At 39.7% G+C, this 128,244-nt stretch overlaps 7 protein-coding genes across 14 annotated transcripts; 2 read left to right on the forward strand and 5 right to left on the reverse strand.

Moving 5' to 3' along the window:
* Nucleotides 1–269: 269 nt before the first annotated feature.
* LOC122976012 (heat shock transcription factor 2 binding protein) lies at nucleotides 270–15,457 on the reverse strand. 3 transcript variants are annotated; one of them, XM_044344260.1, is made up of 10 exons: nucleotides 15,362–15,456; nucleotides 15,049–15,138; nucleotides 13,820–13,955; nucleotides 13,210–13,313; nucleotides 11,472–11,621; nucleotides 11,124–11,268; nucleotides 10,530–10,647; nucleotides 9,166–9,269; nucleotides 5,488–5,687; nucleotides 270–639 (listed from the first exon to the last, which is right to left on the reverse strand). In XM_044344260.1, exons 2-10 carry the CDS (start codon nucleotides 15,097–15,099, stop codon nucleotides 610–612), a joined length of 1,038 nt encoding a protein of 345 aa, XP_044200195.1. In that variant the 5' UTR covers nucleotides 15,100–15,138; nucleotides 15,362–15,456; the 3' UTR covers nucleotides 270–609. The 3 variants fall into 3 exon arrangements, with proteins under 3 accessions (XP_044200195.1, XP_044200197.1, XP_044200198.1); XM_044344262.1 differs by having other exon boundaries at nucleotides 15,278–15,368; XM_044344263.1 differs by lacking the exon at nucleotides 270–639 and having other exon boundaries at nucleotides 5,601–5,687; nucleotides 9,115–9,269; nucleotides 15,362–15,457.
* A 97-nt stretch (nucleotides 15,458–15,554) lies between these two features.
* ankrd10a (ankyrin repeat domain 10a) lies at nucleotides 15,555–40,768 on the forward strand. Of its 2 annotated transcripts, XR_006400782.1 has the most exons (7): nucleotides 15,555–15,868; nucleotides 19,900–20,052; nucleotides 21,621–21,712; nucleotides 28,983–29,209; nucleotides 29,496–29,576; nucleotides 29,742–30,537; nucleotides 40,757–40,768. XR_006400782.1 is itself a non-coding variant. In XM_044344259.1 (6 exons), exons 1-6 carry the CDS (start codon nucleotides 15,671–15,673, stop codon nucleotides 30,149–30,151), a joined length of 1,161 nt encoding a protein of 386 aa, XP_044200194.1. In that variant the 5' UTR covers nucleotides 15,555–15,670; the 3' UTR covers nucleotides 30,152–32,028. The 2 variants fall into 2 exon arrangements, 1 of the variants encoding a protein (XP_044200194.1); XM_044344259.1 differs by lacking the exon at nucleotides 40,757–40,768 and having other exon boundaries at nucleotides 29,742–32,028.
* Nucleotides 33,085–40,280, reverse strand: ccdc14 (coiled-coil domain containing 14). The gene is made up of 11 exons (XM_044344251.1): nucleotides 39,984–40,280; nucleotides 39,266–39,321; nucleotides 39,093–39,168; nucleotides 37,248–37,320; nucleotides 36,877–36,981; nucleotides 35,850–36,485; nucleotides 34,856–34,994; nucleotides 34,383–34,468; nucleotides 34,143–34,286; nucleotides 33,860–33,962; nucleotides 33,085–33,703 (listed from the first exon to the last, which is right to left on the reverse strand). The coding sequence occupies exons 1-11, from the start codon at nucleotides 40,005–40,007 to the stop codon at nucleotides 33,208–33,210; spliced, it is 1,938 nt and encodes a 645-aa protein (XP_044200186.1). The 5' UTR covers nucleotides 40,008–40,280; the 3' UTR covers nucleotides 33,085–33,207.
* An 858-nt stretch (nucleotides 40,769–41,626) lies between the features above and the next one.
* On the reverse strand, nucleotides 41,627–49,413 carry ddx4 (DEAD (Asp-Glu-Ala-Asp) box polypeptide 4). Of its 5 annotated transcripts, none has more exons than XM_044344254.1 (24): nucleotides 49,241–49,413; nucleotides 48,538–48,608; nucleotides 48,349–48,379; nucleotides 48,181–48,226; nucleotides 47,932–47,979; nucleotides 47,792–47,845; nucleotides 47,349–47,363; nucleotides 47,204–47,266; nucleotides 46,549–46,593; nucleotides 46,409–46,435; nucleotides 46,226–46,273; nucleotides 46,059–46,094; nucleotides 45,944–45,979; nucleotides 45,801–45,839; nucleotides 45,551–45,693; nucleotides 44,682–44,834; nucleotides 44,060–44,214; nucleotides 43,782–43,911; nucleotides 43,511–43,677; nucleotides 43,267–43,412; nucleotides 42,870–42,969; nucleotides 42,528–42,798; nucleotides 42,188–42,295; nucleotides 41,627–42,080 (listed from the first exon to the last, which is right to left on the reverse strand). In XM_044344254.1, the coding sequence occupies exons 3-24, from the start codon at nucleotides 48,367–48,369 to the stop codon at nucleotides 42,000–42,002; spliced, it is 1,932 nt and encodes a 643-aa protein (XP_044200189.1). In that variant the 5' UTR covers nucleotides 48,370–48,379; nucleotides 48,538–48,608; nucleotides 49,241–49,413; the 3' UTR covers nucleotides 41,627–41,999. The 5 variants fall into 5 exon arrangements, with proteins under 5 accessions (XP_044200189.1, XP_044200190.1, XP_044200188.1 ...); XM_044344255.1 differs by having other exon boundaries at nucleotides 48,349–48,374; nucleotides 48,534–48,608; nucleotides 49,241–49,412; XM_044344253.1 differs by lacking the exon at nucleotides 48,538–48,608 and having other exon boundaries at nucleotides 49,241–49,411.
* Nucleotides 49,414–52,325: 2,912 nt separating this feature from the next.
* On the forward strand, nucleotides 52,326–64,577 carry LOC122976007 (ubiquitin-protein ligase E3A). Its single transcript, XM_044344250.1, has 11 exons — nucleotides 52,326–52,636; nucleotides 53,286–53,330; nucleotides 54,348–54,652; nucleotides 54,789–56,041; nucleotides 56,150–56,294; nucleotides 57,949–58,154; nucleotides 58,326–58,490; nucleotides 59,877–60,032; nucleotides 60,126–60,199; nucleotides 60,378–60,521; nucleotides 62,261–64,577. Exons 1-11 carry the CDS (start codon nucleotides 52,560–52,562, stop codon nucleotides 62,379–62,381), a joined length of 2,691 nt encoding a protein of 896 aa, XP_044200185.1. The 5' UTR covers nucleotides 52,326–52,559; the 3' UTR covers nucleotides 62,382–64,577.
* Nucleotides 64,578–68,130: 3,553 nt separating this feature from the next.
* On the reverse strand, nucleotides 68,131–77,931 carry LOC122976010 (cyclic nucleotide-gated channel cone photoreceptor subunit alpha-like). The gene is made up of 8 exons (XM_044344258.1): nucleotides 77,834–77,931; nucleotides 74,753–74,806; nucleotides 74,498–74,578; nucleotides 72,802–72,858; nucleotides 71,352–71,525; nucleotides 70,556–70,657; nucleotides 70,352–70,458; nucleotides 68,131–70,256 (listed from the first exon to the last, which is right to left on the reverse strand). The coding sequence occupies exons 2-8, from the start codon at nucleotides 74,800–74,802 to the stop codon at nucleotides 68,899–68,901; spliced, it is 1,929 nt and encodes a 642-aa protein (XP_044200193.1). The 5' UTR covers nucleotides 74,803–74,806; nucleotides 77,834–77,931; the 3' UTR covers nucleotides 68,131–68,898.
* Nucleotides 77,932–106,481: 28,550 nt separating this feature from the next.
* On the reverse strand, nucleotides 106,482–115,864 carry atp1b1b (ATPase Na+/K+ transporting subunit beta 1b). Its single transcript, XM_044345272.1, has 6 exons — nucleotides 115,650–115,864; nucleotides 112,268–112,396; nucleotides 109,469–109,624; nucleotides 108,970–109,154; nucleotides 108,341–108,424; nucleotides 106,482–108,171 (listed from the first exon to the last, which is right to left on the reverse strand). Exons 1-6 carry the CDS (start codon nucleotides 115,738–115,740, stop codon nucleotides 107,911–107,913), a joined length of 906 nt encoding a protein of 301 aa, XP_044201207.1. The 5' UTR covers nucleotides 115,741–115,864; the 3' UTR covers nucleotides 106,482–107,910.
* Nucleotides 115,865–128,244: the final 12,380 nt, after the last annotated feature.

Here is a 128,244-nt window from a genome sequence, read left to right on the forward strand (position 1 = left end):
TGCTGATTAAACAGATGTTCTCTGCTCAAGGAGCAGGACAACCTTGGTTCCTTCTCCTCATCTATTTAAATCTCACTCAGAAAGTTTTTTTCCAGCTGAGGAACTTTGCTAAACCCACACCCACTGTGTCTTTGCTGAGATGGAGATGATCATTCACACTTTTATTTCATTCCATCTAGCTTTGAAGTTGCAGCTCCTAATCTAAAAATGTTAGGGTTAAGGGCCTTGCTCATCATTTTCTATGAAATAGAATGATAGTGCTCTGAAAGTGTGCAAACATCATCTTTAATTTTCTTGTACAAACCTGTATTATCAAATTCACATTAAGTGTGTATCAACCAAGTAAGACACAGTGACGTGAACAAATGTGAAGGCTCAACATTGAACAGTGCAAGTAAAACGGTTATAAAAGTTTAGAAATACCAGTGAGAGGTTCTTCCTACTTTGATGAAAACTTTCATCTCTACAGTTTATTTTCAGTTACCTCACTTTGCATATGAAATGACAAACAAAATGTGCTAATAACAGCACACAGACAGAAGTAATGTGACATGAAGAGACAACACAGGGGGAGGACTGGACTGAAGATGCTGAATCCACAGCTGAATCTCAGAGGCTGCTCTGTTTACACCCCTGACCCTGGAAACACACAAACACCCTTCATTTCATCTGTCCTGCACTTAGGCATGAATTATTTTCTATTATAGCACTGCAATTTTAATATTAAACATAAACAGATACAAGTTTCAGATGAGAAAGTACAAATGTATCAGAAGTAAAGTCTTCAGAAAAAAAAATTACCAACACTTTCACTGGAAGAGGCAAGCACTTTGGCTGCTCCTTTTTCTCCTACTTAATTGCAGGATACATTGAGGATGATGAAAAAAGGAAAATCTCCAGGGCTGGATGGGTTACAGCCAAAGACTGTTAAAAATAATTGACATAGCCACCGTGACATCACCCATTGGTTTGTGGACTCCCGTTTTGAAGCCTCAAGTTTGTATTTTGACTGTTGCCATTTTGGATTTTTGGGGCCAGAAGTGACCATATTGGACGAGAGGGTGGAGCTGACCCTAGCACTATCTGCTAGCTTGGTTGGCATGGTGCATTTACAGTCTATGGTTAACTGTCATAATCCTAATGCTAATTTTCAAAACAGGCTTAAAACCATTGAAACAAAATGTACTTATTGGTAAAAACTGAACATCTGACTCCTTAAAGGATCTTTTAGTACAACAAAATGCTGAACAAGACTTTTTTAGGCGACCAAAATATTACAATTAACTTTCATGAACTGAAAATACACTTAAATAGTGACAGCTATGGCTACGTCTATACTCTGTGAATCTGGGGTTTTGCCATGGTTGTTACTTAACAAATGTTGTCGCCATAATAGCAATTTGCCTGTGAGCGGCCACGCCCTTAATTATGCATAACTTTAAGCCCTAATAAAATTTAAACAGGTGAGTTACATAAAAATTCTCCCCCCATACAGTTGTCTATGAACGGGGAAATGAGCTATCAAGACCAAAACTGTTTTTCGTACCAGGCTGTAAACATGTTTATTTCTGCTGCAAAGTTGGGCATTTTAACATGGGGGTCTATGGGGACTGATTTGCTTTTGGAGCCAGCCTCAAGTGGCCATTCGAGGAACTGCAGTTTTTGGCACTTCAGTGTTGGCTTCATTTTCAGCACTGGAGGTTGTTGCTTGGTTACAGCCAGAAATATATTATATATATATGAAATATATTATATTTCATATATATATATATATATATATATATATATATATATATATATATATATATATATATATATATATATATATATATATATATATATATATATATAAATATATTATATATATATATATATACATTATATTATATATTTTGGATATTTTGGCATGATGTGACTACTTTTCCATCTAGTGTGAGCAGCTGTCAGTTAATGTGCAATCCAGAATTGATGCTTCTAATCAATGACTCTTCCTGTAATATGATTTTCCATCAGAAATGTATCTGGCTTGTAAGTTGAATGAACAGCAGCAAAAAAAAATTGACTATTGACAAATCAAAGGGCTTATAGTCTATTAGAGATTTTAATCATGGAATTTTTATCAGCAAAATTAAATGAGGCTAGTACAGACACCATTGAGGCTTGGAAAAGAAAATAGGCATGGTGCAAGACCATATTCTCAAGATGAATTCTCTTTTTTGGCTGGTCTGTCACTGCGTCACTGACTGAGTGATGAAGCTACACCATTGGTTGGCCGAAGTATCCCAGAATGCATTTTGCACCAACTGACAGCAAGCATCAGAGATCAAGCTGTTGTAATTTTTCGCTGTAAGGCTGATAATATGTAACTTTATTAAGTTTTAATATTTTTACAGAAAGTAACCATTTAGATTTCGGTAAGATTCCTGTGTGTGGTCAGTTTATCCAAATTACGCCTATCTAAGAAGAGAGGATCTGTGAGCCATCCCCAGTGTAACTTCCTGTTAAGTTCTGCATGTTATATGCGTGTAGAAATAAAGCATTGCTGTATATATATATATAAAAATTCCAAGTACAAATATCTGTGAAATGTGACAAATTAGAGGAAACAGGAAATATTTAGTTCTTCCTCAGAAAATTCGCCAGAAAAAATTTCTAGGGAACAGAAAAAATTTCACTCTCTCTTAAAGGTGGTGACATCATCAACTGACTGCTCTGCAGACAGGCATATTGGATTCACACTCTGAACATGGTGGAGCCCTTTGGCATTAATGAGGAACTGAATTTTTCATGTTTCCTCTGAGTTGTCATACTTGATGGATGTTTGTATCTGTACTTTATGTACTTTTATAATGTTAATCCTTTGGCATGAATGAAGAGCTAAATATGTCATGTTTCCTCTAATTTGTCACATTTCACAGATATTTGTACTTGGACTTGTTGATTCTTATCTTTGTAACTTTAAGAGAGGTTTATGTTCTTTTGTTTCTGACATGATGTTAGGGGTGTGGCACTTGGACACTGACTATGGCAACTCCCAACCTCTGATTTATTATCCAATAGATTTGAAATCCTGTTCAACCAATTATTTGATGACAACTGGCACACCTGATCTAGGTTGATTACATATGCTGTCTGCCTCATGTCTTTGTTCACTCTGACTCTGATGAAGAGACACAGTTCTCAGTCGAAGACACAGTCGAAACGTTAGTCTGTTTGCACAATTAAAGGCTGTGAATTTATCAGTGTCCTCCACTCCCTTTTGTTCTCTGGAAATAAATAAATATTGATCAGAGTAATGACAAACTGTAAAGAGTGTATGAGAGCGAGCTACAGTTTGTAGTTTGGTAGTGTGATTAAAAATGGTGATGAAACACACTACAATAATAACGTCTCCATTCCCAAACACAGCACAGCAGTGTTTCCATTTGGTCAACGTCAAACAAAGGTGAACTGTGCCCTGCGAATCTGCCAGAGCAGCTGGAGATCTCACTGAAACAGGAAATGCATGCATGAATTTGTCTGAAGTGCAATGTGACTAAACCTTAATCCACCAGGAATGTGAACTTGTATGTATGTGATTGGCAAATGCAGCTGGATGGCAGCAAATGTTGAACCTGGTTCAACTTTTTTGCTGGACAGCCCTCTGCGTCGGTGCCAACGGACTGCCTCCATTCAAGTGAAATAGAGGAGTGTGTTTTTTCATGCAGGGCTAATGTCGGCCTGAACACTAAGAGAACCAGGTTGCAGCAACATGGCGGACAACAGTCATTGGCCCAATCGAAGTATCCCCCCTGAGCCCTAAACCCTGAACCCTCATGGATATAATTGACGTCACCTGGTAAGTGCTTGAGTGTGAGAGGCTGTAAAGGCTCAAAGTGGTATATAGGAATGGGACAGCACTTTGTGACATATCATGTTACCTTGACGATACCAAAACATGTTGTGTATGATCGTGGGTTTGGGACTTTTTATTTGACAGTTTTTACTTTCTCCATGGCCAAGGCATTTAAGATTCAAATTCAGTACTTTATTGCCATATCAACATGATTGATTGGAATTTGTCTTAGTGAGCTCACTTTACAAAAACAGAAAAAGATAAAAATAGTAAAACCACTCACTCATAAAGCAAATAATACATTAAATAAAGTATAAAACAGATAGGTAATATCCAACCCACAAAATAATCACGTGCAGGACAGTCAAGTAAGAGACTGACTGCCTGATTTGAACGTCTTCCAGGCTCTTGCCTTACAGAGTGGACGAGAGGTAACAGCATCATTAAGCAAAAATGAAAAGGAATGGTTGATGAATAAACTAGGTGTTTAATATAACCTAAACTTGCATTCCTCTGATTTCATGTGTTTTATGTACCATCTTAAGTCCTTGTTAATGTAGTGTTTCTATGTAAATGTAGGCATACCAGCACACCCACTATGCCAGGCTGAATACCCACATGCCAGTTTGTTTATGGTTTTTTTTTTTCCCCTGGTAACCCCGTATTTAATGCTGATTTAACATCACAACTCTATGAACTGTGGGTAATTCCTTCAGGCAAGTCTGCAGAGATGCCCTCATGGACTTAGTGGGAACACACCTCAAAGTCTGTGAATCCCTGAGTGTGGACATTGGGATTGGGCCATAAAAAAAACGGCCATCTGTAGACAGGAAGTCATGTGACAACATCTCGCCCTTTCAAAACAAGAGTAAAATTTCCCCCACAAACTATTTAAATGCATTTAAATAATTAAACTATTTATTTAAAGAAAAACCAAAAAGTAAAAAGTACTTTTTCTGCATCCCTGTCATTTCTCACTTTAAATCTCAAAATAATGTTTAGGATTTACCTTAAAAATCATTAAATATCAAAAAATATTTCTATTAATGAAAATCAAATTTGTTTTACATCAACATTCTACTTCATCAACTTTGCTATTTTCCCAATGACTATATAAGAACATAATACTATAGGCCTGGTTTATAACTCCTAAAAAATGAATGGCTAATACTCTGTTTTAAGTAACAGTATTCCTGTTTACCAGGCTGAGGCTCTAAATATCCTGCCTGGCCAAAAGTATGAGGACAACTGAACATGTGATAAGTGATATGTGATACCATGGACATTAATCTGCTGCTATAACAGTCTTTACTACTCTGGTTTCAGTCTTTTATGTCTCACCTTTTAACATCACAGATAAAGAACCAGTTATAAAAAATAGATTCAATAATAATAATAATGATAAAAAAAACATGAACTTGGGATGTCAGCCTCCCTCTCAAACTACAACTTATATGAATCTAATTGCAGTGGGGAAAAGCACAGACACTCCACTCCAAAAAACTGTTGGTCCACAGCTGAGCATTAACAGAATGAGTCTAGAAATAAGTTATGTAAATGTAAATTTAAATTTGTTTAAACACATTTATTTTGACACTACTCTCAATAAAAGCATTTCTGTGCTTTGACTTATGCACTTGTGACTGTGGTACCTGTTGGAGTGCTTGCAGGTCTTCCAGGGTCTGCTGGGCAGCCAGTCTCAGGCTGGGCTGCACACTGGAAGTGAGCAGGCTGACACGAGCCTGGAAGTCTGGATCCAGCAGAGAGGAGCCCAGCAGGAGCAGCACCTCCTCCTCCAACAACACTGACTGCAGAAGACGCAGAGAGTGGAGACACACCTCCCAGTCTCCATCTGTCACACAGACCAATAAAGATGAGAGCTATGCAGTGTGAAAGCTGACAGCTGGACACTCATTTTTTGAGATGGTCATCTCAAGAAAAATGACAAAATCATTTTCCAGAAGGGTGCCCCAAAACAACATGCATTTACATTCAGCTGTCAGCACACTTTAGCTGCTGTAGTAATTATGACAAGAGCAAAGGAGGAAATCAGGTGATATTATACAGCAACAAAGTCCACGTATGGAGGAGTTCTGTTTATAAGACTTGTTGGCTGTGTAATACTTATTAGTTTGTATAAGCTATGTTTCAATTCATAACAACAAATGTGATATTCCAAAAGAAAATTTCTCTGCTGTTTCTGCAGGATAATTTTCACACAGCCTCATCCATTGCCCACCTCATATTAGGAAAGGCACAGGTGTAATTAATTACATTAACAATAGCTTTGTTCTGTTCAAGTGTCCCAGTAAGTCATGACAGTGTGACAGTGAGTCATCAGGCACAATACCAAGACCCTGAAACTGAAGCAGCTAAATGGAATTTAGCCATCATTCATTTGATTATTTAAACCTGTGATTTTCCTACCATTACATGTCAAATATTTGCTGTGAAAAAGGGCTATACCTCATGTGACTGGTTATGGGTCACATAATGGTTTTCTTGCAAAGAGTTTCATAATTACTTCATGTTTACGTCTTTTTGAGGACCTGAAAAGATGTCACTGTTTCCTTTTTAGCTAGGAAACACTGCCAGCTGACATCAATGTGATTAAATAGTTGCTGTGTCACATTGCATCTGATTAGCTGACTAAATTAGATGTGGTTTAGAACAGAACCTGGAGAAAGTGTGGTAAGTTGGACCCGATTGCTGTGTCAAAAGGAGTACTGGTTCAGCTGAACTGCAGCTAAACCAGATGTATGATTTCCTTCTGAATTACATCTAGAGATGCCTCATCTTCAGTCACTCTTGGCCTAAATCCAAATGTCCACCCTCCACTTGCGGACTGAGCCCATTTGGGACTTCAGTCATATGTACTGTGACATGCTCACCATCATCATGTCAAGTCTGCCAGTGCGCTGAGCCACGAGGGGATAAAAATAGTACTTAAGACCCCAAGTGCTTCCACGTAGATAAACTGAAATTCCAGACCCTGTGACTCATTTCAAAGAGTTTTTTCTGAACTCTTCTTAATGGTTTTGACTAGTGTTCAACTGATTATTCAGTAAGCCTATCAATCACGCTGATATCTGGCAATTTGAGATAATCGGCAACGGCTGATTCCTGCGATCATGAAGCTGATAACCTTGTGAGCGATGATGATCACGGCTGTGAATTCTTGTGGTAGATAAAAAGGTCTACATTTGACTGCTAGAACCTTCGCTAATGCTAGAACTTTCGCTAATGCTGAGCAGTGTGCAGGGATGATCGCTGTACACCAATGTTTAATATAAACGCACAGGACTTCTTTTCCTAGGACGGAGACGAGATGACCAACCCTGCTCTGTCTCACTCTGCCTCTGATTGGCTAATATTCATTGCCTTCACTGGTTATGTTTAGACATGAGGAGTCAGATGTTTAGGGTTAGGGTAAGGATATCAGGGTCAGCCAATCAGAAGCAGGGTAGGGGCGGGTCTTTGCAGAAAATTACATTGCCATCCTATGAAAAAAAAACTCTAACTGTAACACCCTCTAGTTGGTGGGTTGACAGTGGTGGCCAAATCACTGCCCATCTGCTCCTGGCCTCCAGCATGCCTCCTCCCTTCTGTTCCAGAGTCAGCAAGAGGCTCATTCTGCTGCCTCATCCAGCCTGCAAGCTATTGTCTTCCTCTCCTTTCCTGCTATTTCCAAGGCTGTGAGCATCTTCCACACTGATTGCACTGGGAATCCTGTGCATCCAACCTCGACAGGGAATAGCCAGGCCTGCAACCCTTTGTCCTTGCACTCCTGGATCAGATCCTTGGTGGTTTTTCTTCCATGGGTCTCCTCACACCCTTCCTTCAACCAGGATTATGTTCCTCACGTGCTCTGACCAGATGGCCAAGTCTGGCCTCAGGGATGTTTGGATGACTGGGGGGAACTGCAGCTTCGTCACCAAGTCCACCCTCATTTCCCACCCTTGTGCCTTCTGGTAGATGTTACTCCTGGCCTTTCTGGGGTCTGATGGTTTCTCCCCTGCCCTGATGAACTGGATGAAATGTTCTGGTAACCCATGGACCTCTCTTCACCCCTGTATCTACTTTTCCCCATTGCTAGAAGTGGATGATTCCAAGGCCTTGGCTTCCAGTGCATGAGTTTCCAATGATGCCTTTCAACTTGAGTGCACTTTCTGCCTGTGCCACCAATGCCACCGGGGAGGGAACCTCCTTTTAACTGTTGCGCTCCAACCTGCCAGGTGGGGGCATAACAGACCAAGGTTCCAATTTTTTGTCAAAACTTTTGACCTCAGTCATAGCTTTACTGTCAATAAAAAACACCAAAGAGCCAGCGCTTATCATCCTCAATCCCAAGGCATACTTGAACATTTCCATAAAAAATTTGTCCATGTCAAGAAGAAAGAGAGTGGGGTGAGGGGTTACCACTCTTCCTCCTCCTAGCTGCCTGAGAATTGCTGTAGGAATCCACAGGTTTCAGCCCTGTAGAGTTAATTTTTCATCACCAATCAATATCAAACTGTGGTGATGTAGTATCAGAGCAGTCTGGACAGTTGCAGTGTCCAAGCACAGTGTCCAAAAGGGGTGTATCTGTTTGATAAAAGAGCCTCTTCCAGGCAGACTCCTCCTCCTCCCAACAGAAATAAGCAAACTGAGATGTCCTTCATGATGGCAGACCACATCAATTTCTAGGTCAACTGAGGATAGAGGTGATGAGAAACATCCACAATGTGTCAGTTCCACTGAAGCCATGGAATTCCCACCTCACTACCCTGCAGCTGTGTTCTGCTGAATGGGCATTCTGAGGCATTTGGCAGGTATGGCAGGCATCATTAGCATTTCTATTATGTGATTAGCTGCTCTTCCCATTTACATGGCAGACAAGGTGTTTCAAAAGTGTTAACGGTGTTAGATCTTAAAATGAAATAATAATTCAATTTTCTCTATTTTGTCCCTTTTGGAGTGGCCATAATAATATAAAGCACATTCCATTGGCATTTTCTTGTATTGTGTGGAAAATGTGTGCTCTGAAATGGACCAACAGGTGTCAGCATATAATTATGTTTTATTTTTTAAAGAAAAAAATAAATATTTTTATAGCTTGCAAAAATCTGACAAAAATCTTCTCAGCATGGAAGGGTTCAAGAATGCACATGCTCAACATTGTTCATCAGTGGTGCCTGTTGTGCACATACTGCATATGAATGGACAGTTAATGGCCTTGATAAGGTGAGGGAAGCTGGGACCTATATTGTGGAAGCAGAGGGTGAGACTATTTCACAAACCTTAATGTGTGTGTGTGACTTGCAGTTTAGTCTTCCTACTGGTCTCCTTACCATCCAGCAGGGTCCAGATGAGAGACAGCAGTCCTGGGTTCTCACTGATGTACTTCACCCCCTTAACACTGATGCTGACATTATACAGAGCCATCAGCATCAACCTGTAGCAGAACACCAGCAGTCAGCTCTACTGTGTACTGCAAGAGGACAGTACTGACACCTACTGTCCACATCCAGACACCAACATGCCTAACTGAATCTAAAATGCTTCTGTTGAGCAGACTTCATCCACTATTTGTGGATCCATACACTTTTTTAAACTTGATAATACTGCAACACAGCATCTTCATTCCTCACCTGCTCTCAAGTCTAGGGTATAACTATAGTTCTTCAGGGTACAATGCTTTAAGACATTTGTCAGCTCGTAAAAGGCTTTAAAGTAATTTGGCCATTCTTTTAGGTAAGAAATTCTAATTATGCACCTGTTTTGTTTGCAAAAATGTCCACACTCCACACTATCAAAGCTGACAAAACAAAATCACCACTTCGTAGCTGTTCTGGAGCTTTTGATTATATCACATAATCTTCATCAGCAGATGGAGTTAGTTGTCATAGTATTATAAATGTTTAAACTTCCATTTATTTTCAGCAAATTTCCCACCTGCTAAAGAAGATCATGTGGTATGATTGAAAGATCCACAACAGCTGCTAGTGTATATGTATCAAGATTGTTTTCTCAACTGTTGTTTCCAAGGTCAAGAGAGAAACTCAATAAGGATGTCTGTGAGTCTGTAATTAAAGTAAATTGTGTCTATTTGAGGACTACAGAGGATTTCATTCTTTTTTGTGACATTGCTTGTCTCATTGTACTATGTGTTAATCATTTTTAATATGCAGATATGAAGGCAAAGGGCCTTATGCAAAAACATTACTGTATTCTTCTCCTTCTCTAAACTTCTTTTTGTTCCGTGAGGTTTGCTTGCGCGAGTGTTCCAAGTCAGATTTATCAAACTTTCTTAACTTGTTTCAGCCTGATGAATGTCATCTATTCAAAAGGAGGTACGTGTTTGGTAGATTTGATCATTAGCATAATCGACATCATGAAAATTTCCATACAAAGGGACCTTTTCCGCTAAGTTTTGTGGACAGGTTCCATTGACAAAATGTTTCCAAAGAGTCAAAAGAATTTGACAGCGCTGAGCTTCAAGTCAAATTCATTCAGATGAAGGCATTATGATTTAAGGTCAAATGAGTGTTTTTGCTTTGTTTAGAAAGTCAGTTCGAAGTACAAGAAAATTGGTGAATATCACAAATTCTCCTAAACCATTTGTTTGTGCCATTTAAAAGCAGATCTGTTCATACAAGTGCTTCTTGCATGAGGTCTGATGTCAACAATGAAACTACCAGGGGTGTCTTCATACACTTTCAGTTTGGGGAAGACACCAGGCTTCATCAGCTCCAGCAGCTTCATCAGAGTGTCCAGCAGAATGTGAGCCGAGCTGGACAGGAAGTCCCGCCCACACGTTACTGCTGCTATGTCTGGTTGACAGGAAACAAAGACAACACAGGTGATTGGGTTATTAGGGGACACCTGGTGTTTCTGTGAACCACATACACATTTCATGTTCATTTATGTTGATCTCAGGCCACGAATGAACAGCTGACATCAATGACTCAACACATTTGAACTTGTTTGATATGATCACAATGTCATGACTGCAGTTGTCTGTTCTTCTCAATCAGACTGGGAAATGATATTATGACAGTACATCCACATCAGCTGCTGCTGTACAGCTTGAGGCTGTTACACTGAATTATGCCCTGTATACATATTAAGTAAGATCCACTTCTAAATCATATGAGCTGCTGTTACTGAGTAGATCCAGGCAAGACTCACTGGTATAAAACCTACTGGTATGGAGTGTTTATTCTTAAATGATCAATAGAAAAGTGGTGCAAAATAAAACTGTGTGTGAACACACCAATGTGTTGCAAAACAGAAGCTGTGAACTCACTCGTAATGGTTCCAGCCAGAGCCAACACAAACTGGTGCTCCTGAGAGTTGTGGTCCTCAGTTTGAGTTTTCACCTCTTCATCCAGAGATCTGACAAAACTCTCCAGAGTCTGAGCAGCTACAGCCAAAAAGGACTGCAGCTTCCCCTGCACCATCCGCGCACACACACACACACACACACACACACACACACACACACACACACACACACACACACACACACACACACACACACACACAACCATACATAATGTACACACATCAGGCCATACAACTCCAAGCTGTCACAGCTGTCACATATCAAATGTCATGGTTTACTATGACAGACAGACATGTGGACACATCTCACATCAGCCAGCCAGGTTGTGACTGTGTCCTCCCGGGCAGAGCAGCTCCACAGCAGACTGCAAGCTGCAGATCCCAGACCAGAGCAGAAGTCTGCCTGCTGCTGCAGCTCTGCTCCACTCTGCCACAGCTGCTCACGCAACAGCAGCTTCTCCTGCACACACACAGACACACAGACACACAGAATTTGGATGTTTGTTGTCAGGGGTCCATCACCAGCCAAAAAGTAATAGTTCAAAGCTTTCTCCTGCTTTTCTACATACACTTATAATGACCTGCTGATTGACTCTAACATACTTTAAAAATAATACTGATAATGCTATTAATAATAATGACACCAGACTATGCAAATATCATGTTAATTAGTGGATTATTAATGTAATGCATGTGACACATGACAAGGTATCCTGATATAATAATATAATGGAAGAGGTGAAGCCAAAAAACATCACATTTTTGTGGAATTTCCATTTTCTATATAGGGACATTTTTTTAATGTTACTGCTATATATTTATCATAATGTTTATTTAAAAAGGACAGGCTATCTGCATGGCTATATCGCAATAGTAGAATGAGAAATGTGTTTTCTTGTCAGCTGAAACAAATCTTTAAAGGACAAGTTCACAGTTTTTCAAGTGTGTCTTAAAACAACAATCAGGTGTCCATATGAACAGTGAAAGAAGTTTTCCTCACTGTAATCATCCCTCCTGTTCATACTGGCTATTAAAAGATCCCCTTCAAATGTGATTCCAGTGTAAGTAATGGGGGCCAAAATCCACAGTGTGTCCACACAGTCATTTAGAGCAAAAATGCATTTAAGTGCAAAAATGCATTTAAAGGACCAGTGTGTAGAATTTAGTGGCATCTAGTGGAACAGACTTGGAAATTGAATATAATATTAATGAGTAAGTTTTAATTAGTGTATAATCACCTGAAAATAAGAATCTACAGAGGGAGCAGGTCCTCTTCCACAGAGCCAACTGTGTTGCACCATCATATTTCTACAGTAGCCCAGAACAGACAAAACTAATGTTTTGTTCATATGAACAGTGACAGAGGTTTTCCTCACTGAAATCATTCATCCTGTTCATTAATTATTAAAAGATGCTCCAAATGCTCCAAATGCTTCAAATGCTTCAAAAGCTTCAAATGCTTCAAATGCTTTCAGTGTAAGTGATGGGGGGCAAAATCCACAGTGTGTCTACAGTCATTTAGTGCAAAAATGCGTTTAAAAGTTAATGTGAAGCTTATATGAAGCTTCAGCAGTCTGAGTTAGTCATATCAAGTGGATATCTGACACATTTACAGTCTTTTTAGCATCAAATTCCCTCTTTGTGTTTCCTTGGACAGTGTTTCCCTGTTGAGCTGTGGTGGAAGTATAGTAACAAAAAGAGGGACTTTGGCACTAAGAAGACTGTAACGTAGAAAGATATCTACTTGATTTGACTCATTTGGATGCTGAAGCTTCATATTAGCTGCAGATAAACTTTTAAATACATTTTTGCACAGAAGGAGGACTGTGGATTTTGTCCCCCATCACTTACATTGTGAGTGCATTACAAAGGGATCTTCTAATGGTCAGTATGAACAGGAGGAATGATTACAGCAAGAAAAACATGTTTCAATGTTCATTTGGGCTCCTGACTGTTTTTTAAGACTGACTTGAAAAATTGTGAACCTGTCCTTTAAAGCTGGATCTCGTTGTGTAACAGTAAAGACATATGAGCTCTCTCTCTCATACCTCTCTCTCTTTCTGACATTCAGTCTGCACTGCATCCAGTCGGGACTGAAGATGAAGACACTCCTGTCGCAGCTGCTCCTGTTCCTGTGCAAGTTGCTCCTTCACTACATGCACACACACACACACACACATACACACAGGTTTCTCCTGCATTTCTATAATGTCACTGATAATGACCTGCCGATTGACTCTGACATACTTTAAAAATCAGTGACAATGGACTATATAAGTGTCATGTTAATTAGTGGATTATTAATGTTGTAATGTTGTGATTTGTGACATTACAACTAGTTTGGAGCCAACGGTGACATTGATAACATTACATAACATCTCTTGTGTTATTTACAGTTCAAACAAACATATTGGTCTTAAAGCAGTATTTTCTGGAGTCAGAAATACACGAATTTCCTCATTATCATCAGATTTATTATAGAGTACTAAGTGCCAACCCAGCTTTCTACCTCACCACATGGTCACATGATTCAGGTATGAAGGATGAATCCTTGGTTCCACTGTTCATGGAACATAAACTCAGTGGACAGTATCACACTAACAACTCTCTCAAACCACCTTATTTTCTGTTTCATGGTTAAGCTTCATATATGCATACGTGTCTGTGCTGCTCGAGATTTACGCAGCATTTCAATCAGGTCCCCATTCAGAACTCTGGGCAGGAACTCCCTCAGCTGCATGACTTCTGTGGTTAGCTTCTCTAAATCTCTTTTCCTCACTCTAACAAAACCATCCTGAAAGAAAAAACAGACAGAATGTCAATACACACATGGATCTGGAGAGATGTTATTAGTATTTTAAAAAAGTATGATTGTAATCCACCCACTATAGTGGAAATAGTCTAAGAATCGTCAGAACCACAGCAACTATTTAATCCAGTACACACTTAGGATAACAACACTGGAGCTATAAACACACCAGCGGCTAGACTTCTTTCTTAATTATTGATAATCACATCAGTTGAGGTTGTTGTTGAAACTCTTTATTTTTATATTTACAATCTGTCTTTCAACATCTAACATTGTACACATAATAGAATGATTGAAACTGTCCGTCAGGTAAAGCTGCATAACGTAGAGATGAGTTCTATTCAGGAACCACCTGCAGCATCACTCACCTGTCAGTCCCAGCCAGGCGAGGTGATTCTAATAGTTTGTCAACATGGGCAAAATATTAGGAACACTTTTGAATATAAAGCAGCCCAGAACAACACCACTATACAAAACAAGACTCAGAAATTAGCACAGAGTTGAAGCCACACCTGTCTGACAGTTTTAACAAAGTTATACTTAAAGTACAGCTGTTTAATCATTCTCCCTCATTTAAAAATATAAAATCTATGAACATACCAATATTCTTGATTTCAAAAGTTCAATCGCTGGACACAAGATGTCTGTTGTGAAACACATGATCAGTTGGACTGACTGATTGCCTTGGCCAGTGAAGAATATTCCACTGTTTGACCCTCAAACATTGCTCATTGCTTATAGTTTGTATGTTTATGACTGTCACTGCTGCACTCTCCTTGAATCAGGGAGTCCTGCACAAACAGAGTGTTTACATGATGTAAGAGATGAACTATGTCAGATAGACAAGTCCCTGAAGCCCTCATCCAATATGGAAGTGAGCATCCACCAACACCTCCAACTGAGAGGCAAAACTTCAAACTAATGGTAGCTATTGTTTTATTTTAAGTACAGCAAAAACAATAGAGAATGTGTAACTGCTTGCATAAACCATTGGTTAGCCCTGTAAAGTAGTCTGCTATAAATAGATCAACCACAGGTTGGACGTGTGTTGCTAGAGTAGCAGTATTATTGCTTTTACCTTTGCTCCATGACACAGAGCCAGCGATTTCCCGCCTAATGCGGCTGACATCTTATGGTCTGTCTCCTTCTGCTGCTGATTCTACTTTTCCTGTGAGGTCAAGGTATGGTTAATGTAACGTTAGCATCACTAGTAGCATCACCAGTAGCATCATAAATTGTTTACCACACTGTTCGTGTGGTAAAATGTACCAACATGCTACAGCAATATACACCATATTACTAGAGACCTGTTTAAATGATTCACGCAGGGTAAAAATCCTCGAGCCCAGCAAAAATAATATTTTCAAAGATAAATAAATTATTTTCCTTACTTCTGAGTAGTTATCCTTTTAACCTGTAGGGGGTGTAACGGTGGATAATGCTCCTAACCGGGTTTTAGCCACCACCCTGACTAGGTTTTAGCCTTCATCGTCTAAACTCATGCAAGCCTCGATGTGGCTCCGAGTGGTTTTGCCGCCAGCCCGACTCCAGTCCGGGTTTTGTTCTTCTCCGGCCAGCCAGAGCCGGCCTCCTCTTCTTCCTTTGTGTTTGAACTATGATTTGAACCGTGTGTCGTCTGCTCTGTGGGACCGGGAACACCTGAGAGGAACGTTTGTGTCTCCGACTTTCACAGTTTACTCATGTCTGTGGGACTAGAACCAGACTTCTCCGGTGATGAGGTGTTTACCAGCCAGTTTCCCATCCACCGCGCCTGCCGGGACGGAGATGTTGGCGCTTTGGCGTCACTGTTAGAGCAGCTCTCACACCGGGCTCCTCTGACCACTGAGGACTCCTGCTACGGATGGACCCCCATACACTGGGCAGCTCATTATGGACAGGTAGGGATTAAGTTACTAACGCAGATAGATTAAGAGCTTTGCCTAACTAAAAGCAGTCTTCCTAAGGGGTAAAACTCATTTGGGGGGTGTTTTCTATATTGTTCTTACTGTCGTCTTGCATGCAAAACAGTATAACGTTACAGGACTTAATTTAACCACAACTTGAATCACGGCTTCGCTAATTGTTGCCAGAAGAGTTTTCAACCACAACATGGCGGTGGACAGTAGCGACTAGTATGAGCCTTTTTAAAACGTTGATATGTGGTGTAAATGCAGTGTTATTAGTCAAGAAGCCGTATGCAGCATTGAGTCTAGAGTGTTGTGAGTGTGGTTTGCTGCTCAGCGGCTGTAAAACTGTTGGCTGTGTCTGCGCAATAAAGGTCATTTTGGACGGAAAAAAATAAATAAAGTAACGGGTTGCAGCTTTTTCATTGGTTCTAGTGGAGCCAATAGTTATTCAGGCGCCAAAACAGCACTGTAAATCAGGAAACCATACTGTAACCGCTATTAGCTTCAGTTAATGATACAGTAAGCATGGCTGTTAACACGTCCGTACAGCTTTCACTTAAAAATAACACCAACCTAACCGAGTCCAAAACCTATTGTAACCATTTCTGTATAAAATAAACTTATCCCAGTGTGTTTACTGAGAGTTATGTTGGAGGAACAGTAAGGTGTGGGAGTTTTCTGATGATGACACTTGGCCACAAGTTTCTAGTACAAACGCAACATTTTAAAGGAGAGGTTCACAATTTTGTGTCTTAAAACATAGTCTCACTGTAATTATTCCTCCAGTTCATACTGGCTATTTAAAGATCCCCTTCAAATGTGCTTTCAATGTAAGTGATGGGGCCAAAATCCACAGTGTGTCCACACAGTCATTATGTGAAAAAATGCATTTAAAAGTTGATGTGAAGCTTATATGAGTCTTCAGCAGTCTGAGTTAGTCATATCAAGTGGATATCTGACACATTTACAGTCTTTTTAGCATCAAATTCCCTCTTTGTGTTTCCTTGGACAGTGTTTCCCTGTTGAGCCGTAGTGGAAGTATAGTAACAAAAAGAGGGCCTTTGACACTAAAAAGACTGTAACGTTGAAAGATGTCAACTTGATTTGACGCTGAAGCTTCATGTTAGCGTCATGTCAGGTAAACTTTTAAATATATTTTTTACAGAAGGAGGACTGTGGATTTTGTCCCTCATCACTTACATTATAAATGCATTATAAAGGGATCTTCAATATGAACAGGAGGAACGATTATGTCAATTTTCATTTGGGCATGTGACTGTTTTAAGTAAGATTTAGGGCATTGGCAGAAATATGATCAGAAACTGAATTTAATATTCAATATTTTCTCTAGAGTAAGGCTCTAGAGAGGGCCTTTCGTGTTCTTCACGGGTTTCGTGCCCACCGTAGGTTCTCCTACACGCTTGGTGGGGGGTGAGAGGGGGGTACTCAGTCGGTTGCAATCTGCAATCTCACCACTGGATGCCACTAAATTCTACATACTGGTCCTGTAAATCAGACTTGAGCAATTGCGAACCTGTTCTTTAAGCTTGATATTTTCAGCATTAAAGAAAAGTTTTAAAGTATAATTTTTGAGGTACTTAAACTTAACTCGAGTGTTTCCATTTGATGCTACTTTATACTTCCACTCCGCTACATTTCATTTTACTCTACTACATTTATTCCACTGCTATGGTTACCAGTTAATTTTTCTTTCTTTCTTTCTTTCTTTGTTTTCCCTGTTATATATGACATAACAACATTTTAGCCTTTTAGACAAAACAACCAACTTGAAGACGTCAGGGTCTCTGAGAAATTATCAATGCCATTTTTTCACATTTTTTTAACATTTCATTGACTAAACATTTAATTGACTAATTGAGAAAACAATAAAAATGAAAATATTTGCTAGTTGTGGTCCAAGTGTGGGGCCATTTTGCATATTGAGTACTTTAACTTTGATACCTAAATTAAATTTCACAACTAATACTTTTGTACTTTTACTTAAGTAAAATTTTGAAAGCAGTCGTCAGTTTACTAATAAACATTAAACACACATATATTTAACACAACATATACAAGTATTCACAATAATTGGTTGTTTAGAATAAGTTAATAATATTTCCTTAGTTTAAGAACTTTAATTTAACAAGTTAAACCTTTTTATTTGAGCTCTTTTCCCTTTGACTTTTTTATTGTTTCATGTGAAGGGTAAGTATCTTCTTCCAGTCCTTTTTTCAGATAATTTGAACCTTTAAATTGCCCCTTTTTCAAGAAAAAAACATAAAATAGACCATTCAACTCAAAATATAGGCCTGTGGTAGGCAAATGGTGGCATGTGGGCCAAATCCGGCCCTGCAGCAAAAATATTTGTCCCCCTGATGAAAGTTTTGACTTTCATAGTTTACATCAAAACTTTAACATCATTTTTCACAAATCTACTGTAGATAACAAAATAAACACAAGGCTCCTGTAAATCCCAATTATTGTAATATAACATACTGCCATCATAGGAGGAGAGGTATTAAAACAAAAGATGCACCAAACTATTTAAACAGTGAATGGTGCTGAAATGAAGTCTAATAAACCTACCAGAGATGAAAGTTTAATGTGTGAATTCCACAATTTTAGCCTATGCAGCTATAACAGATTGTTCTTCCCTGGTTGGCAACTGAACAGAAATGGTGTGTTGATACCATTGTCCTCCCTGGCCCTGCAATGAAAAATTCTAAAAAAAACTGTCCTATGGTTGAACCTAATTGCTGATATAGGCTATACAAAGCATAACACTGGCAGTTGTACAATGTTGTACTCCAACAGGATATCCTGTTTCCGTTTCAGTTTAGTATCTCTCAGTTCAATTAAGTCGACTCTGAAAATGAGGAAAAATCGGCAGTCATTCAGTAAGTCAAAGCCTCGCAGTGGGTCCGGAGGCTGGGATGTTTCTTTTTGAATCCTTGTGTGTGTGTGTGTACAAGCTCAGCATCTGATGTCATGTGTGTGTGCTCCTGTCTCCAGGCCAAACACACAACCATCCAACTTCTTGTCCAATCTGCAGGGTGGAAAAAACTCGATCAGCATGATGGAAATAAAGCTCCTATTTTATCTAAAATCTACAATCTAGTTAATCTACACAAAGTTACTGAATGTTCACAAAAATAACACTTAGAACGTCAGAGAAAAAAGTTTTCTTATTTAAATGAAAAATAGTCTATGATTTTAATATATTTTAGGACTATAGATTATTTATCGCCATGAATTATGTATTTTTATTAGTTATTTTTCATTAGTGTATATATATATGATATATAGTGTGTATATATATATATGTATGACTATTGCTCTATTTGTAACCTGGGTTACACAGTGTAACTGGTGGAGGTCGTCATTTTGTGTAAATACATTGGGAAGTTCAGCTGAAGCTAATATGAGAGAAATCCCGTGGGTGTCTTCCAAAGTCTTTTTATTATAAAATTCTCTCCGTTTGTTTCCACATACAGAGTTTGGTTGCTGAGCTACGGTGAAAGGATAATAACTCAAAGGAGTAATATTGCACTAAAAACACAGTAACTTTGGAAGATATCCAAAGTCTGACTGATGACACCTCATATTGACTTCAGCTGAACTTAAAAATGCCTTTTTTTTTTCATGGAACAAGACATCTCTTATGTTGCAGCTGTGTTATGCTGGGTGGTCGGTATGAACAAGAGAAATGTCAGCGACTGATTAGACTTTCATAACATCATGGGCGTTTGAGTTTAGTTTTAAGACAGACTTGAAAAAACATGAACCTAACTAACACATCTGACATTTCAACAACACTAAAGTCTCCTTGTGATTTATTACACCAGCATCTCTCACCTGCAGGGGCGACCTCATACATTATGGGTGATTTCTTACAACATGAATCAGTGCCCACCAGAAATCTCCTATCAGTATCGTTTAACGGTTCACTAACCTGACCCTCCTGTTGATTTGAGATCCTTTGTTCGCCAACACTAACATCTGTGTTTCTGTACACACAGCTGGAGTGTGTGGTGCACCTCGTGCAGGTGGGTTGCGAGGTGAACACGGTGACCAGCCGCTTTAACCAGACACCAACACACACCGCAGCGTTCGGAGGACATCCTAACTGTGTGGTGTGGCTGACTCAAGCTGGAGCTGACGTCAACAGGCAGGTCAGTCAGATGTTTTAGTGTGTAATCACACTCAACATGTGTCACATCTGGATCTGTTACTGTATTTTTATTATTGAATATCTGATGAAGTTTGAATGGCACCAACACTGTCCACTAGTGTGGTCTTGTGTATGGAAATGGGACCTATGGTAGATCATCTACTAACTTACAATTCTACATGTTTATGAGAAGTGTCTTTATCTGCAGGATTACACCATGAACATCTTTTTACACTAAATCAATCCTTAACTGTTTGTCTGTTGGATGCTTGAATAGATTTGTTAGTTCATCTGTTATGTTCGAGTGTTTCTCTCATGGCAGGCTTTCATTTTGTCAAAAGATCTGTTTTAGAACTGAATAGCATCTGTGTTTGGTAAATATTACGCTCATTACCTGCTTATTGTGTGACATAGTGGTGTAAATTACATTTGTGAAATGTGCTAAAAAGCCGACTGAAGTAGAACAGGTCTGATGTCAGGAAATAACAAAGGTAATAACTAGTAAAATGTTCTTCTGACTGTATAGTTTCTGCCTGCATCATGCATACTGTGTGTGGAGCAGATGACTATATAAAGAAATCCGTCATGAGTTGACATCAGCTTGTCTGGAAAGTAGAAAAAACAGTCGGAAACTGAGTGTTGAGAGCAGTCTGAAGTCTCTCAGGGATTACTTCCACATACGTTTACCTCATTATTTGGCCATGTTTAATATGAACATCTGACATTGTAACATGTATATATGACTGAAAATAAGGAAAAGCATAATAGGTCCCCTTTAACTTCAGTAAAGTAATAATTGCACAATGTAGAAAATAATCCATTACAAGTCAAAGTCCTGAATTCACTGCGTTCAGCTTATTTACATAAAAGTATGTAAGTACTAACAGCAATGTTTACTTCTAGTTCCAAAAATAAAAGTACTCATCACTCAGAATGGCTTCATGGAATAATTACGCATGATATTATTGGATTATTTTTATTGATGCATAAACATGAAAGCAACATTTCAATGTTGTAGTTGGTCGGTTGGTTGGAGCTAATTTGAACTACTCTATTTACTGTTTGGTTGTCAAATGTACTTTTAACAATGCCTCATGTTTAATATGCTCACTACAGCTTTTAAAAAACAGCTGTAAAGTAACTGTAGCTGTTAAATAAATGTAGTGAAGTAAAAGTATATTTCACTCTGAACAGTAGAAATATAAAGTAACACAAAATGAAAGTACTGTACCAGAGTAAAGTACAAGTACAGTACTTGAGTAGATGTATTTTGTTACTTTCCACCACTGGCAGTGATGTAGTGGAGAAATATAAATGTTATATCCCTGTAAATTCAAGGATCAGAACATTTATTACATTCAACTAAATGAAGTGACATGTGGATGAATGTTATGTATGGATATTCCACATTCTGCTAAAATCTATTATAAAGCAAAACAATGAACTGTCCCTGCTCTCAAACTGTCTACTTAGCATTAGGGACATGCTGCTCATGTTTCAATATGTAATGTTGTGTTTGTAATGGCCTTTAATCTTACCTATATAACAGTGTTTTACATGTATTTCCAGGACTTTGTAGGCGAGGCTCCCATACACAAGGCTGCCAGGTCAGGTAGCTTGGAGTGCATCCAGGTCCTGCTGATAGCAGGTGCCAAACCACAGTAAGTATCCTGCAGTCTGACCTCTGAGCAGCAACTCTTGACATGTCCAGTGTTGAACCACAGCAACAGAGCTGCTCAGCTGCAGCTCCAAACACACACACACACACACACACAGCTGCTCCAATCTGCTCCTCACCAGGTTTGATGGAGAATAATCACAGCACATCACAAAAAAAATCTGATGCTGAAGGATAGTATGTCAGTACAGCACACGTCAGTCATCATTCAAATGTCAAACAGCCATGAACTGTTGACACAGTAAAATAGATCATCTGAATATAATATAAATATAATATTGTTAAATGCTGACACATTTCTTAGCACTGTAGCATTAGTATTGTGTTGCTCTGCTGCTGTGGTGTTTTTTCTGTCTTCATTATGTCTCTGTTAATGTCATATCAGCTGTTTGGCAGGGAACAGGATAGCTGAGATTCATCTCCTAATGATAGAAGCACAATGATATCTGCTGTGTGTTAATGTGGGTTCTCAACCATTAACCAGAATGGTGATTCCTGAAGATTCACTTCCAGATTTCATTCGTGATGATCCAAAGTGTTACTGACATTCTTGTTAGAGAGGTCCTGAAACAAAGGAAACTCCACGGGGAACAGGTGGAATTATCTTCTTCAATCTGACTGAATAAATCACTTTAATAAGTCAGATGTTTCATTACCTGTTCCCTTCCAAACCTGCTGATTGAAAATGGATTCATACAACTAGAGTCATATTTTATACAGTGATATGAAGTTGTAGTTTAGTTGGACAGTTATTTGTTCATGTTGTATTTTCTTTTAACAGCTTCACAGGTAAAATACTGTACTTACTCATATGTTATATATGATATTGGAATGAGAGGGTAGACATTATACAAAGGCAGAAAAGCTCATGTGTTTCTGTTTACTTGTGGCACACTGACGGAAATTTATTGAGATTCCAGGATTTCACTCGGTGAGAAATTATAACTTCAAAATATGTGTAAAACCTCTGATGTTTCTTCTCATTTTGAAGCATTTCTAAACCTCAAACACTGACCATGTCTCAGAGTTTTTTAGGTGAGATTTATTGTTTGTGATGTTCTTCTGCAGTTTAGTGTCACAAAAATGATTTAGAGTTTTAAAAAAAAATGGCAAACAAGAACTCTAACAATGTCATTAAAATGAAAAAGTGAATGCATTCATTTGGAACGGTGTTCATGTCAGCTGTATTTACAACGTGTTTGGTTTCTGGGTGTAGGGGAAACAATTTTGATTTCTCTTGAAAATCAGACACTGCTGCACAGCAAAATTGACCCCATCCAATAACCACAAGAAAAACGAGACATTAATATTGTGTTTCGTCTCTGTTTGTTCCTGTTTTGTTCATGTGTTGTTTGTTTGACTAAAATGTGTCCATCGTATCGTATAACTGGTCAGATTCTTAGGCTTATTTGCTTATTCTTGGTTTGGATATTTTGTAGGTTAAATTATAGTTTTGGGGCTCTATTTTAACGATCTAAAGCGCACGGTCTGAAGCGCATGGTGCAAGTGCAGTTAGGGTGTGTCCAAATCCACCTATGCTATTTTAACAGCGGAAAAATGGCGGCTGCGCCAGGCGCATGGTTCAGAGGGGTTGTCCATAGTCTCTTAATTAATCATGGGTGTGTTTTGGGTGTAACATGCAATAAACCAGAGTGTCATCTCCCATTCCCTTTAAGAGCCAGGTGCACTTGCACCATGGCGGATTGTTATTATGATGGTGTATTTACCAAGTAGTGAGAAGGGACACACAGAGGAAACGGATCTGCTGGTGCGCAAAGTTAAAGCGCATGATCCATAACGAGCACACTGCTGCTCCTGAACCCTCCCGTGGCCCCAGACCACCAGTTTAACATCCTGTTCATTAATTTGTTGCAAATTTATCTTCGTTTGGTTTTTGAAAAGGTTTATTTTTTTAAATTACAGCTTTGGTTTCTTTAAAATCGTTTTGTTCAGTCATGGAGTAACAGGTCAAATCAGCAGAGTTTTAATTGCTGAAAGTATTGAAACCTGATCACTGTACTCTCAAAAATATTAAAGAATATTTGTTAAATCATTAATTTTAAACATGTAAAAAATCATCAACACAGTTATCAGGACTTGGTCAGCTCCAAGGTTCTGATCCTGCTGCTGGCAGCAGATAGAAGCTGTGCGGATTTATTTCCTCATTTATTTCCTCATGTGTTCCTCATGTCATCATGTATTGATGCAGCAGGAAAGTTGATCTGTGTCTGATCTGTTGTTGTCTGTCTGTTTAAATACCTACGTGTATCGCCACGATTTGGTCAAATAATTAAACAATTTAATCCCTAATTACTGCAATTAGTTCATTCTGATAAATATTATGACTAAGCATTATGACATGTATTTTTTAAAATATGCTGATATACACAATAATATTCTTTCACATTGTAATCCTTTTATTTGTAATCTTTTGCATGTTTGTGCGCTGCTGTGCGTCCTGTGTGTGTAACAAGCAGAGTGTATATTGTGCAGCCGCCTGTGTAGCCGCATATTACTGTCTTGATAAAGCTCCTTAAAATAACAGTCAAACATTTCACCATTGACTTCAGTCCAGGTTTTTGTTGGTCAATTGCGCAATCGCTCTCTGCGGCCTCAAGATAGCAATGCACCAACAATGTGCCTGACCACAACTTAAGAGCAACACACCCATGGGCGCAAGTGCCTCTGCTATTTTAACAACGTGGGCGCTGGACAGGAAAATGACAACTGTCTTATGCACGTATCAATATTCTTAACCACGTTGTCTTGGTGTGTCCATCGTGTAACCACTTTGGTTCAGACTGAAATATATCAACAATTCTTATACAGACTTGCATAGTGGCCAGAGGATGAATCTCACTCATCCTGATGATCCTCTCACTTTTCCTCTTGCACCATCAAGAGGTTGACATTTCACCATCATCAGGTCACTTTTTTAAAATTTGAACAATGCTTTGGTTTATGACTAAATGCCTACAAAACTACTGACATTCCCAGCAGCCTCAGCTGTACTTTGTGTTTATTGTAGATCAGACTAGAGACTCACTGGTGAACACAGAAGTCCACTCAACCTACATATATTCACCATCATCATTTCATATGTGATTATATGTCAGATGGCTTTTTTGCTTTTTCTGCTGCCCTCAGGTGGTTAAAAAAATGAATGCAGCTCTAATATTTAACTACACTGATATCTCTTTTTTTTTCACATGAACATCACTTGAGTGCAGTTGGTTTTGGATCTCACTTCAAGAGAAATCAAATGAGTGTGGTTTGAGTCAGTTTGTGTTAGTGTCAGTAAATCCACATCATGAGCTTTTCAGCCTCGGGGTGTTTCAGTCAACAAGGGTGTGTAGAAACTTGTACTACCTGTTTACTTTCAATTTGACACTGTTTTAATTGGTCCTGTGTTACAGTTGTGAAGTACATATTCAGATTTGCTTGTTGGATCATATGCTTTTGATGTAAAGAAAGGATAACCACTGTGCTGGCAGAGACAAACCCCCTGCACGTTTTGATGTTTTCCAGCTATTGAATATAAACATGATTTTTCTCGAGTAATCCCAGAAAAGGGGGGAGCAATCCAAATAGGCACTGCAGAATCTGCCACACGTGCATCAGCGAGCATCTTACAGTTGTGGCAATGAGTGTTCACTATCGCTTCCTACAGTTTCTGCAACTGGCAAACTGGCGAGGTATTTCCTGCAGTGATTGGTTTCAATGCAAAGAAAACACTTGATGATGATGATGATGATAGTCATGTCTAGACCTGCATGCTTAGCTTACAACTAACTGTTATTGTGCTGACATTCAAAACCACTGTGCTAACTAACTGTAAACTGCCTCAGGAACTACTGTAGAAATCACAGGAAGCTCAGTCTCAGCTGGAAGCTTATTCTGTTGTATTAATGGGTGAAATAATCAAAGCATGTCAGGAGCTGAATGAAATGAAATGCTTCCTTCAACAGGTTCTTTACTGAATGACAACCTTTATGACGGTTAATACACAGGCTTAGATTTAGTTAAGTGATGACATGTTGATACCGTGTAGGTAGGAACTCTACTTACTGTAGAGGAAAACTGAACATGGAAGTTCATTTTTGACAATATGGCAAAATAATCAAACTCAAAGGTCTGCTTACTACCTTTTTCAGGAGCTTTTATCTGCATCTCACAACACAGTGAATGGTAAACAGAGCTGGCTTGGGCGTCGTCACATGAACTAACTGTCAATCAATCAAACCTTATTTGTGTATTATCTTCGGTACAGGTTAGTCACTGATGACTGACAAGCTGATAATAAGACAGAACAAACATAGACAGTAAACAGTATTTGAGACTAATGTACATGAGAAATAACAATTATAAAAATGTAATAAAATTAAATGGGCTATCAAAATAATAAAGTGGATTGAAATAAAAAGTAGATAAAATAGATGAGAGGGAAAATAATGTCAAATTCTGCAACATAAATACAATAAAAGAAGTGAATGAAATAAAGTAGATCAAGTTTGGTTCTAAATCAAAAGCGAGGCTGAGGAGGCAGGTTTTAAGTTCAGGTTTAAAGACATCTGTGATAACTGTGGACCTTCAGGGGAAACGTTCACCTTTTTCCATCGGCATGTTTGGCTCCACTGAGTCAAACCATGCCGTGTTGATTTCCATTTCCATCAGTTTAAACGTGCCAAGTTTAAGAGATCGACCATCTCTGAAGTCAGGTCAAAGCATGTCTGACCTTCCTCCAAGCAGGTTATAGGCTTCATAATCCAGACAGCAGCTACTTCAGACCATCTACCTGAAACCCTTCTCCTCTCACTTAGTATATAGTTTAAACTTTCTCTCTGCACTCACTGTACTTACAAACTCCATAACTATTATTTAATAACAGCCTTGAATATTTCATGGTTGAGTGTGGTGATGGTTAATGCAGAGTCTTTTATCACTACACACTATTAGTTAGTGATGCTGTGTAACACAGAGGTGCAGGTGATAGAGGTTAGCATTCATGTGTATTATTTAGTCACTGTTAAAGTGATTTTCCACACAAAATCATAGTAGAGTATGAGAGATTCTCCTCCAGGCATAAAGTGGTTGAAACTGGCTTTAGTTTGCTTCCTCATGAAGAACTGTGGCCATGTTTATGACTCTGTTAACCATTTACTATTGACCTTTAATACACATTTTATATATGAGCAATATACTTCAGGCATGCAGTATACATTTCATATATGTAATTTGCATATAATTTGCAAAAACTGCAGTAGATGAAGCAGATTACTCAAACAAGGGCACACAGTACAGCATTGTTCTTTTCATCATTGTAACACACACACATGTTAATGTGATGGTTAGATAAGAAAAATGATTTCTGCTTTCCCTCTGAAATTGTCCACCATCAATATGTGAAGGAAATAAATAGAAGTGGCCATCAGATATATTTTGATACAAACATCCAGAGAGAATGATGATGTTTTGTGTCTCTTACACATTAGTATCACAATGTCTGATGTCTGCAACAGATCTTAAATGCTCACTCCCACCTATATTCTGACTTATTTTTATGATTGGGGAGCAGATATTCTACATGGGGGGGGGTTTGGAGACTTCTGCTTACTCCTGGCTGGAATGCTAATCTTATAGTTGTGTATTTAAAAAAAGACAGTACATCACTAGCAGCAAGTGACATACAAATGAGACATCAGTATTATAATGACTTAAAATGTTGCATGAGGGCATTTTTAATCCCAGTTCCTTGTGCTGCCACTCCCTGGTCACTCACTGCAGCACATCACCACACCGTTGTCAGACCCACTCTGAACAAGTGGGCGATGCTGCAGTACTCTGACGTCAGTGCCAGCCTCCACAAAGCTACCGCCACTGATTTCGGCACATTTACACACACATAAGAGAAGTATGTGGTGCTGCTGTCTCGGGCAGGACAGCCTGTAAAAGTGAATTTCATCTCAGTGAGGCCCTCTTCTGGTTAAATAACTTATACAGCATCCTCTCAGCCAACTCCATGACAACTGAGCAAACTCTATGTGCTGCTGAAGACTGTGAGATGCAATAGAAAGCTCCAGAAAAACGACTTGTTGTAATTCTATATTTTTGCTATTCCCATAAAATCCCATGTTCAGACCCAAAGCAAAGCCTGATACATCTTAATCCTCTGTGTCATAGAGCTCCAACACAGCAATGACTCACACTGTTCATCATCATAAACACAAACACTTGTTTATTTTTCAATCTCACACACACACAACCAGAAATACTCACAACAGCACCAAAGTTGGATTAATCCACTGCTGAAAATAGTCCCCACAGATTTCCTCTTGTTTGAGTAATGTTTATTAAAAACAGTCACCAGCTGTTTTAGGACATTACTGAACCATTTAAAAACAATCAAACTATATTTGTGAGTTGTTTTGAAAGATTTTTCTCCAGTAGGAACCAGTGGACTTGTTTTTGGTCTTTTCATGGGATTTGTTGACAATTTTAAAATTCTGTCAGCCATCCCCCCAAATTCCAGTTGAACATCTTATAATCTAACAATACTTCATTAAACTCAGCATGTAATTGAGTAACTAAAACTTAAACAACATTAAAATGAAACATCTTCATCTGTTGTTTCTTCTTATATTGTATTGTTTTGTATTGAGGAAGGCAGTTAATATCAGACAATTCAGAACCTGTTAGGAAACATTTCATTTGATGTCAGATGTTATGTAAATGTTCTGGGAGTTAAACTGATATCTGAGTTAGATTCATGGTAATATCACTGTCATCTGTAAATGATATATTATTCTTACATTTATTTAATTAAATGTGTTTAATACATTTGTAGTTTTTGTTCATAAACATTTTAAATCACAAAATATTGAATTTTTGAAGATATTTTAAATTGTAAACTGAATTGTATTGATATTTTCTAATGTAATCAATATTAAGCCTTCATTCTATTGATTCTATTATCACTATTAAGATGTAAGATTTTAGTCATTAAATGTGAGTAAAGTTAGAATGTGTTGCAGGGGGAGATTATCATAACCACAACTCTACATTTTGACAATAAACAACAAACAAAACTGATTTGATTTGATGAGTCATGATTATCTCCCACTGTAATATTCAAACTGAGAGTGTAAGCCTTCACCCAGTCATTAGTGCAGCTTCAGATAGAGACAAACTGTTCTGATGACATATTGTGGAAGTTGAACAGCAGAGCAACGCGCTCACTCTCCCCTCTCGTTCAGTTTAAGGAATGCCAGCGGGCAGACGGCAGCGGACCTGGCCCAAGCTCACGGCTTCCACGACTGCTCTCACTTCATCTCCAACGCCCACAAGCACCTGCTGCAACTAAGCGGACTCCACGTGAACGGAGCGCAGAACGGAAACGGTCAGGGCCTGCTCAGCAAAGCAGCCAGCAGGAAGAGGCTGCTGACCGCCACCGAGGCTGGTCACATGAAGAAGGCCAGGAGAGGTAACGGAGAGCAAGTAGTCGTCTTTTTCTAAGCATAGTAGTAGTTAAAAGATCAACGTGTGAAGTGAGGTTGAAACCAACTAACCAAACCAACCGAAAGAATCAAATTATGTTGATTTAAATTTTCTGACTTGTGGCCATAAACAGGAAGCCCCCCCCGACAATAAATGATTCATTTCTTTTTAAAAGGCTGTAATTAACCACTCAACATCATCATCATCACTACTGTATGATGATTTCCATCTACTTTCCTTAATGATTTGTTTCCATCATCTCTGTGTTGCAGATGTGTTGCTGCAGATGCAGAGCAGCGCAGGTGAGGAGCTGGACAGCATGAACATGGAGTCTGCACAGGAGCTCAGCTCAGGTGAGACCAGAGGGTCATGTGATATTTTTAGGATTCATTTTTCTGATAGCTTCCGTGTGATACAGTGTCAGACCACACAGAAAGCATGCGATGGATAACTTAGCAGAAGTGTCACATGTTGTGTACATGAGGAGATTTTACTTTGAAACTTTTTAAACCCGGCAGATGTCGACACCAAAGCCGTCACCAACAGTTACCACCACACGCTACCAGCCGCCGAGCAGGATCACAGCGCACCGATGCAAAGCTTCCCCACACGCGACAAAGCGTCCTGCCCTCCAGCCAATCAGCAGACAGCAGCCGCCACGTCCGGTCAGCGCGCTTCGGCCGACATGTGCGGCTCCCTCCACATGACCGGGAGCCCCAGCAGCTGCGTGTCCCACCGGCCGGCCTGGTGGGGGCTGATGGGGGCCGACTGCGGGGACTTCCTGCATTACGGACACTACCACGGCTTCGGAGACACCGCCGAGGAGCTGACCGACAGCAGCCGCCTGGAGTACAAGAGCAGCATCCAGGCGGAGCAGAGGTACAACCAGGCGGTGGCCAGCAGCATCCACCTGTACCACGGCTCATAAAGACGAGAGGACGGAGCCTCACAGCCTCACGGCCTCACGGACACATGCAACAAGTCTGTCCACCTGCATGTCGCTTTTAAAGGAACAGTCTGACATTTTCTGTCAAATCTAGAGTCACTACTATGGAGATCCAGGACATGTTTATTCTTGTTTGACTCAATCATCTTAACTCAAAAGTCCACTTACTAGTGTTTGAGCTTTCAACCACATCTCACGGTCTTCATCAGCACATGGAGCTGGCTGGAATCTGAACGGAGACCAACGTTACAGTCACACACACCCCCTGACCCCGTATTCCATCTCGTAGCTTAGCTTCACTTTACGCCTCAAAATCTTCTGAATCTTAATTACACAGTGAATGTTCATTTATTGGACAGATATTTATGGTTTTACTTCTCTCACACAGCAGTTGTGTCCCAACTTCACACCTCATACTAACTGTATACAGTATGTGCTGTATATTCATTGCAATAATTTCTAGTATTCTGCAGTTTGTTTAACACAGTTTACAGTTTAATACTAACAGGAAATAATGCGCCAGTTAAACCACAACAGTCTGTCAGTGAGAGAGCAAATATTCAACACTAGATGTTTTTTACTAAACATTTTGAGTTTACTTCATTTTCTGACATTTCCAGTGTGTCCAGCTCATTTCTCTAAAGTCCCGTCATTTGCACACATCTAGAGTTCTGAGGATTAGTGGATGAATCGGTTAGTCAATCAAGAGACAATAAATTGGCAACAGTTTTGATAAAGGAGTAAGGGTTTGTTATTTTTAATTTTGCTGGTTACATGGACTTGAAGCTTTTCTGTGTCATACGTGACAGTAAACTGAATATATGTTGATAGTACAAAACAACATTTAAAGGGCTTAAAGCAATTCTGATGGACATCGTTCACTACTTTCTGACATATTATAGACAAAATGATTCATTGAGAAAATCATCTGCAGATGAATGTCTCCTCTTGGGTATAGTGGTGATGAGCTTACATAAAGATACATTATTTAAATCTCATTGTCACATTTGATGGAGCTAGGCTAGCAGTTTCCCTCTGCTTGCAGTCTTTGTGCTAAGCTAAGCTAACCGTGTGTCTATTAGACTATTAGAAGCACAGAAATAAAATTATATTTACTTATATTTTTTGGATAAAAAAGGTCAAGGTCCACTTATGAGGTTATTCTGGAGCTTTGGACCACAGCTCATGGTCTTCATCAGCAGATGGAGTTTTGTCAGTTGTCATGGAGATGGCTGAAATCAAAATAGGTTGACCTTGTTATCCGACTCTCAACATGTCAGACTGCTCCTTTAAAGCCTTTTTTTTCAACTTAAGATCACACGTACATTTATTTCCTGCAATGTATTTCTGTATTTAGAACATTTATCTTCATTCAGTTAGTGCTGCCGTTGACTGGATCTTACTTCAAGGGCTGTGAGGTTTGTGTTTATGTGTGTGTGTAGCTGTTGGTGTGTGTTGTGTGCTGATCTGCCGTCCTTCAGCAGGGAGGAACAGAAAAACTGAAAACTCCTTGCTAGCCTTGATCTACCAAAGGGAATATAGTATGATTGATTAGTGTTTTTGTTGCTTTTCTCAATTGAAATCATTTGTTATTTATGTGTTAGAGCAGATGAATGTTATTAGTCCTGGCTGTTGTGTAACTTTATAAAGTATATTGTAGGCTTTTTTAGGACTCTTTGTACAGTATGCTGAAAACATGTCTCTTTTTCTAAACACTATGTCAGCTGTTTGGGAATGTGCACTGTGTGCCAAAGACTGACTTACACCAGGCACTGCTGCATCTGACCACTGATTGTATACTATACCATGTTCTGGGTCTGCCTCTTTTCCTATTAAAACACATTTTGCAGTTTCATAAAAATGCTACAATGTGCAGTGTCGTTGATTTAGTAATGTTGTGATGGATTGTTATCAATTTAGATGTCAAGGTTTTGGTCAAACTGCCTCCAGGAAGAACATCTAGACCTGACAAGAGACAACATGGTTCAGTATGTCAGTACTGTTCACACAGTGTAGCTGATAATGTCACTAGCTAAAGGTTTAGATTCTCTGCTGCTCAGAGAAGCTTTCTAACCACAAGAAAGCTGACCGACCGACCAATGAATGAAGTTTTCCAAGGAGCAGACTGTATATATCAGACACAAAATCAAGAGCCATTAGTAGACGTTGTGATGCTTCCTCAGCAGATGGTCTAACCTTCAGGTGAGATTTAGTTTTTGTCATCTGCTGCCAAGGTCAAGAAGTGATTCAACTAAATAACATTAATTCCCCTCAACTCAAAAATCTTTTTCTTCTTGTTCCTTGACTGTGATGTTTGAGAATGATGTATGTGCAGTTTTATCTGTTCTCACATTCATCTGCTTTAAATCTGAGTTGAATGTGAGCATCATTTATGACATCACAACTAGTTTGGAGCCAAGTGATGTAGAGACTTGAAGCCTCCAGAGCACAAACACTGAGACTGGACTTTACAGTGAAGGAGGAGACATCTGGTGTCCAGCAGGAGAACATGTCTGTGAGGGATCTTGAGGAGAAAATTAAGAATTAAAGACAAGCTATTGTTTATATAATTTAATAAAAGTACTTAAAAAATACTTGCAAACCATCAGGCCATGATGTTTTGGCCTTGTTGTTGTTGCTGCTGGTTGAAGGGTTGGGCTGGTTGTTATTACAATATTTTAAGATCCCCTCCAGACATGTATTAAAACCTTTATTCTCTGCTTGGAACAATAATGTGTGTCTGAGAATAAAAGCACCTCCAAAACTCTAAGACACAAGTTATACTGAATATGAACATACAAAGCCTGATCCTCATGTTTGATGATTGATTGATTGATTTGATTCGACTCCTGCAAGACAACAGACATGCAGCAGCAGTTGGAACAAAGCAGACTGCGTTACCATCACAACCAAACTAAATCAAAACAATCCTTTATTTCCAATCTTAAAATATCACATTACATCATACAGTATCACATTACAAACACAACAGCAAAGAGTAGTTCATTTCAAGTCAAGCTGTGAAGCGTGCGTGCATATCATCTCCCCAAATCCAGTTTGATAGTCTTCTGCAGACTGGCTATACTGGCATCCAGAGCTGCCAGGCCGTCTCTGAACGCCGCCTCGTCTCTGGTGTCAAAGGTCGACCCTGACCTCATGCTCCACTCGGACGTGACAGATTCCACGTCGCTCTGGGAGAGCGTCGAGTCAAACAACCGCCTGCGCTCCGTCCCCATCTGCCGCCCATATGACTGGACTTCATCTGAACCGAGGCGGTGTGACCTCATGTCAGGATGTGTCGATGTTTCTCTCAGTTTCTTTTCATCTGCTGCGTTTCCTTCTCTCTCTGCAGCCACCACGCACGCGTTGCGGTCAGCAACGTGTGTGGGCTCCAGCTGATCCAGAGACATCAGGTACTGGGTGATGCGGTCTGTGGGGGGCTCCGGTGGATCCTGTCTGTGCTGGTGTTGGTTACAGTGTTGCTTTGTTGGTGAAGCGTCTGACACTGAGCTATCGCGACGGCGCTGAAGAATCCTGAAACAGACAGAAGAAACATGGGAGGGAGGCTGTTGGTAAACGTCTCTGCTACAGTCTATTTTATTCACAAGATCCCCTCATTTAGCTGCCATTGCTGTGGTAGAGGAGAACAACGCACACACACACACACACACACATTAAGGTCTACTGTACCTGTTGAGGTTTTCAATCTCTTCTAGTCTTTGTTGGACAAGTGAGGCCAGCTCACTTTTCTCTCTCTCACTGTGCAGCAACCTGCATCTAGTGGCCTCCAAGTCTGCACAGACACACACACACGTATGATGTCACTACAATAACACATGTACATGCACAGATGTGTTCACTGTTGTGGCTGAACGTGTGGATTCATCCCTCTAACATACAGTAAATATGCAGGTGTATTGGCTGACAGTGTGTGGACAGTGTGATGTCAGTAAGCGTGTGGTGCAGTGTCAACCTGTCTTCACGAGTGCATTCTCTGCCTCTCTGTCTCTCAGCTGGCTCTGTGTGTCCTGCAGGGCTTTCCGTAGCTCTGCGAGGTCATCCTGGAGCTCCTGCAGTCTGGACTGAGCGGAGGTGAGCTCCTCCTGCAGAGTCGACACTGAGGAGAGACCATTAAAACACGTCACGTGTAACACCTTTAGTGTTAAATGTGAACAACACAGGAAGCAACATAAAACACACTCACACACTTTACCTTGTGAGTCACAGAGTGTTTCCATGTTCTGTTGCCTCTCGGCCTTCTCTCTCTCCTTTAACTGCTGGTTCAGAATCCTCACACGCCTGGAACACACACGCACACACGCACGCACGCACACACACACACACACACACACACACACACACACACACACACACACACACACACACACACACACACACACACACACACACACACACACACACACACACACACACACACAATTTGAATCATACAATCACTGCCTTTTTTTTTTAGTTGTGATCATTATACACAGAGTAACACAGGGTGACAGATTACAAACTGTACAAATGTTTTTCTTCTTCTTCAAAATAAATGTTGCATCCTGAAGAAGAGAGTTTTTTAATAATTTCCTTGACAGCAGACTGACATGCAGTCATATATAATCTCTCTATCATCACACAGTGTGTGTGTGTGTGTGTGTGTGTGTGTGTGTGTGTGTGTGTTACCTGCGGAGCTGACTGTTCTGGATGTGTAGTGACTGGAGGTCTGCTGCACTCTCAGCCGGACTGTTTGAACTACTGACGTTCATCAGTGGTGAGGACACAGTCTGCTCCAGATGGCTGAGCAACCTCTCTGCTACACTGCCTGCACACGCACGCACACACACACACACACACACAGACACACACACACACACACACACACACACACACACACACACACAAACACACAGAAGTAATACTGCATCATACAAAAGAGACAAAAGCTCCCAAAAAGTGTCTGTTACAGCCTTGTGAAACAGAACTGCAGACAAATGTAATATTAAACAATATTTAAAGCCCCTAATTGTTTCTTCATAACATTACATATACATTACTAAACAATCAAAACATCTTCAATTCTTATTTTTTAAGAGTGTAAGACTCAAAAATGTAGGTGTGGTTGATCAGATTTGATTGACAGCGGCCTGTCAACATAAGCAAACAACCCTGCATCTGTCATCATTTAATTCAAGTGTTGCTAAACTCTGATTGGTGCACAGAAATACATGACATCACTGTTTCCCAACTGAGTCTCACCCACATCAGGCCACTGAAAACCTCTCATGTGATATAGAGCTTCAACGATTAGTTGATTAATCAATTAATTGCCAACTATTAAATTAATTGGCAACTCTTTTGATAATCGATTGATCGTTTGAGTCATTTTTTAAGAAAAAAAAGTCAAAATTCTCTGATTCCAGCTTCTTAAATGTGAATATTTTGTTTTATATTATGACAGTAAACTGTGGATCTTTCGGTTGTGGACTGTTGTTAGAACGTCATCTTGGGCTTTGGGAAACAGTGATCGCCATTTTTTACCATTTTCTGACACTTTATAGACCAAACAACTAATCAATTAATCAAGAAAATAATTGACAGATGAACTGATATGAAATAAGAAACTAGACAGATTCTACAGACAGAGAGATCCATACTGTTCAGAGGACAGACAGGTTACCTTGTCCGGCGATCAGAGCCTTGAGTTCTCCCAGCAGATACTGAACTGTCCTCTGCTTCACTTCTGTCTCTGCACTGCTGTCCTCCCCACTGTGTGTGTCCTGAGGGAACGTGTCAGCCTGTCCAGCCTCCAGCTGCAGCTTAGACATCTTCATGGTGCAGGTGTGGATGTGTGAGTGTGTATCTCTGACACCCGTGTGTGGATCTGTGCCAGAGCTTTGGGTGTTGGTGTCTCTCACGGGCACAGACTCCTCCTGCTCTCTATCACAGGAGGAGCAGCTTCTGTCTGCTTTACAGAGTGTGTGTGCAGCAGACTGACAGTCAGTGTGAGAGAGAGGCGGCTGGTCGGGGTGAGAGGGGGACTGGAGCAGAGAGTTGGACTGGGACACAGAGAGGAGGATGGAGGGCTGGGGCTGAGGGGGACAGGTAGAGGGCTGGGGCTGTGAGGGAGTGAGGTAGGGGAGCTGACGTGTTTGGTTTTGTGATGGAGATACAGGAGACTGCAGCAGGGTGTGTGTGTGTTTCTTAGGTGGATGGAGCGTCACTCCTGAGTGTGCAGCTGGACTAGAGAACACATGTGGAGATCTCGGAGTTGTGCTACCTGGTCCACGATGAACCGACTGTGAGCTCTTCTGATCTGGAGGTGGAGATGAGGGGAAAATGTGCCAACATGTGACAACTGCAATTATATGCACCTGCAGTATTTTATACTGCATCCACCTGCTCCCACAGTGCAATATAACACACCTGCAGTCTCTACTCTGGACTGAATCTCTCTGTAAAATGCTTCTATATATCATTTTTGATACTAGTACCGATGTGACACTTGGGTTTAAGCATCCAAACTGATATGAAAGTTGTCTAAACCAGAGGTTTCCATCCACCCAGGCTGCAAGGAAACCACATGATTCAGCAATAAAAGCTGAATAATAATGATATAACTTATAGGCTGTTGTAGTGGCCATTTGTCAAGAATCAAAATCAATAAACTAAAACTCTCTCTTTTACTTACACACACACACACACACCTGTCTTTGTAGGTGGTTTCTTGCTGGTCTTCTTCCCCAGTGAGGTGGATGATCTTGATTTGGCTGCTCCACCCTTCACTGCCCTGAGAGGGCTTGGTTTGGGCTCTACACACACACACACACACACACACACACACACACACACACACACACACACACACACAGGAGTATGTACAGCAGATAAATCAAACAAAGCAGTCATGTGTAGGGACATGTGTAGGGAAATAAATGCAGGGGTGACAGAGGATGTGCTAAAAGCTTAGTGTGCAATAATAACAATAATAATATCCATTAATCAACTGGCAAACTATTGGCTGCTAATGACCTTGTAGCTCTGCTACAAGGTCATTATTTCAAATAACCCATCTGACCTGTATTCTCAGCCTGCAGGATGCCACTGAGCAAGGCAGCACAGCGGTCTAGCCCCTTATGGAGATTTGTGACCTGAGAGGAGAGAAAACAGCCGTTAGCATCAATCACAGCTTGAGCTCCAAGATGTAGTCATCATATATTCAAAGATGATCAAGTGTTGAGGTGTTGTTCTTGAATGCACCAAGGGAGTCAGCAGACTGTATGGAGCTGCAACACACCCCTGCAAAATGACTCATTTCACTATTTGGAAAGTCTAGAGTAGCTACATGATTAACAGCCAAACGGCCAGTGCAGGAATGTCCCGCCCAACATGAACTTTAAAAACTCCTAGATGGACCATCTCCAGAATAAGGCCAAAGCGCATCCAACCCACCTCCAAGCGGGTTGCAGTAACGCCTCGGTTACCGCGACCAACCCATGACGACCCGCCTTCTCCCGCTCAAACAAGCATGTGTTGGGAGACTCAACTCATGACTGTGGTGAAGACCAGAGAGAAAGCTGTTTTAAAAGCCTCTGTGTCTTCAGCTCAGTACTTTTGTAGCTTCTAACTGAATTTCGGTGGTTTGAAGTTTAGTTTCTCTCCTGTGTTTCTGTTTGTACTTTCAGATATCTGCCTTATTTTACCGTTTCCTGATCGCTTTCAGCTGTATTGGAGCCGTATTAAGTTACTGCTGATGAAAACACATTTTCCTGCTGCTGCTTCATATTAAAAGCTTTCCACTGACAAACAGTAGGCTTTTATTGTGAAGAATTTATAGGAAATTAAATGTCTTTATCCACCATTTTACATCCACGACTTTGACCACTAGTCACAGCCATGATGTATACAGCCCGCTGCTTTTCAACTCAAGACAAGCACATCCTCAGTTAAAGACACACCTTCAGGTGAGTAGCTCTGTTGTAATGGATATGCAAATCCCTGCTGTGCTGAGCTGTCAAACCGAGTCATGCCAAGCCAGCGTGTATGGAAAAGGCCTGTTAGAGGGTGGAGTACATATGACATAGAAATAGTAGTTTCCTGGCTGGAGCTCCAGGCCTATGAGTACGTGCCTAGCCTTAACCGTAACTACAAACCCAGCTGGCCCCTGTTCCTTGCAGATAAGTTTCCAAAGGAAGACGAGCCGTGCGTGTGCTGGGCTTGTTTAGGGTGAGGGTGCTGGATGTCTTCTACCACCTGATTGGGCAGTGAGTAAAAAAAATCTTTTCTCAGGGTACCAAGGTGGTGCCTCAGAGGGTAAACCAATGGATGAGCCTGTCAGAGGGCTACATATGTACTCATAGAACTAGAGTTACATCCAGGTAACTTCTATTTTTCCTTGTACACTGAGGGATTATTAGAAACATTTCAGGTGTGCTCACTTTCAGTTTGACCTCCAAATAAAGCAGCTTAGATCATCTGGTTTCCTGACCAGTCGGACCTATTTTAATGATATCCCCTTGTTCCTGTGTTAATACTGATAGAAATTATAGATAAACCTACAAGAAAGACCCAAGTTATGGTGGACCACAATAATCCCTTAGTTGTGGAGGATCCTAGTGGTTTCCTGGAGTATGTGCTGATTATGGATGAACAGAGACTTTAGTCATGGAGGTTGCCGTCTGAAGGCTCCTTTAGTTTTGAATAGTGAGTGAATGATATCATGTGCGTATGTGAACCATGAAACTGTCATAAAATGTTGTTATACTGGGGCTGAACACAAAGGACATTATGCAGATCATATACTCTCTATTTTGTTGAGAAGCTTTTTTAAGATTTTTTGGAAATCAACAATTCCTGTAACATAAAGAAAGGAATCATCGTGAGAGAACATTCAGCATCAGTAATGTGCTGCTGTGTTCATTACCTGGTCTTCAGAGTCTGTGGAGTACAGAGAGTAGGCTGGCTCAGGGCAGGCAGCTGGCACGGGGTTTGGAGTGACTCTATCACCAAAATATTCATGAGTTAAGGGAGTGCTAACAGGAATGAACAGAGCATGTAAAGGTAAACATTCCTCAAGTGAAAGGCTGGTGGACTTACCTTCTCCTAGCTGGCTGCACTCTGACTCCTCCTGTCAGCCTCCCTGATGTCACCACCTGTCAGTCAACAAGACACAAACCTGGTATTTGAAAAGAACCCTCTGAACCATGTCTGCAAGACAGCACTCTCCACCACCCTGTCACTGTGTATGGTACCTGGCTATACTCAACACTGGAGCTATGTCATGAATACAGTTAGTTCAGAAAAATACATTTTGCATTAAAGAAGGAAGGAAGTACACCTCCCTTCCTATTTTGTTTCCCTTCTCTCTCCCAGCAAGTCTAATCTGGTCCTCCTCTCTACGTCAGAGTACCGCAGTGCAAAGTAACATAACATGACCAATGACGCAGTGAATTATTATATCTGTTCAGGCGTTTCTTCAATAAATCTAGAAATATCAGTGTAATGTAAAGTAAGGAGGTGTACGCGTGCCCGCTAATTTGCTGAAAAATTAGTTTACTAAAGCGTCAAAATGAGACTTCATCTAATGTTAAGTTAAAGAGTTAAAACCAGCTGGATACATCTCACTATAGCTGCTAATGTCTCCTGTATCCACAGGCGAGTGTGAAACAACTATCTTTACTATTGACAGCAGTAAAACATCTCTCCTGCTGTCTGTTGAGTCACCTTTATAATTTTACAACTTACAATTCAAAAGACAATGACATGTTAGTTGGATGTCTTATTAAGTCAAGCTTGATATGTTAGCTTGTCTTACCTTGCGTTTAGCCGTTCCTTTCATGGTTTACGACAGTTTTATCAACCGCACTAACCTAAAGACTTCAGCCTGCTGCTGCTGTGCAGTGAAACAGAGTGGTGATTGTGTGTATATTTATGGTCACTCCTGACGTTCAGGTTTGAGGCGTTTTTTCCATGAACTACTTGTTGCTCTGCAAGTTCCGGTTAAAACAAAAGTTTGAAACGGCAAACAAGTGGATGGCCAATCAAACTGCTCCTGTCACAATGACGCAGCAGATCAGTACCACATGGTCGCTGTTGGTTTGCGTTATTTTTTTCTCACCCGCATTCTGCGAAGACCCGCCTGCTCTACTCATAAACCTAAACAACCTAACTAACGTAGGCAGCGAGTACTAGCCAATCAGAGACAGAATAGGGCGGGTCTTCGCGGAATGCGGGTGGGAATAAATAAGGCCGCTGTTTAACAGCTCAGTAACGTGTTTTAATGAATCATCATCATCACATTATATTGTGAACAGAATCATCAAACCAGTTTGTAGTTACTGTTCAGACACTGACCACATGACATATTTCCACTGGTGGCAACGTTTGGTTCAATATTTGAATGTACATTCACTGAAATTCTGTTTGTAAAATATTTAATAATCTATGATGAGAATGTCTCGTAATTTATAGACTCACCTTCTCTCTGTAATACTGATACCGGTTAAAGTTGTTGTTTCATGCCTCCTGTATTATCCAGACATTCAGTTGACATAAATTAAACTATTTTAACTAGATTGGGAATCAGAGAACAAACAAAATGTAAACTTGGGAGTGATAACCATAGATATATTTATATCTATGGTGTTACCTGAGTTATAAAGCTGATGTATTTATCAGATTGTGCTGCGTAAACTCGTTCAAACTGGACGGTCTTCTGATAATGTATCTTTCCAAAAGTTATGACTATTGACTGATAATAGCTCAGCTTAATATTTTCCTTTACTATCATGTCATTGACCGTTGCTATGGAGACGACGCCAGCCAGATAAGAAGCGCGGAATAGTTCTAATATGCCATCATTGATCAATAGGTCAATAACGTCCGGTCCACAACTGGTGCAATGTTAAAGGTATTCCAATTGTTGACGTCTGTTACAAGACTCTTAACAGCGCTTCAGTTTCTGTATTTCATGGTGACACATTAGGTCACTCTTCAGTGATTGAGTTTGGTGATTGGGCTTTAATTGATCATTGATGAACCCTAATTGCAGGGTCGGTCCATGTTGTCTAACCCCACAGAGTCTATAGCCTGCTGCCACAATGTGATCACTATCAACAGTTTAGTAGTATCTGATCTGTTGAGATTTTTTTAGACATTAAGAACAGGAATGAGAGACACCTCCAACTTTACTTACACTAATACATTTGTCTCATTGATGGATTTAAATAATGCAATTAAGATGAATACATACAATCCTCTATGCACAGGGATTCAATATCTTTCTAACCTCATGATTTATCCATCAAAATTCAATCTATTTCAATCAGGCAGGAATGAGACACTTCATTTATACATTCTGGCTCTTTGACAGGGAACTCACTTCAAATGATCAAATGCTTTTGAAACATTACTAGCCAAGTATAAACTACTTGTTCCAAACACATTTGACAATCAGTGTGGGCTTTGCTTTGAACAAATATTTATTGATCTTTTTCTGAGTAGAAAACAAAATATAATTGACATTTATAAGTTTTACTTTTTGGTCGTCAGACACAGTTTCCTTTTTTAAACATTTTAAATGCAAGTGATGATTAAAACAATAAAAAATAAAACAAACTTCACAAAATGCCAGTCAGTGAAGAATGGAGATGACAGATTACACAAAAAAAACTGGTTTTCCCATTTAACATCTCACTTGACATTTTTAACTTTGTCCGGCATGAGACAAACTTTTTCTATATTCAAACAGAAACGTGATAAAACTACAATAAACTGAACACCTGAAAATAAAAAGCAACTCAGGTCAATGCTGTGTGGGTGTGCTGCTCCTCTATTCCCATTCCTCATCATCATCAGCTGCAGTCTGAACAGCCGGCTGGCTCTTCACACTGTTGTCTTGGAAAGATCCTCTCTGTGGACACAGGACAGTGAGGACAGCCAGCCACTCTGACATCTCAAAGCTTCTAGACAAAACCCTCGAGCCGAGTATTTTTAAACAGAAAAGTCATTCCCAGTTACCTTCCTGGAGTCTGTGGAAGCAAAGTTCTTCCTAGGTGGGTTAAAGCCAGTGGTAGCAGGTCCGCTGAACGCAGACTCTTCTAACCATGAAGGCACTTCCTGCTGGGCCTGAAAATCCCAATCAACATGAGGAAACAATGAAAGCTGACGCTGACTGTGCTTGAAGTCCTTCCAAGTGGTTCCAAAAGTCTGAGACCACTTTCTCATTCAAGTAAATGGGAAAGTGGTCTTAGACTTTTGGACCCCACTGAATGTATAAATATTCCAATTACTGCTTGATGTGAATGGTAATATAAGGTTGGTGCTCTCCAGATGACTTTCCGGAGCAGACAGCTCTTACCTTGGACAGGACTGTGACCAAGGAGCGAGCCAGTTGGCCATCAGCATCAGGGTCATAGAAAGACACTGCCCTCCCTGTGTTACCGCAGCGGCCAGTCCTCCCAATACGGTGGACATATTCATCAATGTTGTTGGGGAGGTCAAAGTTAACCACATGCTGTACATCTGGAATATCCAGACCGCGGGCAGCTACAGAGGTTGCTACTAGGACTGGACATTTACCAGAGCGGAAGTCTGCCAGAGCCTGCTCTCGCTCCCGCTGCTCTCGGTCACTGCCAGACAACATAAAACGTCACTTTCTGCATTACAACAAACTGCAAATGAGCCCAGAAACATCATTTACCCGTGAATGCTGGTAGTTGGAACTTTCTCTTGGCACAAGAACGTGGCAATAAAATCAGCTTGTCGTTTGGTCTCCACAAACACCATGGTGCGCTCCGTTCCTGCAATCACCAGTCATTAAAATCAAGACTGTTAGACAAACACTGGCTCATGCTCCATTGTTGAGAAGTTACATGTTCCAATTTGAGCTCAATGGCCAGCTGATATAAGGTCCTACAAGAGCTGTTGAGGGCTGGGTGTTCATCAGAAAACTTGTCTTTAGTGTCTTTTCTTAGCTGTTAGGATTATAATTACTCTGACAAGACAAATACCCATGAAATAAAACATTGTGAAATACTTAATCATATGTTATATTTTCTTTAAAATTAGTTGGGTTTTTTTTTTTTTTTTTTTTTTACCAGTGGTCTTCAGGAGGTCAAGGAGCTGCTCTCTCTTGGAGAACTTTGTGACTTGGATAAATGTCTGCTCCACATCACTGCAGGCTCCACCCACCACACCCACAGCCAGGAACAAATAGTCTGTCTTGAGGAAGTCAGCCGCCATCCTGTAAAAACACACATGCACACATACCAACAAACAATGCCACTTCCAGCACAGTTTACGCCATCAACGGTGAAAGTTTGGGCTGACAATGGAGCTGACCTCTGGATGTCTTCAGGGTATGTGGCACTGAACATCAGAGTCTGACGGTTCTCTTTGGATGGCATTCCAGGTGAGCCCACCAGGCGGCGCATGTCAGGCTCAAATCCCATATCCAACATCCGGTCGGCCTCATCTAGCACCAGGTACCGCAGCTTACTCAACCCAACCTGCAGTCCACACACACACCACACACTTTCACTACACACTGTAACTTTGATGTAAACATCAAGTGACTAAAAATTATTCTGAGTTAGTTTCTTAATTAGCTTACCTTTCCTCTTCCAATCATATCCAATAGCCTCCCTGGTGTTCCACACACTACATTGCATCCCCTTTCGATTTCTCTTATTTGGTGTCCAGTGCTGACTCCACCATAAACCACCACTGGACGCACACATGTCCTACAACAGTCAGAGGAAACGAAGATTAGAGGCCAGCACAGTGTGCAACTTCACACATACCATCTTTAATTTGTTGGGTGTATTTAACGTTTAGCCCAATAATTAAGAGGTTTAATGACCATTTATCAAAGCCAATGTCTGAACATACCCAAAGGCAAACTTCCTGGCCTCCAGGTAAATCTGGTTGATGAGCTCCCTGGTTGGGGCCACAATGATTGCTTCAGGCTCCTGCAGCTCGCTGAAGCGACTTGCTGCCACACCATCTGCCATCAGCTGCTGCAGAATAGGGAGCAGGAATGCAGCCTGGAGGAGGAAAGATACATTTACAAGCGAATCCACAGAATAGGCAACTGCAGGTTATCTACAGGTCTTCAAAAATCTGAACAAGCATTTGATGTAGTTTCCTTGAGGGTGGGGGTTTGTAAATCCTGCTGTAGGCAGTATTTTACATAGGTTAATCCATCTATCCATGTTCTTCTGCTTGTCCACACAAGCCTCCAGACAGCAACTGTTTTGGTGGTGAATGCTGGGTTAAGTTTATATATCATGTTATGTGCTATGTACAAAAGTAGTTTATTACTAACAAACAAAAATAAAATCATAATTCACAGCTATATCATCCCTACTGGTTTTCCATCACACTTTCATACTTTGGCCGGTATGACGATTAAACAGGAACACATTGTGTTCTATGTGGTATTTAGAAGGTTTTATAAAGTCTTAAATTTAACTCTGAAGCCTGCAGAAAACCAGATTGACGCTGATCTCACCGTTTTACCAGATCCAGTCTGGGCACAGGCCATGAGATCTCTACCAGCAGAGATGATTGGGATGCCGTGCTTCTGCACAGGGGTCGGCTTCACATAACCAGACTTGCTGACGTTTTTTCTCAGGGACTCGCACAATGCTGCCTCATCAAAAGTCTGAGAGAGAAAAGGTTGTAATTGTGAAATGAGACATTCATCACTTAAACAGATGACACATGCCAGCTTCAAGAGGACAGTGCACATTTGTTGTTGCCTTGGACACTACAAATAACTCACTAGTTAGGGTATTAGCACAAAGCATCAGCTCAGTCCACATATCTTGTGGATGGAGACATCCCAGTGAGCTAGCAGCTTGTCAGGAAGGTTAACTCATCTTCAGCCACAACACAGGACTCACAACAGGACAACACAGGTTCAAACCATCCATCAGCCATACCCAATTGTTTTGTAACTAATACATTTATTTAATCATAATACAATTAAACTGAGAGGAGGATCAAGAATCAACTTGATTCTGTAGATGGTTAAAACAAGTGTTGTGATTTCATGTTTTTGATAACTTACAGCCTTTCATTTCTGTCTGACATGTCTTCTCACAAAACTCAGAGAATTTTTATTTGCATTCTGCCTTTTCAAATCCTTGTAGCATGCAGGAATGTGGAAAACTTACCATTAAGGCTGTTTTTTTTCATTTTTCAATTCACTGATAGATCACCAGGTCTATAATCCATCACCACATACCAAAGCATCTTTAAATTGCTTATTTTGTCTTACTAACAAACTACAACACACATAAAAACAAATCTTCAAATATAACAGATTGTAACCAAGAAGTATCTGATAAATCAACTTATCATTTCAGCAATTCTTACCATGACAGCTTGTGGTGGATTGGTTCCACTAACATCCACCATGATGTCATCATACTTGTCAAAGTTGATCCCCGTTTCATAGTGGGAAAAAATGGAGTCCTCATCTTCAGGAAGCGTTGGGGGAACATATGTGATCTTTGGTCCTGCGAGTCAAAGAATAAAAATTCTTTCTGAGGTGCTGGAGAGGAAAAAGCTTGATCCTACTGCAGTGCAGCTCGACATATTTACAAAGAACAGTTCTTTAACTTACTGTCACTATCGTCCTTCTTTTCTGGATCTTTATCTTCCCCTGCATCAGACAGAGATGTCAATTACATCAGTGATGTGTTTCAAATCAAAACTGAATGGCTAAAATCATTTACTGCATTATCAAAACAAAAACTATATTACAACCTCGAGTAAAGATCTCCTCATCTTTTCCACGATAACCTGCAATGACAACACACAACTCTTACAAACATGAAATAATGGCTCTCTCACAAAGGCTGCCAAATGATGGCTCATTTACCTCCTCCAAAGCCTCCTCTGCCACCCTGGTCGCCACCTTCAACACAAGTTCAATCATTGATGGTCTGCCCTTCTCATTTCAAACAAGATTGGATCACATCAACAATACATTTCTTTGCATTCTAGAAGACAAACCTTAAAAAATAACTGGACTGAGTTATGAATTACCTTGGCTGAAACCTCCTCTTCCTCTGCCCCCTCTTCCTCCTCTATACCCTGCTCAGAACATTAAGTATTGAATTACAAAGATTCACACAGTAAATATTAAGTATTCCTTTGTGGAAAATTCTAACTTGAGGTTTAAAAACAGACATTACAATAAAACCCTGTTTTTATACTGTGAGCACATACCATTTTCACACATTCCATTGTCATCTCCTGTAAAGTCAAAGCAGTTCATTTAAAGTCAGCAGAAATGTTTTTAGGTAAACTGCACCCAGAAAAGACCTGATTCCAGGTCTCAGAAACAAAACACATGAAAACATAATCACCATTGAATTCACTTTGATCCATTCTGCAAAATCCTCTGCCGCGCCCTGAAGGAAAACATAATGTATCAGAGCATCAGGACAGCAGATTTCATACATGCAGTTCACAGCATTAAGTATAATTACAAATGTACCAAATGATCATCGTCATAACCTGTTAATAAGATACAATATTTGCTCTCTACTTTGTTCAGAGGGTTCAATGAGCCAAGTCATAATATAATTGTCAGAAGCCTACATGTATCCTTGGTCTACATTTATCTCATTCAGGATGTTATCTGGAATGTTTCTAGTTTGAAAGGTTTTTTTTTAATGTTTTGACTCTGTGAGACTATGTGTTTGAATCCTTTGTAATTGCAAGATGATTACAGTCCTCCATCAAGAAGCAAACTATAAACTTTCAGAGCCACCTTTCAAGCCTACAGAGGACTTGAGTTTGATATTCAGAATAGGATTTCAGGAGCATATTCCTTCAAGTCTAAAACATATCAAATAGAATCAAAGCATTACCACAATAAATATCTTTTTAACTATGTCAACATTTACTATGGATAAGTTGTTGGTCTACTGGATTTAATCTTTTCCTCAGGTTGCGATTTTGATTTGCAACAATACATTTTTCTATCTGTGTGGGTGGATATCACAGTTCATGTCTCACCTTGGCCTCCTCTACCTCTGAAACCACCTCTTTCTCCTCCTGCATTGTTCCATTTGTCCTCATCTAGTATGAACAAATAAGAGGATCAGTAGCACTGAACAACTCTTAACAAGATTCAAGTTAATGTAATAGTGCCAGTTCTTACCATTCCCATCTCCACCTGCAAAAAGGTCAAAGTGCAAGAATTAGATTCTCTACTGCTCTCATGAAGTATGACTTAATCCCATCTAAGCATTGGTTTCAAGTCCTATTGTGGGGTCTCATTTTATATTCACACTACACCACACATACCTACTGGTTTTAACTAGCTAGAGGTAGCAACACGGAAAAGTAAAGGAGTCTAAATGCCCAAGTACAGTTCGGCACACTTACTACAGTTGATGCATTCATTTTGCCATTGCATTGTTCATACAGCTGTATTTAACATTTTTTTAAGCTGTTTTGCAATCTATTACATTCAGTTGTTCGTTTGCTCTTTACTCTTTAAAATATCTCACATCACAAGTTACTAGAGGCTAAACAATGTCTTGCAATTGGCATTTTACATGTTAAATAACAGACACTTGAATATAAGAAATGCCTGGGCACCTGAGGAGTATGAGCTTTTAAATCCTCCTCTCCCTCTGCCTCTTCCACCGCGACCTGGAGAGAAACAGAAAAACATTCTTCATTGATCTACTCTTAGGCATACTGTACATGTAATCACTGTCCAACCTTTCTACACTTACCCCTTCCAAATTCACCACCATTGGTGTTCCAGAAGTCTCCTTGTGTGCCTAAAAACAAGGTGTTCATTTCCAACAAAATATGGCTATCCAATCATTCTAATTGCCTGTACCTGTTCCGAGAGGTGATTTCAGCAGGTGTTGACAGAACAAAGTCAAACACGGATGTACAATTACTATTGAAGCTTAAAATGTAGTGACAAATCATCACTTATAAACACTAGATATGTTGGGCACTAACAGTAAACATACCTTCACTTGAGGTGTGGCTGGTTAGTGTAATAGTGCTAGTATTTCCCTGTAAACATGAGTAAATTCATATCAGAAGTTGACTGGTTGGCTCCATGGAAAAAACAACAACGTTGGATTTAATTAGCAAATGACTCGTTTTGTTGGCGCTGTGACAGTAAACTTGCTCACCTCTTCTTCCCACTCATCCATTTTTTTTCACCTGAAACAAACAAAAAAAAGATCAAGTCAACATTCAGGTGCTAGACATGTATTAGAATTGCAACGACATATGGACATATGTTATCAGAGTGAGGGGAATAGCAAACCAGAGATTGAAAAAATATCATTATATGAATAAATAAAGACAAATATACTCACAAATTACATCTCATGCGACATTAGTAATTTGGAAATGTTTGTTCGTCTAACATCCCTTCATTCAGTATCTGCTGCAAAAACATTAATGCGCAGTATTTGGCGGACCATCGCGCGAATTATGAAACTACTGTTAACAGGACAATAAATGAACTAGCTAAAAGATCCAATTTAAACTGTGAACGGGCAACTGACAAATATCAAATAAATAATGTAAGCACTAGGTTGTTAGTTGGTACTTGAATGACTGTAAGATTTTGTTCTGGCCCCATAATGACCAACCCTGTCTAGTTTATAAGGGTGTTTCCGGGTAACATAACTGCTACCGTCCCTTTGCTAGCTAGCATTAAATTTACTTTAGGCTAGCGTTAACCCCGAAGAGCAGGACGGCTCAATGTTACCCCCGTTTGACACCCTCCCTATCACAATATCCAAATAAAAAAGATATTCGTCAAATAATATTGTTCAGTAATGTAATAAAAGTTATAACCTGGATTTTTAGAGTTACGAACACGTGCGATTCTTGACACCTGTTAGCACGTGATGCATTCCGTGAAGTGAAAATTAGCTAATGCTAACGCCAACTCAGCATTGACAGCAAACTACAAAAAATATGAAATATCGACAAAATATCCGTTATATTCAGCCTAAAAATGGTGCAACTGATGGCGGTAACAACGACTAGATAACTTGAGCATAACCATACTTATCAAAAGCTTCTCAAGCAGAAGTCTATGGTGTTATCCGTCCGGTCGCTGATTTGTGTAGTGCCGTGCGCACACTTTGCACTCCGACCGGTAGAGCCACTACTTCCGAGGGTTTCCCGCCCAAGTGGACCGCTTTGAAAATAAAACTAAAGGTTAAATAATAATAATATAAATAATAAACTCAGGCTAAAGGTTAAGCTTTGTTTTTCCGTGAGTTACGGCCGCTGAAAATGAATATTGTATTTTGAGGTAGTCAGTTTATTTGGTAAAAAGTTGTTGCGTTCAGATTTTGCATGGGTCTTACTTTACTGCCATCTTCTGGACTGTCTCCTCCATCGTCAGGTTCCTTGTATGGGATACACTTGTGGAATACTTGAGTCCATGACCACTGTAAAGTGGCATATTGTTTGTTTGTTTGTTTTTTTACCTGTTTTTTTTAATGATTCTTGAGCCATCAGAATGGAAAACAATATTATACTCCTTTCATAAATTATCATTTTTATTATTATGTGTTACTTGGATTAATTCCAAATCTATCAATGTTGTTTCTGATTATCATAAACCTTTCACTGGTAAACAAAACACACACACAAACACAAAAAAAATCGTCTTTCATTTCTCAACTGAAAATTTAAATCCCTATCATGGACCCCATATTTCCACTTAATTTATTCCTTCTTGCATTTTCTTAACTGTATGATCCTCATTTCTCACTCTTCCATAAACCCCATCATCTGTACAAACACTGTATGCCCTTTATCATGATAGAATAAAATATAGGGTTTGTCATTCTTGCTGTGGTGTCCAATTTTCCACTATAACTCAGATTTTTTTATCCTAACCTGGATAGTTGTCCCGTTCAAAAAGTTAATTAGATTTTGTTCTACTTCAAATTAAATGCAAACGCATACTTTCTACAGTATGTCCTTTTTGCCTGCTTCATCGACCATCTACCTCTCGAGCTTGTTTGTATTGTATCATATGCCTCATTCTATTTCATACTCCTTTTTGACATAACACAATGGCTCTGCTTGTCCTCTTTATTCTATCTTTTTTAGTTCTGTTTTGTCTCTCAGTAGTTTCTATTTTGTCTGTTACAAGGGTTGTTTCAACATTGTAAGTGTAACCTTTTCCTTTCAGTCCCCACTTCAGCTCCCACATACCTCTGCTCACTTCCCATTTCTGATATACTGTTAATAATTCAAACTCTTAGGATTAGTAGCACATTCTCCTAACCCTTCATATCTCCTGATCAAGACTTTGTCATTATTCATATTTAACATTAATTTAGATATGTTGTATATTTTACAGCTAACAATAAACTGGCTCTTCAGTTGTGATGCACACTTATGCAGTGTTTTATATAGTCTGTAGTGCTCTCTGCTGGACAAACAGCTACACTATTTCAACATGACCTTAAATGTATTCTTGGCATTTTTATACTCCAAATTGTATTTCACATCTGTGATAAGGCCATATTGCCAAAAATAATCAACATGAAAATATCACTTGGCTCAAAGTGTGTGTGAGCCTCACAATAATGCATTGATCAACTCTATTCATGCTTTTTATCCTATTCTTACAGTCTTATTGCCAGTGGTCAGTTCAAGCAATATATTGATAAATGGAGAATACTCCAGATCTGTTTTATGTCTTAATTAGACATCTGGTTTAAAAGTGGTTTCTTCACACCACAGAGGTTATGATGTGATAAAGGCAGGTAGGTCCAGAAGATGATTGTGCTACATTTGTGAGGCAGGAGATACAGTTGTGCAGAAATGTGAGTAACAAGAGGTACTTACTATGTGCTAAATTACCATAATTTATCTCTGCCTGGAGCTGGATACACTAGCTTTAAACACTTAATAGTATTGTGTGGGGAGCACGGCAGTCAGATGCTAATGGCATGTGACAGAGGAACTGAACGACAACAACAGGTTGGTACGCCACAATGACCCAGAAGAGGATCCAGAGTAGATATGTCAACAGCCCATCATGTCTAGAATTCTGTTGGCGTCTCTAGTCTCTCTATTATTCAGTGTTTTAAAGTGGCAGGAAGGAGAATAGAAGGGGCAATGCCTGAGAAGAAGTCAACTGATGTTTGCCCTGGTGAACTGGTGAACATTCTGTATATGATAATACAGCTATGTACTGCAAAGGCAATGCACAGAGAAAGGGAAGAATAGGGGTCAATACGGTCAATAATTATGCTTTGGTTCCTAATATGGTTAATCCAGCCCTGCATGACCTTCATGGACAGTTCATATTGAAAAGAAAAAGATTGTAGGCAAATGTGTAACATGTAGTTCATTGTATTGTTTCATCACTGCACCTTTACTGTTTATCATATGGTTTAATGTTGAATGTATTTATTTATTTATTATTTATTTAATCAAACATAAATGTCACCATTGGATACACCATACCAGATTATAGCTTCAAGCTAATTCGCACCTGTAGTCCCTTGGCAAGTCAGAGCAAAGAAACAGCACACACACACACACAAACACACACACACACACACACACACACACACACACACACACACACACACACACACACACACACACACACACACACACACACTCAGACATTACCCCTACATATACACACACCACATACAGACACACAGACACACATAAAGTGCAATCTAGCATCTGTGCAATATTCCAGACTTTGTGCAAAAACTGCTGTCTGTATAATGATTTTCTGTAGGCTTTAAAGTCACTTATTCTGTCTTATATATACATATTTCCAAATAATATATACTTTTCAAAATATATTTTTAATTGCTTTTTATATTTTGTTATTATATTATATATATATTTATTTACTGTTTTTACTATAATGAAATGTCCCAGCCAAAGTATTCCACACGATTGTACTTGTATAACCGGAGTGAATGTAAACATCTTGAATAGAAGCAATATAAGAAAAGATAAGCGATGTGATTTAAACTTTGTAAAAGTTCTTCTGATAACAGCAGGTATGTCAGCAGGTGTGACACATGCATGGTGTGATGAGAAGGATGAATCCAGATCCAGTTTCATTATGATCCACTCCGGCAGGACTTGGAGCTACACCGCAGTGCATTGTGGGGACGTGGGCTGATGGTGAAGTCAAGATGGCCGCAGACCTCCGGCAGAGGGAAGAGCCTGCAGTCGGAAGGCCGTGAATGAAGTTTTTAACAGAAAATCCTTCGTCGCTGCCCGTTTAGATTTAAATCACCGTGCTGCTCAAGTTGTACTCATCCTGTGGAGGACTTGATACATTCACAAACAGCAATAGAATAACAAACAACTGAGGATAAAGTCTCGTATGAATCCCGACGAGAAGGAGGACCGTGAGTGTGCGCCGCCACAGGCCGAGCCTCGCCCCGCCGGAGGAGCCTTCAGGTAGGCCCGCCGACAGGAGAGAGCCGCGGATGAGAGGGGTAGCTTGTTAGCTCGTACTGTTAGCTGCTGGATGCTACTGCTCTGTTGTTTTTATGAATACATTTATGTAGGAGTTCACAGAAAGCATTGGCTAATTTATTAAAAACCCGAAAATTGCAACTAAAGCTACTTTGGAAATGTCAGTTCTCCATGAATAATAATTAAAATAAGGCCAGCGGGTGAGCTAGCATTTGCTATATTAGCGTCAGGATCTGCATGTCCCTGACATTTCTCCTGCTGGCTGGCCCTGTTGCCCCTGCAAGATTGGGGTGTAGGATTTGGTTTTAAGCTTATTATAATAGTGAATAATTAACCATGGCTACACATTTAGCAGAGTGCACTTACTGTGACCCTAATAACTGTGTGGATAATGTAGTTGCATGTACAAGACACCGGCTCTGATGTTGCTTTTTAGCCAGCATGTCATGCCCCTTCCCCCTGTAAAGCATCTACAGTGTCTAAAACTGAATGAAAATATGCTCTGATCTTGCCCGAGTCCCTACTGGGACCCAACACCGGAGCCTACAGTGTTTGTTGTAATTCTCATGTCAATGCAGCACATCGTGACCTCTGCTGTACTTCTTATCCTTATTGTTTGTTGTTCAATTAGAGAATACGAGGAGCCTGAAATAGAAAACCCAGAAGCAAGCCGAATGTAAGTCAAACTCACAACATATTAGATGTGTTTGTTAGCATGTGACACAAGCTGCGCATCCACACCAGTAGCTCAGATTACTTTTATTTTTGTCTGTTCTCACTTCTTGTTTTCTATTCTTCCCTTTATTGCCATAATTGTGGTTGTCATAACAATTTTACAATATGCACATAGTGAATCTTAGTGATAAGCCTTTACAATAATACTTTTTGCACAGAGTACAAAGATGCATGTTATCTTCTTCTGAATTGATCCTGTTGCAGTGCTCAGCCCTAAGTAGCAGTGGCTATTTAAATGACACTATTTGAAGATTGTTGGAATTGTGCATGGAACATAATTCAGTACATAAAATTGATTGAGGCTTACCTATAATATTAGCCAGTGTTTGATTATTGCAGATATATTGTTATCGGACATGGGCATGTATGATGCCCAGTAAGTAACAAGAAATTGCAGTACAGAAATATGAAAGATATTATTGATGTAATTTTGAAAGTGTCTCCATCTCATAGTTTGTCCAGCAAATAAGTTTATTTATTTATTTTTCAACTGTAAAATGTACATTCAGTACCTGTCTTGGTCACAGTTCCTTAATAAACAAATGGTCAAATGGTCAGCAAACAAGTAATCTACAGATTCAGAAGGCAATTAGATGTGGGTTTAGCCTGTAATGTTCACAACAACATCAGAATTATAATTAGGATTAACAAACTTTGTGCTTAATGGAAGTCCCTGGAAATGCAAACAAACATGTGTGACTCATTTCAGCCAAAGTCCATCATTCAATGCAAATTGAATGGACATTGTGATATTTTAAATGCAGTTTTAACCCCCACATGACCAACTCTGCAGTCATTCAATCATCTTAAGGTGTTTGATGACATGAACACTTGCAAGTCATAAACATGGGAATCGTATCATCCATCCCAAGATGTGAACATTGGCACTAATTGCTGTTATGATGAATACATTGAATTCATGCACTTCTAACCTGTTGTGCCTTACTTCTGAACGCAGGAAGCGAGCAGCTGCCAAACATCTAATAGAGCGCTATTACCACCAGTTAACCGAGGGCTGTGGGAATGAGTCGTGCTCCAACTCATGGTGTGCCTCATCAGTCGGCTTCAACCGCATGGATAACAATGCAGCGGCGGTCAAAGCCCTGGAGCTCTACAAGGTCAATGCAAAGCTATGTGACCCCCACCCCTCGAAGAAAGGCACTGCTTCAGCCTATCTAGAGAGCAGTGCTCACAGCAACTCAGCCTGCAGCAATAGGAAAATGAACCATAAAGATGTCCACTCTGTACGAGACAATTTCAAAGGTGAGTTGATGCCAGACATGCAGGATTGACACGTTAGTCCCATACAGTTGATTATTGTGGGGAGTATAATCTTTTAGTTTAATCGGTTTTGTTTTTCTTTATTTTTTAACCATGTAATGTCTGATTCCGTGTGTAGATGTAAATTACCTGACAGAGGAGAAAGTGTATGAGATCTTGGACATCTGTGGAGAGAAGGAGGATTACTCGCCTCTGATCAGAGTAATAGGGCGGGTATTCTCCAGTGCTGAGGGTCTGGTTCAAAGCTTCCGGAGGTCCAAACCTCACACCAAGGAGGAGCTCAAGTCTCTCCAAGGTAAGGATGAGGACAAGGATGAGGATGAGAAGGAGGCAGCCGCCTGCTCTGCTACAGCTATGGAAGAGGACTCCCCTGCCTCCTCTTCATCATCACGGCTCGGAGAAGGATCCTCAGGGGAAAACGATGTCCAAAAGCTCGCCCCTGATGAGGTGTCGGTGGACATTGAAGCCGTGCGGCGGGTTTACGAGCGGCTGCTGTCCAATGAGAAGATAGAAGCTGCCTTCCTGAATGCACTGGTCTACCTCTCACCCAATGTAGAGTGCGACCTGACGTACCACAACGTGTATTCACGAGACCCAAACTACCTGAACCTGTTTGTTATAGTGATGGAAAACAGCAACCTCCACAGCCCAGAGTACCTGGAGATCGCCCTCCCGCAGTTCTGCAAGGCCATGAGCAAACTCCCCCTGGCAGCTCAGGCCAAACTGGCTCGTCTGTGGTCACACTACAGTGCCGAGCAGATCCGGCGCATGGTAGAGACCTTCCAGCAGCTCATCACCTACAAGGTGATCAGTAACGAGTTCAACAGCCGCAATTTGGTCAACGATGATGACGCCGTGGTGGCAGCCACCAAGTGCTTGAAGATCGTCTACTATGCAAATGTGCTGGGTGGCGACCTCGATATGGAGCACAACGAGGAAGAGGACGAGGAGCCCATTCCAGAGTCCAGTGAGCTCACCTTGCAGGAGCTGCTTGGCGAGGAGCGGCGAAACAAGAAGGGCCCTCGGGTGGACCCGCTGGAGACAGAGTTGGGGATCCGCACTAACGACTGCCGGCGGCCGCTCATTCCCTTTGAGGAATTCGTCAATGAGCCTCTGAACGAGGTGCTGGAGATGGACAAGGACTACACTTTCTTTAAGGTTGAAACTGAGAACAAGTTCTCCTTTATGACCTGCCCCTTCATCCTTAATGCCGTCACCAAGAACCTGGGTCTGTACTATGACAACCGCATCCGCATGTACAGTGAGCGGCGTATTACAGTGCTCTACAGCTTGGTGCAGGGTCAGCAGCTCAACCCCTACCTGAGGCTGAAAGTGCGCCGAGATCACATCATCGACGATGCTCTGGTCAGGGTATGTGTGACCAAATGCCACTGCAATACATACAATTTGATGTTCCTGTCTTAAGTCATTTTTGGGACACATCACAGTTTATTAACAAAGCAATCTATGTCTCTGTAGCTGGAAATGATCGCAATGGAGAATCCTGCAGACTTGAAGAAGCAGCTGTATGTGGAGTTTGAGGGAGAGCAAGGTGTAGATGAAGGAGGTGTTTCCAAAGAGTTCTTTCAGCTGGTGGTGGAGGAGATCTTCAACCCAGATATTGGTAAGAGAACACAAACTGGGTTTAATATTGCAGAGCTAACCGCATGAGTAGGACCGGCCTTTGAAGCTTTGATAAATCAAAAACACCAACAGCAGACAGTGGCTGCAACAATTCATTCATAAAAGGCTGTTGTGTTGCAGGTTCAAACAATGTTAAAACCTGGATCTATCCTGAAAATCAAATGAATATTTACAACGGACAGTTAGGGTTATATCTTTAACCTTGAGCATTTACTTTGCTTTTCATGTTGAGTGGTTTATAGTATGGAAGTAGTTTAAAGTCTAAACTAAATCACCAGTCTGGGCTGATGCTTATGACTAATGCATGTCTGCTTCCTGCTTTTTCTTATCTATGAAATTGTTTTCAATTGTTCACCAATACAGAAATATTATATTATTCTTGACACTATTGTAACTCATTAACCCAGTAACTTCCAGTTCCATTTGTCTGCTGAATAAGAAAAATGAATTTACTTGTTGCCTTACTCGGGGGGGGGAAATTTGTCAAGGACACTTTGGTATATTTGGTTGAAGATATTTCTGAAAATAGATGTTATTTCCAAACTTTTACTTTCACTTTCACTCCAAACTTGAACTTTCACTTGCCATAAGGAAGCAGAAGTTGTTGATTGCTTAACAGGCAGGAGTTGTTAACTGGTCTCAGTGTGAGCATTGTCAGTCTGTGGACATTTGTATAGTTAAAACCTGTATCTCTGATTTTAGATTGACTTTTGTTCAATTTTGTGTCCTAATTTTTTGCTGTGTTTGAATTTATTTTGGGCGTTGCAGTGTTCAGGCACAGAAGTCAGTATGAAATGGATACATATGTCATTTTCATCTCATTTTCCTATAACTTACCTGCAGTCAAGACACAGTGAGAAATAAACAAATGAGTTTTATCATTTGATAATCACAGTTTTCTGTGTTTACTGCAAGTTGTAAGAAGTATACTGTAAAGCTACAACCTACCTGCTGTAAAACTTTGAATCTCTAGTTTATAGTTTATCTCTAGTTTTATTGGACATGAAATGGCAATAAATGACTTCATTAAGGCCAGTGAAAGATGGCTGAGCATAGATTACAAAGAGCTTGTGCCTTTCTCATTTCACCTTAGGAGGTGTTGGCTGGTCAGTATGAGACATCTGATACCTACATTTAATTTGTTTGGATTGCATTGCTGCCATTAAATCTATATTGAAATTCAAGTATGTCTGAGCTCAAACAAACACAAAAACATTGGATTAGCATTGGATCCATCTTCAGTTGTCAAACAGTAGCTGATTATTGTAGATATTTTACTTTCGTTCCAGTTAAACAAATATATGAGATACGTCAATGTGATTTGCTTGTTTCATTTATTTTCACAAAATAATATAGGCCTAGTCATTTACATGTGATGTTATGATAGCCAGCCATGTGTGAATGGTTTCCCAGAAGCACTTTTGTGTGTTGTTAAGCCAGTTAGGGCAAAGAAACCTTTAATATGCTGAACTTCCTTGTGACAGTGCTCTGGCTATTATTTTTATTACTATTTTTTTTTTTTATTGCCATGTGGTCCTGTTGAAGACCCAGGGCCAGGGTTCAGCACTGGATTCACGTAATTAATATTTTGATGGCACTGTTTTTTTGTGTCTTTTTTTTTTTTACTCCTGCAGGCATGTTCACATATGACGAGCGCACCAAACTGTTTTGGTTCAACGCGTCATCATTTGAAAATGAGGGCCAGTACACTCTGATCGGCATTGTCCTTGGTCTGGCCATCTATAACAACTGTATCCTGGATGTCCACTTTCCTATGGTGGTCTACAGGAAGCTGATGGGCAAGAAAGGAACTTTTAGGGATCTAGCTGATGCCAACCCGGTAAGATCTACCTCAGCATATGTTTGGATTGCTCTTTAGCTGTATAGTTCATGTCGCCATGTTACAAATACAGTCTTTAGAGATGGAAGTTTACTTTTAGGAACATTCATGTTTGTCACATGTGAGCAGTGCCAATTATGAGATTTGACTTTGCCTGACTGTGTTGGAAAGGTTCTGTACCAGAGTCTGAAGGAGCTGCTTGAGTACGAGGGCAGTGTGGAGGAGGACATGATGATCACTTTCCAGATTTCACAGACAGACCTGTTTGGGAACCCACTCATGTACGATTTAAGGGAAAACGGGGACAAGATTCCAGTCACAAATGAAAACAGAAAGGTGAGCCGAACCGAAAGCATGAAGCTTTTCCATTGAATTCTCACTGCAGTGAAACAATACTAACATACAGAACTGCCAATGTTTAATAGATATGACAAGAATTATTAACTCACCTCTCATCTCAAGGTCTTGCCTTGAGATGAGAGTTTGGATCCTAGGTCTTGTTAACAGGATCCATGTTGTGAGCAGGTTTCAGCTAGAGCTGCAACAATTAGTCGATTAATCGATTAGTTGCCAACTACTAAATTAACCACCAACTATTTTGATGATTGATTAATTGTTTTTTGAGTCATTTTTATAAGAAAATGTCCTAATTCTCTGCTTCCAGCTTCTTAAATGTGGAGATTTTATGTCCTCTATGACAGTAAACTGATTTGGGTTGTGGACAAAACAAGACATTTCAGGATGTTATCTGGGGCTTTGCCAAATAGTGATCCACATTTTCACCATTTTCTGACATTTTATAGATCAAACACCTAATCTATTACTTGATAATGTAAATAATCCTTAGTTGCAGCGCTAGCTTCAGCCTCAATGCAGGTTTTTTGCTAGACTGATACTTATCTCTGTTCATATTGTATTGTACTATGTTACAAATGTTTTCAGTGTGGCAGGCCAATTCTTGTATCTTGCTTGACTATGACACACAAGATGTTGGATATCACCTCTTTCAGCTTCATTGCCATCTGCCTTGACCCAACCAGTCAAGGCAGATGGCCGCCCACCTAGAGCTGGTTTCTGCCCATTAAAGGGGAGTTTTTCCTTACTGCTGTCGCCAAGTGCTGCTCATGGGGGAATTGTTGGGTCTCTATAAATGAAAGAGTACAGTCTAGACCTGCTCTGTGTGAAAAGTGCCCTGAGATGACTTTTGTTGTGATTTGGCGCTATATAAATAATAGTTGATTGATGATTGATTGGCTTTTATTGACAATATCATAATGTATGTGATATAATCTAAGGCTGGTGATACAGTGGATACATTTGTATGATCATTTTGTTGAGATGCAAAATTAGGCAGACGGGTTTTGTTAATATTTCATTGATTTAAATGCTTTCCAGCACACTTGACGTGGGGATTTATTGACTCTACTTGTGTTCATAGATAGAAGGAAGCCGCCATCAAGACCTTCTAGTCACAGCTTTTTAACGTTGTTTCTGGAAAGGCACCTTGCTGAGGAGTTTTTCAAATCCGTTGGGACCACAAATGAAATTACATTCATTTATGCTCTATAGGGCTGTCAAAATAACCCCAAATTATCTGGATGGCTGGATACCACTAGTAGTGTGGATGAGCTGGCCCCTTTTTAAAGGCCTCAGAATTTTGACAGTAAATACTAACTGTCCTTGTTGTCCTTGTCCCCTGTGTGTGTGTGTGTGTCTGTGCAGGAGTTTGTGGCTCAGTATGCAGAGTACATGCTGAACAAAAGTGTGGAGAAGCAGTTCAAAGCATTCAGGAGAGGCTTCCACATGGTCACCAACGAGTCACCGCTCAAATACCTGTTCAGACCAGAGGAAATCGAGCTCCTGATCTGTGGAAGCAGGGTGAGATTCGCCAGCACAACACTTGAGTACGTTAGCAAGTCATTTATATTCGCCTAACTTCCATCCGTGTTTTGTCTTCCTTGCGTCCTGCAGAACCTCGACTTCCTAGCACTTGAAGAAACAACGGAATATGATGGAGGGTACAACAGAGATTCTCGAATCATCAAGTAAGAAAAAAGGGTTTGTGTGAGTGTGTCTGCAAGTACAGTATGTACCTACAAGTAATGAATATGGTTTGAATGCAAACTTGACTGACTTGACGTGAACATTGTATTGATTGAATTTGGAATGTTAACACCGCACATATTCTGACTGTTGGGTCTGGTGTATTTTGCATCGGTGTAGAGAGTTTTGGGAGACATTGCACTCATTCGGTGAGGAGCAGAAGCGCCTCTTCCTGCAGTTCACCACCGGCACTGACAGAGCACCTGTGGGTGGGCTGGGCAAGCTGAAGATGATCATTGCCAAGAACGGCCCCGACACAGACAGGTGAGTTGCCTCCACCTTTTATAATCCTGCACCTTCACCGCTCTGTCTGCACAAAATAATCCAACACAACATGTCAACACAATGCGGAAGCACTTAACACGTTTTCAAGATTCAATTTGTACATTTAGAATTGTTTTGTTGACCATAGTTATAATAAACTATTGTATAAATCCAAAGGACATGTAGACTTTGTCATATTGCAGTTTTAAATCAAGAGATTCACCACAGAGCAAACAGCCAGATCATGTTCAGAGATGAGTAGGAAACCTTTATCTGCTCTTTAAGAGTGTTTTCTAACCTGCATATTTTAGAGCAGTTAATTGGGACTCTTGTTTTTCCTCCTTTAGTAAAATTCATTAGGCAGATCTGAACACAGTGATCATACTCTGGTGCCAACCGAAACAACTGCAGAGTCCCTTTAGAGGAAGTGGTCTCAGTTTGGTCATAAACGAATTCCATCTCACCCGACTACAAGGTGCACTCTGGGGGTTAAAGATAAACAGCTGCTGTAGCTCTGTGGAGAGTGAGCAAAGTATGTACACAAGGGTTTTGACTGCCTATCTAACTCAAAGGCAATCCGCTGTTGTATTACCGTCTGCCACCTTTGCTGCAGAGTTATCTTGTAGTTCATCTTATGTCACGTTTATTTATTATCATGTTTTGATTTAAGGACTAAATAATAACCTTTGTGAGAAGGTGAAGTATATTGTGAACTTTCTACGCCGTCACTCGGAGACTAACATTAGCGGAGTGGCAAACTCCAGCAGTAACAAACGAGACCGGCCGACCAACACACACTGCAGCATTAAACAAACCGACGCTCAGTCTGTTTCACCTCTAAAACCCTGCGCCCTGCTCAGCGTCTCGTACAACGATGTCTTTCCCCCCGGAGCTAACGGCGCAGCTGCTCTCAGAGGCTGCTCTCTTCACTGCTGGAGACATGACGCTAATAACAACGCAGCAGAGCACTCTGCCTCCCATTCATTTTGTTATCCTCATACAGGCAGGAGACTGTAGATGAATTCATTCATTCATTAATGCAGCTAACTTAACCTAAATAAAAAAGGCTGCAGACCATTTATCTTATCTGCCAGTTATGTTTCATATTGTATTTCAGTGGACTGAGGACAGCAGTGAATGGTTTGGAACACAGTATACTGGAGCAAGAGACTAAAAATAGTGCCCCCTTTTTCTATTCATTCAATCAAGAATTGGTTTTGAATTGAGAATCAATCCTCAATCAGATTGAAGTATTGTGATAGTAGTAAATTAGGAGATAAGCATATCGTCTCAGGTCTACAAAATAAACACTCAATTGTCACAACCTTTGTTTTTCATCTTATTGTTCCATCATGGTATAAAATATGAATCCCTACCATGCTATGTTCTTGATATTTGGGTGTGTGTTTACGTTCTTGCTCCTGTAGCAATCCAACTATAGCTTTCATGTAGACATTTGTGCCAACAGACTATTTGAGTTGTGTCTTGCCTCCTGACTTTGTGTGATCAGAAACTGAATGTTGTGGTTTGGAATGTTCCGTTTTTAAAGTTACATTTTTTTTTCCACAACATTAATTCTTCTTTTCAAAGAGTTTCACACTGACATGGACAGACATAGATAGGTAAAACTGTGGATGATTAGGATCTAAGGCTTTATGTTTGATGCTGGTATGTGTTGAGACAATCAGCGGAAAACTGACTTTGCTTTTTGTTGTTGTTGTTGTTGTTTTTCTTGGCAGGTTACCGACGTCTCACACTTGCTTTAATGTCCTGCTGCTGCCTGAGTACAGCAGCAAGGAGAAGCTGAGGGAGAGACTGCTGAAAGCCATCACCTATGCCAAAGGGTTTGGCATGCTCTGAGCCCCTGCTCCAAACACACTGCAAACAGACTCCTTCTCAGAAAGCCCATCAAACCCTGCCCTGCCCTTCCTTTATCAGACACAATCTAAAAGGTGACAAATGACAGAACAGAGTATGTTTCAAGGTAAAGCAAGTAAACAATAACAGAGGAGAAATGGTTCCAATTAAGCGCTCTAGTAGTCCTTCTACTGTGCCTGCATCATCCCACATCAGTCAGTGTAAGCACAGAGACCTCATGATCAAAGTACCCACCCCCACATCCACATTATGTGGATGTGCTGCAGCCTCCCCTTCTTTTTTTTTCTATGTACAGAGAGGATCATTTTCCTTATTATTTATTTTAAGGTTAAAATGGGTTATTTTTCATGCCTGCCTGTTGTGATAGCTTCCCTTCTCGGGGGAGGGGAAAAGGGGGAGGGTTAATATTAAACTGTAAATTTGGGACGATGCATTAACAAGTCAATATAAACCCCATTTATTGAACAAACACATTAAGTAGCCCTGAACTCAGAAAATCTAGTTTTAGAGTAGTCTTTACCACAAAATATTGTATTTGCCCCACTGAAGAAAGAGCTCTCGCTGACCATTCCACTCACAACCATTGGTTATTCTAACAAGTCCATTTTTGATCAAGGTAAGCATTTGGAAAGTTACTCATTTGGTCCAAAATGGCACATTATCAAATAGCTGTTCTTCTCTTTTGTTTTTTGGGCCTTTTTTCGTTGGGGGTGGGGGACACACACACACCGCAGGTTAGACTATAATCTTGTCAGAGCTGTGTAAGTGCACTTAGACATTTTCAGAATGTTTGTTTTTTGGCCACAGGTTGCCATGATTGTTTGAAGCATTTTATTTCCATGTCTTCCTGTGTTGACGATTCTAAATAAAAACAGTATTTATATATCGGTGCGGTTGGAACTACAATACCGTATTGTGCACGTTTTGGAGGATGTACACATGTTAGACCAGTCACTGATGATGTTCTCAGCAGTGTGACATAGAGCTCTTCTTGTGCCAACCAATACAGTCAGTTGATTGGTTAAACCCCAGTAAGCACTTTGTGTTGTCTATTTCTGACTTAGTCTTGTATGAATAGACAGCTCACACTGCAGAGGCTTTGTACAGTATAACCCCAGTTTATTATCCACATGTAGAGACAAGAAGGCAATGTATATTAGTGTCTACAGACCTTTCAATGGTCACTGATAGCTTTTGTAGCTTGTGATCATAAGTCCAGCAAACTTAGTCTCTGACTGTGGTTACACCTGTCATTTCAATGGAACATGTATCCACTGACAACACATACTCCCAGATAGGTGTCTGACTTCATAACAGATCCCAGTGTGGTCAGACTGCCGTTTTTATCGGTTGCAGCAGTCCAAGCACAATCTGGACAAACTGATTGTCAAGTCAAATCTGTAACTCAGGGGGGTATCAGAAACCTCTGATACCTGTCCTATCAGTCCTTCCTTTGCAGTCAGATCCAAAGCTGTTGAAGCATGATGGAAAAGAATATCAGTGTAAAGCTGTGGTCTGATCTCATCTCTCACTGATACATGCTTGTGAGAGATTAGAACAACATTTAAAGGAACAGTGACGCTTTGAGAAATGTGCTTGTTTGCTGTCTTACCCCACCATCAAATAAGAGGATGAATTGAAATATACTCTAACTTGAGGACAAGATACACCTTTCAAAAACTCCACAGCTGTGTCACATTGTGTCTTTTAATTGAACGTGTATTTAGAGAGGCTAGGCTAACTGTTTCTCCCCTCCTTCCCACCTACATACCTCTGCACTGGATGCACAGAGTAGAAACTGATGTTGATTGTCTTCTCTGACTTGGTGGAGACAGTAAACAATCATATTTCCCAAACTGTGTGAACACATCACTGTGATAATACTTGTGTAATACTCTCCTTTGGATCTTGACATTTGATTAGAGTGAAAACAGGTGTAACCACTGTCTTTGGAAAACAAAAAGTGTAATGTACTTTTTCTGTTTTACAACATTGATTGGAATATCAACTGTGAAATCATCCCCCCACAGAACAGGCAGATATTTTGTATTTTTTTTTTTTTTTTAAATTAGTTCTGTTTTTGTTAAGTTGAATATAATTGTTAAGGACTTGAGTGAAGTATGCATGATGTGATTGCACACACTCAATTCACTGGTTTAAATGATTTTTTTTAAACAACCTGGGTCTTGTTTTTATAGTTTTTTTTCTGTTAGAATATTTTAGAATGTCACATTATGACACTGGCAGCCACAGCTTTACAACAGAGTGCAATTTAACCAAATTATTTAAACCACTAACAAAATGGAACCAGCAGAAATGTCAGTTGCAGCAGCTACTAGAGTGTAAACTCCATGTGCACATAACTATGGTAAGTATGGGGGGTCAAAGGTGATCCAAGAAAGAGCTCAAACAGACGTTTGATGGACCATTTCAGTGGTTGTTTTGCATGTCATAGCCCTTTAACAAAAATTATATACAGTACCAGACAGAAGTTGTCTGGTCCAAACTTTTGGCTGGTACTGTATACTTTACAGCTCACATCATCATGTATACAGATAACCAATGTGTAACTGTGTTTTACAAATTTGAATATTATCACAATGAGGTAAACAGTATAGACTTCTCAAGCCAATTTTTACTTGAAATTCATTATGAAGTCGATATAACATAAAAATAATGTGATGGATTACACAAGCTAAGCAAGCATCAGTCTGGTAATAGGGCTGCAACAGATGATTATTTTCATTATTGATTAATCTGCCAATTATTTTCTCAATCAATCGTTTAGTTTGTAAAATTCACAATTCATTCACAATTTCCAACTGTTAGTCATATATTATATAGCAAAGATTCTCACATTTGAGAAACAGACATCAGAATATTTGGCGTTTTTGCTTGAACAATAACTGAAATGATTTATCAAAAAGATTGCAGTTTTTCTATCAATCGACTAATTGTTGCAGCTCTAGCTAATAGACTTTCATTACTTTGAATAGTAGGGAAAAAAAACAAAACTGAAATATGCGTTTGAAAATGATCAAATATATCAAGTTTACACTATCTAGTTTAGGAGCTAAGGCTTTGCAAACACACTGGTATTGTGATTTGGGTAAAATGGGTCAACTGTGGACTCTGACCATGCACTCTTTTTTTTTTTTTTTTTTTTTTTTTTGTAAAGCTGTCTACTGTTTCCCTATGACTCCTCATTTGGCATTAAATTGTACTGTAACCAATAGCAATGATGTGAGACAAAACAAACTCAATTCAAGGTCCGTTCATTAGCTTTTCGGAGCTTTCAATCACATGCCACAGTCTTCATCAGTGCATGGAGTTGGAGTTGGCGCAGGTTTCATTGCATGACCTAAATGTGGAACTTTAATATGAGGTGGTTGTATATTGGGGGGAGATTATAGCCCTCCTGATGGTGTTTGGCGACACAAGTGGCCTCCTTGATCTTCCATCCTTAGGTCACTTGATGACTCCTGAACCAACCTCTTGAAAACTTAGCAAACTCCATCTGTTGATGAAAGTTGTGAAATGTTTATTAAAGTGTTGGGAAAAAAGCTAGTGTGTGGACATTGATTTAAGATTTTTTTTGAAGACCCAGATTATTAAAAAATAATTAAAATCCTTTAACCAGGGCTATTGACATTATACTGTATATCCTTATTGAAAACAACAACAACCTACGGCAGTAATGACAGAGTGAGAGAGGTTTATTCTTATTGATACATTCAAAACTACAATGTGTCAAAGAGAACAACTGCTGATCTCTGACAGGTCTTTGGAGTAGATGGGTGTTCAGTATATTGTCATGGGCACTTCAGGGGTGGCTGTTGGTAGACGGTTGAACTTTTGACTTCTCACTCAGACGCTGGTGTCTAACCATGAGGTTCCTGCTGTCCTTGCGATGTGGGTCCAAGAGGACAATCTCTGATTTATTGAAACACTGCTCAGCCTGTGAGTGTGATGGTGCCCACAACATGCCACTAAACCACGGTGTTCAGACCACCACGGTACACAACAACCCTGAGCCATTCGTTCTGTTCCATTGCTCTTACTTTCTCATCTTCATGGTTTCAGCCAGACCTGGGCAAAATTATGTTTGAGAATACTTTTCATGGCTTGTTTTAGCCTGGAGTCACTTTGGACAGCACACGGAGTGCCTGAAAATGTGGACAAACACCGGACTGTGGCGAACAGTATGTTTGTAGGATTAAAAGTTTAGCTGGCGTTGTCATACTGCACTAAATCAATCATGTGGAACTCTGTGCAGGTTAACACAAAGGATTTCTTGTAACCGTTATTGAGCCCAGGTCTGGTTTCAGTTGTGTAACATTACTTTGTACCTCTGTTTGGTAACGCTGAAGATGCTGCTCACCTGGACATGTGAAAGGGCTCTAGAGCCTAGTGAAGGTAAAAGGTGAAAGGTCAAGCTGATCTTGGAAAGGGAAGCGGTTGTCATCAATTGGTTTGACTCAACAGTTACATGCTAAAAGATACAAACTGATGAAAGGCTAGAAGTATTCAGTGTTGTGAAAACATGCTAAATAAAGATGACTGCTTTTTTCCAACTTGTATTGCCTTTATAATCCTGATTTGAATCCAGAAATCCTTTGGTGACAATGAATCTAGCTGCTTATACTTGATCCCAGACAGTTAACAGAATTTCCCTCTCATGCTATTTCTGTCATTAAATTCTTTCTGCTGAAGACATTGAAGTATTTACATCAGGAGCATTTAAACATACATCATGCTAAGAAGCTAACTGTTTAGGACCACTTTCAGTTGTTAGTACAAAGTACAGCTGATGGTAGTGTCATTAGTTAGAAATGTAGAAATGTTTTCACCCAGTAGATGTTGAGATCTTACACTGGACATGTAAAAACTTTGACCAGCAGGTGGCATTAGAGGAAAAGTAAGGAGATTACTAAAGTTATTAAAATTCATCCTCTAATGACCCTCGATATCTGCACCAAATAGCATCATAGAAATCCATCTCATATTTGTTGAGATATTTCTGTCTGGACCAAGTGTTGATCTGACAGACCAACACTGACATAGGCTTAGACACTTTGGCTCAAAGTAACTAACAAAGTACAGAAAATGCTCCTGAATGTGAACAAAGGTTGACGGGAGTGGCTGGTGTTATCCGCACATTTGAAGCAAAGAAAGTGGATCCTCATGTACACATTCATCTCCAATTATTTACAGGTTTAGGATAAACACAGCATTCAAATGAAATAGACAGTCCTCACTCTGAACTTTGCAAGCTTCTTAATATTTAATGATGCAACGTTAGGACCAACAAGGGCTTCAAATGGATGAACTTCCCAGCTACATATTTTATATAATTTGTCAGCATTTGACTTATATTCTACTGTGTTAATAGTCCCTGTTTAATGACTGTTGTTACTGTTAATTACAAACAGTTTGAATGAATTAGTGACATGAATCAGTATTCAAACATTTATTGTTTAGAAATTCTTAAAATGACAAACTGCCTACTCCGTCACTTAAAAGTCCAGATTCTATAAAAATGCAAATATTGTTCATTCTAAAATTTTAACTGCTTGACGCACTTCACTGAAAGATCCATTCTCAGTATATGTGAACTGGAGGCTTCACACCGGAACACAACTGGTTTACAAACTATTTGTGATGTCACAGATATATGTATGAACATATGAAAATACTTTATGTACAGGTGTTCAACTGAAATGTAAGGTGGGCTCAGAGAATTTTTCCTCCCTCAGCAGATGGATGTGAAAACAAATGCACATACACATTCTGCACAGTGAAGAGAACAACATCACAGCCAAAGAACAAGAAGACAAACATGTTTTTGACTGGAGGGGAACTTTAATTGATTATCACCCGACCTGAAAGTAAAGCAACACCATCTTGCTCAAATCAAGATACAGTCCATACTTTCCCATGATGTAATAAGACTGTAATGGACATAGTAAAAATATGCAACCTTTATTATAAACATTTGAAAATAATTTTACAACTGAGCATCTCAGCAGAATTATGCCATAATTGCAAAAAGCTTCTTGTCTATTTACTTTTCAATTCAAACAGTTGATCCAGGAAATATTATATATATCTGGAGGAAGTGTTGGAAATCCTCCTAAAATGTCAATGAAGAAGTACAGTAAATTACTTTTTTGCCAAACAAATATAGACACTTGTTAATTTGGGCAGTTGTATGTGGGAATGTGTTATTTTTGGTATTTATCAGACCAAAATGATACTTTTTGATGTTCAGTATAAACATTTTTTTTTTTTAATTATTGGTTTATGAAAATGGTCAACTTTCAAGGAAACCATACTATTTTACTGTGTATAGGAATGATGAATGGAGACAAACGCTAACCAGCTGCTGGGCATGACACATTTGGTGGACACTAGTGTGTACAAAGAGTCCTTCAGTACTGTGAGAAGTCCTTTAGTGGAAAAGTCCCTAGGCCTGGCAGTAGTAATGCCAAGGCAAGCTCTACTCATTGTCCACTCTGAGAGTGCGAACCTGGTTTGACATATTACTGAGCCGTTGCTTGAGTTTCCGCTGGGAGGATTCATACTGTTCTGTTAGCTTTCGAAATTTAAGCGACATGACTTCATAACTGGCTTCAATGTGATTGACTTTGTCCTCCAAGTCTTTGGCATCAGTAGCATTGACCAGCGACTCATCTATGAGGTTATCTTTCATAAGGATGGCCCTCCCCTTATCCTCCAGGGCATATTTAGCATCAGGATACTCAATGAGTGCCTCCATCAGATCGTCCTTGGACAAGGCAAACAGGTCAGAGTAGCCCACACTTCGGATATTGGCCGTTCTCCGGTTACCTGCCTTACTGCCCTTGATACCAAGAATGCTAATTTCCCCAAAGTATGCCCCATCACTGAGGACCACAAACTGGGTAACCCCATCATCTGCTACTACAGCCAGCTTTCCTTCTTTGATGATGTACATTTCCCTGCCGATGTCACCCTTCTTACAGATGTAGTCGCCAGGACTGAAAACTTGAGGCTGAAGCTTGAGAACCAACTCAACAAGTAAACCTGCTTCACAGTCTTGAAAAATGCGCACTTTTCTTAGGGTCTCCAGATGTACATTGATGGCAATCTCAGCCTTTAGCTTGTCTGGAAGGTTCTTCAGCACCAGCTTTTCATCACATGTTTTCTCCTCTGTCCAGAGGTAGTCAAACCACTTTACCACCCTTACCTCCAGGTCTTTGGTGACCTTCCGAAATTGCATGTACTGCTTGATGGAGTCAATCTTAGCCTGGAACTCTACACGTGCAGCATTCATGTTGGAAATCATGGCACCAACATTGCCTACAATTGTAGCAAAGATCAGAACCCCAGTGAGGAAGTCAGCTACAACAAAAAAGTATTCAATGTCTCGAACTGGGGGCGGTGTCTCACCAATAGTGGTCAGGGTAAGTGTGGACCAGTAAAAGCAATAGATATATTGCCTGGCCAGTCGAGAAAACTCAGGATTCTTCGAGCCTGGATATACCCATGTGTCTGAGCCAAATCCAAGCACCTTGGAGATGGCAAAGTAGAGGCAAGCATTCCAGTGGATAATGATGATGATATAAAGTACAAGGTTACCAATTCGGAAGATGTTAGGGAAATTGGTTCGAGTTTCAGTCCGGTCAAAGAACTCAAAGAGTCGTGCTAACTTAAAGAGACGGTTGAACCTCCACTCTGGGTTGTCAATTCCAATTGCGAAGAATATAATATCAGTGGGAAAGATACTTATGACGTCCATTTTGAACTGTTGTGTTTTCATATATTTTTCTTTCAGGACCTTCTCATCCCTTACTAGCAGCCCTTGCTCCAGAAAACCTGTTGACATGCAAGAAAATGATTAGCATTAACATATATTCAAAGTCTCCTGTAATCAAAAACTTCACACATTAAGCAAAGTTCTCCTCACTGACCTGTTCTAGCTCTCACAAAGGTGTCAATGTAGTAGAGGACATCTGAGATGTGGTCCAAAACCAACCACAGTGTTGTATTTTTATACTGTAATTCATTAAAACAAGCCCTGTATGGAAGCAAAGAAGATGACAAGATTGACCATCAAAAACCTCAATAAAAATATGGTAAACAGGAAATGAAAAATGCCATAAATAAATTCAGACCTGGCCACCAGCAACATCAGGTTGTAGAACACTGGGACAGATATTGTGCACAGCCAGTAGTAGTACATATCTGTGGCGGGATCCATGATCCACACTTCCTTTCTGAATGAGAAAATTTTTGTTGTTGAAATGATTTATACTCAGCAAAGTAAGGTACTGACAAAGGTTGTTGGTATCAGTGCTGAAGAATTTCAAACTATGTCCAGTCTTACTTGTACTGGAAACTGCTCTCTGTGTACAATTAAGTTCTTCTGGCAAGGATTAGAGAAATTTGTTTTTCCAAACAAAAATGTGATTTTTGGACACTTTATCACACCAGGTCCATCTATTTTTCAATATTATTATTAAAAATTATAAATCAAGTACACCAAGCTGTACAGGCAAGCATACTACTGTACCTTTAACATTACTGTCAATGTTACTACAACTAGTGCTGCTACTGAAGCAAATTTCAAAACCTATGATATTTATACATTACTTTGAGTTATGACTCAATTTGAGAAACTTAGCCCTGAATGTTTTTGACATACTGAGTCATCTCTGTGTATTGACTAATGAACATTAGATAACAACATTCACGCAAAAGCTTGATATTATGTCTTTATATTTGCTCATGTCTGATACTTAGAAAGAGCTCTTGATATGCAATCTTCATTTCAACCTTTTTAACTCTGCTGTCATTGGTGGGCCCAACTTAACAAACTCATGTTGACAAACTGTTCTTAAAGATACCAAATCTGTCAGGCTGTAAAATGATGCACAAATTGCAGCCATAAAAATAGTATGAGGTGCTTACGGCTCTTCCTTCTTGTCATCCTTTTTGTCATCCTTTTTGTCATCTTTCTTGTCATCTTTCTTGTCATCTTTCTTCTCATCTTTCTTCTCATCTTTCTTCTCATCTTTCTTCTCATCTTTTTTGTCATCTTTCTTATCATCCTTCTTGGGTTCGTCTTTCTTCTCATCTTTTTTGCTGTAAATGTTAAACAGAGACAGGTGAGGTGAACATGTTTTATCTTGTTGTCATGCAGTAGTGTCAGAGAGCCTGAGGGGGGCACTGTGACACAACTTACTGTATATTGCAGGTGGATCGGTCCTAATGCTCGGAGAACTGAATCACTGACCTCAACTGACATTGCCTATGTGATCAGTATAAATGAGTGCAGGAGCATGCTGTATGAGGAATGGGACAGCTTTATGAGGTTACATTGCCTGGAAAAAGTAATTTCTCTTTAAAGCAAAGTGTTAGGCTCATAGTTAATATGCAGTTTAATATTGTAGTGTTTAATGTAATAGGGATACTTTGATTAAAGAAGTTGTGGGACAGACTCTTATGGACGTATCAGGAACATGTAGAGTGTGTGACTCTGTGAAGCTGGACATTGGGCCCAATTGTATATATAGTCACAACAGAATGATTTCTGGTAATGTAACAGATTCTGTTCTTATCTGTAATATTTCATTACATCATGTATGAAACTGTTTGACTTTTATCAAAGCAATATTGTACCAAATTTAATATTGTAAATTCATACAGTTGGGGGATTTTGATGATTTATAGTAATGGGGAACTGAGCTTCAAATTAGGGTTAAGAATTTGAAATCACATTTGAAGGCCCATTGATGGTGAGGTCAGTTTGAGTATCTGTCCAACACTTTGGTCCAGAGTTAGATATGTCAAAAACTGAATAGATTAGCATGAAATCTGCTGTGCATATTTGTTGTCGCCAGACCATGAACCCTATGAGCTCTATGATGTTACCAAGAGGCAAAGTTTTCATTTGTTTCCAATTGACCAACTCATTTGGTCCATAACAAAGCATCTCAAAATCTCACGGCTGGGCTGTCTTTCTTTGAATGTTTATGCTGCTGATGTTAGTGACCCTTCTGATCTGTCCTCTAGCACCACATATCAACATCTACAGGACAGATTGCCAAGACATTTTCTGAGCACACTCATAGGAAAAACACTATAAATTTCATTGACCAATGGCAATGAACCTCGTATTTTTATACTGGAGAGACTCTAAGTGTGTATTCAACTAATGAACAGTTTGTTATGACAAGAAAATCATATTTCATTGCAGTTCTTCAAGTGCAGTTCACTGTTGGCTCTAGTCTCTATAGTAGTATATAGTATATAAATCTGCTGGAGCAGATGGGACACTATCTCTATCTCAATGTAATCAAGTCTTGTGATTAAAGGTATACTGGAAAACAAACACTGACAGATGATCCATATATCATACCCATCATTGTTGTTGCAGTTGTTCATGTTTTGTGCGGCCACGGGCCACCGACCACCACTAGAAGAAGAACAAATAATCGCATGAATTTGTGACCAAGACATGTAGCAACTGACATCAACAGAAATGTAAGAAAGATTATCATTCTGAACAGCTAGAACAAATACTGTGACAGTGTGTGTGTGTCTATAAATCTGTTTACGCGCAATGTGGGGACAAAAAGCAAGTCCCCATAATGTAAGTCAATAATTTTAGGGTGAATACTTGGTTTAAGGTTAAGGGCAGGTAAGGCTCAGGTTAGGGTGTAAATAATTGTAAGTCAATGTAAGTGAAGTGATGGAAACACGACTGTGTGTGTGTGTGAGAAAGAGAGAGAGAGAGAGAGAGTGAGAGAGATAAGCATTTTATCATGCACTTGTGTGTGATGCTATATCCAGGTGTTACAGTTTGCTCTCAGTTAGACTTGGTTGAGGGCTTTGTATAGTTTGTTATCTGTCATTAATAATATTGTCTTTTGCTTACTAATGGTCAGTTAGGCCTACATCTGATATTTTTCAACAAACAAATGAAGTCAGCCAATAAAACTGGCATCATACTGTCATGACATGTAACAGAAGATAAATAAATATAATCACATGGGCTGTAGATAAAAATGTTGCTCTCTACTACATATACCGACATATACCTGGCCTGGACTTGGAGTGATGCAAAAAACAGCATTGGAAGCAAAGAAAATGAGTGGTGTGCACATTTAACATTCAAGTCTGCATACTGAATTTTGTAAACTTAACTGTCATGACTTTGCAAACATTTGGACCTACAATGTCTTTGTCAGGCAAAAGGAGACCTTCTTTGCCTTTTCCCAACCACAGCTCTCATTGCACACCTGGCCATCTGAGGAGAGGAGATCTCTCTTTGAATGATCTCTCCCTAAGTTTCTTCAATTTTTATTCTTTCCCCACGTTACATTAGATCTAGTGACTAAAATTAAAGGGTATCAATCTAGTACCACATTGTACCAAAACATAGCTCAGGTATCGTGCAGTAGTTGATGATGATGTGCGTGTGGATGGTTGTCCACCAAAATATATTACACCTTAACATACAGTACTTTGCTCTGGTTGTCTCGGGGTATGACAAATTGGTTAGTTCAGCCTTTCCAGGTTTAGCAAAATTGTCTGTCCCCGAGTGAATTCAGCTTTTGTTTAAGACACTTGATGTAACAATTTGTACATTTCATTGGATGGTATTCAATGTAATAATATTCTTTTTCACTTTCATTGAATTCTTTTTGGTGAGCAAGATATCAGAATGTGTGGAACCTTAAATTGTGCTGAATACCAGAATAACCAGAGTTGCCAGTGAGTTGTGCATGACTATAGAAAACTGTCAAGTACTGAAAGATAGAACTGAAGGCTTGGTCAGATTAGCAGTCTTGTTTACTTATAATTAGAATTGATTGTGTATCTATGGGCTTCCACAGGGCCAGTTCACCCAGCATGTATAATAACTCAATCTATAAACAGACTTCTGGGCGGTTGTAATATCCATGGCTGTTGCCAATCCAGGCGTCTTGCATCTAATTTTTTTTTTTTAGCAAACTAATTTTCCCAAAACTTTTCAGTTTCAGACACACATAGTATCGTCCTCCAGCAGTCTCCAAGATACACTAGGATGTGGTTGCCGGTCTACAACTCACCTGTCCTTTGTCCTCTGGCTGCTGAGGCTGGACTCTGCAGGGCCAACACTGCTCCTCCCAGAGTGCATCATGTTGGACAGCCTTGGAAAATAAACCAAATTGACCTTATTAGTTTATCAGCAAATGAGGGGGGACTGGACATATTAACACATAAATATACACCTAGGATTTGTTAAAATAAACAGGAATCTCAGTTGGTAGAGTGTAGGTTGTACCAGGTATGGAGACATTCACAGAGTCAGTGGTGAGACTCACCTGGACAGAGGTCCTGTCCCAGCTAAGGATTTGTGATCCTGGGCGTCCATCAGCCTGGAGACACAGTGCAAGACAGTTGGATAACAGTTAAAAGTCTAAACTGTGTGTTGCATCTTGTTCCCTGACCGTGATGTTCTCCTCACTGTGCAGAATGATGTATGTGCAGAGTTTGTTTTCACATTCATCTGCTGAAGAGGGAAATATTTTCTGTGCTCACATTAAATATCAGTTTAGTTAACCAAGCAGCTTTATCATAGTGACACAAGCTCTCTGCTGCAGATCAGATTCATTAAAACATCATCACATGAGTTTTAGCTTTGCTTGCTTGTCTGTTTTTTGCCTGTTTTGCCTGTTTGAGTTGCTGCTACGTTGCACTGCTCTTCATTTAAACATTATGGCTGTAACATTATTATTATTATTAGTAATAGTAGTAGTATCATCATCATAACCTTCACTTAATCAAGTTGTCTCATTGAGTTCAAAATCTCTTTGTAATTCATTCCATTGATATGGCACAAAGTACTTGAAGACAGTCATCCCAAGTTTAGTATTTACACATGGGCTATATAGAATTAAACATTTATGTAAGTGTGCATGTCTCTCTTGTTACCAGTGAGGACCACCCTACTGTTTCATACAGTGTATTTATCTCAGCAGCACAGTGACATACTTTAATACTGGACAGTGTCAGTGTAATCTAATAAGTCTCTGCTCTTGGAGAATTTAACACAGTACTGCTTTGTTCACAATGACACTTCAGTAACAATCACAGTGTCTTATAGTAACATTAAGGCCTGTTTTTCTGTGGTACTATTATTAGTGGTTCATTCCACTCAAAGACGCTCTGTAATATGAACAACTGCTTTATAAATGCAGCATACTGTTACTTGTGCATACAAGTCAGACACATGAGGATGCCACTTTCAGAGTGTGCCTTATTTTTAGAGTACTCTATTTGGGGTGTGTTTATGAGAAGAATTATTTGCACTTCCAACTGATGTCACATTTGCAACTTTGTGTTTTTTGTCCTTCTAAAAGCACTTCACAAGTTGTGATAATTTTAATAAAGCCACAGTCCATGGAAGTTACTTTTAATTGTTATTTAACAAGCTAACTTTCTCTTGTTTGCTGTCCTTTTCTCGCTCCTCCATGTTGAAATGCAGAAAACATAAAGGATCATTTTTGAAAAGTGAACAAAGTGACACCTGTTTTTATTGTCAGTCAGCTAGACACAGTGTTACCTTGACTTAAAACTCAATACACAGCCAATACACTCTGTGAGACTGTGAAACATTCAATGCCAACATTCAATGAAAGCAGTGCACTTAAACATAGGTGCACCTTGGCACCCTTTCTCTTTTTGATATTCAGGGTGAGGACATTAAAGTTTTTCAAGTGTGTCTTAAAACAACAGTCAGGTGTCCATATGAACACTGAAAGAGGTTTTCCTATTATTACTCCTGTTCATACTGGCAATTAAGAGATCCATCCTTTAAATGTGCTTTCAGTGTAAGTGACGGGGGTCAAAATCTTTGACACTAAAAAGACTGTAATGTTGAAAGATGTCTGTTTCAGTTGGATGGCTGAAGCTTCATATTAGCTTAAAACAAACGTTTAAATACATTTTTGCACAGAAGGAGGTCTGTGGATTTTGTCCCCCATCTCTTACATTGTAAGTGCATTATGAAGGGATCTTCTAATGGTCAGTATGAACAGGAGGAATGATTACAGCAAGAAAAACATGTTTCAATTCCATGACTATTGTTTTACCACTGATTTGGTATAGGTTTTATTTGTCACATGCTCATTCAATATGTGCATCATGCTATTTGCAGACAATGTTGTCTGTTTGGTTCAGTCATCTCTGCTAAACACTGGAGTATCATGCAGGCAAGTGAGTCACACACAAAGCACAGGTGAGACTAATAACATTAACAATGCTCCATTCTAGAATTATTGTAAGGCACTGCAGTGATTGATCATGTTTTTAGTACCTGTATTTGACAAGTCAAAATGTCTGCTATAAATGAGGTAAATTCAACTTTTGCTTTACTCTGCATTGTTCCACCTGGTAATTTATGCTCCCAGCTGCCTTGGGAGCAATTGAGAGTCCCCAGGAGATGACTGAATAATGATTTCTGGGCTGCTCTGCTTGGTAACAACCATGCAAAAGACAAGCACCTCCAACATGTTTGAATCAATTAAAACACCCAGGTCTTAGTCATTAAGTCTGTCTCTCTACTGGTTTTGATTTTCACCGTCAGATTTAATGCTTTTATGTTTTATCAGTTTTATATTCTGGTCATTAAGAAACATTATTTAATCTTAATTGTATTTCTAACAATTGAAATTACAAATAAAGTTAATCTTGATACTACACACGTTTGTACATACAAAGCTTAAAGGTTGGTGTCACAATTTTTCACGTGTCTTCAAACAACAGTCAGGAGCCCAAATGAACAGTGAAACATGTTTTTCATGCTGTAATCATTCCTCCTGTTCATACTGACCATTAGAAGATTCCTTCATAATGCATTCATGATGTAAGTGATGGGGGACAAAATCCACAGTCCTCCTTCTGTGCAAAAATGTACTTAAAAGTTTATCTGAAGCTAATATGAAGCTTCAGCGTCCAAATGAGTCAAATCAAGCAGATATCTTTCAATGTTACCATCCTTTTAGTGCCAAAGTCCCTTTATTCATAGTCCCTGTATTTATAGTTTACAGTATTGTATATTTGGTTTTCTGTCCAGCCTGTAACAAACATACATATACTGAATATAAAGGCCCTTCAGTTGCAGTGCCTACATCCATACCAGTCAAAATGATGATTCAATATTAGTCCTGCTGATTTCATTAACAGTGGACTATAGTGAAGTGACAGCTGACTCTTGTTTGTGTTTAGTCCCATTAGCTCAGCATGTTAACTCAAATCCTTTTCTCCCAGATTACAACGGCTTAAATTAGAATTTTCAGTCCTGTGTGACTTGTTCAACTCTAGACTCAGAGTAGTTTCTAATTCTCCTTCTTCATATTGAAACACTAACACCGGCCAGAATCTACTATGTAAACTTAGTTTACCTGAATGTGAGCGATGACGATGATGAGCAGTGCAGACAGTGAGGGGAAGTCACGATGAGCTCTGCATTAATCCCATGCTGCTTCTTGTCTGTTCTCCCTTGTTCACATCAGACATGAGACTGTCAGGAGATCTGTTAAAGTATGTAGATCGTTCTGTGAAACAGGTGATATCTGTCTTCTAACAGGAGAAAACAGTCATGCTTTCTATTGATGAGATCTTCCCCTGCTCTAGAGGAGCTCCTTCTGTTCATCCACTCTGCACCACCTCCCAACAGAGGATAAAGGGAGGGGAGGAGGAAGAGGAGGAGGGAGGAGACACTGTTTTCTATGCCTTTAAACAAAAGTAGCTGAGAATCAGCCAGATACAGCATATCAATATCATGACATATTTTGGATATGAAATCATGATACAGCTTACCTTTGTTGGATTTTAAATGCTTATTTCACTGTCCAACACCAGTTTTATCACCGTGTCAAGTTTTCCATGTGTGTAAATAAGCTCTAAAGAGAACTAGCCACATCTAAATCTCCAAAATGTTTGCAGACCAAACTTCACTCCGCATCTACCTGCAGAATGTCCCAGCAACAGAATAATAATAGTAGTTTAATTATTTTGTGTAAATATGAAATTATTAGTATTTTTTTTCTTGTCTGTTCTTTCAATTCTACAATTTAACTAGTATCCCACCACAAACTAATTCAGTTACAAAGCAGTTTACAGTTTCTGCATAAATGTTTTAGCGGATATGACTGTTGTACTTAAAAAAAATCGAATTGCTCAATGATAATTTAACTTTGAAAACAAAAGGCAGTTAGTTTTCATAAAGTAGTGAAATGAATGAAAAGCAAAGTCTGTCTGGACAGAAAAAACACATTTGAAATTACAAACAGCACAGCATGTTATGATAAAGTCCTCATAATAATATAAGGTATTTGTGATTCAGAATGGTTTCAATAGGATGAAAAGGGAAGCTGCACCATTATGTCTTGACTTGATTCATTTTATCCAAAAGGAAACTGATATGCAGAAAAAGAACATATGCAATAACAATAAATCAGTGACATAGTCCACACATGGCAAATACCCCATTACCAGTGACACCATATATGATATCATACAATAAAAGCAGAAGAAAACAATGCAGAAATAAACAGTGCAGAATTCTTCACAACCAGCCTGCAGTGCTTACACGCGCACACACAACTAATGTTAGCATTAGTGCAGAAGCAACAAAAACACACTATTTTAGTTGTAGTGCTAATGAGAGTTGTAATAATTCCATGTGCATAACTCATGTTTGCAGAAGGGCATATGAACATGTGTCCCCTGCTGCAAATCATGTATGTGTTTTATAAATGCTTGATGGGATCAAGTGGTTTCTGGCTCTGTTACTGGTGGAATGTTGTTATTTACAGTCATATTCAGGAGGGTATATATATATGTAGACATACAGTATAAGTATGACTGGGTAGATAAAAAGGACTGACTTGAGTTGGAGCCACCTATTTATTTATATCCCTTCCAGTCTGGGTAAATCCTCTTAGTGTGTGGACAGCTAAAGTGAGACATCAGACTCCACCTACAGAGCAGGACAATCCTCCAGCAGCCTCAGCTTATCTGAGCTCTGCTTCAAATGCTTCCCGCAGCCTCCAAAGCTTTAACCTGGACTCTGAGCTCAGAGAACCTGCACTGCTGTGAAAGTGAGAGCAAATGAACAGCTCAGGTAGAGGTGTGACAGTCCACGTGCAGAGAACACACACTCTGGTTACACCGGTCAGTGCTATGGTCTTCTTCAAATTCACTTTTATTGATTTTGTCCAATGACAGCTGAAGAATATAGAAAAGGCCCTATTGTGTGTTTACACCACTACACTCTGGATTGATGACTCTCTCAATTTCTCAACACACATCCATAAACTCCAAAAAAAAATGAAATCGTGCCTTGGTTTCCTGTACAGGAACAAATCCTGCCTCACACACAATTCCAAAATCCCCTTGATTCAATCTTGCATACTACCACCTTTTGACTGTGGTGGCACCATTTACTACTCTGCTTCTACAACACACTTCCTGGCCAAACTGCACATCAAAAGCACTGTTATATACTTATTTACAAGACCCTGATCGGACACACCACCATATATCTTACTAAACTCATCTCTGTCTTGCAGTCTATCTAGAGTCTACGTTCCAACAACTTCATCTCACCGCAGGTTCTGTTAACCCACACTAACTCTGGCTCCAAATCCTTCCAACACTGGAACATTCAACATAACCTTCACCTCACTAACTTTATCACACTGCCATGCTTCTTTAATATACTGATCAATACACTTGTGCGTTCTTGCGACTGCTACTAATTGTTACCATCTGTTTCTATGGATATTTTCACCACTGTTCATATATTCCTGTTGTTGTGACACTCTGTGAATAGCTATGCTTGTAAATAGATATTCTTGTGTTACATACTGTTTATTGTCATTTTGTAATCCTCTTTTGTGGCTGTGCCATCTTGGCCAGGTCAGTATTGTAAAAGAGAAGTTGTTCTCAGTGCTTTAACTAGTTAAATAAAGTAAATAAAATAAATAAATAAATGAAAACACCAAATAGGAGCTGCCAAAATGTTACAGACTACAGGACAGATATGGTTGAGTATCACTCAATAGAGAGAGAGCAGAAACACAACCTGGAATCAATGAGGGAGTACCAGAACCTGATCCAACCAAATCGGTGTCAAAATCACCTTGAAACTATTGCTATACCACATACATACACACATACACACACACACACACACACACACACACACACACACACACACACACACACACACACACACACACACAACTCTAGTACCAGGAAGTTTAACCCGAAAATTTGGTATCTTTGGTAACTTGGGATCTCAACTTCAATTTAAAAACATGAACTCTCTTGCTTCACCCATATAAGTGTTTTCTTCTGTCAGCTTTGTTGCACATGTTACAGTAATTACACATATAGCTCCCATCAATCAGACTAACCAAAAACATCTGTGGAGGTGTGCATGACCTTTAAAAGTAAGTTTTGTCAGTTTAGACAGTGCTTGGCTGACAAGTTCAACATGAGTTGAGGGAGGAACCAGAGGGTCCAGCCAAGCTGAGGAGGATACGATTACATGGTAACACTTGAACTAGAAAATAACTCAATAATTTGGCACTAATTATGGGGCAAACACTAATGTCCTTGAAAGAAGAAGCCCAGTTTAAGATAATAAGTATGTAAAAGCAAAATATTCATTATTCATTTATTAGTGGAAATCGGAGAAGGTGGTCAATAATGCCAATTTTATGTAAATAGCTTTGGAAACAGCCTGCTGGAAGACAGAGGAGAATCTGGATGGTAAGGAAAGATGGATTAAGAGAAATCTGAACAACTTTTGGTGAATAAAATGTCACAGATATATTTAAAATAGACTCAGTATTTATAAAAATTGGGTCAAAAAGGCCATAATACCAGATTGTTAATGTCTACCAATTCATTGGACATGTACCAACTGAACATCCCAAACTGCATGTTTCATTCCAGAAAACTAATTAAAAATGATTTTAAAATGATTATGAAATACAGACCTGTAGAATAAAGCATTGTCAGATCTCCTGAGATTAAGACTGCTGTACTATAGTACGAGTGCATGCATTACTGTACTTAATGTTAGCAGTAACACAATCACATGAACTGGGCTCTTGAAACCTCCTGGGATACAGTCCCTCTTCAGTGGTGACCTCATGCTGCAAGAGTCATAACTGCACTCCAACCAATAAAGTCATGACAGATTCAATAATCCCACCTCACTTATTCTATCAAACTGATTTATGTCTATAATTAAGAGCATATTGGTTTATATATTGGACAGACCTGTTTCAAGAGGAAAGATATGACATTAGTGTAAACAGTATGTTTGTGTTATTCTTGTTGAGTGTGTGCTGTGAGGTTGGTCAGATTAGCTGCTGTAAATGAGATTAGAGTTAATCTGTTGATGCTTGTTGGTGAGCGGACAGAGAAGTAATGAAATGATGGATCACAGTTCACTTGTTGATGTGGCTGGTGTGGAGGGAAATCTGTTACGGCCTGGTTGGCAAATTTATTTCAAGTAGTGTACATCAAAAACTCTCCAGCCTAATGGCAGGGATGAGCGTTCTCTGACAGACTGTCTTGTAATGTTTGTTGATATTTACTTGCAGAATTCATCCCACATGTAAATGTCTATCAGTCACTTTTTTGTACTGCAGTGATAGGAATGTAGAGAGAAATCTGTGTTAGAATTGAGTCCAGTTGCCATGAAAGTGAAAGAATTGACAAGAAATACCCTTATTTCAGAGTGTCCAGATTTAATGAGGCACTAAGCAGAAACTAAAATCAATTTTGTGAGGCATGGTTAAAAGGACAGATTCTGTACATTTCCAGGTCTATATTTTTAATCTGGGGGTATACTGGAATATCTTTGAATGAATTACAGCTCATAAAACTCCTTATTTATCTCATACTGACCCTTCATGCAGCGCCTCAGTTCAGCCTCTGTCTGACACAGGCCGTTTTAGCTCCTGTCTCTTTAAGGCCCTCCTGAAGAGCCCACTCTGTTCTAATTGGTTAGCTTTAGAAGACTACTTCAACAAACCATGAAACAAACTATAGTAGTAGGATTTCACTACTTTCTCTTGTTCTTTACTCCAGATGTCAACCCCTGAAATCCATCTGTACATGTTTGAGCTGGAACCTGATCTGAAATTTGAGAGTGGACAACACAAACAACACATGGAAAAATCTTAGCTACAACAGGCCTTTTATGAGCATGCACAATCAACCGATGTTGGCTCGTCAGCAAGGTAGAAAAAACTGTCACAAAACAAAGCGTTCAGAGCAGGTTGAAGCCCTGACATTTGACTTGCAGTGAGCATTTGGTTGAAACTTTGACCATGTTTAGCGTAGATATCCGGCATCATTACAGTAAGTAACAGAAACCACAAAAAGCATAATATGTCCCCTTTAATGTATGTTCAGATCAGTTTCAGTTTGTTGATCACTAACTTATTTCACATTGTGTTTATTTTAGTTTCAAAGTTCATTGTTCATATCAACAACAGTTGATAAAACAATCACATCAAGGTCCATTTATTTGCTGTTCTGGAGCTTTCAGTCCAATCCTGTCTCCTAGAAATGACATTTATATGCTACTAAATTGCAACGGCAAATGTGTTTTGCAGGAAATTCAATGAGGAGATGTTGTTAATTAACATCATTGCCAAGTTGGAAAAATGTTGGCACTGACCATATGAGTAAAATGTTCAATGACAACATATTTCATTTTTTCCCACCAAAATATCTTGCAGATACAGAACAAATCTGGAGTGAAGCATGAGACATTGCCTTCAATAACACAACGCCGGTAAGAAAACAATTTAGGCGTATATAAATATTATTTCTGGAGGACGGGGTTCACATGACCTTCAACAGCAGATGGAGTTTTACCCAAAACATGTTCTATTTTTTCAGAGCACTGGACTTTATCCATGTCAGTCTGCCGATGAAGATCATGTGATATGATTGAAAGCTCCAAGTGTTCAGTTTGTATTAGTTCATTATTATTACAGTATTAGTGGTACTTTTAATTTAATTTCTGTAACAGTTTCAGTGGTATTTAGATTACATTATGAGAAGTACAGATCAACTCTGAAATGAACTAATGTTTTATTATTTATTATAACTTATAATAGTTATTTTATTATAACTTATTTTACTGTGATGTTTCTACTCTTTCTATTTTGTTATTGTTATGTTTGTCTACTTCTATCTTTGATTGATATCAAAGAGGAACTTCTGTTACTAATTTCTATTACGATGTGACAGACGACACATTTCCTTGCATTGATTTAGTCACATACAGTATGTGATGCAAGGTGGCACACAGGCCTCAGTGAGTCTCTCCTGCAGTGATCAGGTCTGTTGGATCTGGTCTCCGGGCTGCATCACTCATTTCACAACACTGTAGGTCGTCCATAGATAATCAGTGGCCCCATGTGCATTTATAATTGCTAAGCTGCTCTGGATTCAGCTTGTTGTCTCCAGTGTCTCCCAGGTTGCACTGCTCACTGAATCCTGCTGCTGTCAGGACATCAGTGGGCAATGCAACAGAATAATTTACTACTTTAAATCATGAGACCAAAAGCTTTTCACCTCAAAATATGGATCTAATAGTGTGAATCTGTTATTTTTTGCTGTATAGAATAACACTGAAACATTTGTATTGTGGGTTGTAATGAAAACAGCAATAGGGGGAGGACACTCTGGTAATGAATATGCCTATATAGTGATGAATGTGTCATATCTCCAGCCATTCTACCAGTAATGCTTTGAATGAAATATTGAAATAAAAATGGAATAAATGTTAGTTAAACATTCTGGATATAGATATATTACATCTGGGACACTGTGTGGGAATCAATCAACAGCAAGCTTTTGTGTAAAACCAGAATCTGTTGGAGGTTCACTTTCAGTGGCCTCAAACTATGGCATCACTGTTGCTATCAATTCCCAGTACTGCTGATGTGTTAACAAGCTGCTGACAGTCAGCAGTGATCTGACTCACCAGTTACATTCATTACAGCCTCAGTGCCAGCGCTGCCTGCCTCCCCACAGGAGCACCCTGCATCATCCAGCTCTCCTTCCTCCTCAGCCTCAGACACAGACAGTCCTGCTGCAGCTCAGTTCACCTCCACAAATGAGACGGTCTAGCCTCACAGAGAACAAACTAATGGTGCATTCTGGTGCTCATCATCAACTTGTAAAGTGAAAAAAAAATCCAAATTATTAAACAGTTGACAAAATGGAAAGACCAGAGATAAACTGGGACACGTTGTGATGTTAGATATGACATCTGTGATTACCATGTCCAGGCTGCTGCTAGGTACAAACAGGTTACACATCTGGCAGCCGCAGTGGCCACCTACTTCTATAAATGGTCAGCCAGGAGCTATTGTACCAGCCCTTTGTCAAATTTACATGTCACCTTGGGCTATGGGAAACAGTTATTGGCATGTTTCACAATTGTCAGAATGTGTCACAATTTTCTGACATTTTATAGACCAAACAATTGATCCATTAATTGAGAAAATAATCAACAGATTCATTGATAATGAAAGTAATCATTGGTTGCGGTCCTAAAGTCAAATGACATTCATTTGTAACTGATGACCACCTAAATGCAAATCCTTCCATCTGGAGAGGTAGATGCTTCTATCAGACCTCTACACTGATGCAGCAGTCCTGCCCTCTTGTGTTCAGGTGTGTTCTGTTGCAGTAAAGGGAAGAATTTGCATATTGAATGAACAGTTTAGCTTTAATATCTGCAAGAACTGCAGATATTAAGAAACTGCAAGTTTTCCACCGGCATGGTAGAAAGCAAGAAGAACCAGCAAGCAGAACAGCAAACAGCAGACAGCCCCAAAACAGCAAAAATGGCTTCAGATAAGACAGTCACTCAAGTCCTGAAAATCAAAATCCACAGTGGGATCAAATCTGGTGCCAGCTTGTCTCTGTGTGTGACTGGGTCTTAGGTGGGGGTTGTTTATCCAAATGGTACTATCAATTCACACTGGGGTGTGAATTAGTCTTCTTATCTTGCTGGCTCTTGTAGCTTGAAGGATCAAAGACTGCTTGGGTCAGTGGTCTGGTTTGGTGACCATGCAGGAGATGAGGGGTTCCTTACTTTATGGGCCAACATTCCTTGGGTGTTGAAGAAAGAGCTGGTCTGTTGTTTGAGGCTTGTGCTGTCTGCATTCGAAACATGCAGGGACTTTATCCTACACTGTACAGCAGTGGTCAGCAATTAGGTTCAACTATGGGTCAGTTTGTCCAGGATTTTCCATTGTGGGGCGGTGCAGCTGAAAGGCAGGCTTATATGTTTTGTTTATTTCTTTTAATTCAGTTAAGTATAATAGAATAAATAATAAAAAAGATTTCTAACACTGTTAAGGACTACTGTATCTGAAGGAGAAAATGGCATCAACACATTATTTCTGTTCAACTGCCAACCATTTGTGTTTGTGAAGAACAAATCTGTTATAGCTGCATAGGCTAAAGTTGTGGAATTCACACATTAAACTTTAAACTCTGGTATTTTTATTAGACTTCATTTCAGCACCATTCACTGTTTAAATAGTTTGGTGCATACTTTGTTTTTTGCCTCTCCGCCTGTGATGGCAATATTAGATATAACAAGATTATATTACAATAATTGGGATTTACAGGAGCCTTGTGTTTGTTGTTATCTACAGTAGGTTTGTGAAAAATTATGTAAAAGTTTTGATGTAAACTATGAAAGTAAAAACTTTCGGGGGCTTTTTTCTGCAGGGCTGGATTCATTTATCTATTTGCCTACTACTACTGTACAGAATGATGTATGTGCAGAGCTTGAAAATCTCAGTTTAAGGTGTGTGCTTACAAGCATGATTTTGTGACAACACAACTAGTTTAGAAGCCAATCCTGGTCTAATATTCCAACCCAGTCTCATGGCAGTTCATGAAATAGTCACAAAATTTAATCTATAGATCTGTGTACATGGACACAAATTTTCCTTTTTTTGTGACACTCAGCATGATTTTCAAACTAATGTATTTCAGTTGGAATATCTTTCGTGCCTGCACCATGTTTTTTTTCTGTCAGTTGGGACTCGGGAGCACAGAAGCTGTATTGTTTTTTCTTATTTGTTATTCTTTTTTTTATCTATAACATACATTACTCAACATTTAATCACAAGATATTAAAGCCTTTTTTACTTCTTTATCTTAATTTTATCAGTAGCCTACAGTCAGTAGTCCGTATCAGTCCAGTGGGCGTACTGGATGACGCCGCATAGAAGTATTTTCCTCACTGTCACTGTGTTAAGGTTTTCTTTTAATGATATCTTTAACATTTCACAACACAAAAAAACAACAGTATCCTTGATAACTCAACAATACGATAAGTTAATGTTAAGGCCGTCAGTTTTAATTATTTCTCTTTACAGTGAGGGGATCCAGTGGCTCTGTTATGCTTTGGGGGGCATGGTTTGGGTCCACTTGTCCCCTTACAGGGGAGGGTCACTGCAAATCAATACAAAGTTGTTCTGAGTGATCACCTTTATCCTATGATGAAACATTTCTATCCTGATGAGAGTGGTCTCTTACAGGATGACAATGCCCCCATCCACAGGGCATGAGGGGTCACTGAATGCCTTGCTGAGTATGAAAATGATGTGAATCATATGCTATGGCCTTTGCAGTCACCAGATCTCAACCCAGCTGAACACCTATTGAAGATTTTGGACTGATGTGTTCGACCATCCTCTCCACCACCATCATCAAAACACTAAATGAGGGAATATCTTTTTGAAGAATGGTGTTCATCCCTCCAGAAGAGTTCCAGAGACTGTAGAATCAATGCCAAGGTTGAGGAACACCATTCTTTGACCAATTGCCATTTAATTTCTTTTTTTCTTTTTTGGAAAAATCGTATACACTGCATTAGAAAATCTGTAGTTATCAATTTTTGCAAAAATGGTAGTCTTGACTTTTTGGACTTCTCCACCTTCAATAACAAAAACAGAAACAAGGCACTTGGTGAACTGTATAACTCCATCAGTGAGAAACAGACAGCCAATCCAGATGGATTTCTCATTCTTGCTGGGGATTTCAACCATGCTGACCTAAAGTCAGTATTACCAAAACTACACCAGCATGTTTATTTTCCCACAAGGGGAAATAATACACTGGACCTTGTTTACACAAACCACAAAGGAGCATACAAGGCTTCACCCCTCCCCCACCTCGGCCCCTCTGAGCACATCACTGTCATGCTAAAGCCAGCATACAGACCATGGGTGAAAGTCACTAAACTGGTTCACAAACAGATACGTGTGTAGCCTGGGGGTACCACCTCTGCTCTCCAGGACTGTTTTGACACCACTGACTGGGCCATGTTCAAGCAAGCAGCCACATACAACCAAGTCACCGATATACAGGAGTACACTGAGACTGTGACAATGTGCATCACCAAATACACTGTCACTAAGACCATCACCACTCACGCTAACCAGGGGAGGTTCACAGACCGCTGAGGACCTGGAACACTGCCTTCAGAACTGGTGACGCAGCTGAACTGAGAACAGTCAGAGCCATCCTGTCCCGTGGAATCAGGAAAGCCGAACGCCTGCACACCAAAAAGATAACCTGTTGTTTCAAAGACAGTAGAGACATACGGAGCCCGTGGCAGGTGATCCAGACCATCACTGACTACAAACCTCCACAGTCCTGTGAGAACAACATCTCTCTGCTGAACCAATTCAACAACTTCTTTGCATGTTTTGAAGCATTAAACAACACGCTTGCACAGAATTGTGCCTTTCCCCAGCCAGTGTGAAGAAGTCACTCTCTATGATTAATGCCCACAAGGCTGCTGGTCCAGACAACATACCTGGTCATGTGCTGGAAGAATGTGCAGAACATCTTCAACACCTCCTTGAGCCAGGTTGCTGTCCCTACATGCTTCAAAGCCACCACCATCATACCTGTGCCAAAGAGGTCACCCCCATCCTGCTTCAATGACTACTGCCCTGTTGCACTGACCTCCACCATTATGAAGTGCTTAGAAAGGCTAGTCAAGCACCACATAAAATCTATCCTTCCTCCCACCCTGGACCCCTTTCACTTTGCATATTGTGCCAACTGGTCCACTGATGATGCAATTTCGTCTGCCTTACACTTAGCCCTCACCCACCTGAACATGAAAGGCTCTTATGTGAGAATGCTCTTCATAGATTTCAGTTCAGCATCATACCATCATCCCTCAGCAGCTGATAAGGAAACTGGACCCGCTGGGCCTGAATACCTCACTCTGTAACTGGTTACCAGACTTTCTCTTTGAGAGACCGCAATCTGTAAGGATCAGCAACAACACATCAAGTACCACCACACTGAGGACCTTGGTCCTCAGTGAGCTGCACTGCCTCCAACTGCAAGACTTTGCAGCACATAGTGGATGCAGTTGGGAAGATCATCAGCGCCTCACTCCCCTCCCTCCTGGACATTTACAACACCTGCCTAGCCCACAAAGCCACCAGCATTGCAAGCCGTCACACAGTCTCTTCAGTCTCCTGCCATCTGGAAGAAGATACCAGACCCTCCAAGCCAACTCCACTACACGGTTTAACAGCTTTTTCCATCAGGCTGTCAGAATGCTGAACTCTCTCCCCTCTCTCCCCTCTGCCTCCAAAAAGTCTGGATTGTAACTTAACTTACCCATACAACCTCCCTACACATCCAACACTGATCTATGTGGAACACGGTACAAGAAGAGGGCAGGGGTAGATGACGATCCACTAAAAGAAACTGAAAAGCTTCTCTTTTTTGGGAAGGAGTTAAACCATTTGAGTGCAGTGCCCTAGATGCCCACCCAGTGCTCTAGGGAATCACACACAAATGACAATTCAAAGTGGAGTATTTTATATACATCTTAAAACATGTCTGGAGGGATTCTTTAAAATAATTAACTTAGCTGTGAGAGGAAACCAGAAAGCTTGAAAATGGCACAGAAAGGCTCCACTGGCTGGGGGATTTGAACCCTGAATGTTCTTGCTGTGAGGTGAGTGTGCTGACAACCGTGCAAAGATTGTTTTCCATACTGACCTTTTTCACAATAGTCATTTGGACATGTCATAGCAGTATCCTTAGCATGAACAGTGTGACTCTGCATGTCAGTAAAATTGTTTTATTTATTTATTTTGTGTGTGTGTGTGTGTATGTAATAGTGTGAGTGTGTGTGTGTGTTCCCACAGGCTGCAGCTTATCATGTGCATGACATCAGAGTGTGACAGGAACAAAGCTATCAGAGCTCAGATGACAGAAGGACATCCCTGCTCCTTATGCAGACGGACTGTCCCGCCTCTCCCCTCCTCCTACCAGCCAACCACAGAGCATCTGTCTGTCATATGATAAAGTGTAATCAGTGAAGATGACCTTGTGATGGTTGACAGTGTGTGAATGAGATAGGGGTCAGACTATTCCCTGCTTCCATCTCATCAGATTAGAGTGTAACTGTGACCGTGCTGACATTACAAGAATACTAACATTAGACACATCCTCTCAGTACACTATTTGTGGAAGTATACTATATGTGAATAGTGTGTAGTACACACACACACACACACACACACACACACACAAACATATGTATGCTGTTAATCATTTAACTCTGCAAATTAACATAAAAACATGAAAAACATTTACCATAGTCGTTAGATTATTTAAAAAAAAAAAATCTGACTAACAGGGTGGAAAGGAGCACAACAGGGTGGAATTACCAACAATGACTCAGTGAGTTTCAACAATAATTTTATTATTAACTCACAGAACATTGAACATTTACTGAAAATACAGACCATTAAACACTTTTTAAACACACAGAACATTAAACAAATTAACAAATACACATCAGTGCCTGTCCCTACAAACAAAAGTGCTACTGTCCCAACACTCTTTCTTCACAGGCCAGTATTTAATTTGATTTTATTTTTAAATTCATTTAAGTTAATTTCATTTTATTTCACTGTGTGTGTCCAGGAAGTGTTTTTGTGAGCCTTAGTGAATCTTTTACTGTCATAGGGAAAGATTGGTACTGCAGCGGTTGAAACATATGGCATGCCATGTGGCTCAAAAGTGTGTATCTGTGTGTGTGTGTGACTTTTTAAGACCTTTTTATTACCACTTAGAATGAAATTTAATGCCAACTTCAAGGCCATATTGGCAAAAGTATGAGGGATATAATGGAAAATCAGTCTGGATTTTAAGGATTATTTACCAAGTACTTGAATTTAATAAAACATTTTATGATAATACTCACATTCATATTTAATACACAATAGCTTTGTGAGGTGTTTGTGTGTACTCCAATAACATAATCAATAAAGATGTGTATTTGTCGTATAAAGAGCCCCGACTCCTCTTTATGGCCTCACATAGCATTTTTGGTCACCAGAGCTCCTATAATAAATAACAGGCATAACATGCAGGAGATTAGGATCAGAAAGTGCAGCAATGTACTCTTGTTGTGCAGTGAGAGTGTGTCAGTGAATGTCACTAGACACAAGAGCCTACAGTTTCCGGAGCTCTGCTCCCTTGGCCACAATCTGTTCATCCATATTCTTGAGCTCAGCCAACTTCTCCTTGTGGCTCCGTCTGTATGGAATCAAATAAGGGTCATTAATATTTTGAGCTTGTGAAACGGTTTGTGAATGGGTAATAAAATTTGCAGCTGTAGAAATATTTTGTGGATGTGTGAGAAACTTTTGTGCACACATATAATTTGCACATGTGTAAAACGTTTTTGTAGCTGTATAAATATTTTGTGTATGTGTAATTAAAATTTGCGTAGGAATATTTTCAACAGTGAGCTTTCAAAAAGTCTGAGAGATGAATAATGGTGCAAGCTCTCCCGCGACCCAGGTTGGTTTAATCGTATTTGAGGATGCTAAAATGCTGTGTATTAAGCTTGCAGTTAGTTTGCTGTTATTGTGAGGCAGCGCAGTTGTCCAAATGCATATTTTCAAGTTCAGGAAGGCTGCTTTATGTACTCAGAATAGAACAGTAATGTAGCTTTAGGATGTTAGCAAATGTCCACTAGTGTTACCAAAGTAACAGCATCAACACTGGCAACAGAATAACTGTAAGGCCAAGATGCATGTATTAGGCTTCATTTGACAAGTGACATCTTCTAGTTTCTGGAAATGTGTTTGTTTAGCATGTGGCTAAAACACAAACAAAACTACATCAGTTCAAATAAGGTTCAAAAAAGTGTTTTTGGTCCTTGTTTATAATGAGTCATATTTGAATAACAATAATTGGGACATGCCTTATGCCAGAACTATGCAGAACACCAATACCTCTTACATCTTTTCAACCTGTATACAATTCCAGACCTTTAGGCCTAACCTTATGGGGGCTAGGGAGCTTTTAGTTTGTGGTGTCACTGGTGTCCCTGAACCTCTCCAGTTATCTCCAGTTGGCCAAATTGTGCCAATAGCTTTTACTCATTACTGTGTGATGCTACCGCTCACAACTGGCTTAAGTGGGTCACTGGCAACCCGGTGGATTTTAAGAGGTTAGTCAGAAAATGGTACAATCAGAATAAGGCCTAATTTTGGAATATACAAATGGAATATGCTGTTTACATGACCTGTATCAAATTTGGAATATTGTCATAGTCGGAATAATAGTGGAATATTAATGTTCATGGTATATAGTCAATTTTGTGGATTTAGGACAGTCTAGTAGAAATGAGATTTTCAACTCTTTTTACTAACTCAAGTTTGTATGAGTCACTCACTAAAGAGAGTCAGTCACCCAGAGCCTGGGGAATCACCCAATCAAGTAATTAACTTGATACATCTCCACAAAAACAGAAAATATAAGAGTTTCACAATAGTGACATGCTGTCGTGCCACATCTTTGCAGTTCTCACTTACTAACTAATATTAGGTAGGAGTTAATGGAGACGAGGACTTGTCACTCCCAAGTCAGTAAAAGGAGGCGAGTTTCGAATGATTCGTTCATGATTCACACATCACTACAGTCTAGGGCCTGTGGGATTACAGAAGCTTCATTGTAAATTCAAAGATAGTATCAGGTTCATGCTGACTTGCTTAATAAGCAAAAATTAGCATTAGCAGTTATCTTAGGTAAGGTTAATGGTAACAATAAGCGAGTAAATTAGCAGGAAGTTGATTATATTTTCTGCGCTGTGATTGGTTTGCATTTTAATTTTATTCTGTTTCTTGGCACAGGTAGAGCTGATGGTGAATTCATCCCTGTGGGTGCTTCTACGAGTCAACGGTCCGGTGGAAGTGTGAGCAGTGGACAGGAGCATAGCAGAGGCTGTGGAAAATGATGCAGAGGGTGTTGATGATCCTGCCGTTGAGGATCCTGGCTTAAAAGTCACAAATATAAATGAACAGCTATTTAGAGGGCAATTTAATATGGCAGATATGTAGTTTGATGTGGTGACTGTGGATACTTCACAGGTGGTATTCATCTGATGCAGGGGCAAGCCTCTGTGTCTGTGGCCTCTGGACAAAAAAACAATTAAAAATCTCAAAGAATCCACATATTGAATTGTTACATGCCAATAGAAAAAAAGAAAAGTTAGTGTTTGGAAACATTAATGATACACAGATGTAGCCTCTATTGTTATGAAATACTTGGCTACTTTTCTGTTTTCAGAAAGCAGCACTGACAGTTTGACCACAACTGACACTCATGCCAAATGGATTAACTGGACGAATAATACGCATATTTTGTATGTATTACTTAAGTGTAACAACCACCTCTTGCACAGCAGTGGAGTCAGTGATACATATTCATACATTTTCATGCCTCCTACTGATCTGTGTCTCTACAATGGCTCCTGAGTGGTCAAGGCTGGTACAGCAGACTGCAAACCAGGCTGATGTGGATCATCTGGCCATCTGGATCAAAGCTGTGGCATCCTAGGCCCTGATAACACTCATTTTATTACCATGGCCCTCTGAACTTTCAGGATGGAGCTGTATTCTTTGGCCTCCTTCAGCATCTGAAATATGAGAATGACAACTCATGTCTACTAGCAAATGGATGTTATTATTAGGTCATCCAAAGCAACAGATATGTCTGCTATAATAGCACAGCTTCTCATGAATGTATTTAGCAACTACACACAATTTGAATTATTTACTTATTGGCACAAGGGAAGACTGGATAATTTAGAACAATCTTAGAAATAAAGGTTCAACATCGTAGTTATGCAATAATGTCAACTGCTGATCCATCTGGGGATACAATAGCTTGCTCAGGACAATTTTTCTCAGAAGCATGTTTTAATGGTTAGCCTAGCAATGCTTACATTATTTAATCAAGCATGCTAAGGCAGAGCAACCGTATGTAATATGGCCAAGCGACTGGTTTGCCTTCAGCTTGAAAATTTCCTCGCTGCTATTTTGGTAACACTAGTGGACATTTGCTAACATCCTAAAGCTACATTACTGTTCTATTCTGGGTACATATAGCAGCCTTCCTGAACTTGAAAATATGCATTTGGAGCTGTGTTGCCTTACAATAGTGAACTAATTACAAGACAACACATTAGCATCCTCAAATACAATTAAACCCACCTGGGTTGTGGGAGAGCCTGCACTGTCATCCATTTTTATTTTCAGGACCTACAAGGGGACGAACAGGAATGAATGCAACCGAACCATCTGTCCTCTGATTGGACAGATTGACTGTAGGTTTGACCAATCAGATTCACCTGTAAAAACAGGATCAAAATTTGTGATTGTAAGTTGCAGCTTGTAGCTTGTAACTTCAGTGTTGCATACACTTCTCCATGGGCTTGAAGGACAAGAACTCCTCATTCTTCACTTCCAGGGAGAGTGATTGTGAAAACTCCTGGATGATCAGATCACCTGTGGAAAGAGTGAATGAAAAAGTAATATAATCTAATAATGAGTTGTATGCCTAAATGTTTCCTATGTCAGGAATTAATTATAAAAATAATGTAATAATAATTATGTACTGGCAGCAGTTCTTCCTGCCAACTGCTTGTCTCAGAGAAACTTTCTGCCCAGACACTTCAGTTTGCCCTGGCACAAGTCTGGATCTGAATATATCATAGCTGGGTTAAGACAAGTCATTTGTCTCACAGTCAGGTAATTAAAGGGGCTCTTCTCCTGAATCTTCTTCTTCATTCTAGAAAGACCCTCCATGCATTCCTTTCTGAACTGGAGGACAGAAAGCTCTCCTGCAATGGGTCTACTCTGCTGCTGGTGCTCCTAAGGATGTTAATAGGAGCTGGCCTAAGTAAATGGTCTCCTCTATTTCCTCTTTCCTGCCAGCTGACCCAGTGAGAAGAAAGGCCAAGTAATTTCCACAAGAATGACACACAGACACACACACATACACACACACACACACACACACACACCTCTGATCATACATGATTATCTCCACAATACCTTTAACGCAGCCTCTGCTCCAATGCCAATATCAACAGCTCTCGGATGAACCCGGTGACATGAATCTAGACAATTTGTAGAGGTGTGACATCTTGAATAGTTCTATCTTTGGTGAATTGCCTCAACAAACTCTGCAAAGACAAAAAAACCAACATATTATTAGAGAATAAAAATAAGTTAACAATACTCAATAACCATCATTGTCTTAGGGGGCCACATTGGAAATAAGTCATCTGGCTTTATTATGTTTTTAATCATCAAAGTTTTTTAAATGTAGGCTATGTAAATGTATGTATTCCTGTGAAACAACTTTATTATTTATTTTTATACATTATCAAATAAATTAAATCAATCAATCATTTTGAAGAGTTAAATAAATTAAATCAAATAATGAATCAGTCATTCTCAGCTATAGTGCTATAGGCTAGCAGTAAATGAAGAGAGATTAAAAATCATATTCCCAATTCAATTTAAAGATTCACCTCATCTTCAGCAGGTCAGCCAGGTTGTTTCCAATGAAAGGCAGCACAGGCTCATCAGTCTGGTACTTGGTGAGGAAAGGTGTTGTGCTTGGTGAGACTGCCATGAAGAAATGCAACTTGGCCGGGATGAAAAGGTCTTTGGCTTTTTCATTGTGACTGCCTCAACGTACTTTGTCATGTCTGGGCAGATGACGAGGGCCCTCTCCACCAATGGGATGTTCTCGACCCAGCGGTGACCACAAAAAGGCCGAGCAAAGACTTTGGAGTGAGATTACAGAAATCCTCTCTTCTTGCAGGCATGCTGTGGAAAATTCTATGCAGAGCCTCAAGAACCTTCTTTATTTGCCAGTGAATCTACACTTGAAAGCATTGTATGGAGGCTACAACTCCCCACAACTGCCAGCTTAGCAGCCCCAAACTGCTCTGCATGCTCCTGCTGCAACATCTCAAAAAAATGCCAGTTGACGTTGGGCCCGTACAGAGACATAACCTGTCATGTTCACCTTTTGGAACAGCACTTCTGCGTTGAGGATTGTTCATATAACACAGATTCTGACTTCATTTCACCGACTCATCCCAGTCAGGCTGTAAAGCTGTTAATTATTACTACAAAACTCTTCATAGATTAGTGTCTCCATACCTGGCAGAGCTCCTCAGACCTAAGATTGTTCCATGTACAGTACACTCAGACCACAGGATGATGGATCTTATTATTCCAAAGATAAATTTGTTGGAGGCAAAAACATTGTTTTTCTGAATAAATGACCATACTCAATCAATGAAAGCAAACACCATTGAGACTGAAAAATTGTTTATTTTCACTCTCTTATAATTGACTATGTAATTCTGACTGTAAATTATTGTTATTTTGGCTTTTGTTACAGCCATTAGCTGTATTGTAAAGTGACACTTAAAATACACTTGCATACCAGCTGCTGTGGCAGGAAGCTTTGGAAATGACTTCTTTACCAGCATTAAACAAATCATTTGAACAAACAAGAGAACTTTAAAGTTCAGGTTAATCTATATAATATCATAGAAACAGATACTAAATGAATAATGCAGGGGTTTGTGGTGCTCTGGTAAGAAAGAGGCCTTTCATAAGTCTGTGCTTAGGGCCAAATCTTAATGTCACCAATTTAAATGAGTTACCTCAGAGATTAAACTTAGACAGCATTTATTTAGGACCCCTCATCTCATAATCCATTCATACAGACACATTTTCACTGATATATTATACAACATTTTAAGAATTAAATGCTAACCTATGTATGTGCCCTGCAAAGAGCAGATGTCCATTAGGTTATTTTACAGATCTCAGGGGTTGTCCAGTGTTATGTTCATGGAAGTTTCATTGACTGTAAAGAAACAAACAAAACTTGATTTTAACTTTCTATTATCTCTCTGCTCTGTAACCTGTAAACATTTTGAAGTAATAATGATACAATACATCCTTTATTGTTTGTAATTGACAAATATTCTTGCAGAAAAAAAGACAGTGAGTAGGTACTCCTTGTACCTAGCTCAATTGTTCTTTGTATCCAGCACCTATCCCAGTGATGTTTTGTGGATGTGCACACAACTACTCTGTTTCCCCTCAGTGATGATGCATCAGACTGTGCAGCTGCAGTGAAGCTCTCATCTCATCTCATCTCATCTCATCTCATCTCATCTCATCTCAGTGCCTGTCTATCTGCCAGGACTAAACATGCAGTGGTACCACTTGTATGTACAAGACAGCACAGAGACGGATGAAAAAGAACCCACTAATACAAATCTGCTGTACCCAAGCTCCTACACAAATGGAATTAATGAAGGACAGGGGAGTTTTATAGGGGTTGATACATTCTGTAGATTATGAAGTGCATGAAAACATCATGATAAGCATATATCAACTTTGGGTTTCTAAAGATGCTTCTTCAGTGTATTCTTACGCCAGCCCCTTCATGACAGTATCAAGGAATTCATCAATGGCAACCAGTCATATAGATGCAGTGGAACCCACTGGGCTGGACTTCTTCTGTCTGACCTGGTGGTCTTTTTACTCGTTTGAGTGTGAGTGTGTGTATTACACATGCAACAGATCTGTGTGTTTGTCTGGCTCCGCGCAGACTCATGTCTCAGCCCATTTTACATCCCAATACCTGGTATTATAAGAAAAAAAAAGTCTTAAGTCCAACTAGCCGCCCCTATTAACTGTGTTTACATCCCCACCCAGTTCTTGAGAGCTGGATGGAACAAACAACATCCTGAAGATTTTCTCAGAGCCTTACCAGTAGTGGAGCTAAACATATTAAGTTTTTCTAAGGGTGTCACAGAAGGAAAAGTCATGTCATTCAAATCTAAAAGGTTTATTCTCCTGAGGGCATCTTAGTTCATTTCATGGAGACTTGCCTACATACAGACTTTATTCACCTCTTTTCTCGTCCTTTCTCTCTCTCATTTACTTTTTTTTAGAATTTACTATGACATCTTGCCACCAAAACTGTAAACCTATTGACTCTCATTGCTCCCATGGGTATATTATGTTTGCTGTAAGACATTTCCACTGCTCTGGCATTATTTATTTCATTATTTTATTTTTAATGTAAATTTTAATTTTGTCTTGTTTTTGTTGGCTTTTTTTGTGGGAGGTTATTCTGAACAGTTTTTAAGTATTAAGAGAGGGCATACAGCCTGACTTTTAGTTGAGTTTATGTTGAATGTGCCACAGCGTTACTCACCTCAAAGGTTCTCTTTTGTAATTTGACACACTGGTGTGTATACAAGGCTACAGGATGGAGGACCCAAATGCAGACACTGGGTCAGAACAGGGAGATGAAAGACTTTACCAGAAGGACGTTCAAAGAAACAGGCTTACAGAGGGGCAAGATGGGCTGGCAGGTCATAAACAGTCAGCAGGTAGCAGAAAACAGAAAGATGGCAATGGGTACAGAATCAGGTTTCAGGAGCAGGAACAGTATCAGGTTTAGGTGGCTGAAACGCAAAGGCACCCAGCAACACGATGACGATCTGGCAAAGGGAAAGGGCTGGAGAGCTGGTTACATACTGAGGGACTGATGGAATAATGAGAGGCAGGTGTGTGGGCAGGTGGGGATGGAAATTAGTACAGCAGGTGAACAGGTGGATGTGGGAGTCAAGTGACCGTAATTGGCGGGAAAGTCCGAGGGCATCTGGTGGACAGGTGGTGTATGGCAGGTCTGGATTGATGCAGCCCTTGTGACAGGACTCTCATAAAACTGGGGGACATAAGAGACACATTATAAAAACAATCTGTGCAGCAGAGGTCAAAGTATCCTGACTTTTAGTCACTAGTATGGATTAAACTCATTGACTGTATATAAATATGGATGACACGTCTCCACCTCCTACCGCTATGCAAAAGTAAAGCCAAAATATCTCCTTTCCAGGAGCTGCCATCTTGCTTATGTGACGTCATTTGGAGCCAGAGTCTGTGCAGTAGAGTCGGGAGGGCTGAAGGGGTGTGTCCTACGGGCCGTCATCCCACTGCCTGACGGAGGTTTTAGAGCGGCTGTCACAGCTGTCAATCATGACGTCACACCCCCCTCTTTATATTGTCAAGTAGCTAATTAAAAACAAACTTATCAGAAAGACGAGCACTTGGACATACATCAACATAATAGGAACTGCCTAAAATGACAGAAACCGTCTTTGGGAAAAAAATTATTTGACTTGTACTTTATTTGACGAGGGGGCGGGATTCATGACCTATACTGCAGCCAGCCACCGGGGGGATATTGAGATGTTTCTTCACCTTTGGGGAGCTGACATGACGACCATCTTTATATACAGTCGATGATTAAGCTTCAAAAACACTGGATCCTACTTTTCCCATAATGCAGTTCAACAGCATCTTTTCATCAAACCCTCCCATCCCTGTCATTCACACCTCTAGTTCTAGTTCACACCTCTGGTTTGTACCTCAGTTTCTCTCGTATGAATTTGTAGTCCAAGCTCAAGCTGAGATAACCCTGATGACATCACTATGATTTCATGAGGGTTATTTTCTCAGACTCCTCTTTGAGTACTAACCATGACAAGTAAACTTATCTTGATGCTTAACATGAGTGAAATACCTCTTTAACTGCCGTTAGGATCCATTCTTATAACTGTCTTGTTTATTGCCAACAGCCTTTTGTCATGATTAATAGATGGATAATTGCTTGAACATATTGACACTTGCAATAAAATTGATCTGGATTTTAATTTTTCACACTTGCAAAAACTATTATCTCTGGAAAACTAAGTGCTGCGTTAAACTATGTGTTACACAAAACACAACACTCTTTAATCATTTGTATCATGTACCATGTTAGTAAAAATAGTAATAAATTACTGAAAGTACAGACTTCATAGTGTGTTGACCAATCAGAAACAGGGCTCTGGACCAATCAGTTCCAGTTTGTCACATGAACACAATTCATCTCAGTCTTCTGGAGAACCAACAGAAAATGATGTCTGATGATGTTGGGTATGTGTGAACATGGGCTTATTTCCACACTCATCAGCGTGAACACCAGCAAACCAAACTGGTGGAAACTTGTCATTAGTGGGATTCAATGCTGCCTCTGGAAACCAGCACATGAGGGGAAAGAAGTCAACTGCTGATTAATGACAGAATGGCATATGTGTCATGATGTGTCATCATAGAGTGCCTTTATATTTACATTTTCTGAATATAGCATCAATGTTCCATAACACATAAACACATGAGCTTCCCAGATGAATCCACAGAGAATTATTACCAACTCTACAGTTCTGCAGAGCTTTTTAACCCCTCATTGTTTTGGTTTTCTGGCATGTCAAACTCTCACCTCAAATTCTCATCAACATAGTTTCAGCTGTTTTTAGTAAAAAAAAAAAAAAAAAGCTGTGATGAACTGTCATAGAGACTTTTGTGTCCTCGTAGAGCACACACACACACACACACACGCACACACTCTTCCTCAACTGTGATTGGCACCTTGCTTGTTTATTTATGGTTATTTATTTAAAACCGTTATTTATATCCTGGTATAACATGCTGCTACACTTTGGTGCAATATCTATACATTGACGATGCAATGTATGTTTTTCTTAAATGTGCAATATCTCCTTCCAACTGCTGCTCCAGCACTTCATTAGAAGTGTGGTAAATATTTTTTGTATATAATGTAAATCTCTATCTGGCCTTTGCTACTCTTAAAATTTAACTTCATTTATTGTAAATTTATTTTACAAAATTGTACACCTGAGTGAGTGAACCACACAATAATTACCATGTGCATGTACCTTGGGCCTGTGCAAATGGCGATAAAGTCTCTTGAATCTGAATCTTGAATCTACTGTATTTGGTTTATCTTGTAATACATGTAATACACATGTTTCAGCCCTGAGAATAGTCAACTGCAAATTAAAGAGACAGTAGACAGACAGAGACGTGTCTGGGTACAAACACTCTACTGTTGACAAACACTTTAGTGTGATGAGGAAGCTGATTACTTGTAAGTTGTGGTTTATGTCTTTAGGAGAAAGTTTCATATTTGCAGGAATATCTGAATGAATCTTTTCACTTCTCCTCTTCATCTGATTCCCATCATAGCTAAGGCATACGCCTTTAAATGGAGTGTGATGAAATCAATCCATCACATGTGGCTGGACTCTGTGTGCAGTGTGGACAGGATGAATTATCCATAAGAGCAGACTGGGCCAGCGGGTTCCCAGGGGGTCAAAGGTGATTGTGATGATGAAGTCGTTCTTCACGTCCTCCCTAACTGTTTTCCTCAGTGTTCAGTGGAGACACAGTGTCTTGACAGTGTGATGCTATCGCACTACTCCTTCACTGTTATCTGAGGCCCAGTGCAGAGTCTCCCTAACTGTCTTTCTCTCTGTCCTCACTGTCTTCAACTTTAAGTTTTCAACTTCAGACAGCATTCATCAGTGTGGAAGGATCTCTCAGCTTTCTTGCACGGTATATATGAAACAATAACATGTAATTGTGGATTTTGTCTTTTCAGTTACCTGCTTTATGGCAAATATCCATGCGGGTCAGGCTCCAGTGGTGGAAGAAGTACTCAGATCTTTTACCTGAGTAAAAGTACCAATACAGAAATGTAAAAATACTCCATTACAAGTCAAAGTCCTGCATGAAAAAAACCTACTTAAGCAAAAGTACATAAATATTATTAGCTTGATGAAGTTAAAGTATTGCAGTAAAAGTACATAAGTATTATGAGCTTGATGTAGTTAAAGTATTGCAGTAAAAGTAGTGGTTTGGACCCTCTGACTGATATATTATTATATATGACATCATTAGATTATTAATAGTGAAGCATCAGTGTTAGAGCAGCATGTTACTGTTGTAGCTGCTGGAGGTGGAGCTAGTTTACACTACTTTATATACAGTTAGCTAGTTAGTCCAGTGGTTCCCAACCTAGGGGTCGGGCCCCTCCAAAGGGTCAGCAGATAAATCTGAGGGGTGGTGAGATGATTAATGGGAGAGGAAAGAAGAAAAAACAAAGTTCTGATACACAAATCTGTTTTCAGTTTTTGGACTTTTTCTCTAATCTTTGATTTTTGCTGAAATATTGGATCATTTGAACATTTATTGAAATGAAAACATGTGAGAAGTTTAGAGAGAAAAATCACTATTTGGTGGAGCTGTTAACAACTCATAGACATGTGAAATGTGACCCCGACTACACACTGCTTTTTGTAAGACGTCAAAAGCCAAAAAGGTTGGAAACCACTGGTTTCATCTTTAACAATGTGTTGTATTTTAAAAGCTTGTTATATTATCCATTGTGTCAAATCTTCATCTGAAAAGTAACTTAAGCTGTCAAATAAATGTAGTGGAATATAACGTACAATATTTCACTCTGAAATGTAGTGGTGGAAGTATAAAGTAGCATCATATGGAAATACTAATGTACAATACAAATATTCAAAATTGAACTAAAGTACTTGAATAAATGTACTTAATTACTTTCCACCACTGTCAGGCTCATGGATGGTTGGAGACTTCTATAGGTATATCCTTATATCCTTTGCTCCCATGAGATTTTAACAGCACACATATGCCTAAGACTCAAAATAACAAAATAACAAATTTATCCACCATTGATTGGTTTCTACATTTCACATGTGAATCTAATATTTCAGCGTACTTTTCTCCCTTCATTCTTAAATTATTATTGGTGCTACTATCTCCTCTCTTTATAAAGACTTTAAAGAGCTGAGCATGGCTAAACTATTCAGAAATGTTGGCTGGATATATTGGCATTTCATTGTTATTGTTGGTGGGTTTTTTAGCAGGTAGGTATGGACTAAAATGGATGTTTTGATTTATCTGTGGGTGCTGTAAGCTGTTTTACTGTGTGCTTATTAACATATGGATGATAAATTATGACATCCATAAAACTAAAAGCAAAAAAGCAAACCCCAGGTCATGTTTCAACCAATACCCCAACAAACAGAAAATGGGGTTGAAAACACAACCTCCATGGTAACAGTCATACACAAAACCTGGTTTATTGAGCAGCTGCTGATTGGCTTGCTGTCTGCCTCCTTGGCTGTCTCTGTTGGCCCCTGTAGCTCCAGGTGACTTAATACCTGCTCTCTGGTGATAGGATCCTTATCCAGCCCGCCATGAGACAACATCCCTCTGTTAGCTACTACACAGTTTCTACCTCCTGTAATTACAGAGCCATGTGTCTGCAACTGATCCAGCAGCTTCCCCCTGGCCTGCAGACTGAGAACTGAATGAGTGAATGGTAACAGAAATCATCCAGTCACACTGCTCCTCCTCCTGAGCCAACAACAGCTCATTCATTCATCTCTCAAGTAAAGTAAGAAAAGAGTGAGGGGTTGTATGAGGCTTCAGCAGTCTGAGTTAGTCATATCAAGTGGATATCTGCCACATTTACAGTCTTTTTAGCATTAAATTCCCTCTTTGTGTTTCCTCGGACAGTGTTTCCCTGTTGAGCTGCAGTGGAAGTATAGTAACAGAAAGAGGGACTTTGGCACTAAAAAGACTGTAACTTTGAAAGATATCTACTTGCTTTGACTCATTTGGACGCTGAGGCTTCATATTAGCTTCAGGCAAACTTTTAAATACATGTTTACACAGAAGGAGGACTGTGGATTTTGTCCCATTATGAAGGGATCTTCTAATGGTCAGTATGAACAAGAGGAATGATTACAGAAAGAAAAACATGTTTCAATGTCCATTTGAGCTCCTGACTGTTGCTTTAAGACAGACTTGGAAAAACTGTGAATGTATGACAACTGTCACATAAACAATATAAAAAAGTTTTTTAACTTACCATTGTCCCAGAGACACTGAAGTAGCCAGATGAAAAACTAAAAAAGTGAACGAGTAATAGATGTCATTGCCCGACTCAAATGAGTGCCAGTACCGTAAGCCTCTCCTGTATCATCCTGAATGTATCAACACTGTATGGACAAAAATATATGGACACCAAAAATATTACACGTTATAATTGAGCGTGTCATTCTGATACCACAGGCAGTAATCTGCTAGAACAGCCTCCACTATTCTGGTTTCAGGCTTTCCAACCAGATGTTGGAATCTGGCTGTAGGGATTCACTCCCATTCAACCACATGAGCAATAATGAGGTCCAACTCTGGTGATGGGTGATAAGATCTGGCTCATAGCCGGTGTTCCAGTTCATTCCAAAGCTGTTGGATGAGGTCAGAGCTCTTTGAAGGCTTTTGCATACTGACTTAAGTTTTTGATTTAGACAGCCTTCTTGTACTCCCTCTGTTAATCAATTGCACGCTGCCTAAAACTTGCCTTTAGTGTAGGAGTGACACAGAGAGTGCCTATCTGTGTTAGCTCTGTGATGGTTGGAGATCTGCCAGGGTACCTCCTAGCGCAGGTCTTTAGCCATCATGAAAACTCAACATTCTCAAATGACCGTGACTGGGTGTTGAATCTATGATTTGCAGTCCACCTTACATATAATTTGAATGGTTACAAAACTCTACATTTTTACTAGAATTTAGTTTAAAAGCCCCTCTCCGCTCATAAAATGTTTTTTTTCTTCTTGTTCCTACAGTTGGATATTTGGGCTTCACTGTGCAGAATAACTTATGTTCAAAGTTTGTTTTCACATTCATCTGCTGAAAGTGGAAAGTTTCCCTGTGATCATTGAAAATGTGGAGCTATACGAGCATGACACAACTAGTTTTGAAGCCAATCCTGGTTTAGTGTTCAATTTACATAAGTGTGATGTGGAAACTTGAAGCATCCAGTGCACATAGAAGGAGACATCATGTGTCCAGCAGTTAAGTAACTTCTGAGATGAAATATATTTACATATTTATAGATCCTGGAATTTTTAATGAGGGAGAAGGAGTACATGCCATTTTAAGGATTTTAATGTGATTTTAATGTGTGACGTAATTAAACTTTTTTTTTGTGGAAAAACCATATTAGACACACATTGTTCCATGCAGAGTAATGCATGTCATGTTTATTAGATTGTTAAATCTAATAAACATGAGGAACAGATGTTTAGTCAGCCAATAAAAACACAATCACACAACCATACTAACACGTATGGCTTGATCAGATTTGTCTGTGAAGATTCTCAGTAACCCAGATAATAGGATATCTTGCTATAACTGTAACTGTACCTGCCACTGGAGCAGCCAAAAAGTCCACTTACTTTTGACTTTGAGTACATGTGGTTACTGTTTATGAAATTATGCTCGTTGAATGTTACTGAATGAGCCAGAGGTGCTTAGTGAGTTTGTCCTATGGTTTGCTAGTCCCAGTCAGTTTCATTTTTAAAGTCGTGTGCTCTTTAAGACAGTTGCAGCCAGTGGAAGGTTTAGTGTTCCAGTTTGGAGCTAATCAAGTTTAAATCCAAGTTTTTCCAGTTGGTTCAGATCTGGAATTAACACAGTCCAGTGATTTTCATGTTTTGTTTTTCCCAAACTCCAGCCCATTCAAGTTCCATTTCAGCAGTGGTGAAAAGTACTTCAGTACATGAACTTAATTACTGTTCTTCAGTACAATTTCATGGTACTTGTACTTTACTTGAGTATTTCCATGTGATGCTACTTTATACTTCCACTCCACTACATTTCAGTGGGAAATATTGTACTTTCTACTCCACTACATTTATTTGACAGCTTTAGTTACTTTTCAGATGAAGATTTGACTCAATGGATAATACAACAAGCTTTTAAAATACAACACATTGTTAAAGATGAAACCAGTGGTTTCCAACCTTTTTGGCTTTTGACGTCTTACAAAAAGCAGTTTGTAGTCGGGGTCACATTTCACATGTCTATGAGTTGTTAACAGCTCCACCAAATAGTGATGTTTCCCTCTAAACTTCTCACATGCTTTCATTTCAATAAATGTTCAAATGATCCAATATTTCAGCAAAAATCAAAGATTAGAGAAAAAGTCCAAAAACTGAAAACAGATTTGTGTATCAGAACTTTGTTTTTTCTTCTTTCCTCTCCCATTAATCATCTCACCACCCCTCAGATTTATCTGCTGACCCTTTGGAGGGGCCTGACCCCTAGGTTGGGAACCACTGGACTAAACTAGCTAACTGTATATAAAGTAGTGTAAACTAGCTCCACCTCCAGCAGCTACAACAGTAACATGCTGCTCTAACACTGATGCTTCACTATTAATAATCTAACGATGTCATATATAATAATATATCAGTCAGAGGAACCAAACCACTACTTTTACTGCAATACCTTAACTATATCAAGCTCATAATACTTATGTACTTTTACATAAGTATTATGTAGGATTTTCATACAGGACTTTAACTTGTAATGGAATATTTCTACAGTGCTGTATTGGTACTTTTACTTAAGTAAAGGATCTGAATACTTCTTCCACTACTGACTTTGTAGAGCATATATTTACACTCAGACCTGAGGCACTTCAATACAATTGCAGACAGTAGCTATAGTGCACTATACAATAGTGAGTCATTTCAGACACAGCCTAGAGAACCCTGCAGAATCCTGGATAAACACATTTCATAACACATACTGTAGTTCAGGTGTATTATTGTGAAATTTCACAATATGAAAGACAAAGAACACACAAGAGAAAGGTCCATTATGATTTTATTTGTTTCTCTTTGATTAAATGACAAAGGTGGATGAGCTGATGGGAGGTTGACGGATGTTTAAGTTCAAGTTGAGTGATTTACATCAACATGAGATCCTATGGAATATTGCCAACATCATTAGTCATCTAAAGCCACTGAGCTCTCTGAGAACTCTTATCTTTTTTTGAAATGCATGAACATCAAGTCAATGTGGAATTAAACTGTCTGTTACCTATTCACTCTACACCTAACTACATTCATGGCCAAAACACAAATCAAGTTAACCACTGAAAGGTTGCCAAGGCGAGACATTGACTTTAGCACTTAACATGATGAAATCCTAAAAACGAGTACTGCATTGCTTCTGATAAAGACTCTCTTCAGCTCGTCACTTTGGTATTGCATTTATACATTACAATATTCTGCAAAGAAACAAAATGTACAACTGCATAAATATAAAATTCTTCCACCATGTTTAATGGTAAAAAACATTCAGAGAGTTACACCACAGTGCTGTGATGAATCCAGAAAAAAAAAAAAAAAAAAAAAAATCTTTAAAAACGAGTTAGCACCGTCACCCTTACACAAGGCCAAAGTGTCTAACAGGCTGGACACACAACTCTACATTCAAGGCAAAATCAAAAGTAAAAGGCATGAAACCAAGTAATAAAACCCTTTCAAACATTTAAGTGATTTAACAAAGCACAAAAAGGAAAGAGGAAAAGTAAAAAGTCTCCCGTGATCAGATGTAAAAGACAAATAAAAAGAGGAAAGAAGTTCCCTGGAGTGCAGCCTTTTTATTACACAGATCAGCAGAGTGTAACCATGTCAAACTATTTCAAATCAGTAAGTGTGAGTGTGTGTGTGTGTGTGTGTGTGTGTGTGTGTTTATGCCCAACACACACACACGTGCCTACAACTGCTAAAGCTTGCTCACATTAGAAAATGAGGAACAGCATGGTTTGGAAGGACCAGGGTTTTGCGACTACTGCACACTCCAAAAATATATATACTGAAACCACACGAGGCAGCGATATGCAGAGGGGACAACGGAGCTTGCACGCGTCAGAGATGGAATTACACTTTACAGTCATCAATGAACAATGTCCCATGGCTTGTGGAAAAGTCTTCATTTACAGCAGAATAAATATTTTTTTTTTTTTATTAGGCCCATTGCTACTTTTCCTCTAAATTACATTCTAACGCTAGACAGAAGTGTAGAAGCTAGTGATGGAAGCAGACAGATTACACATCTGTCCCTTATCAGGTTTTTTGTTTAATTTATTCATTCATTCAAGACTAGTTGTGATTGACTTAACCGCTAAAGCCTACCCCCCTCACTTATCTCCTACGTTATATTGGTATAGGACAAAAGGGGGTAGAAGGGAGGAGGGGCGGTCAGGGAAAGTGCTACGGTCCTGATGACGGTCATAAACTGTTAACCTGGATCTTGACGTCAAAGCGTCCCTGGTAGCGGTCCTTCTCGCTGTAGTTGATGTTGTCTCCGAACACTTTGCATTCGATGCGCAGTTCAGTGTTCAGGGTCAGGTTGGTGAACTGCAGCGCCACCAGCGGCTGCAGGTACTGAGGGTGGAGCAGCTTGCCGTAGTAGGGGTAATACTGCAGGGGGAAGCCACCGCCGAAGCCGTAGTACTTAATCTCACCAATCTTACCAGCATCCTCCTCTTTCTGCAGAAATGAATAGAGACGAATGTATCAAGTACAAAACTCATTTTTTAGATCTGAGCATGTTTGTTATATGGAGAATATATTTTGAGAACACAAAGGAAAGTGCACATATGACATTTGTAATGAGGTCCAAAGTAAAAAAAAACAAAACAAAAAAACGTGCATGTACCTTGCTGGTGCAGAAGATGGGGATCACATTGGGCTGCACCTTGGGATGAGCCTCTTCAGGGATACTTTCATTAGAGGTAGGAGGCTGAACAAAGAACACAAGTTAAGAGGTGGACTGGGCCTTGTGTTCAAACACAAATCCTTAAAAAAAAGGTGCAGCGTGTAGAATTTAGTGGCATCTAGCAGAAATGGAATATAATAATCATAAATATGTTTTAATTAGTGTATAATCCTATAAAAATAAGAATCGTTGCGTTTTTGTTACCTTAGAATGAGCCTTTTATATCTCATAGAGAGCGGGTCCTCTTCCATGGAGGCCGCCATGTTGCACCGCCATGTTTCTACATGGCAGAACAGACAAACTAAACACTGGCACTAGAGAGCCTTTAGTATTTTTCGGGAGTTTTGCAGCCACCCTAGGTTCTCCTACATGCTTGGAAGGGGAGGGGTATTCTGCAACCTCACTGCCAGATGCCACTAAATATTACACACTGGTCCTTTAAAGGCCTTGCAGGGACACGTAAGCTAACATGTAGCCGTTCTTATGGTTCTGGTTTGCTTGAATTCTTTGTGTGAAAAGAAACCGAACCAAGAGGAAAACACATGATAAATGCTATAATGATTAATTACCCTTGGATAGAAGTTGACAATCCTGTTGAGCTTTACAATCAGGCAGGGCTTGCCCTCCTTGAAACCAAACTCGCGGTCGGTGAGGCCGGAGCAAGGTCCCAGCAGGGCCCTGGAGAAACGGCAGGCCTTCCTTATGCCCACGTCGCTCTCCAAGTCACCCCTGTTCTTGTACTCGGCGGGTTCATCTGGAGAGGAAGTGCACATTAACATAGGTCGGGATTCAACATTTACAGTGTCTGATCACCGGTCACACATGGAAGCTTCTCTTACCACTGATGTGTGTTTATGCAAAATTCCAAGTAGGCCAGTGTTCTTATTCTTTTTAATATCAGGTTTAGATTCAAGATGTTTGCAATGTTACAGCAATACCAATTTCATGTTTTACTCTGTAGCATCATACAACTTCATTGAAGTGTTGAAGCTCCGTCTGCGTTTGGAAGCAGCTGTTCAACTCTGGAACTTTCGACAGGGAAAGAAGAGCCAATGAAATGAAACCTACCTCCACAGTCCTCAAATTTCATCTGGTCCCGCTGGATTTCATCGTCATACTTGGCTAGGAAATCCTTCAAGGCTTTGGTGTAAGGCAGGAAGGTCTCCATGTCGTTGAGGCTGAAGGACACTTCACCTTTGTCTGGTTGTGGGGTGTGTGTAAGGCCTGCAGAGACGACAGGTCAGTCGCTTGTTATCAACAGTGATGCTTCATTATTCATGTTCTCTGTCCAGTTTACAGTCCAACACGCCTGCTGAGCAGCTCTGTTAACTGCCCGCATGTCAACTCTCATGTTTTACATTTTAGTGCCTTTGATCATCATCATCATTATCATCATCAGTGATGTGAAAACTGCACACAGTCAAAGAAATAAAAAAAGAAAATAGTGAATAAATGAACTCTTGAATAAGAGCAGGAAAGTCACACATGCTTTCAAAGAGTGAAAATGTGACATTTGAGTCTCAAAGTTACGACACATTCAGAGACACCATGTTCCTGACTGTGTGGGAAATGAACATTTTTGCAAATGTGTGCAGATTCAGATAAGAAGTTCAATATCAGTTTCATGTCTGTATGTCCAGGATACAGATAATGTTTCCTCCTGCTTCCAGTCTTTGTGCTAAGGTCTGCTGAATATGGTCTGGACCTTCAGCATCTCTGAACTGAACACACAGATGAAACTGATAGAGCTCCTGTGACTCTGGGGAAAAAAAAAAACAAAAAACAACTGAGTGGTTCTTAAATTTCAGACCGGTCCTATAACCAAAGACACATCAGACAGCTCATTTCAACTCCTGATCTGTGTTGCTTTTACTTCATCTATTAGCTGAATGTTTAAAACACTGTGTCAACACCAGTCAGCTGACCAGAGATCAGATCACTCATCATTAGATTTCCTCGACTCAACTCAATGTGGATGACCTCAGATGACACAGTGCTCAGATACACCTCTTATTTCACCCTTACTGGTGTTGTGGTGAACTATGAGACACACTCGCAGACTGCTACCGGCTTCCTTCCTGTTCAGATCTGTATACTGCACATGCTCAGTTTGGCCTGGTAAACTCCAGCCGACCTTCCCCACTACGGAAGGCAGGCTGTGGTGTGTTTGTGGGGGGGGGGGGGGGGGGGGGGGGGGGGGGGGCTGCTGGCAGTGCAGGTAGTGCACTGGGACCACGATATGTGGATATATCAAGTGTTGCATTTCCAAAACAATATGCAGCCATGTTATCTGAGGCCATGCTGAGCACATGTACCAGCAACTCATAAAGCAGATTTTTTTGGAGAGCCATGTTTATATATTTGTGTGTGCTTGGGCTGAAACAAATGATTCATTTCATTATCAGTTGATCTTTAAAATTATTTCTTGATTAATCAATGTATTGTTTTGTCTATAAAATGTCAGAAAATAGTGACAATTAGTCAGAATTTCCCAAAGTCTGAGACGACATCTTCAAATCTTTTGTTTTGTCTGGTCTGACCAACAGACCCACAGATATTGATCTTCTGATCATGTATTTGTCCTGTATTGTATGTAAGAAAAGCAGCAAATCCTCACTGGAACCAGCAAAGGTTTGGCATTTTTACTTAAAGAGTGTGTAGGATTTAGAGGGATCTATTGGCAGAAATGGAATATAATATTCATAATAATGTTTTCATTAGTGTATTGCCTGAAAATAAGACTTGTGTTTTCGTTAGCTTAGAATGAGACCTTTATATCTACATAGGGGACGGGTCCTCTTCCATGGAGCCCGCCATGTTGCACCGCCATGTTTCTACAGTAGCCCAGAACAGACAAACCAAACACTGGCTCTAGAGAGGACCTTTCATGTTTTTAGGTTAAGGTAGCAGCCACCGTAGGTTCTCCTACACATTTGACAGGGGAGGGTGAGGGGAGGGTATTCAGTTGGTTGCAATCTGCATCTTCACAGCTAGATGACACTAAATACTACACTCTGGTCCTTAAAGAAAAACAAACAAACAAACAAAACAAACAACATCTCCCGGTTTCTCATTCCAGAGAATCAGAATCAGTGACACTGTAGCATGTTAACACCATATCCTGCTTCATGATTGCTTTCTGTGCAGGTGTCTCTTTGAATCAAGTCTCCTTTGTCAAAGATAGAGATAAAAGATAAAAAATGTCAACATCATCTTCACACTAAAGTGAAAGTTAATTATAATTACTCGTCTGTTTATCACTGCTGATCAGATGGAGCAGTTACGTCCTGCAGAGCTCAGGCAGACAGAAACCAACACAAGTTTATCCTCACCTGCTAAACTAACTCATCTAAAAAAAGAGAAATAACAGCAGCAGGATGTACACACACATGACCATGTCAGCATCACATCTTCATGTTATGTTGTCAATCATATCCCATAATCTGACTTTGCATGTGTGTCATATTGTATATTTGTTGCCAAAGACATATATGACATCCCAGAACAGGCCTTGTTTAGAACTCACCATCACACATAATAATACAGTCACTTCACCACAGTGCTTTAAACACGTCTCCATCCTGAGCCTGTCATGCAAAACTATGTGACTCATGTCAACAAGGTTACTGATAAGGCAGCCTAAGATCCACAGAATAAACACCAAGAAGTTTATCATCATCATTATTATTATTATTATTATTATTATTATTATTATTATTATTATTATTATTATTAATCATCTTCATAATATCATGACCCCATTTACTACTTTATCTGTATAATTTGACTATCACTCTCCAGTGTCTTTCTTCTGTTCTGTGTGCATACTGGTATCCTAACAGACAGGAAGTGGGTTTCAGTTCTTACCAGGGGGTGCAACTCTGTCCTGCCAGGTGGGTTTGTAGTTGCTGAGGGTGAGCAGCATGGCTTGTATGGTGCCGATGAAGATCCCAGCCAGGCAGCCATAGAAAATGATGTAGAATACTATAATTTTGACTGCGGAGGAGAAAAAAAAAGAAAAAAAAGAAAGGGTCACTACAGCTGTACAGTCAGAGATGGAAGGTCAAGGCTGGGCTATATGCCTGAAATCAGTATGCAAAAGTCACAGAAAATAAACCATTTGATATTCAATGCTATGAATTGAATCTCACTGTTAGAAATTGCATCAAATAAAACTCCTATGTTGAAAGCCTTCTTTTGTTCTGTAAGATCTCACTTAGCTTGGTACCATTAAAACAATAAAACAGCACGATCATAATAGCGTAGCAATAAAAAAGCAGATAAGCGATAACATTATCAATATAATCTCTAGAGTGCACAGTGCGTGAATCATTTGTTTTCAGTGTTAAGAGCTGTCAAAACGGCTCTGCAGCAGAGCAAAGATTGAGGCATTCATACTGTAACGGGTCAACTTTACAAGACCAACATTACTGTTGGGCAACAGCGAGGTAACTGATAAAACTGTTCCCGACACATAGAGTCTAGAAAAAGACAGTCAGCACGTTAGACTTTTACTATCATGTTTCTTTTTGTTGTACAGCACTGGATCACAGTAGATGTCATTGGCATTCTTTACACTGTTGAGCAAATAAATGTGTTAATGTCGAATGGAAACAAATATATAGTATAATATATAAATAGTCTAGACATCAGTCAGTTGTTTAGGAAGTCACATTAAATGTTGCAGATCAGCTTTGTGTAATTAAGGTGTGACAGCTGAGTTTGTGAGTCCAGTGTCTGAGTGAGTGGAGCACTAGTGAGAGAGGTCACCAAGAAGCCTGTGGACACTCTGCAAGAGCTCCACGACTCCATGACTGAGAGGTGAGACCACTACTGTTCTAACAGGAGAAAGCTACTGGTAAGAAGAAGAACCTCATGACATCTCAGCAAGTAGGAGACTGAGACAAAGTGGCAGAACATTTTATGTTCTTATTAGACCATAAATAATTACATTTTGGCCATTGAGCTAGAGCTGTGATTGGTTTATGCTAAACGTCACAAATCAGGGGAAACACACCATCCCCAACAGGATGCATGCTGGTGAAAGCATCATGCTGTGGGGATGGTGCTCTGAGAGGTGGAGGGGGACAAAAGAATGCAGAAAAAAAAAAATACATGGATGAATCCTGGGAGGAAATACTCAAGTACTCCTGCAGCACTAACCCAAGCATGGAGCCAAAGCTTCCACAGAACAATAAGTCAGTTCAGACCTCAATCCAATCCAGAATATGTAGCAGAACAAAAAAAGCTATTCACTCACTGTCCTCATGTAAAATGACAGAGCTGTAGTGACAAATGAATAAAAGAACTGCAGTGTGCGGATGTGCATAGCTGACAGTTCTATCTTCAAGGTGAGACCTGCTGCAGACGCTTACTCTATTAAATATGACTTTTTAGCAGGTTAATACTTTTCAACCAGTCATTTTACATTTGTACTTAATAAACGACTCCTTCCCCTCTCTGTCCTTTCTGTTAACCAGAACAGTCACGTTCAATGTCACAAACTCCAATGACATTTCATTCAATGGATCAAACACTTTGATACCGGTACTAATGCCACAATGACATTTTAATACATCATGTTGTTGAATATTAATACATTTTTCAAAAGTCATCCATATCATCTCAAACCTCTTCTACAGTGTTTCTTACCGCCACTCCAGCTCTACTGACATCTGACACACATACATCATAACAGGATGTGAGGAACTACAAAGCCAGCATTCATACATAAAATACAACAGTGGCAGCCATTGTCTTTACAGATTTACAGGAATTCAACTGTGAAGCCTGTGCAAGTTAGTAATTATTCATGGCACTGTAGGGTCCTCACTGTAATCAATTTCTAGCATGAAGGCACTGTAGAATTAAAGGTAACCAAGCATTAAAAATCCATTACCTGTACCCCAAAGCAATATATAAAGCTCGTCTGACGTCAGCCTTGCAGCTAGCAAGCTATACATTCATCCTGTCTGTCCTTTTTGCTGCATGAAGCAATGTCAAAAGGTCACAACAGCCTGAACCCATTAATAAATGACACATTACTTGAGCTTGTTAGACACAAAGACATACGATCAAAGTTTGTGTCCTCTGGCCATTGTACGCCTCACATTCCTAGATATCTAACAGCTTATCTCAACTGGAGATGAGCCACTGCATAAGGTTAATTTACATTCCGCTCCTTGTATTCTGGCAAGTAAAACTGCAGAAACGAGGAAAAACTGATTTATTGTGGTTCTAACTCATACGTTATGTGTTCCCTGTCATCCCAGATGTCCTTTCATCACAACCTTCAACACTGAACTGCGCATGGCACACTTCCCAAATGCATCAGCATTTTTAGATGACCTCAGAAGGACAAATATGAGCCCCTGAGCTGCACACATCAGCCTCACTCCGCTGGAGCTCCTGCAGCAGCCGGGCTGTGTGTCGGTGTCCTCAGCACTGATCTAAGCTCAGCAGACTTTGTCACTGCAATAGTATTTCTACCCAGGTGTTCGAGTCTAAATAAGACTGGAGGAGCTGTGTGACATTGAGAGGAGGCACAAGGACATGCGCACTGCCGCTGCCAGAGAAACAGGAGAAGAAAGGTCGAACAAGTTAATCAGTTGTATTGTTCGTTAGATTACAGTGACATCTGATCACAGGAACCTGACACGGATCGATAGTCCTCTCTCCATTTCCCGAGCAGGCCATATCACCTTGACTCACCTTGGACTATGATGCATTTTTAACCCTTTGAGTACCCATTCCTAAACTGCTAAAAGACAACTTGACGTTTCCCCCAACAACAAACAGCCAGTGTGTCTGGAGGTACAATCATCGGCTCGCTTTCCGCCGCCTGTACCGCACACCGCACCGCACTGCGCCGCGCCGCAGCGGCGGCGGCTGCGCTCCTCTGAATGCACAGTGAGAACTTAGAATTCCGCTACTACAATTAACAAAACCACACATACCATGCCTTTGTTTTACCGTCACGAAGCATTTTTCTCAAACTAAACCCAACTCGCGTGGGAGGCTGTGCGTTTCCGAGGTCAGGTTGGGGGCATGGGAATAAAGTCAAACTTGGGAGATATATTAATTGAAATGACGCAATGATGAGTCGTGCCGGCTGCTCATGGATGCAGCAGTCGAATCAAACAGGTGGTATGAAACACGAGGCAACCGGCGCGCGCTCATACAACGAGCGCGCGCCTTACCGTATTACCATTTTACCACGAACACCCGGGCAATTAACGACCATACTTACACCAGCTGCCTCCTGTGCGTCCGAGCACCTCTCCTTTCTCCGAATCCCACAGAAGCTTCTTCCATCCGCCGTCATCTTTATTTGAAGGCATTTTTGATTTAGTCCCGGTAAAGGTGTTCCGTTAGTGCTTCAGCGGACTCCTCCGTGTAGTAGCCAAACACTGAGCCGTCGCAGAGGCACCCAGCTCGGTCCGCAGGAATGCTCCCCAATATAAACCGTTTGTCGTCGACTCCGCCCGAAACTCTCCACAAGTTACCTTGCAGGAGGGAGGAGCAGTACGGGCCAATTACGGAGCGGACAAGCCATGCGTTGCTCTGACGTCAGGAAGACGGACAGACTGCCTATAGAGACGGACATTCAGCATAATACATACTGTATCTGGGCTGAGCTTTGCAGATATGTCTGTGTAGGTAGAAAGTTATTAATTGTCCTCAGGTACTATAGTAGAGCCCAGACCTCTGTCCGCCCTGACCTCCAGAGTTTGAACAGAATCACAATTCAAAACAGTGTTCTAAGTAGTCTCAAAATATGTCACACATGATTCAAATACATAGTGTATACATATACAGTACATATCTACCTACCTACCTATCTATTCCAGGACTGCATTAATTGAATTTACGACACAAATAACAAACAGTGGATCTGTGGTGTGTCTCTGGGTGTCAGGAGCAGTTGCTCGCTTTGCACAGTTCATAATCCAGTCTTGATCTAGCCTGATATAGATCCATTTGATAACAATGAATCTTGCGTGTCAGTCAGGAGTTAGAAATTTTGGGGCTCCTGACAAAAATACTCAACAGCTCTCACACAGTAAATATTTATCCAGCAGTGAGCCTCCAGAATCACTCACACCCCCCCAAACCTCCATTGAGCCACCACACCTCCATTCCTCATCCCCGATTCCCCGACAGCACCCGTGGGTACATGAGTATTTCTGGTGATCTATCAGCCACTTGTCATGAATACTGAGTGCAGATAAGTACAGTGACACCAGCCTGAGTTATTCCAGGAATACATGCATCTCCTGGGTTTTTACAGTGTCACGGGGCACAGAGGGACATAAGCCAGTCAAACTTTTCCTGTGGAACCTGGTGTCTGTCAGTTAGAGGCATTTCCGGGACAGTTCCCTGAGGTGAAACAGGGAGGTTTCAACTTTATAACAACATTACGGTACACATTATATCTAAGTTTCAACTTCAGTGTCACACCGGTAGAAACTGGATGGTAGGTTTTGGACTTCAGTCCAGATTTGTCCTTATCTTACAAACTTCAATCTAGAGTAGGATGTAGTGAGATTACATATCTACTTGCCTTGATGCCACCGTTGCTGTGTTTGATAAGATGACTAATTGAGAAAAAGTAAATAGCATACATCCTGCTGGTTATCAACCTTTTTAGGTGATGGTTTACATCTTTTTTTGGTTTGAAAGAGCAGGAGAGCTACTGTAAATCTAAGTTTTTCTTTTTCAGGTCTAATGGATCTTCATGTGTAGCTAAAGACTTGTAATTCAGCATGACTGTTCAGGTTTAGTCACTGCATGCCAACAATTACAAGATACACACACAGAATGGCAGATTACAGTGCACCAACCTACAATTCTGAATGAAGCCGGCTCCTCTAAAACAGTCATTATGGCATAAACAATGCCATCATTTCATCCCTTTTACTAACAGAACAGAGTTCATTTGACTCACAGTTGTATCTGCTCCCAGTACAACTTGGTGGGTGTCCTGTGTTGTTGTATGCAGTGAACCCCTCCCCACATCTACCCCTTCACACCACAGGGATAATAAGCTCTAGTTACACAGCATTGCCAAGTATACACATAGTTGAAACCCGTATATATATCCTGCCTTCTACAGCCTCTAACCCTCTCTAAAGCCAGCTCCAAGGGCATTTCTGCTACTAGTGCCAGGGCCCACACCATGACCCAATTTTCTATCTGAGCTCCAAATAAAAGGCTTTTCATTTATGTTGCGTTACCCTGTAGTACATGACCATGCCTCGACACAACAAATGACTGAATTTAATTTCAAAAGTTTTAAATTTGATTCGTAAAAAAAATGACAAGAACTGCCACCAACCTGCCCCTCACCCTCCCAGTACACACACACATGCACTCAAAAACACACACACACATGCTGACAACATAGACGCGTATAGATCCTACGACTTCACATTCTTGTCGGGCTGTGTGAGCTGTGTGTAATGTGTGTGCTCATGCATGCATGTGTGAAATCGCTCAGCAATGTGCTGCCATCTAAGTTTCTTGAGCTGTGTACATTTGTTTGAATGTAAACATGCGGTTGTAGGTGTGATTGGCCAGGATTATGCACATGGGGGTTTTGACCTTTAAATATCATCTCAAGGACAAGAGGGGTCAAATGTGCTGACCGGCTCTATGTGACGCCATCATGAAAGACCCCTGACCCCCTGGGTCACAACCAAGTTTGATCTTCACATCATCTCATCAAACTAAGTGGTTGTTGGATCATCTAACAGAATTGGGAGGGCTACGTCCGCCAATTATTGTAACTTTCTAAAACCTAAATGCAGAGGTGAGAAAATAGGCATACCTTAAATAACTAGTTCATTCACTTTTCATGCATTCGATTTACACTATAAATGTCTTTCAGCGAAAACTATCTTTAAGTGTGCACATCTGAACTATTATCATCTGAACTATTGTCATAGCCTGTTTCTATGACAACAGGCTTTTAAAGTTTAAATTTATTTCAATCATATCATGGATTTAAAGGGTAAATCTGGTTATAATCTGTATTTGTTGTGCGTTAATCTCATGTGCAGACCCAACAATGAATTGATTCTATAAACAGATGTATCGTGTGTGTAACCAAAGCCTGATGTAGAGCTCCATTCTTGTCTAAAACTATTAAAAACACATCAGTGACCCACACCAGTGCACTGGGTGACATGTTCCACACGCTGTATTATTTTGACTCAATCCCACACACATCCTCTTGCTGCGGGAAATATTCACTAGAGCACCAAATGTGGATTCAGTTGTTGCTGAAACTAGTCCCCAAGACAATTTCCTCCAGTTTGAGTAATGTTTGCTAAAACCAGCTGTTTTAGAATTTTATTTTTAAAAGAGAAAATATACATTTGTTACCTGTTTTTTTTTTTTTTTTTTTTTTTTTTTTTTTTTTAAAGATTTTCATTTTTAGTATGAACCAATCAAACCAGAATTCAGACACTAGTCATGGGATTGGTTAGGATTGCCAAACTTGTTCTTTAACCAAACATCTGTGAATGGATACTGAAGGAAGGAATTTTCAACTACAAATGAAAGGCAGGGAACACCGACTTTAAGTTCTTTCCCATGACTGTTGTAACTTTCTAGCAGTCAGTGTGATGAAAGCCACCTCTCTGCGGTTCCAAACATGATCAGACAAGCTCTGATAATTACTATTACTGTATACTTGTCCTCTTCTAAAACTGCTCATAATTTGCACAACAATGCTCATTTCCTATGTTTATATGTAGGAGCTCTTGTGCAGGTAACCATCAAACTGGAATCACACAGCCAGTTAGATAAAGCCTGCCATTTTTCTAATGATACAGCTTGGTGTCTGACAGTGACCACGCCCAGACAACTGCCACCTTTTGTCAGCTTGTGTACACAATAAACAGGTACTGTCTAAGGGTATGAGGGGAGGGTGGATTCAAGGTGAAAGTAAGTCTTTTTGTTTGAGGCCTGCACAGGTTAAATGCAACCATTTACACAAATGGAAGTTTCTATATCTAACTCACCATTTTCACCTACTCTTGTTAGTTGTATTCATGATGTGGGCGTGTAACAGGGATGAAACTGGGTTGTAGTTGTTCCCTCATTAACATCCTGTGTGAAGAGAATACACTAACCAGTCTTACCTCAGGGGCAGAATTCTGTAGTGTCTCCCTCCTGGAAGTCACTGGAATTTGGCTGTGAGAGCTGACTTTTAAGGACCATACCAGTATTTTTTTCATGATATAGCCCATTTACTAGAATTCATGTGGTACCCTCAAAATACATTTTGGAAATGTTTGGATTAAGGATGTATGTGATGAATCTTTTTCTGACAGCAAACAAGCACATTGTCCAAAACCCTGAAATGTTACATTAGAAAGTAATTTAGTCTACAATAGAGTCATTGTATCCGTTTTCTTAAAAGGGTACTTCAGTGAACACTGATCCTACATTCCCCATAATGCAACTCAATAGGGTCTTTCATTACACACTCTCTGACTCATACACCATGCCCAAATTATTATTTTCTGTGCAGCCATCCATGTATTGTCCTCACAATAGTCTTTGAAGTTCTCCTCCACTCAAAAATGTGTTTTTCCTCTTGTTCCTACTCTTGGATGTTTGAGCTTCACTGTACAGAATGATGTATGTGCAGAGTTTGTTTTCACATTCATCTGCTGAAAGTGGAAAATTTCTCTGTGCCCACTCAAAATCCAATTTTAAGAGGTGGGCCTATGAGCACGATTTGTGACATCACAACTAGTTTGGAAGCCATTCCTGGTTCAATATTTAACTTACACAAGTGTGATGTGGAAGCTTGACACCTCCAGTGTACAAACACTGAATGGACTTTATAGTGAAGTAGGAGACGTCTTGTGTCCAGCATTTAAACCTTTGTGATGAAATATTTTTGCATATTTATAGATATTGGAATTTTTAATGAGGGGGAAGCAGTAGATGTAGTTTTAAGGATTTTAACAAGATAACTGAACCATTTTTGTGGACAAAACATATCAGACACAAATTATTATTTTATATACATTTTAAAACATGTCTGGTGGGTATCTTTAAGTTATTTGATCAGGTATTGAAGTCAAATAACTGTAAATCAGCACAAAGGATGCATGTATTATATTGTTTATACACTCTAAAATCTCTCCAGATTAGAGAGGAAAAAATACTTTTTGCTTTAGATATGGTTGGATTCATTTCACTGCAATGGCAATCATGTGTCAACAATAATGTTTGCTAATAATAAAAGCTGATATAAAAAGGTTCATGCACATGGAAAACAGCGAAAAATAAGACACTATGATATATGTTCAACAAAATGATTAGCAGTGATGTATTGCTGACGTGAGTAGTGTTAAATGGGTGAAATATGGTAAAAGCACTAGTATTGTCCTTTTAGGCAACACTTTGCAACAATTTCTAATCAAATGCAGGGACAAAACACCAAAGATTCTACAGACCAGGTGATGGTGCAAGATTAAAGTCCAGGAGATCATCAAAAACATAACCATTCATCCTTAAGGGGAGTATGAACCAGATTTTATGGCAATCCATCCAATAGTTGTTGGAGACATTTCACTCGAAACCACAAATGTCGACCTTGCAGTGGCACTAGATGAAAGGTCATGGTATCGCCATGTCAGTAGGATTCATCCTCTGGGGACCCTGCATGTCTATAATAAATTCCATCCAGTAGTTGTTGAGATATTTCAGTCTGGACTAAAGTGTTGGAACGGCCAACAGACCAATATTACCATCCCTAGAAACTGAATTACTGCTGGATCTGGCAGGGTCAAAGAGGGTAATTAGTAATTAATTCAAGAGGATTATAACATTTTATTTCCTGTAGTCTTCCCATTAGTTTCACAGGCAACTGAAGGAGATAACCATTGTCTGTGCACCCTGATTGCTGTCACTTCCACAACACATTACTGATGCAGCTTCAGTAGCATGCCAGGATGCCACTCTATTAGTTTTATATTTTAAATTTCTTTAAATTGTTCAATTGTTCAGACACTAGTTGATAAAAATTATAACAATCTCATGTCTTGCTGTGTTCCTTGTCATATTACCATAATTACCAGTTTCCGACACATCAACAAAATCATTCAAGTGAGAATATCAAATTTTTCTAAAAGCTGCAATATATCCATCATTCAAGGCACTTGAAACATGAATTTAAAGCATATTGTATTATATTGTCAATGTACAGTATTTTTAACCCTCACTTGACCAACACAGCTTTATAAATATCGGTTGGTCTTGAGTTGTAAATATGGGAGTCTTCCCCACTTTTACCATCCAGCATATGACATGAAGGCAGCATGTACAGAGCTGGAGTCAGACTGTGGTTAGCCTAGCTTAGCATAAACACTGGAATCAAGAGGAAACAGCTAGCCTGGCTGTGTCCAAAGTTCAAAAGCCAAACACCTAAAGCTCACTAATTAAGGGGGTTAGGTGCTGGAATTATTTCTTGTGAGCAGCAGTGACTGTGTGCAGCTTTGCAAAAGTGTTGTCATCCCAGTGAGATTGCCAGGTTTGGTGTCATTGTGCCTCTACAGAGAACAAAACTACAACCTGAGCTCACAAATGGTATTTGACAGCCTGCACCAGTGCCAGAGATGCTACATAGAAGTACATGGTGGATGGATACTTCTTGGTCAAGAAAAAGTCCAGTTGGTAACTCTCCCAAAAACCACAAACTTAAAATAAAAGTTTACTTTTCTGTTTGAACACAGATTTTATAACCAAGATACTTTAGAGGAGTTGGTAGGTAGCTGCTTCCAGTCTTAATGCTAAGCTATATTAGCTCTGCACATTAAGCACAGATTAATATCTATCTTATCATCTCCCTCAAAGAAAGCAAATTAAATTATTTCCCAATATGTTGATTTTATCATTTAACAACATGTAAAATGTGTCTTAAGGACGGTTACATAATGTATGCGTCTCCATCTGCCAGAGCTCAAGCTCTGTGATATTTGATTTTTTGTAACACCTAAATGCAGTTAACAAGAGAGGTTGTCAACATTATGGTTTCACCTAGGCTGGTAACTTGTATTTTCATGGCAGGGTACAGTGCTTGAGTCACACAGTTGATGATTGTATTTGCATTGAACAACTGCACTGCCAATCAAGCTGTTGAATGCTAATAAAACTGTTGTTACATCTTTATGTCATATCTTTAATTTTACAAACATATACAGCACTAAATATACACTAGAATAGAATATATGCAGAATAGTGTAAAATCATGTTTCAGGCTTTCCGCCAGTCATTTCCACCTGTATCACTGTCCGCAGACAAAGCTCTTGACCTTGACCATACTGTGTACTCTGATGGCAGAGTGTACTGTGCAGCTGTTTATAGGTGAAACATGGAGTGGAATGCCATAGTACATTATGCTGCAGGATATCGGTGCATGGCAATACAGAATTGGTGTACAGTTCAGGGACAGAACTGGATACACGGGCAGTGGTTTGTTTCCAGCAAACATGAGCTAAAGAAAGAGTGGGATAGATGCCATTTTAATTATGTTGTAGATTACAGTACACCTTTCTTTTAGAAAGTACAGGGTCAGTTTGATGTTAGTCCATATTTTTCTTATTGTCAACCCATCCCATGAAAAGACTAAAACCAACAATGTGTTAGTTTGTCTCAGTACTCTCTGACTTCCCTAGCTTGTGTGTGGCTTTCAGCCCCAAGAACATTGGTTTCTAATGAAGATGTTAATCTTTAAAAGCTGAGAGTAGGAAAAAAGTGTCGCACACTCTGACTCCATCTGCATTTTTCTTTTATTCAAATGACTGACCCTTAGGCCTTCTTCAAGATCAACGATCATGAAGAAGGCCTGAGGGCTGGAACGTCGTCTGGATAAAAGTAAATGCATATGGAGCTAGAGTGTGTGACACTTTTTTCCTACTCTCAAGTCTACTTCTAGTGATCAGCACCTCACTACAACCTTTAGTGTGCTTTACTTTTTCATTATATAATCTTTAAAAATTGCTCACAAATATATAGTTTTATTATTATCACTAACCCTAACCCATTAGTCAGTATTTCTGGCTGCAGGTCTGAATATGTGGGATTGAGTCAAAATAAACTACAGTGTGCACGTTCATGGTAATGAAGGAACATGTCTTTATGGACAACAATGGAGCTCTATGACACAGGGGAATAAGCTATATTAGGCATTGGATACACACACTATAGACAAGAGTTAGGCAGAAGTATATATGCTGCCATTAATGGGGTGGCACTGCCCCTCACTCGTAAACCCATGTATAACACTGTAATGTATGTAAAGGGATTTCACTTTTTGGGAGCTTTTGCCAAGAAATTTGTCCAGGAGATCCAACAGACATCTTTGTGTAGACATCTTTTCTGGGCTGGGCTGTTATCATCTGATCCAGCAGTAAATTTTAACTTCAGAAAAAACATAAAGTAAAACCTGTAAGCCTCTGCTCCATGAAATGTATTGTACTTCATAAATCTTTAAATCCTCATGTGTCAATTGCGTTCTGAGCTGCATGTCGACCATAAAGATCAAGCAAACTGTCTGAGCTGCCACCCTACATATATCTCAGGCTTTGGATGCACACACAATATTGAGTGGGATGAATTAATTCTTGGTTAATGTCTTAAGATGGAATTTGTAGAAAAAACATAAAATATATTCATATTAATGTGAGACGTGATTTGAGATCGGATGTTACTTAATTTTATTTCGTGCACTTAAAACAGCTTAAAAAACAATTAAAAACAATAACAGGGGTGAAACAGATATGACAGTAGAGGTGAAGAAGGTGTAGGTGTATACAGTGGACCTCACCTCAAAGTAAGAAAAAATAGCAAATATAAAAACATGAATTGAAAAAATTAAATAATTTACATTTTAATAACTACTTTACCCTAATTTACATAAATAGTAGTAATTTACGTAAATAGTAGCAAAATATTCAAAATATATTCCAAAACTGACCAGTTCCAACGCCACTCTTAACTAAAGCCTCCTAAACATCATGGAGTTGATTCAACATGTCTCAGACAGTGTCACCAAGAAATGAACATTATAAGCTTCATGATAGAGACATGTTAGACAACACGATTTACTCTGAAGGGAAGACTTTATTGACTTGCCTGCATATTGTTTTTTAAGTTATAGGTTGACACTCTCTAAAAGCATTATAATATTTTATCACTCTGTGTGTTGTCTTTATCTCACCCGAATCACTTGGAATCTAATTCATCCTATCATCATATATGTGTTGAAAAACTTGATCTAGCTATGAACCTTGTTGGCTGATTTCAGGGAACATGTAGTGCAGTGCAGTGACACATCCGGACAGGATGGAGAATTTACAAGCAATAACCAATATCCAAACAGTGCTCAGATTCAGAATGCTAAAGATACTCATTTAAAAAGTGGCAACCAGTCAGCCTACGACTTTGGTCCAGACCGAAATGTGTCGATAAGCATAGGATGTGACTATGGACTATGTTCATTCTTGACATTGGGAAACAATATTCGATGCATCAACAGCATCTACTCACACAACAAGTTTCCTAGGGAACAGGAAGACAATGGAAAATTACCATTCCTGGACACTTGTGTACATGTGCTGTAGATAGAGACAACAGTACCAAAACCACCATGTACAGGAAGTCCACTCACACTGACTAGTGTCTCAACTTCAACTCCAACTATCATCTACAGCACAAAAGATCAGTGGTGAGAACCCTCACCCCAAAGAGGAAGATAAAGACAGCATGTTTACAACACCTTCCTAACCAATGGTTACAAGAGATGGATTTTTAAGACCCCGTCCCAAAGCAACACTACAAGGGACAAAAACAAACACTGCAGGGTATGACAGATCCACAGATCCACCCCAGTGGGCCTACTGTATGCGTCAGGACCCTCTGGACATCTCACCAGAATCTTTAAGACACATGGACTCAGCACTTACCACAAACCTTACAACATCTTAAGGTCCCTGCTGGTTCATACGAAGGACAAGACAGTCCCTGAGAAGAGGACAGGAGTGGTGTATGATGAGTACAGCAGCTGTGGAGAACATTACATAGGGGAGACAGCACAAGCCCTGGGGAAGAGACTGGAAGAATACCAGAAGCAAGAACAATCTGTGGTCAAGGAACACCAGTCCAAGGCCGGCCACACGATCATCTGGGAAGGAGTCAAGATCATCAACCAGGAGACTGTGGACATCAGATGCCAGCGGCCTGCCATCAACAGAGATGGAGGTTACAACCTACCTCCCATTTACAACCATCACGTCAAATATCACATGCTTTATTCGCTAAAGGAAGACCGTGAGATACGGTTGAAAGCTCTGATGCTAGTAAGTGGACCTTTGTGCTAGATTTTTTTTTTTTTTTTTAAAGAAAAATATAGGATGGATTGCCAAACATTGCCATGTTTTATACAGACACTTATTGTCCCCAGAGGATGAATCCCAATGACTTCCCCTGACTTTTCAACTAGCACCATCATCAGGTCAAACTTTAAGTCTCTTCAATACTTTGGTTAATGATCAAATACCTGAAAACCTAATGACATTCCCATCAGCCTCAGCTGTTCCTCGTGCTAATTTACAAATGTCAGTGTTGGTTAGCGCTAACACACTAAACTAAGAAGATGGTAAACATAACCTAGTTAGTCCTTGCTAGTGTGGCTGAGGACTCTTGTCTTGTTAAAGGACTTGGGCCTGCAGTGGCACTTACTCGCACCTTGTAAAACAATTACTTACCCCCACCTCTGTTCCTTAGTGCAAAGTTCCAATGTGTTCATGGACCAGAGGGGGAGGGATTGTAAAGGTTTGACCAGAGAGGCCAAATTTCAGTCAATGAGAAGTAGATTTGTGTGAGTTCAGACTGAGGGTAAAGGGCACACATGAGCAGAGCACTTAAACAGTAGTAATATTGTTCCTACTACACTTTGTTGAAGATATACAGTTGAACATGTTGACAGTAAAGCTGTTGCCACACACTCTGTGCTTCTCTTTAAATTTCCCTGTCTGATTGTCTGAAGTCCTTTTGTCAGTTACAAGCCAAGGCCACACCATAATGCCCCAGAGGTCAATAATTGACAGAGGATCATTATGGAAAGTTTAAATGTCCTCTCTCAAAGACACTGGTTAATGTGTAGAGTTGTGAAAAGAATGTGTGGTTACATTTAACTTGTTCAACCAGGCTCCCAACTACTAGAACCTCACACATCATAAGTGAAGCAAACAATGAAAAAAAAAATCTGTTGCACTTTTACAACAATAACTTTCTGGACATTCAAACTACAACAAAATCACAGAACATCTAGCATTTTTGTGAAGTTATCTCATTATCTTGTTGGTATTTAGTCAGATGACATTGACTGACCTAGTGTGAACATGAATTTATTATTTACTATACTGATTTAGTTAGACATCATTAGCATCATCAAACAAAATATTACTCAATAGCACAGTATGAAAAGTGTCTCCAACCACAATAAGAGTTGTGGGGACCATGAATATACCAAATCTTTACTTGCTGTGACCAATGTGTTGGATGGCCGGGCTGATCTGACGCCTGCTGCTAGAAGGGTGACAAAAAAAAGCACTTTTGTAAATCCTGAATCTGGCTTGCATATGTCTGGTGGTATGCTATATTTTCTTGATTGATAATAAATCCCATGAAAGAATTGGATTACTGCTATGTTGTGTGTGTATCTAAGCCTGATATATCCTATTCCTCTGTGCCATAGAGCTCCACTGTTGTCCAAAAACTATTAAAAACAGATTATTGAGTCACACTGGTGCACTGGGAGACATGTCCCTTCATTATCATGAACACACACACTGTTGTTTATTTTGCCTCAATCCCACACACACCGTCCTGCTGCCAGAAATACTCACTAGATCACCAAATGTGGATTCATCCACCACTGAAAATAGTCCCCAACAAATGCACTGTTTTAGGAAACTGTTTTTAGGAAATTACTGATTCTTTTTTTTTTTTTTTTTAAACGAATTTACTAAATATATAGAATAACACCAGACTTATGTGTGTGTTCTTTTCCTTCTGTCTGAACAGTATTGACAGAGTGAAATAACAGAGTGGGCAAGGGGTTAGCCATATGACAGAATAGTAAAATGTTATTCAGTACAGAAAGTACTTATAGATGAATTAATACATTTTCCATTCTTGGAGATTAACATAGGAATATTATAAAACATACACAGAGCTGAATCTGACACCAAAAATCAAATGTGAGCTATTTCAAATGTGTGAACTCGTTCAATAAAACACTCCATATTACTGATTATCCTGCATTTGTGTTGCTCTGTTGCTGTTACACTCAGCCAGGTAAATGTTTTTCTTTGTAGGACTCTGTTACCCAATCCCCTGAAGGCAGAACATGATGTCACGTCAGAGTGAAGGTGGGAACTAGATAGGGCTGCTTAGATTTCATCAACTCCTTTGTGGTCATCAATATGCTTATTTTCACTTTGGAAACAAATGGGATATAGAGGAATAATTGCAGGGAAATACATGTAACAGTGGGAATAGAGTGTGTGTGAAAGGGCAGTGTAAGTAATTTTGCCTATATAATAAATACCACAACAACAGTCTATCTGAAGCAAAGATTTTTTTTGTCTTATATGTTAAAAAGTTTTAAGCTAGTTATCTTCTACCAGTAGCTTCAGCTTGTGCCAATACAGTCTAAAGCAGCTGCTGGTGTCCAGTGTGTAACAAACACCCTCCCTATTAAACTTTCATAGTTTTTCCCTCTTGTCTGAGCTGCTACCATGCTCCAAACCTGTTAGATG

Source organism: Thunnus albacares, chromosome 24 (assembly GCF_914725855.1).
Source record: "Thunnus albacares chromosome 24, fThuAlb1.1, whole genome shotgun sequence".
In the NCBI taxonomy this organism is placed as follows: Eukaryota; Metazoa; Chordata; class Actinopteri; order Scombriformes; family Scombridae; genus Thunnus; species Thunnus albacares.

Excerpts from the sequence above, each read along its gene's own strand:
- LOC122976012 (XM_044344260.1), bottom strand. The coding sequence starts at position 15,099 with ATGTCAGCCGCATTAGGCGGGAAATCGCTGGCTCTGTGTCATGGAGCA. Across the intron at positions 11,269-11,471 it reads TCACAACCTGGCTGGCTGAT|GGGAAGCTGCAGTCCTTTTT; the intron begins GTGAGATGTGTC and ends CGGATGGTGCAG. Across the intron at positions 5,688-9,165 it reads CATCTGGACCCTGCTGGATG|ATGGAGACTGGGAGGTGTGT; the intron begins GTAAGGAGACCA and ends TCTGTGTGACAG.
- ankrd10a (XM_044344259.1), top strand. The coding sequence starts at position 15,671 with ATGTCTGTGGGACTAGAACCAGACTTCTCCGGTGATGAGGTGTTTACC. Across the intron at positions 29,210-29,495 it reads CATGAAGAAGGCCAGGAGAG|ATGTGTTGCTGCAGATGCAG; the intron begins GTAACGGAGAGC and ends TCTGTGTTGCAG. Across the intron at positions 29,577-29,741 it reads TGCACAGGAGCTCAGCTCAG|ATGTCGACACCAAAGCCGTC; the intron begins GTGAGACCAGAG and ends TAAACCCGGCAG.
- ccdc14 (XM_044344251.1), bottom strand. The coding sequence starts at position 40,007 with ATGAAAGGAACGGCTAAACGCAAG. Across the intron at positions 36,982-37,247 it reads CCTGCAGGCTGAGAATACAG|AGCCCAAACCAAGCCCTCTC; the intron begins GTCAGATGGGTT and ends GTGTGTGTGTAG. Across the intron at positions 34,287-34,382 it reads AACACTCTGTGACTCACAAG|TGTCGACTCTGCAGGAGGAG; the intron begins GTAAAGTGTGTG and ends GTCTCTCCTCAG.
- ddx4 (XM_044344254.1), bottom strand. The coding sequence starts at position 48,369 with ATGGATGAGTGGGAAGAAGAG. Across the intron at positions 48,227-48,348 it reads TGGATGAGTGGGAAGAAGAG|GGAAATACTAGCACTATTAC; the intron begins GTGAGCAAGTTT and ends TCATGTTTACAG. Across the intron at positions 44,835-45,550 it reads ATCCACCACAAGCTGTCATG|ACTTTTGATGAGGCAGCATT; the intron begins GTAAGAATTGCT and ends TTTCTCTCTCAG.
- LOC122976007 (XM_044344250.1), top strand. The coding sequence starts at position 52,560 with ATGAATCCCGACGAGAAGGAGGACCGTGAGTGTGCGCCGCCACAGGCC. Across the intron at positions 52,637-53,285 it reads CCCGCCGGAGGAGCCTTCAG|AGAATACGAGGAGCCTGAAA; the intron begins GTAGGCCCGCCG and ends TTGTTCAATTAG. Across the intron at positions 58,155-58,325 it reads ATCTAGCTGATGCCAACCCG|GTTCTGTACCAGAGTCTGAA; the intron begins GTAAGATCTACC and ends TGTGTTGGAAAG.
- LOC122976010 (XM_044344258.1), bottom strand. The coding sequence starts at position 74,802 with ATGGACGCCCAGGATCACAAATCCTTAGCTGGGACAGGACCTCTGTCC. Across the intron at positions 71,526-72,801 it reads AACTGCAACAACAATGATGG|CAAAAAAGATGAGAAGAAAG; the intron begins GTATGATATATG and ends TAACATTTACAG. Across the intron at positions 70,257-70,351 it reads CTTTGTGAGAGCTAGAACAG|GTTTTCTGGAGCAAGGGCTG; the intron begins GTCAGTGAGGAG and ends GCATGTCAACAG.
- atp1b1b (XM_044345272.1), bottom strand. The coding sequence starts at position 115,740 with ATGCCTTCAAATAAAGATGACGGCGGATGGAAGAAGCTTCTGTGGGAT. Across the intron at positions 109,625-112,267 it reads GGACAGAGTTGCACCCCCTG|GCCTTACACACACCCCACAA; the intron begins GTAAGAACTGAA and ends TCGTCTCTGCAG. Across the intron at positions 108,172-108,340 it reads CCATCTTCTGCACCAGCAAG|AAAGAGGAGGATGCTGGTAA; the intron begins GTACATGCACGT and ends TCATTTCTGCAG.